The following is a 144,179-nucleotide window of genomic DNA, read 5'->3' on the forward strand; positions in this document are numbered from 1 at the left end:
GGGTGTTGTGTAAAGCGGTACACAGTGCCCAGTTTTGAATCCACCGTGACGACGGCACCATTGTTGTCTTCTTTCTCCACTAGCTCTACAAACGCTCTGGCAACATCGTCAATCCTGAAAAGCAAACATATTGACAGAGAAATCTTACACTCTTTGGAGGGTCGGTTAGAGTCCGTACAATTCAATAAGCCTTGTTCTGGGAAAACTGGGCTTAATGATGTGCGTTATGTGTCATCCCAGATTAGCATGTGCAGTCCTAATCAGGGACGACACTTCCCGCTTTTGTTGATTTTAGCGTTCAGGAAGTCTCTTCTAAACGAAATTCCAGTTTAGGCCTTAACGCACATACATGAAGCCCATTTTTAGGCCTTAACGCACATACATGAAGCCCATTTTTAGGCCTTAACGCACATACATGAAGCCCATTTTTAGGCCTTAACGCACATACATGAAGCCCATTTTTAGGCCTTAACGCACATACATGAAGCCCATTTTTAGGCCTTAACGCACATACATGAAGCCCATTTTTAGGCCTTAACGCACATACATGAAGCCCATTTTTAGGCCTTAACGCACATACATGAAGCCCATTTTTAGGCCTTAACGCACATACATGAAGCCCATTTTTAGGCCTTAACGCACATACATGAAGCCCATTTTTAGGCCTTAACGCACATACATGAAGCCCATTTTTAGGCCTTAACGCACATACATGAAGCCCATTTTTAGGCCTTAACGCACATACATGAAGCCCATTTTTAGGCCTTATCGCACATACATGAAGCCCATTTTTAGGCCTTAACGCACATACATGAAGCCCATTTTTAGGCCTTAACGCACATACATGAAGCCCATTTTTAGGCCTTAACGCACATACATGAAGCCCATTTTTAGGCCTTAACGCACATACATGAAGCCCATTTTTAGGCCTTAACGCACATACATGAAGCCCATTTTTAGGCCTTAACGCACATACATGAAGCCCATTTTTAGGCCTTAACGCACATACATGAAGCCCATTTTTAGGCCTTAACGCACATACATGAAGCCCATTTTTAGGCCTTAACGCACATACATGAAGCCCATTTTTAGGCCTTAACGCACATACATGAAGCCCATTTTTAGGCCTTAACGCACATACATGAAGCCCATTTTTAGGCCTTAACGCACATACATGAAGCCCATTTTTAGGCCTTAACGCACATACATGAAGCCCATTTTTAGGCCTTAACGCACATACATGAAGCCCATTTTTAGGCCTTAACGCACATACATGAAGCCCATTTTTAGGCCTTAACGCACATACATGAAGCCCATTTTTAGGCCTTAACGCACATACATGAAGCCCATTTTTAGGCCTTAACGCACATACATGAAGCCCATTTTTAGGCCTTAACGCACATACATGAAGCCCATTTTTAGGCCTTAACGCACATACATGAAGCCCATTTTTAGGCCTTAACGCACATACATGAAGCCCATTTTTAGGCCTTAACGCACATACATGAAGCCCATTTTTAGGCCTTAACGCACATACATGAAGCCCATTTTTTTCCCCCCGAGCGAGGCTCTGCTAAGGTTATTACACTCAGTCTGTGAGACAACCAGAAGTTAACATCGTAGTCAGAACTCATTATTTATACATAACTGTAACATGACATTTTCAAATGTCAACAAAAAATAAATCTAGTTGTCATAAATGTAAAATAATACAGTACATGGTGCTGTATGCGTTGAAGAATTGTTTCATTTAAACAAACAACATGACGTGACCGATACATATCGGACGATCTTATGAAAATTTAATGGCATGAATTGTGCATGTTAAATTTAATCTAAGTAACATTACCACTGTTTTATGTATGAAAGAGAACAACTTTATGAAGCCCATATGTCTACATATTATTTTACAAATGAATTTTATAGCACGCTGTTTTTGATATAATGACATTTTGTAAGCTTAACAACTGCAATGATTTTTCAACATGTTTTAAAAAGAGGCTGCAGCAATTTTTCGTTTCAACGCATAACAATGATAACAAAACGACAATTGGTTTCGGAAAATTTTGCCACAATTTATCAAACTCGCCATAGTAATCTGATAGTAAGCTCGCAAAAAGAGTTTCTCACCGACACAATTAATAAAATATCGAAACATAAATTGACAACTGGTGTAAGATACCATAAACACATATTAAACAACAATGTTGACTCGACCCCATACGTGTTTATTCCCACTTTGTCTATAAGCGAACGGACGAGCTCTTTGTTCTCCGTCACTGTTGACGGGGATTCCGTGTCGAAGGCGGAGGACATCATGGCCGTGTCAGTGAAAGCGGGACACAGCACGGCGAAACTGACCCCGTACTCAGACTGTCGGGGGTTCATCTGAAAGGAATTGTAGTTTCAGAAACAGACTTACGAGGGTTTATCTGAAAGAAATGTGTAGCATTTGTAACAGATTGACGGGGGATCATCTGAAAGGAATGTGTAGTTTCAGTAACAGATTGACGGGGTTCATCTGAAAGGAATGGTATATTCAGTAACAGATTGACGGGGGATCATCTGAAAGGAATTGTAGTTTCAGTAACAGACAGACAGGGTTCATCTGCAAGGAATGTGTAGTTTCAGTAACAGATTGACGTGGGTTTATCTGAAAGGAATCATAGTTTCCGTAACAGACTGACGGGGGTTCATTTGAAAGGAATTGAAGTTTCAGTAACAGACGCGGGGTTCATCTGAAAGGGTTTCAGTAACAAACTGACTTGGGTTTATCTATAAGAATGGTAGTTTCAGTAACATATTGACTTGGGCTTATCTATAAGAATGCTAGTTCCAGTAACAAACTGACTTGAATTTATCTATAAGAATGCTAGTTCCAGTAACAAACTGACTTGAGTTTATCTATAAGAATGCTAGTTCCAGTAACAAACTGAGTTAGGTTTATCTATAAGAATGCTAGTTCCAGTAACAAACTGAGTTGGGTTTATCTATAAAAATGCTAGTTCCAGTAACAAACTGAGTTGGGTTCACCTATAAGAATGCTAGTTTCCGTAACAAACTGAGTTGGGTTTATCTATAAGAATGCTAGTTTTAGTAACAAACTGAGTTGGGTTTATCTATAAGAATGCTAGTTCCAGTAACAAACTGAGTTGGGTTCATCTATAAGAATGCTAGTTTCAGTAACAAACTGAGTTGGGTTCATCTATAAGAATGCTAGTTTCAGTAACAAACTGAGTTGGGTTCATCTATAAGAATGCTAGTTTCAGAACCAGACTAACTGGGGTCCATCTGGAAGGATTTGTGGTTTTATTAACCAGTTACTTTTGACTAAAGCTTTCATAAGACAACGTAAGCCTGTTTTTCCTGAACCTTATTATTATTATCATTATTAAAACCCCAAATACCTGTGTTCTGTTCTTATACTCTGTTGTGTTTATTAGGTTGGTTTGATTTTTCACCATTTTCAATAGTATTTCAGTCATAGCGCGGCAGTAAGTTTATCAACTCACACACACACACACCTGGGATACCTGGTTAACCGGTACAGTTTATCAACTCACACACACACCTGAGATAACTGGTTAACCGGTACAGTTTATCAACTCACACACACACACCTGGGATAGCTGGTTAACCGGTACAGTTTATCAACTCACACACACACCTGGGATAGCTGGTTAACCGGTACAGTTTATCAACTCACACACACACCTGGGATAGCTGGTTAACCGGTACAGTTTATCAACTCACACACACACCTGGGATAGCTGGTTAACCGGTACAGTTTATCAACTCACACACACACACCTGGGATAGCTGATTAACTGGTACAGTTTATCAACTCACACACACACACCTGGGATAGCTGGTTAACCGGTACAGTTTATCAACTCACACACACACCTAGGGAAGCTGGTTAACCGGTACAGTTTATCAACTCACACACACACACACCTGGAATAGCTGGTTAACCGGTACAGTTTATCAACTCACACACACACACACCTGGGATAGCTGGTTAACCGGTACAGTTTATCAACTCACACACACACACCTGGGATAGCTGGTTAACTGGTACAGTTTATCAACTCACACACACAAACCTGGGATAGCTGGTTAACCGGTACTAAATGCACATACTAATGCATATTAACTTAAAACTTTCCTACTTGAATAAGAGGGAGGAGGTAAAATGGCCGTAGAATGGATTTCATTACATATCCCCTCACAAGTTAAGTTGCCGTTCCGGGGACAAAACCCGCGGTCCTCGAATGAGTAGTCCAGTGCTCTCCCAACAAAGCTAGCCGGGTACATTGTGATATAGAATGTGTTTCACTATAGAAATGACAGCATAACTGCAGTTGAGCAGGACATTTTTTATGATTTACCCGATTCCAGAGCGAAAACGTACCTATTCGTAATAACTGTAGTTTGAAATATTGGGGCATAAAGGTCGATCTCATGTAATTTGTTGCTACCATTTAAATATAATTCACGGGAAATACATAATTATTTGCAGTCTGAATGAAAAACAGGTGACTCAATGACATGTAAACAAAATGAAGCAAATTCGTTGCATTGAAACCGCGCCCCCGCCAAATAAGCTTTGTTTATTGATCGGTGCTATTCCCTTTATATACAGTATACTCATTAAGTGTAGGGTAATAAATAATAGGTAATAATTAAGTTCAGGGTAATTGTTTTTAAGAATTGCAATTCTCCTCAATGATATCTACACACCCATGAAGTTTCATGTTGAAATCTTGCAGCGTATCTGAGGCATAGCATTGAAAATTTACATCATACTTAAACAACAAAGGGCAAAAACTCTAAGTTAAGAAAATGCAGGGTTATGGTTCTTGTGCATGGCACTTCTTCCTATTGATTTCTACACACCCGTGAAGTTTCATTTTTAATGTTGTATCATATCTGAGATAAAGAGCTAATCAGTTTCATCATACAAAAACAACAAAGGGCAATAATCTTATTTATTCATTAATTTAAATACACCCATGAAGTTTCATGTTGAAATCTTGCATGGTATCTGAGATATAGCCCTGATTTTTTTTAATAAAGAAAAAACACCAACAAAGGACAATAACTCTTATTACAGAAAGTGTTGGATTATGGTTCTTGGCATACTTTTCTTCATTGATATCTATACACATAAGAAGTTTCATGCTGATATCTAATAAAGATTCTAGGATATATACCTAAACAGTTTTGTGACACACAAACGGACAGACTGAAGGACGAACGGACAAGCCCAATTATATATCCCTACGCCATTGGCGAGGGATAATAATTCGAAAATCATTTCAATTCCAACATAACCTGAAAATACCTTAAACATTGTCATTAGAAACAAATTATACAACACACCTCTAAGAATTGAGACTTCCTTTTCCAATGCTTATAAAGTGAAAGAAATGCTGTTGACTTTAGAAATCAGCAAGTATCGTGATTGAACTACAACTGGCTGACTTTTTGGGGAAAATAAATATGCTGGAATTAAGATCGAGGAAAGAGAGACATTTAACCTTTACTTTTAAATACTTTCAACTGAAATAGCTTTTTGCACTTACAGCCCAACTTCGTGTAAAGCCGACGATCGCATATTTGGAAGCGGTATATGTCGGCATGAAGAATACGGGAAACAAGCCTGAAAACAGAGTGTATATTAAATCACCACAAACATGTTTAAGTGTGTTTTGTTTTCTTGTTCTCTGTACATAGTCAATTCATCAGCTCAATTTCAGCTACTGTTATCACCCTTATATAAACAAGAGGCCCAAAAGGGCCTGAATCACTCTACTGGCTGGAATCAATAGGGCTCAAGCCCATGATAGTATGAACAATCTGAGTAAGTTTTAAATAAACAGACCCAAAATGGGAAATTTATCGCATAAACAAGAAGAAACGTAAAATTTAAATTTCAAATGGCTCCTTTTCAACAATAAGTTGGACAAATTTTCTTCACTCTCAATGGGGTTCTGGCCCTTGATGATATAAAACATCCGTTGAAGTTTCAAACGGATAGAACTTAATATGTAAACAAACAAGAAATGTGTTTGTCAAAAACACTATGTCCCCTTCTGCGCTGCTTTGATTTTTTTTTGACCTTTTACCTTGAAGGTTGATCCTGACCTTGACCTTTCACCACTCAAAATGTGCAGCTCCATGAGATACACATGCATGCCAAATATGAAGTTGCTATCTTCAATATTGCAAAAGTTATGGCAAAATGTTAAAGATTTTCATTTTTTTCTCAAATTCAAGGGGAGATAATTCTGGACTTATAACACCGATATTGCTCATTTTCAATAGGGTTTGACTCATCATTCAGATAAAGACACTGTGCAAGTTGGGAAATGATTGGATGAAAACTGTGGACTTAATTGCGTAAACAAGCCTTATTTCACAATTTTCTCAAATTCAAGGGGAGATAATTCTGAACTTTTTACTCTGATGTAACCCATTTTCAATAGGGTTCGAATCCTCATTAATATAACACTGAACAAGTTTGAAAAGAATCGGATGAAAACTGTGGACTTTATCGCGTAAACAAGAAAAAGTCTAACGCACGCATGCACTCACGCATAGACGACGGAAACCACGCCAGTACAGCTAACAAAAATACAACTATTATTTTATTCCATATGACAAAATACAGCAATGACTTAATGCAAGTCCATTCTAGTTTGCTAAAGTAATGAGCTGGCATAAGACAAGACAAGCGTCTGCATCTGTTTGGCAGTGTCGGTAGTTACATCGCTTTTGACACGGCAGAGTCGGTAGTTACATCGCACTTGACACGGCAGTGTCGGTAGTTACATTGCACTTGACACGAATTTAGTTGTGCTTTTAACATATGGTTCAATTCTCTGAAGTACATGTCCATATAAGTTCGTGCCCATATAAGGATGTGCCCATATGATGTCTCTTTTTGCTTTAAAGTGTAAATGATTTCCTTATCTGGTCAACAACTTCTTTGTGTCAAATCACTTACGAATGAAAGTTAGCACTACTTCATTAAATTATACCAGGGACCTATTTGTTTGTATAGGTCCCTGATTATACAGACAATCTCTCCGACGTGAAAATAAAATGTATGATCCCATTTGTATTTGGAATGTGATTGCCAAAATAACGAAATGTTAGTGTAAAACTTTGAAAAATACTGCTTATAAAAATATTAAACTGTAAAAAACAAGTGACAGAACAAGTAAGAGTTATATTTAAAGGAAACAATCACTCCTGCAATCACTTTAATTCGCGTAACGAATAATTACCTCATAAATGCATCAAGTTATAGGACCTTTTAATTTGAAGAAAAATCACAAAAACAGCAGTGCTCCTGCATTGCATGTACCCGCGGTAGAAGCGACGTTTATGATCAACCCTCCATGGCCGCCTCTGTCTTTCCGCATGTTGTCGAAGGCCAATAGTGTCCCTCGCATCGGAGCAATCTGTCATTAATGGGCAAATGTGAACACGTGAGGTAAACCATGGTGCCTAAACTACGTGACTTTTTCGGATCTGTGTTGGGAGAAAAAATCTAATCAAAACTTATTTATTGTATGAGAATGGCATACATAAGAAATATTGTAATAACAAGGGTTGTTTGTAAAACATGCATGCCCCCCATATGGGCTGTCAGTTGTAGTGGCAGCCATTGTGTGAATATGTTTTTTGTCACTGTGACCTTGACCTTTGACTGATGTAAGATATCATCCGGAAACCATTGTACCCTTTCGAGTCACTGTGACCTTGACCTTTGACCTAGTGACCTAACAAGAGCTGTCAGAGGACAGCGCGCTCGATTATTCGAGTGCTTGACAGTACAACGTAAGCCATCATGGGGAAATGGTTCATATTCAATAATATATAAAACGATCTTTCAAAAATAAAAAAAGGAAAAAAAAAAATTTTTTTTTTGGGGGGGGGGGGGGGTAGGGGGGGGGGAGAGGGGGGTATAATGTGGGGTGTGTTAATTTATTAGATGTTTAATAAAAAAAAATTTTTTTTTGGCGTGGGGGTGGGGGGGTAGGGGGGGGGGGGGTGAGGAAGGGGGGGGGGGGGTCTATAATGGTGGTGGTGTAGTAATTTATTAGATGTTTGAAAAAAAATTTCTTGGGGAGGGTAGGGGGTGGCGGGGGGGAGAGGGGGTATAATGTGGGGTGGGATAATTTATTAGATGTTTAAAAAAAAAATTGGGGGGGGGGGTGGGGGGTTGGGGGTAGGGGGGAGTGAGGGGGGTTATAATGTGGGGTTGTGGTAATTTATAGATGTTTAAAAAAAAAAAATTTGGGGGGGATGGTGGAAAGGGGGGGGGTAGGGGGAGTGAGAGGGGGTATAATGTGGGGTGTGGTAATTTATTAAATGTTTATAAAAAAAAATTGGGGGGGGGGGGGTAGGGGGGGTAGGGGGTGAGAGGAGGGTATAATGTGGGGGTGTGTGTGGTAATTTTATTAGATGTTTAAAATTTTATTATATTTTTTTTGGAGGGGGTGGGTGTGGGTAGGGGGGTGGGGGGTGAGAGGGGGGTATAATGTGGGGTTGTGGTTAATTTATTAGATGTTTTAAAAAAAAATCGGGGGTGGGGGGGGGGGGGTAGGGGGGTGGGGGTGAGAGGAGGGTATAATGTGGGGTGTGGTAATTTATTAGATGTTCAAAAAAAATTTGGGGGGGGGTGGGGGTAGGGGGGAGTGAGAGGGGGGTATAATGTGGGGTGTGGTAATTTATTGGATGTTTAAAAAAAATAAAATTGGGGGGGTGGGGGGGGGTAGGGGGAGTAGGGGGGAGTGAGAGAGGGGGTTATAATGTGGGGTGGGGTAATTTATTACGTTTAAAAAAAAATTGGGGGTGTGGGGGCTAGGGGGGTGGGGTGGTGAGAGGGGGGTATAATGTGGGGTGGGGTAATTTATTAGATGATGTTTAAAAAAAAAATTGGGAGGGGTGAGGTTGGGGGGGGGATAAAGGTTGGGGTGATGTTGGTAAACAAGTATGCAAAATATAAAAGCAATATGTCAAGTGACAATGAAAAAATAACAAATGATCTCACACTGACATGAACAAATATCCTCTATTTATTAAACATGAAATTTAAACTTATTGCATTTGTTTCCCCTGTATATAAGAAAGATATAATAGTGTATTACCTCCCCTGTCCTGCTTATATTTATATTAATCAACAACATTAAACATTAACACAATACTTAATATACAAAAAAATCTCATATTCTGATAATATTTTTACTGATCCACTTTATTTCACTCAAATGATGATGTTTCATTGGACAGATAATAATAGATGTAGGATTACAGACCAGTTGCTTCAGTTATATTGTTCAGAGTTCGCCCTGTTGGCCGCGTATGTGTTCTTAAGTTATCATCCAAAAACCATTTTACTATTTCGGGTCACCGTGACCTTGATCTTTGACCTAGTGACCTCAAAATCAATAGGGGTCATCGGCGAGTCATGATCAATGTACCTATGAAGTTTCATGATCCTAGGCCCAAAGCGTTCTTGAGTTATCATCCGGAAACCACCTGGTGGACGGACCGACCGACCGACAGACCGACCGACATGTGCAAAGCAATATACCCCCTCTTCTTCGAAGGGTGGCATAATAAAACACACTAAATACGTAACTAAAGCAGTATTCTTATAGAACATTATAAAAATCCAAGCAGAAATATAAATCAGTACTATACATTCACAATAAAGAGCTGTGTTAAAGATTGCTGAACTTGACCCAAGGAAGGGGCCTAACCTTCCATAAAAAGAAAAGGTGTAAAATGGGGCCATAAAATAAAAAGGGCTTAAAGGAAATTATCACTCAAATCCGGTTTGAAGGGAACTGATAAGCAAATTTCACACAATAAAAGCAACAAAATACAACAATGATGAATGAAGAATAAAATATCACTATAAAAGCAAAACAATACAATATTAATGCTTAAGTGATTATACCGCATGTGTAACTAGCATTATTTCAAGTAAAATGTACGAAAAAACATTTTTAGAGCGCGACCCAGTTAAAATTTTAAAGGATCTCTTTTTAAATAGTTCACCATTTTAATGGGATAAAGCGGAGAGCCTGCTCGTACGAGTTTTCTATATGTATCATGATCTTTCTAAACAAATAAGTACATGTATTTTTGCAGTAAAGTGCAAACGCGCGTTTGAAGGGTTAGACAAATGTCGGATCAGTGTGGGGACTTCATTTTACAACGCGCGGTTGCACTTTACTGAAAAAATACTTACTCACAAATGAGCGGGCTCTCCACTTTATCCCATTAAACATGTTGAAATATTAAAAAAACATCATTAAAAATATTAACTGGGTCGCGCTTTATTGTCCCAACACAGATCTTAAAAGGTCACGTCGAATAGGCACCGTGTAAACATAATGGGAACATCGGTTTTGTATTTGTTTGTAAATTAGTTATTGATACAAATTGGCGGATGACAAAGGTATTAAAGGGGACTTTCACGCTTTGGTAAATTGACAAAATTGAAAAAGTTGTTTCAGATTCGCAAATTTTCGTTTTAGTTATGATATTTGTGAGAAAACAGTAATACGTAACATTTGCCATGCTCTAAAATAGCCTTTATATGCATCTTTTGAGGATTTAAAAACCTGAAAATTATAAAGTGTTGCAACGCGAAATGATTGAATAATTTGGAGAGTTCTGTTTTTTTGTTATATTTTGTGAAACTACGAGGATCGCTTATATGAAGTATAAAATTCTTCTTGCATTGTGTAAGGAAGGATGGCCGAGTAGTTTTATGCGCAGACTTTTTACTCCAGGACTCCAGGGGTCAGTGGTTCGAGTCCTGCTGTGGGTTACCTTTTTTCTATATTTTAATTTTATTCTTGATTTTTTACTGGAGCTTTTTAGATCCGATGTTTACATTTATCAATATAACATTTAATGACAAACTTCAAAACATGCCAAAATCTGTGAAAATGCCCCTTTAATGTTGGTATAACGGCATAGATTGGCGGATTAATCCATTAAGGGATCAACCTATAAGCAACGAAATCTTTACTTCATATTTACAGATAAAATGGTCCTTGAAGTGTTACACCATAAGAATGATGGGAGTTTTCAATATTCACTGACGCCATAAACAATAGAATTCCTGAGTTTTTCAACAGTAAAACATCGTTGTTAATAATAATCCTTTTACAACTCCATATCAATGATAAAACTTACTGCGTTGATTTCCATTGTCTTGGCAAACAAGTTTTCGTTCATAATTCCTGCATTGTTTACCATCAAATTGACCCGCTGAAATTTGTCCACCGCTCTTTTCCACACATCTGTAAATGGACAAAGGCGATTTGCTTAAATCTTTAGCGGTATATAGACCAGTAACCTATTGATCACTTGCGATTGGTCAATTATGGACTGAATTGACCAATTGAAGGTTACTATTTCGATGCTAAACAAAGTATGTGGTTGCGGAATCAAATCAGTTCACTTCAAATCCTTTTAAGATATTTGATATTAAACGTTTTTTTTAAATCTAACGTTAACAGGCAATTAACTTAATTGACCATTACAATTTGGAGCATTACTCAGTCGATGGATGACACAAGCACGCCAGATGATCAAAGTACAGCCGCTTCTGCTTAGGTCAATAGCATAAATCTATGGGATAATGAAATCAGAAACAATGATTTTATGTAAACTGAAACAATATCACTGACAGTAATAAAGATAATAGTGGGCATTAATTTGACAATAATGGATTATGATGGTGTTGATTATGATGATGACGGTGGTGCTGGTGATGATAAATGTGATGATGAGAAGAAGGAGGCGGAACAGAAGGATGAGGAGGAAGCATGTGTAAGTGTTATCTGTTATGTTTAAAATTTTGATAATGATCAAGAAGCAAACGATTACTATACATAACAATGATACTTACCATAATGATATTAATTAAAAAAGTTGAGGAGAAGAATAAGGATCAAGGGCTGTTTGTAAAACATGCATGCCCCCCATATGGGCTGTCCGTTGTAGTGGCAGCCATTGTGTGAATACTATTTTAGTCACTGTGACCTTGACCTTTGACCTAGTGACCTGAAAATCAATAGGGGTCATCTGCGAGTCACGATCAATGTACCTATGAAGTGTCATGATCCTAGGCAAAAGCGTTCTTGAGTTATCATCCAAAAATCATTTTACTATTTCGGGTCACCGTGACCTTGACCTTGTGACCTCAAAATCAATAGGGGTCATCTGCGAGTCATGATCAATCTACCTATGAAATTTCATGAACCTAGGCGTATGCGTTCTTGAGTTATCATCCAAAAACCATTTTACTATTTCGGGTCACCGTGACCTTGACCTTTGACCTTCTGACCTCAAAATCAATAGGGGTCATCTGCGAGTCATTATCGATCTACCCATGAAGTTTCATGATCCTAGGCATATGTGTTCTTGAGTTATCATCCGGAAACCATTTTACTATTTCGGGTCACCTTGACCTTTGACCTAGTGACCTCAAAATCAATAGGGGTCATCTGCGAGTCATGATCAATCTACCCATGAAGTTTCATGATCCTAGGCGTATGCATTCTTGAGTTATCATCCAAAAACCATTTTACTATTTCGGGTCACCGTGACCTTGACCTTTGACCTAGTGACCTCAAAATCAATAGGGGTCATCTGCAAGTCATGATCAATGTACCTATGAAGTTTCATGATCCTAGCCCAAAGCGTTCTTGAGTTATCATCCGGAAACCATCATTTTACTATTTCAGGTCACCGTGACCTTGACCTTTGACCTTGTGACCTCAAAATCAATAGGGGTCATCTGCGAGTCATGATCAATCTACCTATGAAATTTCATTATCCTAGGCGTATGCGTTCTTGAGTTATCATCCAAAAACCATTTTACTATTTCGGGTCACCGTGACCTTGACCTTTGACCTAGTGACCTCAAAATTAATAGGGGTCATCTGCGAGTCATTATCAATCTACCCATGAAGTTTCATGATCCTAGGCGTATGCCTTCTTGAGTTATCATCCGGAAACCATTTTACTATTTTGGGTCACCTTGACCTTGACCTTTCCCCTAGTGACCTCAAAATCAATAGGGGTCATCTGCAAGTCATGATCAATCTACCCATGAAGTTTCATGATCCTAGGCGTATGCATTCTTGAGTTATCATCCGGAAACCATTTTACTAATTCGAGTCACCGTGACCTTAACCTTTGACCTAGTGACCTCAAAATCATTAGGGGTCATCTGCAAGTCATGATCAATGTACCTATGAAGTTTCATGATCCTAGCCCCAAGCGTTCTTGAGTTATCATCCGGAAACCACCTGGTGGACGGACTGACAGACCGACAGACATGTGCAAAGCAATATACCCCCTCTTCTTTGAAGAGGGGCATAAAAATTGATGACGAAAACGACGATAATAGAGATAATCTTAAGTATTAATGAAGCTACCACGAAACAATGAGACTAAATTAATTAACCCTTAATTTCAGCTTCGGATGTGACGTCACATTTCATGAAGAACGTCTTATCCCTGCCAAACTGCTGTTGCAATGTGGATTCCGTCGTCCGCCCCTCCGCCTCGTTTATATCCACCAGGCACACCTTTATATGCAAAAGTTTTTCATTAATTGTTAATTATTTAAATGAAAGAGACTTGTAACACTTGTTCACAAATTGATAATGACAATCTTCGAATTTGTTGTAACATATTTAAAGAAAATATAAATGGTAAAAAATAACACTTAGGGCATAGACCAAATCGATCAGAAAATATGATTTCGTTTATGCGTTATAATCATTTAAATTATAAACTTATAAAGCGTTACAAACGAATAGTTTGGATCATTAATGTTTGATTTTTAAATAACTATTCTAAGTTCTGATTCGTAGAAATAAAACCACGGGGGCTTTCGTCCGATTTGTTCAATATCCACAATGCAGCAAAAACATTAAACAAATAAACAACAACTGTGAGAAATTCTTTCTTTTCTTTTGCAGATTGAAAACATCATCACGACTTACCCGCGCCCCTTGTTTCAAGAGCTCTGTAGAGAACGCCTTGCCCAACCCCCGGGCTCCTCCCGTGACTATAGCAACCACGTCTGCGATAATCATTCCTTTATTCCAGGAGGCAGGCAAAACACTAAACTGTTGATATACCGGTAAGCCGTGTTCTGAGAAAACTGGGTTTTATTCATGTGCGTAAAGTGTCGTCCCAGATTAGCCTGTGCAGTCCGCACAGGCTAATCAGGGACGACACTTGCCGCTTTTATGATATTTTCTGTTGAAAGAAAGTCTCTTCTTAGCAAAAATCTAGTTTAGACAGAAAGTGTTGTCCCGGATTAGCCTGTGTGGACTGCACAGGCAAATCTGGGACGATACTTTACGCACATGCAATATGCCCAGTTTTCTCAGAACACGACTCATAAGCTTCGCTCTCTGAAAAGAGGGGGTAATGCATGTGCGTAAGCTGTTTTCCCAGATAAGCTTTTCAGTTCGAACAGGCTAATCAGGGACGACACGTTCCGCCTTAACTGGATTTTCGTCAAGAAGAGTCTGTCTTTTAACGAAAAATACAATAAGAGCGGTCCCTGATTACCTGTGCGGACTGCGCAGACTAATGTGGGACGACACTTTAAGCAGATACATTAAATCCCCTTTTCACAGAGCGAGTATTCAATATATTGCCATAAACTTGTTGTTTTACATTTACGTTTAAAGTAAAATCTTTCACTGATAAAAAAATAAGTTTTAACCGACATAATAATAAGGAACTCCGATATCTTACACTATTTGTATATGTCAAGTTATTCGGTTGTTTAATTATTATATAGATTTAATGCGGTCAGTGTATATGATTTGGATATTGATGTATATCAATACAATTTAAGCCTACATATGCGACTAACATCAGTTATCAATCAGTATACTTGATCTAGTAAAGGGGTATATACACTCTCATAGATTTTATCTTGATTGAATGGCAAGTATTTAAGTGTTTGTAGTGGTGTTGATATTATATACATTGAATATATTTTATTTTCAAAATGAAGTGATAATCAGTACATTAAAGCCACACACCTTGAAATGAAAGTAAATTTAAGTATAAATGAGAAACATATTTGATCTATGCCAATTATAATATATCTGGTGGTTACAAGGTGGAAATCCGTCTTTTTGTGCTTTAAAACTTAAAAATAATCGCGTTTGTTGAAAAGGACGTATACGTCTAGAAATCCTACTTTAGGTTTTAAAAGCGGTACTGTTTGAAAAATAATAAATTACTTGATAACTAGGCTATAGATTTAATTTTATCTATGCCAATTGGAATATATCTGGTGGTTACAAGGTAGAAATCCGTCTTTTTGGACTTTAAAACTTAAAAATAATCGCGTTTGTCGAAATGGACGTATACGTCTAGATATCCTTCTTTCGGATTTTTTTTTTTTATTATAAATAACTTGCTTACTTTGCTATAGAATTAACTTCATCTATGCCAATTAGAATATATCTGGTGGTTACAAGGTAGAAATCCGTCTTTTTGCGCTTTAAAACTTAAAAATAATCGCGTTTGTCGAAATTGACGTATACGTATAGAAATCCTACTTTCGGTTTTAAAATTTATAAAAGTAATAAATTACTTGCTAACTAGGCTATAGATTTAATGACAATTGTGCACACTTTCAAATTACATCTAATAACATGTATTTCATTTCAAGGTGTGTGGCTGAAAGCAGAGAATCGCGTAAACAGCGGAGACAACTCTTACATGTTACACCAGACAGTATCCTGATAAGTGGTCTGCTTTTGTACTACCCACTTACTGATATAAATTGAAACTTTCAACATTTTCTCTTTCAACATCTGGGCAAAACATATAATAACATAAATCGTTAAAAACACTTACCTATTCACAATAACAGCCCTAATTGCATATTTATTGTGACGATGTTCTCCATAGGCTTCTATTTAAGTTCATTATAGATAATAAAGTAGGCCGCAACACTATGACGTCCCATTTTTTAACCTTTGAACTTGAAAAGTAAAATTTTAACAAAAAATAAAATAAATCATGAAGTTAAAAACTTCTTTATGTATTTCGTCAATAATAGCTTGTAAATCAGTCGCACTGTCAGAGCATTAAACAATAAACACTGCTTTCTTTTTCGTTTACTGATTTTTTTAGGGCTCGGGCTAAAACGCATATGCTTCCAATATAGGCATTACGGAAAACGCTTAGGATATGATCAGAAAAAAACAACGAATACGGGATAGTTTAAAAGAGATTAAAATAGTTATTAAAACATTGCAAAGTTGCCATACACCTCACTTACATTAAAGTCGCTTTTCTCAACCTGAGCAATATGAGGCAGATATATTGTGTCATTTTTGCCTTTGACAATTAGAACCGAAAGCAAACATGCTGCACGTATTTTAGAGGATATACAAAATATAACAGAATATATATTGTCTGTGCTTTATACATGTAACATGTTTACTATACAAAACAACAACAACGGCTTTGCAATGCCAGACGAGTGCTTTTTGCGTGGTACATCCACGACACATATGCGAGAATTCAACATTGCGAAAGCAGGAGCTTATATTAATACATAAAATGTATGAAAAACATGGATACACAAATCTTAATGTAAACTGACCAAAAAACAAAAGGCGGTGAATGCATGAATGTCAGGTGTCAGATCACAAACTGAAATTTTGGGTCTCATTTAATAACGCATTCATCTCGTCTTTAACGTACTATTTTGGCATGTTAAAACATTGTGAGAAAAACCACCCCCTGTACGTCGATAATCCAAACTAAGTAGGATAATTCAAACTGAAGAAAAAATGGCGACAGGAATAAAAACTCCAGTCATTTATTTCGAAGAACACGTTTATTTAAGGTAAGTTGTGACATAATAAAATGTTATTTGCCGGATACAATGCGCTAATAAACCCCTAACAATTAAAAACAATTACGTCGAAATAAAATGAAAAGCTTTGAACATCTGGAAAAAGTAAATGAAATTGTCGAAAGTTTTAGGCCAATAACAATTATAATCGAATGTGTTTAATGTTTTAATGCTTTGACTTATGTATTAACCTTTCATATATGTATGTAAAAAATTTGATTGGCGTAAATGCTCGAAAACGCGATATATTCGTATTTGTTTGGGACAAGACTATACAAATTGGATAATGACCTAAGTAGTGAATGAATAATTCCAAACTAACATTAGGAAGTCGATGGATAATGACCAAACTGCAAGATGTCTTCATGTAAAGATCTATGTAAAATGAACACTATTGTACAATATTTCGAAATTTATTTAATTGCTGACAACAAAAGCATTTTAACACCTTGTTAAACAATCATCATGAAAATGATTTTGTTTTCTTTTCAGGTAAAACAGAAGATAATGGTAAACTACAGATGTTATTATTGAACAGAGTCCTTTAAATGCCTGAAAGAAATACTAATCCATAACACAACTAACCATTACATAGAACACTTAAAAATTAGAGCACTTACCGTAGATGAAACAACCGGCAAATTAGGTTATGGGACAAAAAAATATGCTGATATTACTCCACAAAACATAGATGAACAACATCAGCAACTCACTATTAAAATGGCGTTATCAAAGTGATAGAAAAAGTTAATCAAAGTGCCTGCCCATCGCCAGAGGAGTGCCCGTTTGAAGGATTGGAATCGCATAAAAACAGGCCAAAATACCTTTGCGTGTATTGCAGTAACGATAAACAAACTTTGAGTGAGATAATAAAACACTGCATAGAGCACCATGGTGACAAGCTCTTGAAATACAGGGAGTTTGCATTTGATCCCGTACTAGACAAATACGGTTATAAATCAAAGCAGCATGAGGTGTTATCCCATCATAAATAAAGCTAGCAGGGAAAGATATACATGTTCATGAAAATGTACTATACACTAAGTTGTGTTCTTCAAGCACAGAAACTGCAAATACACCAGTTAAAGTAACAACACCATATAAAATGGACTGTGATTACGAAAATTCGGTCGATTCAGATATAAGTATTGAATCAGAAGTATGTACAGATGGTAAGAATCTGCAAATTTATCATTCTGCAGCAGAAATGCAACGTATTATACCACAAGTAATGAATACAATGTTTGAATGCGGCTAAAATAAGAACAAATGATTAAATAATAAGTAGGGACATTTTTAAATTTCTATGCTTTTCAAGCAATCCAAAATGACATGGAACACGTGTTATGGCATTTCTGTGTACATGCAATACAAATTTCGCATGCTTCTAATCTCAATTCCGTTGAAATTGATTTCACTAATAACAAATAAATGATTTCACTAATAACAGATAAATGAATGTTTGTGTTCTTTGAAAGTATTTTTTATATTCCATTACACACATCGTGTGAGTTTTTCGTTACATCCAACCTGTCTTTGGAAAACATGTTTAATACATCGCAGTTTGTGCATTATCCATTGTGAGTTTGGTTATTATCCACATAAATTTTCATGTCAGATTGGATGTATCCATAAACTTTTATACCCGTCCTGCAAACACATGATTTTAACACAGAAACACACTAGGTGTAAAAATTAAAAAAAATTAAAGGACATTCATGATATAATTTGGCATATCTCTGTTACAGTTTCGTTCGCTCTTTTGTCAATTAACGTGTAAATAATTCAACAAATAGGTTGCATTTCCTGAAAATTAGCATTTTCCGAAGACAAAATTATCGTTTTTTACTAGAAAACTATTAAATCACTGCAAACCTCAAAACGCATGTGCGTGTCAGTCATTCATTATCAAATATGTAGAACAATTACGTCCTTATAGTTACTAAATTAGGAGAAATGATAAAATAATCACCTACCTTTCAGTTTTGGCCGACATTTTTTTTCTGTTTAAATTATCCAACTCAGTTTGGATTGTCGACGTACCAGGGGTGAAAATATGCATACAAAATAATTATTTATATTAAAATCGATGTTTACAAAGTGAGTGCGTTTGATAGAATGGCTATATATTATAAAACTAAAACTGTATCACAATTTCCTCGTGCAAACGCTGACGAGTGTTAACTTAATTGGTATAACATTTCAGGCTATACTTCGAAACGCGTGAAATTAATAATAATGACAATCCGCTATAGCAAGTAACTGCATGGCAGCATAGCTAAAAAGAAAGTGTTCAACGTCAAGCTATGGTGGCACATATATAAATTATGTTTACGATATTAAGTATCAAATGACTTGCTCCAACCAAGTTGTGAATACCCCTTTCCCACTTAGAAGCAAAGTGAAACTGGCTATGTGCACACAGCATAAAACCAGAACAGCCTGCGAGTACCTTAAAACTTGAATCTAGTAAGAAAGGTCTTAAATTAAATATATCTTTGAAAGGGACTACAAATGCGTGAAAATACGTATCTAAGTGGTAAAGGGATAGTGTCATGTCATCCATTAAGAATTCAGACAGGTAGATTTAGTAATAACCACATAGCTAGGGAAGAAAGATATTGCATTTGTTGTAACTCACGTGATATTGAAGATGAATATCATTTAATTATAATCTGCCCAAATGTAATAAAGATGTTCTCATTAAGTTATCTGTTTTTGTGAAAGAAGCTCTGTTAATCAGGAAATCCATATTGAATGCTGCTTAAATACCAGCTGAAATGTTATGTTCCGCGGGTTTGGTTGTATGTTTGTTTGTCTGATTGCTTGTTTGTTTTATGTATATAATCCTCATAATGCAGTACCAGTGCCTGCAACACCATGAGGTGAAATAGAAATGCCTGCTTATGTTTCCGCATTTAATTCAAATGTGTTATAATTATTATTAATGATCCGTATCGTCTCTACTTTATTATTCATTTTTCACATGTCTCTGTAAACCAGGAAATTCATATTGAATGTTGATTAAATACCATCTGAAATGTTATGTTCCGCGGGTTTTGTTGTGTGTATCTTTATCTGATTACGACCTTGTGGTATTAAGTGAAACTTGGACAAGCAAAACGCAATCAACAAACATCGAAATTCAAAACTATCTTAGTGAACACATTTATGGACATAAATCATATGGGATTAAAAAAGGTCGTCAAGCCGGAGGTATTTCAATTTATTATAAAACAACATTTAAAAATAAGATAACTGTTGCAGAAAAAGATAATTATGGATTAGTATGGTTGAAATTAGATCAATCACTGTTTGATTTTGATAAAAATGTATACTTATGCTGTACATACATTCCAACTATGACTTCAAAAGTATTAAAAGACAAAGACTTTGATTTTTTTGAGGAATTAGAAAAAGGCATCGAAAAATATTGTAATTTAGGCCTTACATACATTGTTGGAGATTTAAACTCAAGAACTGGAAATTTATCAGACATATTAGAATATGACAAACATTTAGATGGCGATACCACTTTAAATACAAACAACTCTTACTTCACGCCCACGAGTTTTCCTAAACGCATGAATCAAGATCACGTGATTGACATTCAAGGTCGCGCTTTGAGGTTTGGGGATTATTTGTTAGACGTATGTAAATCTACCAATATAAGAGTTGTAAACGGTAGGCTATTTCGCGATAAAGAAGTTGGCAAATTAACTTGTTTTACCCATAATGGGGAAAGTACAGTAGATTATTTGTTAACATCAATCAAAAACTTCCACGATTTGACCGATTTTAATGTGCACGATTTCACGGAATTCTCAAATCATGCCCCAGTGACATTTGCTCTAAGCACGAACAACCCGATTATTACTAACGGTAAAAATAATCAGCGCGTATACGTTAAATGGAAACCAGAGTACAGAGATAATTTCGTGCACGACGTTCACTCGCGATGCGATCCGGATTTATTAGTCTCGGAGTTTACTGATTTTCTAAATAAACGAGGGGAAAAATATTTTAAACATGTAGTAAGCAATTATGGTATTAACGATCATAATAGATTCGCCTCTGCTGACACAAATAAACAACGCTGGTTTAACGAAGAATGCAAAGCAAAACGGACTGAATATATTCAAACAGTTTACCAGTATAATTTAATTAAGAATATACATACACGAACAACAATGCTAGCAGCAAGAAAAGAATATAAATATTTATGTCGGAAAATGAAATCTAAGTTTAACAGAGAACAGGGTATGAAATTAAATTAAATAATTGGTATAACGAAATTGGTATAATGAAATTAAATAATATGAGTCGCAAAAAGCCTCGAGAATTCTGGAAACTATTTAAACAAAAAACGGTATCACCGAAAGCAGATAATATATCGCTGCAAGAATTTTACGAATATTTCAATACTCTAGCTGCTGAGGCTGACGTCAATGCAAACAACGACGAAAGTGACAGTTATTTACGGCAGTTTGATAACATAGAAAATCCAGTCAGCTCCTACCCGGATCTAGACAAACCCATTTCCGCAGAAGAAATAATAAAAGCTACAAGGCGTTTAAATAATAATAAGACAGGCTCAAACGATAATATAATTTATGAATACTTTAAAGAAACGGCGCAAATTATAGTCAAACCATTAGAAATACTTTTTAACTATATCTTAGATACGAAACAATTTCCAAAGAGTTGGTCAACGGGAGTTATTATTCCAGTATATAAACGGGGCGATAGTTCCGATCCAAACAATTTTAGAGGCATCACGTTGATAAGCTGTTTTGCGAAACTGTTTACAGGTGTGATAAACGAACGCTTAAAATCGTGGGCAGAAACATATGACATTCTTACAGATGCTCAGTTCGGGTTCAAACCCAACTGCAGTACTGCTGATGCGATTTTCATTCTTAATCATTTAATAGAAAAGCAACTGCATAGTAAAAAGAAACTTTTCTGCTGTTACGTCGATTACCGGAAGGCATATGACCTTATAAATCGCGGACAGCTATGGCATAAAATGATTTTATCGGGAATCGACGGCAAGCTTATATCACTAATCCGCTCTATGTATAGCGAGGTCAAACTTCAAGTTAAACACATGGGCTCACTTTCGGACCTTTTCAGTAGCAAAGTCGGCTTATTACAAGGAGAAATAACATCGCCGATCATGTTTTCATTATTTATTAATGATATAGAATTTAATTTACAAAACGGACTAAACGCCGGCATAACGTTAGATCAATTGTCTATTTACCTCCTTCTATTTGCGGATGACGCTGTCATTTTTTCAGAAACTATAGAAGGACTCCAGGAATCATTGAATAATTTAGAATCATATTGCGATAAATGGAATCTTACTGTTAATATTGACAAAACAAAAATAATGGTTTTCCGAAAAGGGGGCGCGCTTAGCAAAAAATGCAAGTGGACCTACAAAGAAAAGGAAATTGAAATAGTTAGCAATTTTAACTACCTTGGTATCGTTATGTCAAGTGGGGGCTCATTTATACCTGCCACGAATACAATATATGGCAAAGCTACAAGGGCGATGAATTCCCTGTTTTGCATTACAAAAGATATGGACGTACCAATTAATGTCATGTTCAAGTTGTTTGATGCATATGTCTTGTCAATCCTTAATTATAATTGCGAAGTATGGGGATTTATTACGGCAACTAATATTGAACGTATTCACAGAAAGTTCTGTAAAAGACTGTTAAATGTAAAACTGTCAACAAATTCGATGTCACTGTATGCTGAAGTTGGCCGATTTCCTTTATACATTGGTAGATACCTAAGAATTATAAAATATTTTTTAAAACTGCATCAAAAGAAACAAGGAAATTGTATTCTTACTACTGTCATCAATATGCAAAGATTAGAAATTGAAACACAAAATAACACTGTGAATTGGTCCTCCAAAGTTCGCAAGATATTGAACCAAACAGGATTTACAGATGTATGGTTGTTTCCTGGGTCAGTTATTATTGAAAGCTTTATTCCTTTGTTAAAGACTAGACTCAGAGACCAGTATGTATCTGAGTGGAGAGTTAATGTTGATTCATCAACTTCATTAATACTGTATAAAGAACTTAAACCTGTATTTGAAAGGTCTTTGTATTTAGATGTGATTGACAATAAAAAACATAGAAATATCATTGCTAAAATACGCCTATCATCGCATAATTTGTTAATTGAAACAGGAAGACATTATAGCATTAGCAGAAACGAGAGAAAGTGCGCTTTATGCAATCTAAACGATTTAGAAGATGAATATCACTTTATACTTAAATGTCCGTTTTATTTAGAGGAAAGAACCAAATATATATCATCATACTTCTCAGTTAGACCAAGTATGCACAAATTTTTGACACTTCTGAATAGTAATAATAAAGGAACGCTTAGGAAGTTAGCTATTTACTGTTTAATATGCTTTAAAAAAAGAGATAATTTTATTTTTACCTGACTCAACGTCTATTTTCTCATTTGAGTATATTTTATAATGAACTGAATGCATATATTGTGTTGCCTGTTACCACTGTTTTCGGTACACATGTTGTTTATATGTCAAAATAAGAGCAGTGTTTATATTAACACAAAACACTCTCACACATACTTGTTTTCACCTATCGGATAATTAGTTAACATTTTGGTAAACTTGTATTGTATAATACAAATCAGTTATTAGTTATTTGTGCTTTGATTATTTATATATTGATTTCGAACAATTTTCACGCATGCATGTATTATTCTGAATCATCACGATGAGCTGTTATATGCTTAAGTGAAATAAAATATTTGTTCTGTTCTGTTCTGATCTCCATGTGCAAAATCACCAGTCACATTATTGCCAACGGTCGATTAGCGCAAGATAAACATGGGATTACACTTTCAGTTCATCACGTGGCCTCAGTGTAACGGATTATTTATTAATGCAAAAGGATACGCTCGATCGGAATTTTGTTAAAGAATTTGAAGTTCTAGACTGGACAGAATTTTCTGACCATGCAGCTCTTTATTTTAGTTTAAATATGAACAATCACACCAAAAAGACACCATTTAATATTAATGAATCTAATACAACAGAATCTAAAAAAATAGTGTTTGACGAATCTAAAATTAATAAATTTAACACGTTAATAAAAAATACAATTCAAAACTTAAATACAGTGTTTGATGAAAATAAAACGGTAGATGAGAAAACTAGTATTTTGAGTAAATATCTTCAGGAAAACAGTGCATGCATATTCGGCAAAGTAATAAAAATAAATTCGCACAACAGGCAACAAAAAAACCACAATGGTTCGATTCAACCTGTAAAAATGCAAAAGATAATTTCAAACACGCAAAAAATGCTTTCAATAAAAGTAAAACTGATGCAAACAGACACAATTTTATTCAGCACAGAACAAAATATAACGATGTAAGACGAAAAGCAAAATACCGCTACAGAGTCATAGAAGGGGCACGGTTAAACAATATAACTAAATCACAGCCTAAAAAATTTTGGAAAAATATTAAAAAATGTATTAAACAACATACGAGTATTCCCGACAACATCAATATAGAAAACATGTATGAACATTTCAATAATTTATATAGTAATGATATAAACGACATGTCCAATGAAACATTGACAATATCCATGACAACACTAGCAACAGCGAAACAAATAATTTTCTTGACTCCCCGATAACAGAGAATGAAATACAACAAGCATTATCAACACAACACAACGGAAAATCAAGCGGGCCGGATCAGATACCAGCTGAAATAATCAAAGCTTCATACACCATCATAAAACCACATCTGACACATATATTCAATAACATATTTGAAAGTGGAAATTACCCGAAAGATTGGGGACTTGGTTACATTACACCAATTTATAAAAGTGGTGACCCAAATCAAGCAGAAAACTATCGCGGAATAACCCTAAATAATATAATATCAAAGATTTATTCACAAGCGTTATTAAACCGACTAACCAAATGGTGCGAATCGAACAAATCAATATCTGAATTCCAATACGGTTATCAAAAAGGCAAAAGTACTGTAGATTGTATTTTTATACTTCACAGTCTAATAAATAAAGTACTAAATTCGGGCCAAAAATTATACTGCATTTTCATTGATTATGCTAAATGCTATGATAGCGTAAACAGTGCACTTTTATGGCAAAAACTGATATCGCAAAAAATTAGTACCAAACTTGTATCCGCGTTTCGAGCTATGTATACTTCTGTTAAGGCAGCCGTTAAAATGAAATCACAAATATCCGATCATATAATATCCAATACAGAAGTAAAACAAGGAGACCCGTGTTCAAGCATACTTTTTTTAATGTTCGTCAATGATATGGTAGAGAACATAAATTCAAACATCGAAGGAATTATAACGATTAACGACATTAAGTTTTTCGTGTTATCATACGCAGATGATCAAGTTCTATTTTCGACATCACCAACATCATTACAATCAAGGTTGAATGACATTGAAAATTACTGCATAGTATCTCAACTTAAAATTAATACACGTAAAACAAAGGTCTTGATCTTTGAAAAAAGTAATCGCCATACAAATTATAACTTTTACCTTTACGGGGAATTTTTAGAAATAGTGACATCTTTCAAGTACTTGGGTATAACACTATTTAAGAATGGTAACTGGTATAAAACAGCCCAAACACTAGCAGAACGCGGAAATAGATCTCTACATAAACTTTTCACTATTATTAATCAATACGAATTCTCAACACGCGAACAATTAAACCTATTTGATAAACTAGTCACCCCAGCCCTACACTATTCAGCAGAAGTATGGGGATTTACGAAATTAAAGAAATCGAAATAATACATACAAAACTACTTCGAAAAATCTTAAAAGTAAACAAATCTACAAATCTAGCTGGTATGTACGGAGAATTAGGACGATACCCGCTATACATAATACGCAAATTACAAATATTCCGCTATTGGTTAAAAAAATTAAATCAAGTGATAACAGTATCACAAAAACAATATATTCTGTGATATTTAACGATGCACAACAAAATATCACATACAACCATCGAAATTGGGCGTCACACATAAAAAACACTCTTGACGAGCTTGGGTAAAGCAATATATGGGCGGATCAAACAACTATCATAAATCAAACCGATCAAACATTCATCTACAATACAATTAAACAACGTTTATTAGATAATTACAAACAAAGCTGGCATAGTGAAATAAATAATTCCCCTAAACTCATGAGCTATTGTAGATTTAAAACACTTTTGAGTTAGAACCATATCTTGATTTTATAACAAATAAGAAATACAAAACATCACTAACACGATTTCGATTATCGTCACATAGATTAGAAATCGAAAGAGGTCGTTATAATAACATACTACGCGAAAATAGGAAATGTAAGCTTTGCAACGGACACGCTATAGAAAACGAGTATCACTTTCTACTTGTTTGTCCTTTATATAGAGAAATTAGAAAGAAACATTTAAAATCATATTTTCAAAGGTGGCCAACGTTCAATAAATTTGACTTTCTAATGCAGTCGGCAAATAAAAAAGACATAATAAACCTTGCTTAATATATTTTCAATGCTAATGAAATGCGTAATAATATAGACAATCAGTTATAATTGTTAACTTCTACAAGACACAGCCATGTTATTTTTAATTTTATTTTTTTCATTGAATATGTTTGTATAATTAAAATAATTCTACATTTTCCTCGTATTACACTTGATGATATAATTATATTGATTACTGCTGTACTACTGTTGTTTGTAAACTTCTCATATTGAATTAATGTATTTTTAACACACACACTGCGTAACTTTCTGTTTTGTTGCAAAAAAGCATTGTATTATGCTTATATGCTAATAAAGGTTGTTGTTGTTGTTTATCTGATTGCTTGTTTGTTGTATGTTTTGTTGGTGATTTCAATGCTAGGACTGGAAATTTATCAGATATTATTAGCAATGATGTATACTTAAATGTGACGGGAAAACACGTGCAGGATAACAACAATGTTGACAATTTAAACGTTCGCCTTAACGCTGATCGCGTTACAGATAATTACGGACAAAAATTGATTTCACTATGCAAATCTACAGGTCATATTATAGCGAACGGACGATTTAAAAACGATTAAACGGGACAATATACTTTCTTATCAACACGAGGTCTCAGCGTCACAGACTACTTACTTATTAATATAGAACATACTCATATTATCAATGACTTTAAAGTACTTAATTGGAATAACTTTTCAGATCATGCTGCATTATATTTGTCATTAAAATTAAAAAAAATCACATATTAGATAATGTTCAAGATAATAATGCGGAAAATGTAACGGAAACGAAATTAATTTTTAACCAATTCACGTATATCGAGAATCAGTAAATGCAAATTTACATAAACTACGTGATTTAAGTAGCATGGGTACGGTCGATCAGGTAAATCTGCTCACGAACTTCATGCATGAGAAAGCAACGCGAGTTTTTAGTAAATCATTTAAAAGAGGTAATCTGAATTCACATAATCGCAGTACACAGCAAAAACCACCGTGGTTTAACAAAGAGTGTCATGAATTGAAACGCGAATTCAAAAATGCGCGAAATGTATTCAACCGTTGTAAATCAAACGAAAACAGAATTCATTTTTCACAACGGAGAACTATGTATACTAAAATTAGAAATAGAGCCAAAACTCCTTATAAAATCAACCAAGGAAAAAAACTCGAAAATATTGCCAAATCCCAGCCTAGAAAATTCTGGAAAACAGTTAAACAAAGCTACACAAATAAAAAGAAAAAGAAAAACAATCTACAGATGACGGGCCTATTTGAACATTTCAATAATCTATTAGGGGAAACGCAACCCACAAATGAAAAATTTAAATAACGAAAATGCAGAACATACTTCAATTAACGATGCAGATTTAGACTGCGAAATGACCTTAAATGAAATACATCAAAACAACAAAGCTTGTGGACCAGATGAAATATCAGCAGAACTTATAACAAGAAATATCTTTAAAAAAGATATACGGCGTTGATAGTTCAATGAATGAGATCAAGGATAGCGGATGTCTTTTTTCTGTGCAGTTCTTAGCTGCATCACACGCAGTACGGGATGTTACGCGGAGTTTTCGCGGCTTATTTTACATTATAACATATTGCTGGTCATAAACCTATAGATACAAAACAGAAAACCAAAAGAAAAATGGAAGTGAAATTAAAACATACGAGTCAACCGGCCACACGAGAAGTATCCGTATTTATAGGCGCGTTCTTCGAACAAACCTGTTTTAGTGGTTTGTCGGGCATTGCTATTTTATTCGATTATTAACAGTATCGATAATCATCGCGCTCATGCTTAATACATTGGTCAATATGGTGGAATAATTATTGTTAAATTAATCAAAAATAATATTTATCATTGTATTGTTGAAAACACATAAAGAATCTACATATTTCTGGTCTAAAGAAAATTCCAGGTCACCTAGTTCACGGATAGCGTATTTATTATATAACTATTATTTTACTGGCCGCGAACTCCGGTGATGACCTGCATATAAACTCTGACATTCATACACTGGCCGCGAATTGACCCGGGTTGAAATGCAATGTATTAAAGTGAGGCCTCGCTTCCACTGCTCTTTATACTTTTACATGTTAACATGTTGACAAAAATATGGAAGTAAGTACTAAATATGAGAACATAGCCTTTAAATATAAACGCGTTGCGCTGGTAATTCTCTAAAAATAAAAGATGCACGCACAAACTGTATTGATGTCGAGAATTGAGTGTAAAACTGTTCTATCTATTAAGCCTTTTCATTAGAAATAAAATTGTTTCATGCAGTAAAACAGTGTAACAAAGACGCGGATATGTTTCCAATGTTCTGGTGGAATACTCAAATCAGCCAATGGAATAAATGAAGTGTATTCATTCGTACCTAGCCGCGGGAAATTTTATTTGAATTTTATTGGACACTTACAAAGGTCAGGAGAGGTGAAAAGCTGGCTTAATACAGCTTACGCCGAAAAAACGCATTTGATATGATATCCCCGTACCTCTACACACTTTATAACAAACTTTTCAACAACGCCGAGTATCCAGAAAGCTGGGGACTAGGTTACATTGTACCTATACTTAAAGGGGGTGACCCGAATTCAGCTAAAAACTATAGAGGTATAACATTAAACAACATCCTTGCCAAGATATATTCGCAAATTATTTTCAACCGTCTTACAAAATGGACAGAAAAAAAAAACGAAACTAAAATTAAAAATCAGTTTGGTTACCAAAATGGAAAAAGCACCACTGACTGCATTTTCCTATTACAAGCTATAATAGCAAAAGTCATTCATAGTGGACATAAATTATATAGTGCCTTTATCGATTATGAAAAATGCTACGATAAAATCAATCTTCCATTCTTATGGCAAAAACTTACTTCACAAAATATAAGCACGAAAATTATTAATGCTATAAAAGCGATGTACTAGTATTCCACAGTCAGATCTGTAGTCAAAAACAATAATGAGCTTTCGGATATCCTATACTCACACCAAGGGGTAAAACAAGGCGACTGCGGCTCATCGCTACTGTTTATGATGTTCGTGACCGATATTTTAAACAATATCAATTCGAATATCGACAATGTATTTTCCATCAATGAAATAAAGTTATTTCTAATACTCTATGTAGACAATCAAGTTTTTATTTGCGACCTCACCCGACGCGTTACAATCTATGCTAAAGGACATTGAGATATACTGCAATACATGGAAATTAAAGATAAACACCTTAAAAACAAAAATCATGATATTTGAAAGAAGCACCAGATATACGAATATAGATTTTTTCTTAAACAACGAAAAGCTCGATGTTGTCAATTCCTTTAAATACTTAGGGGTTAATTTCTTTAAAAACGGAAACTGGAACAGAACTCAAAAGAACATCTCAGAACACGCATCAAAAGCTATGCATAAATTATTTTCCGTATTCAATCAATATGAATTTAAATTAAAAGAGAAACTCAAATTATTTGATGTATTAATATCCCCAATTCTCAATTATTCTGCTGAAGTTTGGGGTAATCATATGGCAAAAGACATCGAACTAATACATTCAAATTTTTTACGCAAATTATTGTGTGTAAAAACATCAACCAATCTTGTAGGATTATACGGAGAACTAGGTAGAATCCCGATGCATGAACACAGAAAAATTATTATGTTCCGATATTGGATAAAAATCTTAAATTTAAACGAAAACAGTATTCTAAAACAAGTTTATCTCCTATTGAAAAACGACGCCGACAACGGAATCAATTATAACAAAAACAATTGGGCGTCACAAATAAAAGAAATGTTAGAACAATTAGGGTTAGCAAATGTATGGATCAAAAAAGAACGTATTACTATATCATTAGAGAGCATAAAAATTAGAATATTAGGTCAATTTAAACAAAATTGGTTAAGTAACATTAATCAATCAGGCAGACTTAGCACATAGTGTATGTTTAAAACCAAATTTGAATTTGAACCGTATTTGCACATAATAAAACAAAATAAATATAGAATACCACTAAGTAAATTCAGGCTATCATCGCATAATCTAGAAATTGAACAAGGAAGTTACTATAATATAGAGAGAGCTGAACGAAAATGCAAAATATGTTGTACAAATTTAATAGAAAACGAATATCATTTCATGTTAACATGCCCACTATACTCACATCTAAGAAGAAAATACTTCAAATCATATAACTGCAGATGGCCAACATTAACCAAATTTAAGGCGCTCATGTCAACTACAAATAAATATGAACTACTTCAAATTGCAAAATATGTTTACGATGCAAGTAGACTAAGAGAAGAACTCGTAAGCATTTAACTTTCGGACAAAAGTAATTATCATTGCTTCAAACGTCAAGGAAAATTGACTTACTAATTGACTTAACTAATTGTCTGTATATATGTACATATTTTAGGCTAGAAGCTTATTTGTAGCTAAATTGCCGAAATAAATGTTGATTATTAGATTAGATTATATAATCTTCATAATGCAGTACTAGTACCTGCAACAACACGAGGTGTAATAGAAATGCATGCTTGTGTTTCCTCATTTAATGCAAATGTGTTATAATGATCCGTATAGTCTCTATTTTATTATTCATCTTTCACATTTCTCTAGACGACTAAAGAAATAATTAATATCTACTCTTATACAGATGTGAAATATTCGTGTCTGATTGTTTAATTTGTTGCCAATTAGTTGACGTTAACACACATGTACACTGCCAATTAGTATTATTAGCATATGCATCCACATTATATGCGTAAGATAATCCACTCTCCATTTTGGTTTATTTTACATAAATATAAACAGCATGATAATAGATTGCCACCTGTCACAATAATATGTTTTTACGAGATTGTTTCCAACCACTGTCATGTAATACGTTATGTACACTTATTATTATTGTACACACACTTTTCTTTTACTTTTTCACGTGACCTTTTGAAATGTATAATATAACATGGCGAAGACAGACGATGTACTATGAACAAGTCGAAATAAAGTTCTGTTCTGTTCTGTTCTGATAAAACAATAGTTAACAGTAAGCATACAATACTACATTTTTCAAACTTAACCTCAGTGGTATTATACATGTACGCATGCGCAACACTATGTTTTACCTTGAGATGTTGAATGCTTATGTCTACGCTTTGTCTTTGGCTTCTGTCGTTTGCTAGTTTTGACATTGCATATACTGTTATACACTGGATATGATTTCGTTAATTGCCTTAATAGATACTTCAATATATAGAACAGCCGGTAAATAATGAGTTTTATATCTATTTACAAAGCATGCTTTGTTTTTGTTTATGTTTATTATATTGTAATTGATTTGTGGGAACTTGGTTACAAAAGTGATTAATTACAAACAATATGTCCCTGGATTGAACAATTTATTTGCAGATACAATTGCAATCACAATATTTTTAACTTCAGTCGCAATGCAATTGTCAAATGACGCCCCTTTGATGCTTTTCATCTATGGCTTTCTTGTTACATTCTGAATCGGACGAATCATTTGAGCCTTGAGACGACACTTTCCGCCTTAACTTGATTTTCGGTAAGGAGGGACTTCCTTGAAACAAAAAATACCATAAAAGCGTAAAGTGTAGTCCCTGATTAGCCAGTACGGACAGCACAGGCTAATCTGAAACGACACTTTACGCACATGCATTAAGCCCAGTTTTCTCAGAACGCGACACATTTGTACACAATTATGTGCTTATAAAGCTGACACGGAGCGAATCGTTCGTTCCGCATTTCGACATGGACCTTAACAATTTCCTTTTTTGTATAGGTCCCTAATTTTGATAAACACCATTAATATTGCTATTCAAAACCATTCAATGAATATAAAAACCACTAAGAATTGACAAGTCATATTCTGGCGTAACAAATAACGCAGATAAATACAAAAGTTAAACGACTGGTAGAATATAAGGAAAACGTAACAACGAAATAATGTTTTCTTTTATGTACAATGATACGACATTTTACTTTCGTGTATTTATATATTACGTGCCGTTTGTATTGAAAGCGAAATGATTTCCAATATGCAAAACACGTCCGGGAAACATTAGTTTTCCAGATACAATTATTAAAATTACTTATGCGGAATCGGCAGCATCTATTGAATTAAAAGAAAGTACCGGTATGTTGAAACGTTAAAAAGCTGTTATAATTCTGCTGATCATGACGAAATAAAAACATACGAGACCGTTTTCAATAACATAAAATCTCCACATGTCACGGCCATTCGAGCCGTTTATGTTAAGGACATAAAATTTCTTTCTGTGAATCGGGGCAATTATGGTTAAGGGAAGAAGGGATCGCAAAATGTGTGTTTTTCCAAAAGAATCGAATTCGTTCCCGGGAACAACGCGATGCCATCATATCAACGCTCCAATGTTCTCTGTAGGAAAGTCGATTGTAAAAGCAAAGGCCTAGAATGTATTCTAGGTCTTTGGTAAAAGGTAAAACGCTATATCAGTTAACTCAGCTAAAACCAAAGACCTTTAGAATATATTCTATAGGTCTTTGGCTAAAACCGCTGTAACTGCATTTTCAATCATTTAAGTCCTGTCTGATAATTTATTAAGAAGGAATATTTGATTACATGCGGTGCATTTTTACGTACAAGAAAAACAACAAAATAAAACAAATTAAATACAAACAATACACAGATCGCCGTCTGCTTGTTCCTTCTTCGTTCGTATTTTAAGTTAACTCCGAACAAGTTGTATTTTCTATTTAACGTCAACATTTTTATTATCATGTATTTTGAACGAAAATAATACAAAACCAAAGAAAGTTACTAAGTTTTCGCAGGTATGTGTATTCTCTAATACACATACCTGGTTTTTGTATAGATCTACGTTAAATAAGGACCCATAATTTAGCGGGTTATTCAAGATGGCGGATGTTGAACCGAAAAACAAGGATACTTCTTTTAAAATGGATATATCAGAAGATAAACAAATTTCTAAGTCCGGAGCACGAATGCAGACATTAAGAGACGTTATGGAGAAAACAGTTAATTCTTATACTTCAAATTTAAGGTAACTTTTACCGCTAATTGCTTTAAATGTTGATGTCGGTAGAACGTTTCGCACCCAAGTTGTCTCATCCAAAGTACGTTCTCGCAATCACCTTGTACAATAATAGTCGCTTCACTGGTGTTTATCCTATTAAAATACTATTATATATTTAGAAATGCCAGTTACAGGTTCTGGAAGGGTTTTCATTCGAATCACTGGCCCTAATTTTTTTAAGCAACTCTCTTGCTGTGAAAATACGGAGCTCCAATCGGGATCGAACCCACGACCAGTGCTCACACTGGCCTTCAGAAAATAATAGCCATAATTTTGTCCTTAAGAAAAATAATAGCCAAAACAGACGCGGGCTTCCCCGCAAAAATGGTACTGAAGGCAAAAAGAAAAAAAATGAATCTAATTTTATCTATGTTTTATCAAATGTATATCTATTGGATTTAAGTTATAATATATAATTAAAAACCAGCATAATATCAGTGTCATTTTCTTATAAAATATTATCATGGCTTTACTATAAAGAATACAATCAAGGTTGTGGGTGTGACTTAACAAACCAGACATCAGCTACAGTTACATACATATATACTTTAAAACAAAAAGATAAATACTTTTATTAAAGTACTACTAATAAAATAAGAAAACTGCCCTTTCAAATTGTTCATTTTTTAAAGTCTGTCTAGGTGCAAGTTCTGGTTAGTACAATACGAAATATTGTCAACCAGACCATCCATAACACCGCATATGTATTCGTCATTCTATAAAAATGTTACAAAGAACGCCGAAAGTAAATTAAAATCGACGAACCGTACCGTATCCGAAAACGACTGTCCGAAAACATGTCTAGATACCTCTTTTGCACATGAAATAAAATATGCATATCGTTTGACTGCAGAAAATAAAAACCTGTAACCTTGCGAATACTCAATCAATATAGGTTTGCAGTGCTTTACTCATAGATACATAATTTATGAATTGCGAGATGGCGGACATTTGCAACATGCGTAGAATGGTACGGATTTCAGAAACTTTGAGAAAGTAGCGAAAACGTGAATAATTGCAACATTGCAAAACTAAAGTTTTTATACTACTTACCTTTGAGAAGTGTTGAATTTTTTTTTACGTTAATTAGTATTTGAGCAACAAAAACACATTAATTATAGAAAAATAACAAAATCTGCTTCTTTATTATAAAGAAACATTAAAGCAGACGACAATTAGCGCCCGCTGACTTTAAAGCAATTACGGTATCATTTGAGCAACGTAAACAAAATAATTACACAAAAAAATGAAATCATTATCACACATCAAGAAATGTTGAAGCAGACGACAAATAGCGGTAATTACGGGGTAATTAGTTGATGGCAATTAAATAATTATTTCATCAAGCAATGTTCAACGAAATTTAATTTTAAAAAAAACGGCGTGAAAAACTAAACCAGCCGACAATATTTGTGGCGATTTTCAATACTGACGCTTAAATAATAATTGGCGAAAAAATAACGAAAATCTAACAGTTACTGATAATTGGTAAAGCACTGGGAGATTAAAGACGTTTTTTCCCGAAATATATCACTTCTGTCGGACACTGATTGAGAATAACGCTCTAGGCCACGATGTAGCAGAAGTTATTGACGCGTGTATGACAATACCCTGACAATACACAGGGTCGAGTGTGTACACAGGTAATCTCGTTATCAATTTTTCCTGCTTGATGGCCTGATTTACAGGCGTAGCGCATTCGCCAGAAAACATGTAGAGGCAAATTTATTTTTGATGTTACAAGGCGTATAAAATAATCGCCATTTTTTCTAGACAATTTTAAGAAATAATAGCCAGTAGGATTAAATAATCGCCATCGGCCATAATGTCTGGCAGCAGCGTGAGCACTGCACGACCTTCGCCGTGGAGTGGAAGTCAGACACTCTAACTACGTCGCTGAAAAGCTAGCTCAACAGCAAGGCTGTTGGAAGTGACCTTAAATCACTACACTCCTCCCCCTCTTAATGTTTCAAGGCCAGACATGCCCGCTACAGCATGTCACATTGACACTTTTTGCTATATATTATAGTGTCGACCGCTTCACAAGCGTCTCCTTGAAGCCATTAGACAGCTCACACCCACGTTCTGAATCACAGTACGTGTTTGCCTCGTCGCCATTATTGTGAAAAATACGGAGCTCCAATGGGGGATCCAACCCACGACCACCGGAGTGGTAGTCAGACACTCTAACCACGTCGCTGAAAAGCTAGCTCAATAGCAAGGCTGTTGGAGTGACCTTAAATCACTACAGTTGTATAAACCGTTAGTAGTGCTCGATTGGTCATTGTCGGTTTGGGTACTACTTGTAAACATGTACCCCGGGTACTCTTAAGTATACTTACATGTACCCCGGGTACGGTAAATATACTTAACAGTTCCCGGGAATTTGAACTCTGAATCGGCTTGTCTGCTTTTTTTTTTTTATTAATAATTTTCACATTTATGTCAATTTTTTTTTACATGGCCTCTATATTATCGAAACTCATACTTAAAAAGCATGTTGATGCATGTTTTTTAAAAGAGAAGTATGTTTAAGATAAACAATATCGTTTTACTTTAATCGGTAGTGTTTTTTACGTCATTGGATTATGGGCGGGAATACAACTCGGGTACAGTCTTATATCAACCGGGTACGTTTAAGTATATTTACCATACCGGGGTACATGTTAGTATACTTAAGAGTACCCGGGGTACTGTACATGTATTAAAAGTAGAACCCGACAATGACCAATCGAGTGTTAGCATGTCTATCCGTAGTATCCACCCTATATGAACATATGCAAATTTCGGAAGTGAACAAATACAAAAACACGCATGTGTTACATGTCAATCTGAAGTGAAATGTGTATTCTTGGACATAACAACAAAAACTGCATGTAAATCCAGCGATTTTTTTGCCCAATTGGGAAAAGTACCTGTACCAGCCCAATTGGGGAAAATAGTGTGTGAAAAAAACTGAAATTGGGAAAATTCGCGTCGTGAAGTCTTCATATTGGGAAATTGGTGTATTCGAGTTTTTGCTCCCAAATACTTTTAAATTGATAACTAAATGTTATCAAGTTGTCAATATTATATTTACTTAGGTTCAAGCCGTATCGAGCTGTATAGGAAAACTAACTTTGACTTGACTTGAAAAAATGAGTCGCAAACTTTCTAAAATTGTGAAAATTTGAGTCGCAAACTTCTTGACATTGTGAAAATTCTGTCCCTTATTGTGAAAAACGGCCATTCTCACATAAGGAAAAAAGCCCTGCCCGAGCCGACAATGACCAATCAAGCACAATTATGTAATAAGAAGTGTGCCGTGCTCTGGGTCAATGGGGCTTTATGCATGTGATTGTGCATTGAGGCAATCCCGCATAAAAAAAGCCCCATTTTCCCAGAGCGAGGCTCAATTCTACAGGTTGCCGTTATGTATTTTCAGACTGATAAAGCCGCTGTCCAGCGTGAACAAAACAATTCTGAAGGGTTTGGAACAGCAGATTGTGAAACAACTCAAGGACAACGTTATAGTACGTCTGTTTGTAGGTTAATGATTTCATGCACAACTGCCGCATTTTGTTTATAGAGGGTTTTTATTTGTTTTCAGTGCTATTGAAACTTGTATTCATGTAATGTTAGGAGTCTTCTAACAAGTTGTGATTAAATTTTATTATACCATAGAAATAATGTTTAATGTATATTAAAGTCATTGTGTCTGTCTTTTGATTTGTCGACATAAGATTGTGAAGTACTTCACCATTTCTCAAGCGATTAAATTGAATTTTAAATTTGTCATCACCACAAAGTACCGAGGTTAAGGCTTTTTTCCTTCTCTAGCAAGGGCCTTTTATCTAAGAGAAAGGCCCCTTCCCCAAAGAGTTTCTTTAAAATGATCCCCTTGGTTCCCCTTTCTGAATTTTTATATATATTTTTTCCCCCAAAATGGAAGGCCAGGCCCTAGAGGTACACAGTCATGTGCAAGACTCACTCATAACATTGATATGTCCACTTGAACTAAGCAATGGGCTTGACTGCCATAGAAATGCTATTAGCGTGTGGAGTGAATAACTTTTAATTTCTCTTCATGAAGTTTGGAATGTGCTAGACTAGATCTTTATCAAATGGGAAAGCTTGATATAACAGTAACAATGGTCAAGTGTATGCAGAGGTGTGTTCTTTTCTGAGCTTGTATTGACTGTAACATTACCACATTTGAGGTTTCCGTGGTGTAATCGATAAGGTGTCCGCCTAGCGACCAGGAGGTTGCGGGTTTAATGCCCACTGTGGGAGCATTTTTTGGATTCCTCCAAAAGACACCAAATACTGGTTCTAGGCCCAGGAAATGGACTTGTGAGCATTTCAATAAGCCTTCGATGCAAACGACCTAAAATTATAAGGTTTAAACTAACATTATAACAAATGTTGAAGTGAATGTTCATAATGGTGACACAACATGTCTCTTGCAACACCTGTGTGTCACTCTTCCTCAAAGGTCAAGGTCACATTTAGAGGTCAAGGGTAAGATTTGGCTTTAAAACACCATGTAACTTGTAACTTTGTTATTCATCATGAATTTTTTAAAATAATTTGTCACAAATTACCAACATGTGGAGACAGAGTTTGTGTAGTAATACCCGTCTCTTACTGCAAGGTCTAATAATTCTTTCAAACAGATTGTCAGGACTATAAGTATTGACCCGAAGATAAGTATTGGCAATTTTTGGCATCAATCCGCCATACTTAGTGATGATTATCAAGAACTTAAAAAAAAGCTTCCCATTTGAATTTCAGGTATTACATGTAATTAAAGGCTTTGTTGTGAATGATGTTATTGTGTCATGGTTGCGAGTTATTGTGTCGTGATTTCGAGTTTCACAACACAATCAAGCAGATAGTCAAGTATATGTGTGTGTGTAAGTGCGAGCTGGCCTCAGAACTGTCACTTTGACTCAGTGCTGGATTAAGTACCGTGGAGTCCCATGGCCAGTGAAACATTTGGGTTTAGTTCCAGGCCCTTAGTTGGCATGGGGCCTGCCAGAATTCCAGTTGCCAGTCAATGTCACTTGTTTAAATGAGTACAACATTGCCAAGGCTTGCAAGACATAAAATGCGACAATGTCCTTTTAAAGGTACTAAATGTCATTAAAATAGTGTAATACCAGTACGACATTTTATCCCACTTTTACAGCGAATTCGGTTGATTAAAGCCCCGTTGATTAAATATCATCTATAATCAACGGCAGGAAATGACGTCAATATTTCGACGAAATGACGTCGTAAATCCAGCGAAATTATCCAGTCAAACTAATTTTGTTTAAACAAAAAGGTTTACAAAATTAAAAGTGGGATAAATAGAATAATAGATTAGTGTTGATTATAGATCAGGTTTATCATGCTCGGCACGAAAACGTAAAAGCACTCGCCAAGGCTTGTGCTTTTTGTTTTCTAAGCCTTGCATGATAAACCTGATCTATAATCAACACTAACCTATTATTCTCTATATAATTCTTAGATTAAAATTTAAAAAAAATCAAGAAATCAATTAACTGCATTGATTCTTTCCAAGATGGCAGCCTAAAAGACTGACATTACAGCTGTTTCCTTCCTTGACAGGTCTTGTAACATACTTTTGGCTTTGTGAATTTTTTCTGTCTTCTGCTTCAGCAATTCAACTAATTAACAAATAAAAAACACATTTTATGTACCCGCTTTTAGTTTAAAGCGAGATTATACGATTTTTCATATGTGTTTAATTGTAATATTAATATATTGATAAAATATTTTACAATAACACAAAATAGGAAAGAAAAAATTTGCGTTGAAGACGAATTTCATAAAATGCAGCAAATACAAACTAGCGCCCCGAACCAATTGGGACGAAGATATTTCCTACATATATTCCTACAATAACCGAAGCATTCGTCTTTTTATTAGGATCAGAGTTAGTGTTCGTGTGTTGTATGAATATATATCGTTGCAGGAATTTCAAATGAACCGTTACACTTAATTTAGATTCATATTGTACATGCATGATATACATGCTGGCGAATTCGACTGTACAGACATTTTCGATTTCAGAATAAAATATCTGGTTTATTTCGCATTTTTCGACACATGTTCTTCTTAACTTTTATTTTAATTTATATTGAAATATATGTATAATAAGTTTTTTTTACACTTTTATATAAATTCATAAATATTTGACAAAATCGTATAATCTCGCTTTAAACCTATTTATTTCAAGTTCAATTGCATAGAAAGCCTAAGGCTTAATTTATATGAAACGCTCTCGAGTCCGTTTCCTGGGACTAAAACCACTACTGGGAGTCTGTGGAGGAGATCTAAAGAATGCTTCCACAGTGGGGATTGAACCGATGACCTAGTCCCCAGGCGGACACCATATCCACTACGCCAGGGCTCCTTTTTGGGGGATTGATCCAGAGTCCAAGAGTGCTGTATTGAATTCTACTCCAGTCTGAGCCGGCTCATGAACTTTTTGAAAACAATGCTGTTTTGCAAATAATAAATGATTGTCATTTGGTAAGACAATGTCAAGCCTTTAAATGGAACAATACATGGATATAAAATAATTAGCTTTGTCAAGTTATTACTTAAGGCTAAGTAAGTAAAAAAAATCTTTCGTACCTGTCGCATGGGGAACTTAAAGTTGCAGGGCCCATAGGCAGTTGCCTTTTCTGCCTAATGCATAATCAGGGACTGCATTTATTGTTGAATTTAAAAAATACTTACCAGAATTGTTCATCGTGAGACCACATGTGGAATGTAACACCAGTGTCTCTCCTTCAAAAGTTAGTCACACTTAGAGGTCAAAGGTTATATTTTGCCATAAAACTGCTTGTCTGGACTGTTACTTCAACTTTGCAATTTTAAACAAATTACCACAAATGACAAGAATGATTAGACGGGATGTGTAGTGTAACCGCCTCTCTACCTGTAAGGTCAAATCAGACTAAGAGGTAAAATTTTGGCATGTCTGAGATTACTGTTGGCTGCTTTCAGAAAGAGCTTGAGGGGATGTACAGTGATGAGAACATCGAGGTGTTACTGAACAGACTGGATGAGCTCACCAGGCCGGGACGTGCTGACCAATCACCCGCATGGTAAGCAGTTGTTATGGCTAATTGGTTTTCCAATCTTCAGGTCAGTATTCACAGACCTATTCTTAGAAACTCAAGAATAAAGAATAGAATTATACCCAAGAAAACATACTTCAGAGATGGAATATAAACAGGCTGAAACATATCTTTAACAAAATATATAAAGAATGTTGTAGTCATGTGTGTGAAATGCCCTGGTAGACTCCACGTTTAAGAAGTTATAAAACATTACAGTTTTAAGAATAATCTTTATTTGTATACCCCCACAAACGAAGTTTAGGGGGATATATAGGAGTGAACTTGTCAGTCGGTCGGTCCGTGTCTGCTCACTAATTCAAGTAGTTTTCATCCAATCTTCACCAAACTTGGTCAGAAGTTTTATCCAGATGATCTCTAGGCCAAGTTTGAACATGGGCCATACTGGGCCAAAAACTAGGTCACGGGGTCACTTAGTGCGTTTTTTAACATTCAGCATGGTGTCCACTCTCTAATTCAAGTAGTTTTTATCTGATCTTCACAAAACTTGGTCAGAAGTTTTATCTAGATGATCTTAAGGCCAAGTTTGAACATGGGCCATGCCGGGTCAAAAACTAGGTCACTGGGTCACTTAGTGCGTTTTAAACATTGCACATGCTAAATATTCTGTGTCAATTCGGCATATGGGGGTATTCGTCACGTCTGTGACAAAGCTCTAGTTAGACATTAGTCTAAGAATTGGTTGGGGTGAATACTGGCCCTGATCTGCCTTTTTTTACTTGACTTTCCGAAGGAAATGGCAAGATACATGTATTCTATTCTTTGAAGAGACGATGTTTGATCTAGATTTTTATGTAAGCTTGTTTCTTAGAAGTGACATAAGGGATTGAAGTAAAACTTCAAACAATTGTTTCCCCATGTTATAATTAGCGAGTTTGGTAAGCCTTTTTTCGCTTAAAAATGTCCATTCATGCAAAAAGGCAGGTTTAAGTTTTTCATTAAGCTAGCTTATCAGGAATGGCTTAAGGTATATCATTCCAACATATAAACTTTATTCCACATATTGAAATGACCCCAATGGTCAAGCTTGGTAACTGGTTAGAGATTTTGTCAATTAAGGGCCTTTAGACACTTAGAGTTTTTACATGTTAGCTATATAGACAGGTAAAACATGGAGCTATATTGACGGGTAACAGCTATCTAGACAAGAAACAGCTATGTAGACAGATAACAGCTATATAGACAGGTAACAGCTATCTAGACAGATAACAGCTATATAGACAGGTAACAGCTATCTAGATGGGTAACAGCTATCTAGACAGATAACAGCTATATAGACAGGTAACAGCTATCTAGATGGGTAACAGCTATCTAGACAGGTAACAGCTATCTAGACGGGTAACAGCTATCTAGACGGGTAACAGCTATCTAGACAGGTAACAGCTATATTTACTTCAAATTGATACTGAACATCTCTTATGACAATACAGTCAATCTCAACAATGCTTGGCCCAATTACCAACCCTGGGGCACCCCCGCCCACATAGACCATGCCCACCCAAAATTGCCTTTTACTATAACTTCTTCATTTCTACACCGATTTACTTTAAATTGATACTGAACATCTCTTATGACAATACGGTCAATCTCAACTATGCATGGCCCCATTACCAAGCCTGGGTCAAACATACAGCGTGGGGATATGCGTCGGCCTCTGCAGCGCCATTTCTAGTTTTATATTATCTTGAGTTATTGTAAGGAGACTTTATACATTTAAACATTACATCTAGCTTTGGATTTCATAAAAGATGGATCATGTGACCGTCAACATACACAAATGTCTTATATCTAGTTATGGCATTGGCAAGCATATAGGGTGGGTATGGTTGAAGTTAAACTCACAAGAATGCCTCACATCTAGATATGGCATGGGTTTGCATATATATGGTGTGTGCAGTCAAGGTCATTGTTAAAAGATTTTGAAAAACTATTTCTGCTCAATAACATGAAAACATATTGATCAATTGTAATGAAACTTGATACAATACATAGATTCTTTATATATGGAGAATTCTTTTAGAAAGGTTGTGAGCATGGTCAAGGTCACTGTTACTAAATATATAAAAATGAATTTGGCTTAATTCATGTATAAATGCTCAAGAATAAGGTATATGTACAGTGTACAACCTCAATTTTTGTTCCCATATGGGGAAGATTGGGTCAAGTTACAAGTTAAACATTCAACATCACTGTTTGTAAATATATAAAAATGGTGGACACTCAAAATCAAGGTTTATCATTTATGTGGCTCTTAAGATGTTTTGCAAATTAGAAAATTACTTGATATCTAACATAAATTTATCTTGTCAACGACCAGTTTGACAAGAACCAAGAAAGTCTAGTGCCCTTGTCTCTGACAGCTCTTGTTCATTCCTCTAATCTGTACTTAACAGGCGTCCCTCTGGAGACGTAAGAAGGGATGCAGGTCCCCACCTTGTGGCCCTTAAACGGGAGAAACTCAAGGTGTTAGAGGCCCAGCTGACCGATCTGGAGGCTCAGAACAAGCTCCTGGCCACCAGGGTGGTCAAACGTGAGCAGCATGTGGTCAGAACCAAGGACAAGATTGTCGCAATTGCTGAGGAGCTTGAACAGGTTAGACATTATTATTGAACCCCCTTATTGTTGAGGTTAGACAATATGAGCCGCGTTCTTGAAAACAGGTTCAGCATGTGGCTGACCAATTTGTAGTTGAATCTTCGACTTTTCAAAGAAAAGTCAAGCTATTCTTCTTGCCTAGGCGTCAGCATCAGCAAAGATGTCAGAGCTGATTGAAGTTTTCAATAAGATAGTTTCTCAGGAATTACTCAAGAGATTTCAGTAAAACGTGTGTTCCACATATTGGAATAGCCTTATAGGCCAAAGAAAGGGGCCATTTTACACTTAGAAATGAATTTACATATGCACTATATCGGAAGGTTACAGTTTTTAGTAAGCTAGAAACTCAGGAATGGCTTTATGGATTATAAAATGTATACTCTATATTAAAATTACCCCAATTTGGTAACTTCTGTTTGCAATTTTTTTAATAAGCAGTCATATAACACTTAAAGGTTTACACAATTATGCACAACTTTGACAGGTTAAAGTGTTTAGGTAGGCTACTTTTACAAGAATGGCTTAAGGGATTTTATTTAGAGCTGTAACGATTCACTCATCATTCGATTCGATTTCGATACTTAATGGTCCGATTCAATTTTTTTAGATTCGATTCAAATGAAACTATTTGCAGCTTATTTTGCAAACTATTTCATGTTTGGTTTTTCGAGTGCATGAATTAATATGTTTAGTATTTGTTATTAACTGATTAAGTATTTATGTTGACCATTTAAAGTGTTTAATTTTTTTAATAAAATTTAAAAACGCACATTGTTATATAAGTAACAAATTTATTGAACAAAACTTCCTGTTGAGTTATTCTTAAATAACATAAAATGCACAATGTATCACATGTGTTTAACAGAAAAACAAAACAAAACAAACATGTAAGTATATACGGTAAACAACTTCCAGTTGACTTCTTAACAGAATGCACACAGTTAAGTAAACAAACCAACTAAGTTATTTCAACTTACGTCAACGAAACACGTTTTGCAAGTTGCCTTTGCATTAGAACCTTGGCGAAACCCAAAATGTTCCCATACTTTTGATTTTAATTTTGACGGTGCGTCTTTAAGCGTGGTTTAAGAAGCCATTTTAACGGCTGATGTAATGCTAAGCATTGTATTCATTCTTTCATTGGATGCCATATGGGCTTCTGACCAATCACAAGACATATTACATAAGACAAGAAAGTTTAGACCACGGAATGGAAAGTAAGGTTTAAAATGCGGATCAATCGGGATTGCAGTGAATTGAAATTAATTATTGGATCAAAATTGTCCGTATTGGTATCAAAATCGAATCGGCGGCCTTGAACCGGTTTTTCTATGCATCACACCGAATCATTACAGCTCTAATTGTATTCATACTAAAATATAAATGCCTTTTAATGAAATGACTCCATAGGCCAGGTTTTATAACTCAAGGTTGAAAATTGTCAAACTTGAAGGCTTTTGGATAAACTGTTCCTATAAACTTGCATTTCCATGTATACAAAATGGACTGGATGAAGTTTAATGGTCAATTCAAACATTATGTAACAATAACTTTCAAAGGAATTGAGCAATTGTAATAAAACTTGATACACAGATTCATTATGTCCAGAGATCGCACATGAAATGGGTCTCATCAAGGTCAAGGTCACTGTTACTAAATATAGAAACATGTTTTCATCCGCAAAACGCTCAATTTGTATAATAATACCCTTTATTAGCCCCAAAAAACACAAATATTGAAATATATACATTTAACATTACCATGGATGAAATTATGTAAGTCATTTTTCAAATTATCAGTGCCTATTAAACTGGCCCGTCAAAACATCTGTTTGTTTGCATTTAGCTGGTAACCCACTGTTGATGAATGCTGTTAACAAAGCCAACAATGCAGTCAGTTTTGGCCTACAAAGATATTTTGTCAAGTGTGAAAACAAGAGATACCAACTCATTTCTGAAAAGATTCACTGTATTCCAGATATACTTTGTACAAACACTTCTTTTTAGCTCACCTGAGCTGTGCTCATGGTGAGCTTTTGTGAACCCCTTTTGTCCGTCGTGCGGCGTGCGGCGTCAACATTTGCCTTGTGAACACTCCAGAGGCCACATTTATTGTCCGATCTTCATGAAACTTGGGTCAGAACATTTGTCCTATTGATACCTTGAGTTCGGAACTGGGTCATGCTGGGTCAAAAACTGTAGAAGTCACATTTGATGCCCAATCTTCATGTAACTGTGTCAAAATGTTTGTCTTAATGATATGTTGGTTGAGTTGAAAAATGGGTAGTCCTTTGAAAAATATGGCTGCCAGGGGGCGGGGCAGTATTCCTTATATGGCGATATAGAAACCTTGTGAACACTCTAGAAGTCACAATTTTAGCCCAATCATCATGAAACTTGGTCGAAACATTGGGTTTATTGATATCTCGAACGAGTTCCATAATGGTCCATATCGGTGAAAAAACATGGCCGCCAGGGGGCGAGCAGTTTTCCTTATATGGCTATAGTAAAACCTTGTGAACACTCTAGAGGCCACATTTATTGTCCAATCTTCATGAAATTTGGTCAGAAGATTGGTCTGTATGATATCTTGGATGTGTTCGAAAATGGTAACATTTGCTTGAAAAACATGGCTGCCAAGGGGCGGGGCATTTTTCCTTAAATGGCTATATATGGCTATAGTAAAACTCTGTGAACACTCTAGAGGCCACATTTATTGTCCAATCTTCACGAAATTTGGTCAGAAGATTGGTCTCAATGATATCTTGGATGAGTTCGAAAATGGTTACGTTTGCTTGAAAAACATGGCTTCCAAGGGGCGGGGCATTTTTCCTCATATGGCTATAATCTTGTTAACACTCTAGAGGTCACATTTATAGTCCGATCTTCATGAAACTTAGTCAGAAGATTCATCCCAATAATATCTTGGACAAGTTAAAAAATGGTGCCGGTTGGTTGAAAACATGGCCGCCAGGGGGTGGGGCATTTTGCCTATATGGCTATAGTAAAACCTTGTTAACACTTTAGAGGCCACATTTATTTTCCGATCTTCATGAAACTTTATCAGAAGACTTGTCCTAATGATATCTTGGATGAGTGTGAAAATGGTTTCAGTTGGTTAAAAAACATGGGCACCAGGGGGCGGGGCATTTTTCCTAATACATGTATGGCTATATATCATGCTTCTGTAAAACCTTGTTAATAACACTCTAGAGGCCACATTTATTGGCCGATCATCATGAAACTTGGTCAGATGATTTGTCCCAATGATATCTTGGATGAGTTCAAAAATGGTTCCGGTTGGTCGAAAAACATGGCCACCAAGGGGCGTGGCATTTTTCCATATATAGCTATAGTTAAACCTTGTTAACACTCTAGAAGCTGTATTTATTGTACGATCATCATGAAACTTTGTCAGAAGATTTGTCCCAATGATATTTTGGACAAGTTCGAAAATGGTTCCAGTTGCTTGAAAAACATGGCCACCAGTGGGCGGGGCATTTTTCCTTATATAGACTTATGAATCTTCATGAAACTTTGTCAGTATATTTTTTAAATGATATTTTGGATGTGTATGAAAATGATTCTGGTTTGTTGAAAAACGTGGCTGCCAGGGTGTTCACTAGTAATGAAAGTTGGTAAGAACATTTTGTTCTTATGACATCTTGGGCTGCACAGAACAGGTCAGTTCCTTTGAATCTCAGGTGAGCGACTTTTGGCCTTTCATGCCCTCTTGTTTTTTCATTTTGGGCACATTTTGTCAATTATCAAGGTCACTGTTTAAGTAGATAAAGAAAACAGTTCACCCTCATTATCAAGGCCTCCCCCTCATTATCAAGGCCTATGTTTCTCGTTATTTTTCAAATTAGAACCATACTAAGTTACTTGATATAGCTTAAATAACTAACCTACTACGCAAACAGTTTATTAAAAAAAAGGAACAACTCAGACACCTTTTTTTTTTAGGAAAGATTGTATTCATAATTAATTAAACGCATGGACAAACATGGTTTCTTGTCTCACTTGCATATTTTGAATACACATGTACTACTAGTATTTTTAATTGAACACTTTTATGTTTTTGAATACCTTACTTTTCTAGGTGGTGAAAGAAGAAACAAACATGGTAAGAACAAGACGTTCTGTGAAATAGCTCTTCCCTAGAAATGCTTGCCTAAGAGAAAATACATGTTCTTGATGCCACATCTGCAGTGCATCAGTTAGAAGTGCAGACTTTTTGAAATGAGGATTGCATGGTGCTCCGCTCGGTCCACAGCTTATGAATGGTGTGAAGTAGTGCCCAAAATATGTGCTGCTATGAAGTTATGTTACTTAATATACAAATTGCACACATTGGTTGCTTTATCTGAAAAGTATGAGTTGATTCGACACCAAACCATGGATAAGCATGCTTGAGAAAATCAGTTGGCAGTGAGTCATCAGTGAGCGCAGAGAGAAGCAGAACATATTTTATAATTAAACCTTGCTAAGATTAAATGGGGCCTAATGCATGTTGCACAGGCTAATCAGGGCCATAGGGACAACTCTTTTCATCTAGACTGGATTTGCGCTAAGAAGGGACTTCCTTGATTGAGGCTCATCAATTTTAAATATATTCAAAGAGACAATTACATTTTCAGAAAATTTCTGTGTTAAATTATTTTCAAAATCTGATTTCCTTTTTTAACATAATGATAAATCTATGTTTATAATTTTAGTTAAACAAGTAAAAAAAATCCATTTATTTCGTTTGTTATTTTCACCAGCCCCATATTGCGAATATTTACTATCTGTAAGTGGTTAAATATGATAATGTTGATTTTGCATATCAAGCATTTTGTTCATTTTTTTAGATCACCTGATTGCTCAGGTGAGCTTTTTTGACCGGTCTTTGTCTGTCGTTTGTCCGTCCGTCCGTCCGTTAACATTTGCTCGTAAACACTCTAGAGGCCACATTTCTTGTCCAATCTTCATGAAACTTGGTCAGAAGCTTTGTCCCAATGAAATCACGGCCGAGTTCGAAACTGGGTTTGCTGGGTCAAAAACTAGGTCACCATGTCAAAAACAAGAAAAACCTTGTAAACACTGTATAAGTCAAATTTCATGCCCATTCTTCATGTAACTTTGTCAAAATGTTTGTCTTAATGATATCTTGGTTGAGTTCAAAAGTGGTTCCGATCCGTTGAAAAACATGGCCGCCAGTGGGCGGGGCAGTTTTCCTTATTTGGCTATAGAGAAACCTTGTAAACACTCTAGAAGTCACATTTTTTGCCCAATCATCATAAAAGATGGTCAAAACATTGGTTTTAATGATATCTCAGACGAGTTAGAAAATGGTCGGGATCGGTGAAATAACATGGACGCCAGTGGGCGGGGCATTTTTCTCTATATGTATAAAGTGAAAACATGTGAACACAGTAGAAGTCACATTTTTGGCTCAATTTTCATGAAATTTGCTCAGAACATTTGTTTCCTTGATACGAGAGTTGAGTTCAAAAATGGTTCCGGTCAGTTGAATAAAATGGCTGCTGGGAGGGGGGCAGTTTTCTCATTATGCCCCCCCCCCCCCCTCTTTTGAAGAAGAAAGGGTATATTGTTTTGCTCATGTCAGTCCGTCCGTCCACCAGATGGTTTCTGGATGATAACTCAAGAGCGCTTATGCCAAGGATCATGAAACTTCATAGGTACATTGATCATGACTCGCAAATGACCCCTATTGATTTTCAGGGCACTAGGTCAAATTTCAAGGTCACGGTGACCCAAAGCAGTAAAATGGTTTCCGGATGATAACTCAAGAACGCTTATGCCTAGGATCATGAAACTTCATAGATACATTGATCATGACTCGCAGATAATCCCTATTGATTTTCATGTAACTAGGTCAAAGGTCAAGGTCACGATGACCCGAAATAGTAAAATGGTTTCCAGATGATAACTCAAGAACGCTTAGGCCTAGGATCATTTAACTTCATAGGTACATTGATCATGACTCGCAGATGACCCCTATTAATTTTTAGGTCACTTGGTCAAAAGTCAAGGTCACAATGACCTGAAATAAAAAAAATGGTTTCCAGATGATAACTAAAGAACGCTTATGCCTAGGATCATGAAATTTCATAGGTACTATGATCATGTCTCGAAGATGACCCCTATTGATTTTCAGGTCACTAGGTCAAAGGTCAAGGTCACGGTGACCTGAAATAGTAAAATGGTTTCTGGATGATAACTCAAGAACACTTATGCCTAGGATCATGAAACTTCATAGGTACAATGATCATGACTCGCAGATGACCCCTATGGTTTTTAGGTCACTAGGTCAAAGGTCAAGGTCACGGTGACCTGAAATAGTAAAATGGTGTCTGGATGATAACTGAAGAACGCTTATGCCTAGGTTCAAGAATCTTCATAGGTATATTGATCATGACTCGCAGATGACCCCTATTGATTATCAGGTCACTAGGTCAAAGGTCAAGGTCACAGTGCCAAAAAACGTATTCACACAATGGCTGTCACGGTCACAGTGACTCAACTTAGAAAAATGGTTTCTGGATGATAGCTCAAGAATGCTTACGCCTGGAATCATGAAACTTCATAGGATATTGATCATGACTCGCAGATGAAATAATGATGAAACTTGACCAGGATGTTTGTCTGGACAATATCTAGGTCAAGTTTGACATTTGGTAAAGATTGAATGAACCGACTCCTCTCTGGTGAGCGGACTAGGGCCATCTTGGCCCTCTTGTTTGTATGAATTATTGTGCAATATTTTTTATTGTTTTACATTTAGTCTCAAATTCAGTGATAATAACATCACCCCACTTTACTAACTGGGTTCATTAAAATTTACCTTTAAGGACGTACATTATTACCTTATTTTTGCTTTAGTATAAGAGGCACCTTTTACAGATGACAGTTGCCTGTGTCTTTTATTCTGTATGGTATATACAGATAACATTTTTTTTAAAGAAAGGATTTGACAATTTCAAAAGTCAGCCTGCATAAATGTGTGAGTGGTAACCATTACCAGTAATTTGTTTTCCTGTTTTCGTAAAATAATTTTATTTTACACCAAAGTTTGCTACGCACAACTAAACAAATAGTATTAGAGAACTTGGTACACATGCAATTTATCATAACTTATGTTGTTTAAAAAGTTTATGTAATATTAAAGCCCATTAACCCTGGCCTAAAAATCAACGAATATTTTGTTCAATATTTCGAAAACTAAAGTTAACACATAAAAAATCAATGTTCCTTATAGTAATAGCCACAATTTCAAAGCTAGATGTGGTCTGGTAACAAGATACAAATGTCCTTTTTTATTTTTTTTGGGACACTATACTCCAGACATGTTCATGTAGCAAGTTTGTGTTTGTGGGTCGTATGAATAGATATCGTATTAATAGATATTGTTGCAGGAAATTAAAATGGAATATATTGTGCCACAAAAAATGAGCATTTTGTATCTCATTAAAATCTTATGTTACCATACCACATCTAGCGTTTAAATGTTGGATATTGCTATAAGGAACACTAATTTTTATGGGGTAACTTCATTTGATTGTTGATTTTGAGTATTGATGTAGATTCTACTTTAAATAAAACATCTTAAATCAAGTTGTCTGATAAATTTATTTTACAAGTTTCACATAACATGAACATTTATAACAAATTATTATAAAATACAACATACCAATACAATATCAATTAATTGAAACAGACTAAGTGTCATTCAGTTCAACCATTTTGCTTACATATTCCAGTCAATGTAAACATTATTTAAATGGGTGTGACTAGAAACTACCGGGGATAGCAATACAATAAAATCCAGTTTCAGTATGATTAAGGAAGATGATCCACTGTCTTGATAAGTAAAAGTGATCTATTTAAAAAATGTTGCCTACCAATCGTGTGGTCTGTAATGGGTGACTGTGAAGGTTCTGACTATTCTGCGCAAGCAAAGACATTGAGCATAAATGAAAAATCACCAGCATTGTTCATAGACACCGAGGAACAAAATGGGATCATAACGGAATTCACCCCAATGCATACTGTTGATTGACATGTTAGTATGTGAAGTAAAGAAAGGGTTTTATAAATTAATTTGGTTTTAAAGGTCCTCTAGTTGTGTTTATACGTATATGTCTATTTTAAATGTTTGTCTCCCCTTTAAGCACATCTTTGTGTCCAAACCCAGTCGACATAGTCCTTTTCCCATCGACTTCAAAATAACACTCGTGCAAATTCATCCTTCACATGTCTATGTTACACAGACCTTGGATCGTATCTGACTTATTAAATTCCATAAACAATGGTCTGTCTCAATGGTTTCTGGATTTCCAATTCTCAAAATCAACCGCGCTCTGGAAAAAACGGGGTTAAATGCCTGTGCGTAAAGTGTCGTCCCAGATTAGCCTGTGCTGTCTTTATCTAGATGTAATATGCCTCGCTTTCTGATCAATGGTGTAACAATTGAAGCAGTGCGTTGTTTTTAAATGCGGGGGCTTCAGATGATACCACATAGCGTTTTGAAGCACGGCTTCTCCGGCTCGTTGTTCGTCCTCCGCCGTATCTGCTCTGGAAAAACAAACCTCGCTATTCAAGACTGCACACCAATCTTGCGTTGAGCCTGTTCTCAAGTAGCGTAACTATTAAAATGCAGTTAGGCTTATGTAACATTTATGTTTGTTATTGTTCGAGCTTCGAATTTCACCCACAACGTAGAATGCTTAAATAATGCAAGTTATTTTAAACATTTAGCAATATTTACTGGTGTGAAAAAACACGCGTATGCTGTATGAATAACAGTAAGTATTGTTACGGGTAAACAGAAATCTGTGCCAGATATAGGAAATGTAAAAATCAACTTAAGACCTCACTTTGCACAAGATGCGTGCGAAAATATTAGTCGAGCAGTTATTGGAATACCTGGCTGGTTAGCTCAGTTAGTACAACGCTGGTCTACAAGTCAGAAGTTTGCGAGTTCGATTACCTGCCTATACAAAACTTGTACGGGGATTTGTCATAAACAAATTCTACGACAACTCTGCCCTTCCCTTTGTTTTCAGTAGGTTGTTTTCAGTAACGCACATGAGTGTGTGCGTTAAGCAGCGGTAAACTGGCGTACAAATGAAAGATGTGAGAAGTATACAAGTGATTGACCGCCGTGAAATGAATGCCAAACTGTTGACAAACAGGACAAAAAATCCAAACAACAAACCTGCGAGGGAGCGTCTGTCGATGGCGACCAGTGCCTCAAACAGCAGGCGTGTGGCGTTCTCGTCCTTCCGGACGCCGTGCAACCATATGAGCAGCAGACGGTAACCGTGCTCCTTGTAGCTATGGTTACCTAGAGGTAGATAGGTGCGAGTTCAGTAAGAATGCTTGCACGATAACTAGGTAGAAATTGATTAAACAAGAGGCCCATGAGGGCCTGAATCGCTCTACTGCTATAAACACTGTGCAAGTTTGGAAAGAATAAGATGGAAACTGTGTACTTCATCGCGCAAACAAAAATAATTTTCTCAATTCAAGGGGAGATTATTGTGTACTTATTTCTCCGATACTGCTCATATTCATTAGGGTGCAAGTCCTCATTGATATAAAGATACTGTGCAAATTTGGAAATAATTGGACGAAAACTGTGGAATTAATTGCGTAAACAAGCGGGATTTCAAAATTTTCTGATATTCAAGGGGAAGTCATTCTGGACTTATTGCTTCAATATTGCCCTTTTTAAAAAAGGGTTTGAGTCCTCATTGATACAAAGGCACTGTGCAAGTTTGCCAAGAATCGGATGAACATTATGGACTTTTATCACATAAAAAACTGAATTTTCAATTTTTTTTCTCAAATTCAAGGGGAAATAATTCTGGACTTATAACTCCGATATTGCTGATTTTCAATAGGGTTTGACTCATCATTTAGATAAAGACACTGTACAAGTTGGGAAATGATTGGATGAAAACTCTGGACTTTATTATTGCGTAAACAAGCCTTATTTCACAATTTTCTCAAATTCAAGGGGAGATAATTCTGGACTTTTTACTCTGATGTAACCCATTTTCAATATGGTTCGAGTCCTTATTAATATAAAGACACTGAACAAGTTTGAAAAGAATCGGATGAAAACTGTGGACTTTATCGCGTAAACAATAAAAAGTCTAACTCACGCACGGACGGACGGACGACGGAAACCACGCCATGACATAAGCTCTTCAGGCCTTCGGCCAGTAGAGCTTATGAGAGCCGCGTTTTTGTGGAAACTGGGCATAGTGCATGTGCGTAGTGTGGCCCCATTTAGATAAAAAGCGGTAAGTGCCATCCCTGATATATGTGTCGTGTTCGTGCAGTTCGCACAGGCTAATCAGAGACTTTCAGCTTTTATGGTATTTTTCGTTTTAAGGAAGTTCCTTCGTACCGAAAATCTTGTTAAGGCGGAAAGTGTCGTCCCTAATAAGCCTGTGCGGACTGCACAGGCTAATCTGGGATGACACTTTACGCACAAGCATTATGCCCATTTTCTTAGAACGCGACACACATGATTCTCTAAGCAGGCTGTGTGAGGGGATATTGTTTTATTATGAATCACTTTTTTCATGCATTTGCTCCGAACACGACATTTTAAAAAGATTCAATAATTTTTTGTAGATGAACTATTATATTTTATCCACTTCGAATTTTCTAAAACTTTCTACAAGTGCGTAAGTTAAAGTAAAACGGGCTTACACTAGCGTTAACAAGTTATGGCATATGTAATTCAGAACTGTTATCTAAAGAGAAATTTTTGCTATTAATCTCTTGACCTTCATTCATGTCACGTGACCAATTGCTGTACAACTTAATATTGGGCATAATTATGAGTAAAGAATGGGTAACAGTGCAAAGTACTCTTTCATTCATACAGCATTCATGTTTAAAACGTGACCAGTGACTTATTAACATATATATATATTCTTGTCCACAACTTTTAAAGTTAGTGTTGAGTGTTGGCCATTCCGTTTTAAAATTTGTTTACATTCATGAGTTAATAATATCAACAGCATATATTCATAATATTGTCTATATCAGCGACCAAATATGGTCACTGGACATTTTTTTACGAAATAGTGCACATTGGGATAAATCTAATTATTTATACGTTATAATTCCGTCGAGTATTTTTCAATACGTATACGCATGCTAATTTGGCTACTATTTTGGATCAAAATCATTTTAGGCGAATTGCTAGATTCAATAAACTTTTCAGTGGCAGTATTGGTACTGAATTTCTTGATGCTATTTGCTAAAAAGAAAATAATAAAGAGAAATTAACTTATTCAGCGTCTTAACATCGAATTACGCTTCAACAGCTAGCGTTTATCACTCAAGTGGAAATACACATTAAACTAATTTCATTGCCATTCGAGTAAAACAACAATGACATTTAACTAATTTGATTGCCATTTGAGTTAAACAACAATAATACAACATTTAACTATACATAAATGAAGATATACCAGTGTACTGGTGTTCAATAGACCGAATGTGGTCCGGTGTGAACTTCCAGTGCAAAGCGAGCCTTTTCCAGTCTTGGGGCTTCAGATGGCGCGTGGCAAGCGTCCACATCTGCCCCTTAATCTGGGGCCACGAGGGGTGGCCGGGGTGACGCAGGTAGCGGTGGGGGTCTCGGCAGTCAAGGTCGTTCTCGTGGTATTCCTGTGGTAGACACAAACATGACGTCACTGTGTTTCAGGAGACTACTCGTTATCCGGTTTGCGCTATTCTTGTTCAGCGCCGCTCTGGGAAAACCGACCTCTTTGCATGTGCGAAAGATGTATCCCAGATGAGCCTGTGCTGTCCCCATGGGCTAATCAGGGACTACACTTTTCGCTTTAATGATTTTACTCGTTTAAAGGAAGTTTTTCATAAGCGTTAATCCACTTTTAGCGGTAATTGTCGTCCCTGATAAACCTGTGCGGAGTGCACAGGCTTGTCACTTGTCAGGGGCGATACGCACATGCATAAAGCCCCATTTTCCCAGCTCGGCTCATTTTTATAAGTTTGCGCTACAAAATCAACGAACTGATGTACGAATAGTAAAACGATCGTGTATTGATTGGACGGCATGCTAATTATAAAGTTTAATGTGTAAATCTCGGCTGGTTGTACTTATTTCAGATCGAAATCTCATGTTTACCAAATTATGTAAAAACTTTTAAACATTCACAGTTTTAAAATTGTTTTGATAAAATACACTTTACATGAAGTAGACCCATGCTTGCATGTTGAATGTACTAGTTTATTTGTTGTTAATATTAGTTCTCATAATTGGAATACAGCCTTTCCATATATTTTTATATATCACCTATAGAAGCATACATTTTTGATGTTCATAAAAAACGAAAAACTGTGAAATAATCGTTACTGTATTGGTAATCACTTTGTTCGTACAAATTAAGAAGCATAATTAACACACTTGTCGTAATTTTAAACTAGAACGCGTCACAGGAAAAACGAATACCATGGTGCCGCATGTCTTAAGATTTAATTATCATGTCACAAAAATTGTAATTTTAAAAGGCCGTAACATCAGTAATTATAACGTAGCTTCATAAATATTGCACATTCACACTATTGAAAGTTTGAATATGGTACGTTTTAAGTGTAACAATATGTGTTTACTTGTTCAAACAAGTTTGTGTCTATGGACAGACAGACGGATACCTGTCAATGATGACGCCTGTAAACACATTTTTTTGGAGGGGGGATAAGATATATGAGCTGTTTTATGGGCTATTTGGCATATCTACGGGGGTCATACCCGATGCATGGAGAAGTATCTCTCCGCCTTTATGATCATGTCAACTATAGTTACGTAGCTCCCCCTTGCAGCCAGGTGCAGCGCAGTCTTTCCGGTCTGAAACAGGAGTATAGGACGCACAGTTCATAGGCTGGCAAACATGTGTGGCGCGAAATAATTCGAAACAAATTGTGTAAATGTCTGCATTATCTTCATATAGATTCAGTATTAAGAACAATATAAATGTCTTTGCAAAAACAGTCGAAATTAACCAAAATTAGCGGACACAATTTAGACTAGGAATATTTGCTTTCCAAGCAACTTGTCCGTGGATAGTACATTGTGCCTCGTTCCGTGAAAAGAATGTTAATGCATGTGCGCAAAGTGCAGTCCCAGATTAATCTGTGCAGTCCGCACAAGCTAATCACTGTAATCAGGGACGAAACTTTCCGCTTTTATTGTATTTTTCGTTAAAAGGAAGACACTTCTTGTCAAAAATCCAGTTTACGCGGCAACTTTTGTCCCTTATAAGTTTGTGCGAACTACACAGGCTACTCTGGGACGACACTGTATGCACATGCATTTAACGCCCTTATGTTTATCCGACCTTTTCTCTGGCGGTGAGGCTCGCGCTGCCTAGTAACAGCACCTCGACGACATCCTGGAAGCCACTCTCTATCGCCACGTGCAGCGGCGTCTGCAGCCTCTGTAACCAGCAGAAAATTTAACTACTGCATAATATATCCAGCAGATGCCACAAGGAGTGCAGAACATAACTAACCAGCAGACGACACAATGAGTGTAGAAGATGACTGACCAGCAGACGACTCAATGAGTGCAGAACATAACTGACCAGCAGACGACTCAATGAGTGCAGAACATAACTGACCAGCAGACGACAAAATGAGTGCAGAAGATGACTGACCAGCAGACGACTCAATGAGTGCAGAACATGACTAACCAGCAGACGACTCAATGAGTGTAGAACATGACTGACCAGGAGACGACTCAATGAGTGCAGAACATGACTGACCAGGAGACGACTCAATGAGTGCAGAACATGACTGACCAGGAGACGACTCAATGAGTGCAGAACATGACTGACCAGGAGACGACTCAATGAGTGCAGAACATGACTGACCAGCAGACGACTCAATGAGTGCAGAACATGACTGACCAGCAGACGACTCAATGAGTACAGAACATGACTGACCAGGAGACGAATCAATGAGTGCAGAACATGACTGACCAGCAGACGACTCAATGAGTGCAGAACATGACTGACCAGCAAACGACTCAATGAGTGCAGAACATGACTGACCAGCAGACGACTCAATTAGTGCAGAACATGACTAACCAGCAGACGACTCAATGAGTGCAGAACATGACTGACAAGCAGACGACTCAATGAGTGCAGAACATGACTGACAAGCAGACGACTCAATGAGTGCAGAACATGACTGACCAGCAGACGACTCAATGAGTGCAGAACATAACTGACCAGGAGACGACTCAATGAGTGCAGAACATGACTGACCAGCAGACGACTCAATTAGTGCAGAACATGACTGACCAGGAGACGACTCAATGAGTGCAGAACATGACTGACAAGCAGACGACTCAATTAGTGCAGAAGATGACTGACCAGCAGACGACTCAATGAGTGCAGAAGATGACTGACCAGCAGACGACTCAATTAGTGCAGAAGATGACTGACCAGCAGACGACTCAATGAGTGTAGAACATGACTGACCAGGAGACGACTCAATGAGTGCAGAACATGACTGACCAGCAGACGACACAATGAGTGCAGAACATGACTGACCAGCAGACGACTCAATGAGTGCAGAACATGACTGACCAGCAGACGACAAAATGAGTGCAGAAGATGACTGACCAGCAGACGACTCAATGAGTGCAGAACATGACTAACCAGCAGACGACTCAATGAGTGTAGAACATGACTGACCAGGAGACGACTCAATGAGTGCAGAACATGACTGACCAGCAGACGACTCAATGAGTGCAGAACATGACTGACCAGCAGACGACTCAATGAGTGCAGAACATGACTGACCAGGAGACGACTCAATGAGTGCAGAACATGACTGACCAGCAGACGACTCAATGAGTGCAGAACATGACTGACCAGGAGACAACACAATGAGTGCAGAACATGACTGACCAGCAGACGACACAATGAGTGCAGAACATGACTGACCAGCAGACGACTCAATGAGTGCAGAACATGACTGACCAGCAGACGACTCAATTAGTGCAGAACATGACTGACAAGCAGACGACTCAATGAGTGCAGAACATGACTGACAAGCAGACGACTCAATGAGTGCAGAACATGACTGACAAGCAGACGACTCAATGAGTGCAGAACATGACTGACAAGCAGACGACTCAATGAGTGCAGAACATGACTGACAAGCAGACGACTCAATGAGTGCAGAACATGACTGACCAGGAGACGACTCAATGAGTGCAGAACATGACTGACCAGCAGACGACTCAATGAGTGCAGAACATGACTGACCAGCAGACGACTCAATGAGTGCAGAAGATGACTGACCAGCAGACGACTCAATGAGTGCAGAACATGACTGACCAGCAGACGACTCAATGAGTGTAGAACATGACTGACCAGCAGACGACTCAATGAGTGCAGAACATGACTGACCAGCAGACGACTCAATGAGTGTAGAACATGACTGACAAGCAGACGACTCAATGAGTGCAGAACATGACTGACCAGGAGACGACTCAATGAGTGCAGAACATGACTGACCAGCAGACGACTCAATGAGTGCAGAACATGACTGACCAGCAGACGACTCAATGAGTGCAGAACATGACTGACCAGCAGACGACTCAATGAGTGCAAAACATGACTGACCAGCAGACGACACAATGAGTGTAGAACATGACTGACCAGGAGACGACTCAATGAGTGCAGAACATGACTGACCAGCAGACGACTCAATGAGTGTAGAACATGACTGACCAGTAGACGACTCAATGAGTGTAGAACATGACTGACCAGCAGACGACTCAATTAGTGCAGAACATGACTAACCAGCAGACGACTCAATGAGTGCAGAACATGACTGACCAGCAGACGACTCAATGAGTGCAGAACATGACTGACCAGGAGACGACACAATGAGTGCAGAACATGACTGACCAGCAGACGACTCAATGAGTGCAGAACATGACTGACCAGCAGACGACACAATGAGTGCAGAACATGACTGACCAGCAGACGACTCAATGAGTGCAGAACATGACTGACCAGGAGACGACACAATGAGTGCAGAACATGACTGACCAGCAGACGACTCAATGAGTGCAGAAGATGACTGACCAGCAGACGACTCAATGAGTGCAGAACATGACTGACCAGCAGACGACTCAATGAGTGCAGAACATGACTGACCAGCAGACGACTCAATGAGTACAGAACATGACTGACCAGCAGACGACTCAATGAGTGCAGAACATGACTGACCAGCAGACGACACAATGAGTGTAGAACATGACTGACCAGCAGACGACTCAATGAGTGTAGAACATGACTGACCAGCAGACGACTCAATGAGTGCAGAACATGACTGACCAGGAGACGACTCAATGAGTGTAGAACATGACTGACCAGGAGACGACTCAATGAGTGTAGAACATGACTGACCAGGAGACGACTCAATGAGTGTAGAACATGACTGACCAGCAGACGACTCAATGAGTGCAGAACATGACTGACCAGCAGACGACTCAATGAGTGCAGAACATGACTGACCAGCAGACGACTCTTTGAGTGCAGAACATGACTAACCAGCAGACGACTCAATGAGTGCAGAACATGACTGACCAGCAGACGACAAAATGAGTGCAGAAGATGACTGACCAGCAGACGACTCAATGAGTGCAGAACATGACTAACCAGCAGACGACTCAATGAGTGTAGAACATGACTGACCAGGAGACGACTCAATGAGTGCAGAACATGACTGACCAGGAGACGACTCAATGAGTGCAGAACATGACTGACCAGGAGACGACTCAATGAGTGCAGAACATGACTGACCAGGAAACACTCAATGAGTGCAGAACATGACTGACCAGCAGACGACTCAATGAGTGCAGAACATGACTGACCAGCAGACGACTCAATGAGTGCAGAACATGACTGACCAGGAGACGACTCAATGAGTGCAGAACATGACTGACCAGCAGACGACTCAATGAGTGCAGAACATGACTGACCAGCAGACGACTCAATGAGTGCAGAACATGACTGACCAGCAGACGACTCAATGAGTGCAGAACATGACTGACAAGCAGACGACTCAATGAGTGCAGAACATGACTGACCAGCAGACGACTCAATGAGTGCAGAACATAACTGACCAGGAGACGACTCAATGAGTGCAGAACATGACTGACCAGCAGACGACTCAATTAGTGCAGAACATGACTGACCAGGAGACGACTCAATGAGTGCAGAACATGACTGACAAGCAGACGACTCAATTAGTGCAGAAGATGACTGACCAGCAGACGACTCAATGAGTGCAGAAGATGACTGACCAGCAGACGACTCAATTAGTGCAGAAGATGACTGACCAGCAGACGACGCAATGAGTGTAGAACATGACTGACCAGGAGACGACTCAATGAGTGCAGAACATGACTGACCAGCAGACGACACAATGAGTGCAGAACATGACTGACCAGCAGACGACTCAATGAGTGCAGAACATGACTGACCAGCAGACGACAAAATGAGTGCAGAAGATGACTGACCAGCAGACGACTCAATGAGTGCAGAACATGACTAACCAGCAGACGACTCAATGAGTGTAGAACATGACTGACCAGGAGACGACTCAATGAGTGCAGAACATGACTGACCAGCAGACGACTCAATGAGTGCAGAACATGACTGACCAGCAGACGACTCAATGAGTGCAGAACATGACTGACCAGGAGACGACTCAATGAGTGCAGAACATGACTGACCAGCAGACGACTCAATGAGTGCAGAACATGACTGACCAGGAGACGACACAATGAGTGCAGAACATGACTGACCAGCAGACGACACAATGAGTGCAGAACATGACTGACCAGCAGACGACTCAATGAGTGCAGAACATGACTGACCAGCAGACGACTCAATTAGTGCAGAACATGACTGACAAGCAGACGACTCAATGAGTGCAGAACATGACTGACAAGCAGACGACTCAATGAGTGCAGAACATGACTGACAAGCAGACGACTCAATGAGTGCAGAACATGACTGACAAGCAGACGACTCAATGAGTGCAGAACATGACTGACAAGCAGACGACTCAATGAGTGCAGAACATGACTGACAAGCAGACGACTCAATGAGTGCAGAACATGACTGACCAGGAGACGACTCAATGAGTGCAGAACATGACTGACCAGCAGACGACTCAATGAGTGCAGAACATGACTGACCAGCAGACGACTCAATGAGTGCAGAAGATGACTGACCAGCAGACGACTCAATGAGTGCAGAACATGACTGACCAGCAGACGACTCAATGAGTGTAGAACATGACTGACCAGCAGACGACTCAATGAGTGCAGAACATGACTGACCAGCAGACGACTCAATGAGTGTAGAACATGACTGACAAGCAGACGACTCAATGAGTGCAGAACATGACTGACCAGGAGACGACTCAATGAGTGCAGAACATGACTGACCAGCAGACGACTCAATGAGTGCAGAACATGACTGACCAGCAGACGACTCAATGAGTGCAGAACATGACTGACCAGCAGACGACTCAATGAGTGCAGAACATGACTGACCAGCAGACGACACAATGAGTGTAGAACATGACTGACCAGGAGACGACTCAATGAGTGCAGAACATGACTGACCAGCAGACGACTCAATGAGTGTAGAACATGACTGACCAGCAGACGACTCAATGAGTGTAGAACATGACTGACCAGCAGACGACTCAATTAGTGCAGAACATGACTAACCAGCAGACGACTCAATGAGTGCAGAACATGACTGACCAGCAGACGACTCAATGAGTGCAGAACATGACTGACCAGGAGACGACACAATGAGTGCAGAACATGACTGACCAGCAGACGACTCAATGAGTGCAGAACATGACTGACCAGCAGACGACACAATGAGTGCAGAACATGACTGACCAGCAGACGACTCAATGAGTGCAGAACATGACTGACCAGGAGACGACACAATGAGTGCAGAACATGACTGACCAGCAGACGACTCAATGAGTGCAGCAGATGACTGACCAGCAGACGACTCAATGAGTGCAGAACATGACTGACCAGCAGACGACTCAATGAGTGCAGAACATGACTGACCAGCAGACGACTCAATGAGTACAGAACATGACTGACCAGCAGACGACTCAATGAGTGCAGAACATGACTGACCAGCAGACGACACAATGAGTGTAGAACATGACTGACCAGCAGACGACTCAATGAGTGTAGAACATGACTGACCAGCAGACGACTCAATGAGTGCAGAACATGACTGACCAGGAGACGACTCAATGAGTGTAGAACATGACTGACCAGGAGACGACTCAATGAGTGTAGAACATGACTGACCAGGAGACGACTCAATGAGTGTAGAACATGACTGACCAGCAGACGACTCAATGAGTGCAGAACATGACTGACCAGCAGACGACTCAATGAGTGCAGAACATGACTGACCAGCAGACGACTCTTTGAGTGCAGAACATGACTAACCAGCAGACGACTCAATGAGTGCAGAACATGACTGACCAGCAGACGACTCAATGAGTGCAGAACATGACTGACCAGCAGACGACTCAATGAGTGCAGAACATGACTGACCAGCAGACGACTCAATGAGTGCAGAACATGACTGACCAGCAGACGACACAATGAGTGCAGAACATGACTGACCAGCAGACGACTCAATTAGTGCAGAACATGACTGACCAGCAGACGACTCAATTAGTGCAGAACATGACTGAACAGCAGACGACACAATGAGTGCAGAACATGACTTACCAGCAGACGACTCAATGAGTGCAGAACATGACTGACCAGCAGACGACTCAATGAGTGCAGAACATGACTGACCAGCAGACGACTCAATGAGTGCAGAACATGACTGACCAGGAGACGACTCAATGAGTGCAGAACATGACTGACAAGCAGACGACTCAATGAGTGCAGAACATGACTGACAAGCAGACGACTCAATGAGTGCAGAACATGACTGACCAGCAGACGACACAATGAGTGCAGAACATGACTGACCAGCAGACGACACAATGAGTGCAGAACATGACTGACCAGCAGACGACTCAATGAGTGCAGAACATAACTAACCAGCAGACGACACAATGAGTGCAGAACATGACTGACCAGCAGACGACTCAATGAGTGCAGAACATGACTGACCAGCAGACGACTCAATGAGTGCAGAACATGACTGACCAGCAGACGACACAATGAGTGTAGAACATGACTGACCAGGAGACGACTCAATGAGTGCAGAACATGACTGACCAGCAGACGACTCAATGAGTGTAGAACATGACTGACCAGTAGACGACTCAATGAGTGTAGAACATGACTGACCAGCAGACGACTCAATTAGTGCAGAACATGACTAACCAGCAGACGACTCAATGAGTGCAGAACATGACTGACCAGCAGACGACTCAATGAGTGCAGAACATGACTGACCAGGAGACGACACAATGAGTGCAGAACATGACTGACCAGCAGACGACTCAATGAGTGCAGAACATGACTGACCAGCAGACGACACAATGAGTGCAGAACATGACTGACCAGCAGACGACTCAATGAGTGCAGAACATGACTGACCAGGAGACGACACAATAGTTGCAGAACTGACTGACCACAGACGACTCAATGAGTGCAGAAGATGACTGACCAGCAGACGACTCAATGAGTGCAGAACATGACTGACCAACATACGACTCAATGAGTGCAGAACATGACTGACCAGCAGACGACTCAATGAGTGCAGAAACATGACTGACGCAGGAGACGACACAATGAAGTTGTAGAACAGTGACTGACCAGCAGGAGATCGACGCAATGAGTGGCAGAACATGACTGACCTCAGCAGACGACTCAATGATTGCAGAACATGAACTGGACCAGGAGACGACTCAATGAGTGGCAGAACATGACTGAACCAGCAGAACTGACTCAATGAGTGCAGAACATGACTGACCAGCAGACGACTTCAATGAGTGCAGCAGTAACATGACTGAACAAGCAGACGACTCAATGAGTGCAGAACATGACTACCAGCAGACGACTCAATGAGTGCAGAACATGGACTGACCAGCAGGACGACTCAATGAGTGCAACGAATCAATGAGTGTAGAAATACTGACCAGCAGACGACTCAATGAGTGCAGAACATGACTGACCAGCAGACGACTCAATGAGTGCAGAACATGACTGAACAGGCAGCAGCGACTACAATGAGTGCAGAACATGACTGACCAGCAGACGACTACCAATGAGTGCAGAACATGACTACCAGCAGACGACTCATGAGTGCAGAACATGACTGACCAGCAGACGACTTAATGAGTGTCGAACATGACCTCAGACCAGCAGACGACTAAATGAGGTGCAGACATGACTGACCGACAGACGACTAATGAGTGCAGAACATGACTGACCAGCAGACGACTACAATGAGTGCAGAACATGACTGACAGCAGCAGACGACTCAATGAGTGCAGAACATGACTGACCAGCAGACGACTCAATGAGTGGCAGAACATGACTGACAGCAGACGAACTCAATGAGTGCAGACATGACTACCAGCAGCAGACTACCAATGAGTGCAGAACATGCCTGACCAGCAGACGACTCAATGAGTGCAGAACATGACTGACCAGCAGACGACTCAATGAGTGCAGAACATGACTGACCAGCAGACGACTCAATGAGTGCAGAACATGACTGACCAGCAGACGACTCAATGAGTGCAGAACATGACTGACCAGCAGACGACACAATGAGGTGCAGAACATGACTGACCAGCAGACGACTCAATGAGGCAGAACATGACTGACCCAGCAGACGACTCAATGAGTGCAGAACATTGACTGACCAGCAGAACGACTCAATGAGTGTAGAACATGACTGACCAGGAGACGACTCACTGAGTGCAGAACATGGACTAACCGCAGACGACTCCATGAGTGGCAGAACATGACTGACCAGCAGACGACTCAATGAGTGCAGAACATGACTGACCAGCAGACCGACTACAATGAGTGCAGAACATGACTGACCATCAGACGACCTCAATGAGTGCAAGAACATGACTGACCAGCAGACGCACTCAATGAGTGTAGAACATGACTGACCAGCAGACGACTCAATGAGTGCAGAACATGACTGACCAGCAGACCGACTCAATGAGTGCAGAACATGACTGACCAGCAGACGACTCAATGAGTGCAGAACATGACTGACCAGGCAGACGACTCAATGAGTGCAGAACATGACTGACCAGCAGACGACTTCAATGAGTGCAGAACATGACGACCAGCAGACGACTCAATGAGTGACAGAACATGACTGACCAGCAGACGACTCAATGAGTGCAGAAACATGACTGACCAGGAGACGACTCAATGAGTTGCAGAACATGACCTGACCAGGCAGACGATCAATGAGTGCAGAACATGACTGACCAGCAGACGACTCAATGAGTGCAGAACATGACTGACCAGCAGACGACTCAATGAGTGCAGAACATGACTGACCAGCAGACGACTCAATGAGTGCTAGAACATGACTGACCAGCAGACGACTCAATGAGTGCAGAACATGACTGACCAGCAGACGACTCAATGAGTGCAGAACATGACTGACCAGCAGACGACTCAATGAGTGCAGAACATGACTGAACCAGCAGACGACTACATTGAGTGCAGAACATGACTTACCAGCAGACGACCTCAATGAGTGCAGAACATGACTGACAAGCAGACGACTCAATGAGTGCAGAACATGACTGACCAGCAGACGACTCAATGAGTGCAGAACATGACTGACCATCAGACGACTCAATGAGTGCAGAACATGAACTGACCAGCAGACGACTCAATGAGTGCAGAACATGACTGACCAGGCAGACGACTCAATGAGTGCAGAACATGACTGACCAGCAGACGACTCAATGAGTGCAGAACATGACTGACCAGCAGACGACTCAATGAGTGCAGAACATGACTGACCAGGCAGACGACTCAATGAGTGCAGAACATGACTGACCAGCAGACGACTCAATGAGTGCAGAACATGACTGAACCAGCAGACGACTCAATGAGTGCAGAACATGACTGGACCAGCAGACGACTCAATGAGTGCAGAACATGACTGACCAGCAGACGACATCAATGAGTGCAGAACATGACTGACCAGCAGACGACACAATGAGTGTCAGAACATGACTGACCAGCAGACGACTCAATGAGTGCAGAACATGACTGACCAGCAGACGACTAATGAGTCAGAACAGACTGACCGCAGACGACTCAATGAGTGTAGAACATGACTTAACCCAGCAGACGACTCAATGAGTGTCAGAACATGACTGAACCAGGCAGACGACTCAATGAGTGCAGAACATGACTGACCAGCAGACGACTCAATGATTGCAGAACATGACTAACCAGCAGGACGACTCAATGAGTGCAGAACATGACTGACCAGCAGACGACACAATGAGTGCAGAACATGACTTGACCAGCAGACGACTCAATGAGTGCAGAACATGACTGACCAGCAGACGACTCAATGAGTGCAGAACATGACTGACCAGCAGACGGACGCAAATGAGTGCAGAACGATGACTGACCAGCAGACGACTCAATGAAGTGGCAGAACATGACGAACCAGCAGACGACTCTTGGAGTCGCAGATACTAGACTAAGCAACTCAATGAGGCAACCTGACGCCAGCAGACGACTCAATGAGTGGCAGAACGATGACTGACCAGCAGACGGAACTCAATGAGGCAGAACATGGACTAACCAGCAGACGACTCATGAGTGCTAGGAACATGGACTGACACCAGGCAGACGACTCAATGAGTGCGAGACATGACTGAACAAGCTAGGACGACTCAATGAGTGCAGAACATGACTGACCAAGCAGACGGACACAATGCTGTGCAGGAACCTGACTGACCAGGCAGGACGACTCAATGAGGTTGCAGAACATGACTGACCAGCCGACGGACTCAATGAGTGCAACAATGACTGACCAGCAGACGGACTCAATGAGTAGAAATCATGCCTTGACCAGGCAGACGACTCAATGAGTGCAGAAATGACTAACCGCAGACGACTCCATGCGTGCAGAACATGACCTGACCAGGCAGACGAGCTTCAATGAGTTGCAGAACATGACTGACCAGCAGACGACGTCAATGAGGTGCAGAACATGACTGACCAGCAGACGACATCAATTGAGTGGCCAGGAACATTGACTTACCAGCAGACGACTACAATGCGTGCTAGAACATGACTGACAGCAAGACGCAGACGACTCAATGAGTGCAGAACATGACTGCCCCCATAGTGCGAACATGACTGACAGCACGACTCAATGAGTGCAGAACATGACTGACCAGGCAGGACGACTCAATGAGTGCAGAACATGACTGACCAGCAGACGACTACAATGAGTGCAGAACATGACTGACCAGGCAGACGACTCAATGAGTGCAGAACATGACTGACCAGCAGACGACTCAATGAGTGCAGAACATGACTGACCAGCAGACTACTCAATGAGTGCAGAACATGACTGACCAGCAGACGAGATCAATAGTGCAGAACATGACTTACCAGCAGACGACTCAATGAGTGCAGAACATGACTGACCAGCAGACGACTCAATGAGTGCAGAACATGACTGAACCAGCAGAACGACTCAATGAGTGCAGAACATGACTGACCAGCAGACGACTCAATGAGTGCAGAACAGGACTGACCAGCAGACGACACAATGAGTGCAGAACATGACTGACCAGCAGACGACTCAATGAGTGCAGAACATGACTGAACCAGTAGACGACTCAATGAGTGCAGAACATGACTGACCAGGCAGACGACTCAATGAGTGCAGAACATGACTGACCAGCAGACGACTCAATGAGTGCAGAACATGACTAACCAGCAGACGACTCAATGAGTGCAGAACATGACTGACCAGGAGACGACTCAATGAGTGCAGAACATGACTGACCAGCAGACGACTCAATGAGTGCAGAACATGACTGACCAGCAGACGACTCAATGAGTGCAGAACATGACTGACCAGCAGACGACTCAATGAGTGCAGAACATGACTGACCAGCAGACGACTCAATGAGTGCAGAACATGACTGACCAGCAGACGACTCAATGAGTGCAGAACATGACTGACCAGCAGACGACTCAATGAGTGCAGAACATGACTGACCAGCAGACGACTCAATGAGTGCAGAACATGACTGACCAGCAGACGACTCAATGAGTGCAGAACATGACTGACCAGCAGACGACTCAATGAGTGCAGAACATGACTGACCAGCAGACGACTCAATGAGTGCAGAACATGACTGACCAGCAGACGACTCAATGAGTGCAGAACATGACTGACCAGCAGACGACTCAATGAGTGCAGAACATGACTGACCAGGAGACGACTCAATGAGTGCAGAACATGACTGACCAGCAGACGACACAATGAGTGCAGAACATGACTGACCAGCAGACGACTCAATGAGTGCAGAACATGACTGACCAGCAGACGACTCAATGAGTGCAGAACATGACTGACCAGCAGACGACTCAATGAGTGCAGAACATGACTGACCAGCAGACGACTCAATGAGTGCAGAACATGACTGACCAGCAGACGACTCAATGAGTGCAGAACATGACTGACCAGCAGACGACTCAATGAGTGCAGAACATGACTGACCAGCAGACGACTCAATGAGTGCAGAACATGACTGACCAGCAGACGACTCAATGAGTGCAGAACATGACTGACCAGCAGACGACTCAATGAGTGCAGAACATGACTGACCAGCAGACGACTCAATGAGTGCAGAACATGACTGACCAGCAGACGACTCAATGAGTGCAGAACATGACTGACCAGCAGACGACTCAATGAGTGCAGAACATGACTGACCAGCAGACGACATCAATGAGTGCAGAACATGGACTGACAGGCAGACGACTCACATGAGTGCATGAACATGACTGACCAGCAGACGACTCAATGAGTGCAGGAACATGACTGACCAGCAGACGACATCAATGAGTGCAGAACATGACTGACCAGCAGACGACTCAATGAGTGCTAGAACATGACTGACCAGCAGACGACACAATGAGTGCAGAACATGGACTGACCAGCAGACGACATCAATGAGTGCAGAACAGACTGACCAGCAGACGACCTCAATGAGTGCAGAACATGACTGACCAGCAGACGACACAATGAGTGCAGAACATGACTGACCAGCAGACGACTCAATGAGTGCAGAACATGACTGACCAGCAGACGACTCAATGAGTGCAGAAACATGACTGACCAGCAGACGACTCAATGAGTGCAGAACATGACTGACCAGAGACGACTCAATGAGTGCAGAACATGACTGACCAGCAGGACGACTCAATGAGTGCAGAAACATGACTGACCAGGAGACGACTCAATGAGTGCAGAACATGACTGACCAGCAGACGACACAATGAGTGCAGAACATGACTGACCAGGCAGACGACTCAATGAGTGCAGAACATGACTGACCAGCAGACGACACAATGAGTGTAGAACATGACTAACCAGCAGACGACTCAATGAGTGCAGAACATGACTTACCAGCAGACGACTCAATGAGTGCAGAACATGACTGACCAGCAGACGACTCAATGAGTGCAGAACATGACTTACCAGCAGACGACTCAATGAGTGCAGAACATGACTGACCAGCAGACGACTCAATGAGTGCAGAACATGACTGACCAGCAGACGACTCAATGAGTGCAGAACATGACTGACCAGCAGACGACTCAATGAGTGCAGAACATGACTGACCAGCAGACGACACAATGAGTGCAGAACATGACTGACCAGCAGACGACACAATGAGTGCAGAACATGACTGACCAGCAGACGACTCAATGAGTGCAGAACATGACTGACCAGCAGACGACTCAATGAGTGCAGAACATGACTGACCAGCAGACGACTCAATGAGTGCAGAACATGACTGACCAGCAGACGACTCAATGAGTGGCAGAACTATGAGTGCAGAACATGACTGACCAGCAGACGACTCAATGAGTGCAGAACATGACTGACCAGCAGACGACTCAATGAGTGCAGAACATGACTAACCAGCAGACGACTCAATGAGTGCAGAACATGACTGACCAGCAGACGACTCAATGAGTGCAGAACATGACTGACCAGCAGACGACACAATGAGTGCAGAACATGACTGACCAGCAGACGACTCAATGAGTGCAGAACATGACTGACCAGGAGACGACTCAATGAGTGCAGAACATGACTAACCAGCAGACGACACAATGAGTGCAGAACATGACTGACCAGCAGACGACTCAATGAGTGCAGAACATGACTGACCAGCAGACGACTCAATGAGTGCAGAACATGACTGACCAGCAGACGACTCAATGAGTGCAGAACATGACTGACCAGCAGACGACACAATGAGTGCAGAACATGACTGACCAGCAGACGACTCAATGAGTGCAGAACATGACTGACCAGCAGACGACTCAATGAGTGCAGAACATGACTGACCAGGAGACGACTCAATGAGTGCAGAACATGACTGACCAGGAGACGACTCAATGAGTGCAGAACATGACTGACCAGGAGACGACTCAATTAGTGCAGAACATGACTGACCAGGCAGACGACTCAATTAGTGCAGAACATGGACAGACCAGGAGACGACTCAATGAGTGCAGAACATGACTGACCAGGAGACGACTCAATGAGTGCAGAACATGACTGACCAGCAGACGACTCAATGAGTGCAGAACATGACTGACCAGCAGACGACTCAATGAGTGCAGAACATGGACTGACCAGCAGACGACTCAATGAGTGTAGAACATGACTGACCAACAGACGACTCAATGAGTGTAGAACATGACTGACCAGCAGACGACTCAATGAGTGCAGAACATGACTGACCAGCAGACGACTCAATGAGTGTAGAACATGACTGACCAGCAGACGACTCAATGAGTGCAGAACATGACTGACCAGCAGACGACTCAATGAGTGCAGACATGACTGACCAGCAGACGACACAATGAGTGCGAACATGACTACCAGCAGACGGACACAATGAGTGCAGAACATGACTAACCAGCAGACGACTCAATTAGTGCAGAACATGACTGACCAGCAGACGACTCAATGAGTGCAGAACATGACTGACCAGGAGACGACTCAATGAGTGCAGAACATGACTGACCAGCAGACGACACAATGAGTGTAGAACATGACTGACCAGCAGACGACTCAATGAGTGCAGAACATGACTGACCAGCAGACGACTCAATGAGTGCAGAACATGACTGACCAGCAGACGACTCAATGAGTGCAGAACATGACTGACCAGCAGACGACTCAATGAGTGTAGAACATGACTGACCAGCAGGACGACTCAATGAGTGCAGAACATGACTAACCAGCAGACGACACAATGAGTGTAGAACATGACTGACCAGCAGACGACTCAATGAGTGCAGAACATGACTGACCAGCAGACGACACAATGAGTGCAGAACATGACTGACCAGCAGACGACTCAATGAGTGTAGAACATGACTGACCAGCAGACGACTCAATGAGTGCAGAACATGACTAACCAGCAGACGACACAATGAGTGTAGAACATGACTGACCAGCAGACGACTCAATGAGTGTAGAACATGACTGACCAGCAGACGACAAAATGAGTGCAGAAGATGACTGACCAGCAGACGACTCAATGAGTGCAGAACATGACTAACCAGCAGACGACACAATGAGTGCAGAACATGACTTACCAGCAGACGACACAATGAGTGCAGAACATGACTGACCAGCAGACGACTCAATGAGTGCAGAACATGACTGACCAGCAGACGACACAATGAGTGCAGAACATGACTGACCAGCAGACGACTCAATGAGTGCAGAACATGACTGACCAGCAGACGACTCAATGAGTGCAGAACATGACTGACCAGAAGACGACTCAATGAGTGCAGAACATGACTGACCAGGAGACGACTCAATGAGTGCAGAACATGACTGACCAGGAGACGACTCAATGAGTGCAGAACATGACTGACCAGGAGACGACTCAATGAGTGCAGAACATGACTGACCAGCAGACGACTCAATGAGTGCAGAACATGACTGACCAGCAGACGACTCAATGAGTGCAGAACATGACTGACCAGCAGACGACACAATGAGTGTAGAACATGACTAACCAGCAGACGACTCAATGAGTGCAGAACATGACTTACCAGCAGACGACTCAATGAGTACAGAACATGACTGACCAGCAGACGACTCAATGAGTGCAGAACATGACTTACCAGCAGACGACTCAATGAGTGCAGAACATGACTGACAAGCAGACGACTCAATGAGTGCAGAACATGACTGACCAGCAGACGACTCAATGAGTGCAGAACATGACTGACCAGCAGACGACACAATGAGTGCAGAACATGACTGACCAGCAGACGACACAATGAGTGCAGAACATGACTGACCAGCAGACGACACAATGAGTGCAGAACATGACTGACCAGCAGACGACACAATGAGTGCAGAACATGACTGACCAGCAGACGACTCAATGAGTGCAGAACATGACTGACCAGCAGACGACTCAATGAGTGCAGAACATGACTGACCAGCAGACGACACAATGAGTGCAGAACATGACTGACCAGCAGACGACTCAATGAGTGCAGAACATGACTAACCAGCAGACGACTCAATGAGTGTAGAACATGACTGACAAGCAGACGACTCAATAAGTGCAGAACATGACTAACCAGCAGACGACACAATGAGTGCAGAACATGACTTACCAGCAGACGACTCAATGAGTGCAGAACATGACTGACCAGCAGACGACACAATGAGTGCAGAACATGACTGACCAGCAGACGACACAATGAGTGCAGAACATGACTGACCAGGAGACGACTCAATGAGTGCAGAACATGACTAACCAGCAGACGACACAATGAGTGCAGAACATGACTGACCATGAGACGACTCAATGAGTGCAGAACATGACTGACCAGCAGACGACACAATGAGTGCAGAACATGACTGACCAGCAGACGACACAATGAGTGCAGAACATGACTGACCAGGAGACGACACAATGAGTGCAGAACATGACTGACCAGGAGACGACTCAATGAGTGCAGAACATGACTTACCAGCAGACGACTCAATGAGTGCAGAACATGACTGACCAGGAGACGACTCAATGAGTGCAGAAAATGACTGACCAGGAGACGACTCAATGAGTGCAGAACATGACTGACCAGGAGACGACTCAATTAGTGCAGAACATGACTGACCAGCAGACGACTCAATTAGTGCAGAACATGACTGACCAGGAGACGACTCAATGAGTGCAGAACATGACTGACCAGCAGACGACTCAATGAGTGCAGAACATGACTGACCAGCAGACGACTCAATTAGTGCAGAACATGACTGACCAGCAGACGACTCAATGAGTGCAGAACATGACTGACCAGGAGACGACTCAATGAGTGCAGAACATGACTTACCAGCAGACGACTCAATGAGTGCAGAACATGACTGACCAGCAGACGACTCAATGAGTGCAGAACATGACTGACCAGCAGACGACTCAATGAGTGCAGAACATGACTGACCAGCAGACGACTCAATGAGTGCAGAACATGACTTACCAGTAGACGACTCAATGAGTGCAGAACATGACTGACCAGCAGACGACTCAATGAGTGCAGAACATGACTGACCAGGAGACGACTCAATGAGTGCAGAACATGACTGACCAGCAGACGACTCAATGAGTGCAGAACATGACTGACCAGGAGAACGACTCAATGAGTGCAGAACATGACTACCAGCAGACGACTCAATGAGTGCAGAACATGACTGACCAGCAGACGACTCAATGAGTGCAGAACATGACTTACCAGCAGACGACTCAATGAGTGCAGAACATGACTGACCAGGAGACGACTCAATGAGTGTAGAACATGACTGACCAGCAGACGACTCAATTAGTGCAGAACATGACTGACCAGCAGACGACACAATGAGTGCAGAACATGACTGACCAGCAGACGACTCAATGAGTGCAGAACATGACTGACCAGGAGACGACTCAATGAGTGCAGAACATGACTGACCAGGAGACGACTCAATGAGTGCAGAACATGACTGACCAGCAGACGACTCAATGAGTGCAGAACATGACTTACCAGCAGACGACTCAATGAGTGCAGAACATGACTGACCAGGAGACGACACAATGAGTGCAGAACATGACTGACCAGGAGACGACTCAATGAGTGCAGAACATGACTGACCAGGAGACGACTCAATGAGTGCAGAACAAGACTTACCAGCAGACGACTCAATGAGTGCAGAACATGACTGACCAGGAGACGACTCAATGAGTGCAGAAGATGACTGACCAGCAGACGACTCAATGAGTGCAGAACATGACTGACCAGGAGACGACTCAATGAGTGCAGAACATGACTGACCAGGAGACGACTCAATGAGTGCAGAACATGACTGACCAGCAGACGACTCAATGAGTGCAGAACATGACTAACCAGGAGACGACTCAATGAGTGCAGAACATGACTTACCAGCAGACGACTCAATGAGTGCAGAACATGACTAACCAGCAGACGACACAATGAGTGCAGAACATGACTGACCAGGAGACGACTCAATGAGTGCAGAACATGACTGACCAGGAGACGACTCAATGAGTGCAGAACATGACTGACCAGGAGACGACTCAATGAGTGCAGAACATGACTGACCAGGAGACGACACAATGAGTGCAGAACATGACTGACCAGCAGACGACTCAATGAGTGCAGAACATGACTGACCAGCAGACGACTCAATGAGTGCAGAACATGACTGACCAGCAGACGACTCAATGAGTGTAGAACATGACTGACCAGGAGACGACTCAATGAGTGCAGAACATGACTGACCAGCAGACGACTCAATGAGTGTAGAACATGACTGACCAGCAGACGACTCAATGAGTGCAGAACATGACTGACAAGCAGACGACTCAATGAGTGCAGAACATGACTGACCAGCAGACGACTCAATTAGTGCAGAACATGACTTACCAGCAGACGACTCAATGAGTGCAGAACATGACTGACCAGGAGACGACAAAATGAGTGCAGAACATGACTGACCAGGAGACGACAAAATGAGTGCAGAACATGACTGACCAGGAGACGACTCAATGAGTGCAGAACATGACTGACCAGCAGACGACTCAATGAGTGCAGAACATGACTGACAAGCAGACGACTCAATTAGTGCAGAACATGACTGACCAGCAGACGACTCAATGAGTGCAGAACATGACTGACCAGGAGACGACTCAATGAGTGCAGAACATGACTGACCAGCAGACGACTCAATGAGTGCAGAACATGACTGACAAGCAGACGACTCAATGAGTGCAGAACATGACTGACAAGCAGACGACTCAATGAGTGCAGAACATGACTGACCAGCAGACGACTCAATGAGTGCAGAACATGACTGACAAGCAGACGACTCAATGAGTGCAGAACATGACTGACCAGGAGACGACTCAATGAGTGCAGAACATGACTGACCAGCAGACGACTCAATGAGTGCAGAACATGACTGACCAGGAGACGACTCAATGAGTGCAGAACATGACTGACCAGGAGACGACTCAATGAGTGCAGAACATGACTGACCAGCAGACGACACAATGAGTGCAGAACATGACTGACCAGCAGACGACTCAATGAGTGCAGAACATGACTGACCAGCAGACGACTCAATGAGTGCAGAACATGACTGACCAGGAGACGACTCAATGAGTGCAGAACATAACTGACCAGGAGACGACTCAATGAGTGCAGAACATGACTGACAAGCAGACGACTCAATGAGTGCAGAACATGACTGACCAGGAGACGACTCAATGAGTGCAGAACATGACTGACCAGCAGACGACTCAATGAGTGCAGAACATGACTGACCAGCAGACGACTCAATGAGTGCAGAACATGACTGACCAGGAGACGACTCAATGAGTGCAGAACATGACTGACCAGCAGACGACTCAATGAGTGTAGAACATGACTGACCAGGAGACGACTCAATGAGTGCAGAACATGACTTACCAGCAGACGACACAATGAGTGCAGAACATGACTGACCAGCAGACGACACAATGAGTGTAGAACATGACTGACCAGGAGACGACTCAATGAGTGCAGAACATGACTGACCAGCAGACGACTCAATGAGTGTAGAACATGACTGACCAGCAGACGACTCAATGAGTGCAGAACATGACTTACCAGCAGACGACTCAATGAGTGCAGAACATGACTGACCAGGAGACGACACAATGAGTGCAGAACATAACTGACCAGGAGACGACTCAATGAGTGCAGAACATGACTGACAAGCAGACGACTCAATGAGTGCAGAACATGACTGACCAGGAGACGGCTCAATGAGTGCAGAACATGACTGACCAGCAGTCGACTCAATGAGTGCAGAACATGACTGAACAGCAGACGACTCAATGAGTGCAGAACATGACTGACCAGGAGACGACTCAATGAGTGCAGAACATGACTGACCAGCAGACGACTCAATGAGTGTAGAACATGACTGACCAGGAGACGACTCAATGAGTGCAGAACATGACTTACCAGCAGACGACACAATGAGTGCAGAACATGACTGACCAGCAGACGACACAATGAGTGTAGAACATGACTGACCAGGAGACGACTCAATGAGTGCAGAACATGACTGACCAGCAGACGACTCAATGAGTGCAGAACATGACTGACCAGCAGACGACTCAATGAGTGCAGAACATGACTTACCAGCAGACGACTCAATGAGTGCAGAACATGACTGACCAGCAGACGACTCAATGAGTGCAGAACATGACTTACCAGCAGACGACTCAATGAGTGCAGAACATGACTGACCAGCAGACGACACAATGAGTGCAGAACATGACTGACCAGCAGACGACACAATGAGTGCAGAACATGACTGACCAGGAGACGACTCAATGAGTGCAGAACATGACTGACCAGCAGACGACTCAATGAGTGCAGAACATGACTGACCAGCAGACGACTCAATGAGTGCAGAACATGACTAACCAGCAGACGACTCAATGAGTGCAGAACATGACTGACAAGCAGACGACTCAATGAGTGTAGAACATGACTGACAAGCAGACGACTCAATGAGTGTAGAACATGACTGACAAGCAGACGACTCAATGAGTGTAGAACATGACTGACCAGCAGACGACTCAATGAGTGTAGAACATGACTGACCAGCAGACGACTCAATGAGTGCAGAAGATGACTTACCAGCAGACGACTCAATGAGTGCAGAACATGACTAACCAGCAGACGACTCAATGAGTGCAGAACATGACTGACCAGCAGACGACTCAATGAGTGTAGAACATGACTAACCAGCAGACGACTCAATGAGTGTAGAACATGACTAACCAGCAGACGACTCAATGAGTGCAGAACATGACTGACCAGGAGACGACTCAATGAGTGCAGAACATGACTGACCAGCAGACGACTCAATGAGTGTAGAACATGACTGACCAGCAGACGACTCAATGAGTGCAGAAGATGACTTACCAGCAGACGACTCAATGAGTGCAGAACATGACTAACCAGCAGACGACTCAATGAGTGCAGAACATGACTGACCAGCAGACGACTCAATGAGTGTAGAACATGACTAACCAGCAGACGACTCAATGAGTGTAGAACATGACTAACCAGCAGACGACTCAATGAGTGCAGAACATGACTGACCAGGAGACGACTCAATGAGTGCAGAACATGACTGACCAGGAGACGACTCAATGAGTGCAGAACATGACTGACCAGCAGACGACTCAATGAGTGTAGAACATGACTAACCAGCAGACGACACAATGAGTGCATAACATGACTGACCAGCAGACGACTCAATGAGTGCAGAACATGACTAACCAGCAGACGACTCAATGAGTGCAGAACATGACTGACCAGCAGACGACTCAATGAGTGCAGAACATGACTGACCAGGAGACGACTCAATGAGTGCAGAACATGACTGACCAGCAGACGACACAATGAGTGCAGAACATGACTAACCATCAGACGACTCAATGAGTGCAGAACATGACTGACCAGCAGACGACTCAATGAGTGCAGAACATAACTGACAAGCAGACGACACAATGAGTGCAGAACATGACTGACAAGCAGACGACTCAATGAGTGCAGAACATGACTGACCAGGAGACGACTCAATGAGTGCAGAACATGACTGACCAGCAGACGACTCAATGAGTGCAGAACATGACTGACCAGGAGACGACTCAATGAGTGCAGAACATGACTGACCAGCAGACGACTCAATGAGTGCAGAACATAACTGACAAGCAGACGACACAATGAGTGCAGAACATGACTGACAAGCAGACGACTCAATGAGTGCAGAACATGACTGACAAGCAGACGACACAATGAGTGCAGAACATAACTGACAAGCAGACGACTCAATGAGTGCAGAACATGACTGACAAGCAGACGACACAATGAGTGCAGAACATGACTGACAAGCAGACGACACAATGAGTGCAGAACATGACTTACCAGCAGACGACTCAATGAGTGCAGAACATGACTGACCAGGAGACGACTCAATGAGTGCAGAACATGACTGACCAGCAGACGACTCAATGAGTGCAGAATATGACTGACCAGGAGACGACTCAATGAGTGCAGAACATGACTGACCAGCAGACGACTCAATGAGTGCAGAACATAACTGACAAGCAGACGACACAATGAGTGCAGAACATGACTGACAAGCAGACGACTCAATGAGTGCAGAACATGACTGACAAGCAGACGACACAATGAGTGCAGAACATAACTGACAAGCAGACGACTCAATGAGTGCAGAACATGACTGACAAGCAGACGACACAATGAGTGCAGAACATGACTGACCAGCAGACGACTCAATGAGTGCAGAACATAACTGACCAGCAGACGACTCAATGAGTGCAGAACATGACTGACAAGCAGACGACTCAATGAGTGCAGAACATGACTGACCAGCAGACGACTCAATGAGTGCAGAACATGACTTACCAGCAGACGACTCAATTAGTGCAGAACATGACTGACCAGGAGACGACTCAATGAGTGCAGAACATGACTTACCAGCAGACGACTCAATGAGTGCAGAACATGACTTACCAGCAGACGACTCAATGAGTACAGAACATGACTGACCAGCAGACGACTCAATGAGTGTAGAACATGACTGACCAGCAGACGACTCAATGAGTGTAGAACATGACTGACCAGCAGACGACTCAATGAGTGCAGAACATGACTGACCAGCAGACGACTCAATGAGTGCAGAACATGACTGACCAGCAGACGACACAATGAGTGCAGAACATGACTGACCAGCAGACGACTCAATGAGTGCAGAACATGACTAACCAGCAGACGACACAATGAGTGCAGAACATGACTAACCAGCAGACGACTCAATGAGTGTAGAACATGACTGACCAGGAGACGACTCAATGAGTGCAGAACATGACTGACCAGGAGACGACTCAATGAGTGCAGAACATGACTGACCAGGAGACGACTCAATGAGTGCAGAACATGACTGACCAGCAGACGACACAATGAGTGCAGAACATGACTGACCAGCAGACGACACAATGAGTGTAGAACATGACTGACCAGCAGACGACTCAATGAGTGTAGAACATGACTAACCAGCAGACGACTCAATGAGTGCAGAAGATGACTGACCAGCAGACGACACAATGAGTGCAGAACATAACTGACAAGCAGACGACTCAATGAGTGCAGAACATGACTGACAAGCAGACGACACAATGAGTGCAGAACATAACTGACAAGCAGACGACTCAATGAGTGTAGAACATGACTGACCAGCAGACGACACAATGAGTGTAGAACATGACTAACCAGCAGACGACTCAATGAGTGTAGAACATGACTGACCAGGAGACGACTCAATGAGTGCAGAACATGACTGACCAGGAGACGACTCAATGAGTGCAGAACATGACTGACCAGGAGACGACTCAATGAGTGCAGAACATGACTGACCAGGAGACGACTCAATGAGTGCAGAACATGACTGACCAGCAGACGACACAATGAGTGCAGAACATGACTGACCAGCAGACGACTCAATGAGTGCAGAACATGACTGACCAGCAGACGACTCAATGAGTGCAGAACATGACTGACCAGCAGACGACTCAATGAGTGCAGAACATGACTGACCAGCAGACGACTCAATGAGTGCAGAACATGACTGACCAGCAGACGACACAATGAGTGCAGAACATGACTGACCAGCAGACGACTCAATGAGTGCAGAACATGACTGACCAGGAGACGACTCAATGAGTGCAGAACATGACTGACCAGCAGACGACTCAATGAGTGCAGAACATGACTGACCAGCAGACGACTCAATGAGTGCAGAACATGACTGACCAGCAGACGACTCAATGAGTGTAGAACATGACTGACCAGCAGACGACTCAATGAGTGCAGAACATGACTGACCAGCAGACGACTCAATGAGTGCAGAACATGACTGACAAGCAGACGACTCAATGAGTGCAGAACATGACTGACCAGCAGACGACTCAATGAGTGCAGAACATGACTGACCAGCAGACGACACAATGAGTGCAGAACATGACTTACCAGCAGACGACTCAATGAGTGCAGAACATGACTTACCAGCAGACGACTCAATGAGTGCAGAACATGACTGACCAGCAGACGACTCAATGAGTGCAGAACATGACTGACCAGCAGACGACTCAATGAGTGCAGAACATGACTGACCAGCAGACGACTCAATGAGTGCAGAACATGACTGACCAGCAGACGACTCAATGAGTGTAGAACATAACTAACCAGCAGACGACTCAATGAGTGCAGAACATGACTGACCAGGAGACGACTCAATGAGTGCAGAACATGACTGACCAGCAGACGACTCAATGAGTGTAGAACATGACTGACAAGCAGACGACACAATTTTCAGATTTCTAGTACGAGCATTGAGCTGAACTTTCATATTAAACATCATATCATTATCTGCTTCAGTTATTTGTTTTCAAAAGAATATCTATGTCTATTAAACATGTAAAAAACATGTTTACTTTTTAAAACAGTTTGTACGAATGTTTTTTCATACGTGATTGGGGAGATCTATTTCAGCCTTGGCCTCAACGAAGAGCTCCGTGAGATCCCGGAAGTCGCCCATCACCGCCAGATGTAATGCTGTGTTACCTTGCTGGAGTGATACAGTAATGTTGCGGTAAAAAGGAGATTGTCTTTTATCCGAGCTGTGGGAACACGGAGCTTCGTGCATGTACGAAAAGTGTCGTCACTCTCTGCGTTAATAGTACTGCATAGGCTAATCTGGGGCGACACTTAACGCACATTCATTAAGTGCCGTATTCCGAAGGCGCGGCTTATATACTATACAACTTAAGAAATTGATTGTTCATCATATGCTCTATATCTACTTCTCACTTAACTAACGCTCGAATGGGCATTGTCGGCTCAGTTTTTACTTAATTACTAGTACTCCAGGGTACTCTTATATATACTAAAAAGTCCCCGGGGTAAAGGAAATATACTTAAATGTAACCCGGACTCTGGCCGGATCCATACATTTTAATATATGTTCCGTATCAAGGGTACATTGTAGTATACTTTATACAAAATGACCAAATGAGCTTAACTTACCTCACCTTAAAAAAAAATTCTTAGTAACAATAGCATCTTTATCACCATATCAGTAGATCTATCACAAAAAAGCAAATGAAAATATAAATTATATTCTTTGTGGTTTTATTTTCAAACACACAATAATACACTGAGAAATCTTGTGTGCACGAATTTTATGACGATAATTATGTCTGATGAAGTTGTTGGTCATAAGATTATGATACTGTACAGACACGGACTTACATGGTTCTGTGAGTTGATATTAGCACCGTATTTGATGAGCAGTTTACACACGTCCATGTGGCCCCTTGATGCTGCACAGTGCAAAGGCGTGGTCTCCTTCTAAGAATGGGAGAGGCGGAGTTAACGTGAAATATTTGAATATAGCCTCATTCTGAGAAAACCGGGCTTAATGCATGTACGTGGAGTGTCGTGTTGCTAGTGCAGTCTGAACAAGCTAATAACCAAGGACGACACTTTCCGTTTTATATGGAATTTTTTGTCTCTTCTTAGCGAAAATCTATGTAAGACGGCAAGTGTCGTCCCTGATTAGCCTGTGCGGACTGCACATGCAAACCTTGTACAAACGCAAATGCATAAAGCACAGTTTCCCATGAAGGAGGCTCAATGTGAGGTCAGGGTGGGAAGATTGAGTTGAAAACGCACATGTTCACACATTTGAAGCCAATTAAATGTTATTTTAGCAGTTGGTCTCATAATCGAAAGTATTCGTATCAAATGGGCCTATCCGTCACATAAGCTCCTTAACAGTACTCCAAATAGTAAACAAATGGAAAAACACACTATAGTTAAGTGAATAAAACATACACAAATAATAAATGTAAGAAACCGACTACGGTTACTTCTTTTAAGCAATCGTTAATTTAGTCCTTTTTTTCATTTGAGAAAGTTGTACATATATTATGCTTGTAGTGCTGTTGTTGTGTTGTTTTTTATGAATTTGTGTGTGGCCCGCAGTGATGCAATATTTTTTTTCTTAAAAAAAATAAGTGTACATGTAGTTCTTACGATGGTTTCCGCGTCCTGACCCGCGTTAAAGTCTGCCAGCACCTCCACGGTGTCGACGTGACCTGACTCGGCCGCTAAGTGGAGCGCTGTGCGACCTTCCTGTTGCGCAGATAGAAACGGATAGAATGAGCTTTGATCTCTTGAAAGACGAGGTATGTGAGTAAAGTGTCGTCTCATATTAGCATGTGCAGTGCGTTAAGGCTTAGCAAGTACGATGCGTTCATCCAATCTAGAAGGAAAATGTCGTCCCTGATTAAACTGCGGACTGCCCATGCTTTTATGGGACGACATTTTTACGCAAATGCATTAAATTCAGTGTACCCAGAACCGGGTTTATATTATACAAACTCTTCCGCGAAGGTTACCTCCATAGCGGTAACCACTGAAATCATGGGTAGAATCTTCCCTATTTTGCAAGTCAGTGCACTTTTCAATAGTGAAGTCCGAACAGGCTAAGCAGGGACGACACTTACCGCTTTTATGGTTATTTTCGGATTAAGGAAGTCCCATGTGAGCAACAAGTGAACCCGGTACATACAGTAACTCATTTCAATTACTCCGTGTTTGGTTATCCAATCACTTACTGCGTCTCTTTCGTCCACGTGCACGCCGACCATGAGCAGACGCTTGACCACTTCGTGATGCCCGTGCCTCGCAGCCACATGCACGGCCGAGCTGCAGTCCTGAAACACGTGACAACACGTGACTGCAGCAACATGTGACATTTTATATGCGTGACTAAAGCAACACGTGACAATACGTGACCACAGGCAGTTTACACACCTAATCATCGCCTATAATGTAACGTCTGGAAAAGTTTAATCTCTGAACCACGCGTAACCTCTGGATAACGCATTACCGCTGGGCAATCTATGACCTCTGGACAACGTGTAACCTCAGGACAATAAACCACCGGTTCCAGCGATATGGGTAGTATAATGTCATAGTAGAAGACTCTATACCATATAATAAACATAGCGATAGCAGAATGTACGTCATTGGTTTCAATGATATACATGTAATTTTAATAATGAAATGGTTGCTGGGAAATAAACAGTGGTTTAAGACAATTAAGTACGTGTTGAGGGCTACTATCCTCGTGTTTCAATAAAACTGTATGCAGTCGAAGAGGAATTATACTGTGGATTTCAACGATATATAACGCAGACAACGAGGGCTTTACACCATGGCTTTCAACGATATATAATGCAGTCAAAGAGGGCTTTATACGGTGGGTTTCAACGATATATGATGTAATTGAAGAGTGCTTTATGCCGTGGGTTTTAACGATATATAATGCAGTCAAAGAGGGCTTTATACCGTAGGTTTCAACGATAAATGATGCAATTGAAGAGGGCTTTATACCGTGGGTTTCAACGATATATAATGCAGTCAATGAAGGCTTTATGCCGTGGGTTTCAACGATATATAATGCATTCAAAGAGGGCTTTATACCGTGGGTTTCAACGATATATAATGCAGTCAAAGAGGGCTTTATACCATGGGTTTCAACGATATATGATGCAATTGAAGAGGGCTTTATACCGTGGGTTTCAACAGTAAATACTGCAGTCGAAGAGGACTTTATACCTTGGGTTTCAACGATATATGATGCAATTGAAGAGGGCTTTATGCTGTGGTGGATTTCAACAATAAATAATTTAGTCAAAGAGGGCTTTATACCGTGGGTATCAACAATATATGATGCAGTGGAAGAAGACTTTATACATTGGGTTTCAGCGATAAATAATGCTGTCAAAGAGGACATTATACCGTTAGTTTCAACGATATATAATGCAGTCGAAGAAGACTTTTTACCGTGGATTTCAACGATCCATAATGCATTAAAAAAGGATCGTGGTTTTTGACGATTTATAATGACATGAAAGCATACTTTATACAGTTGACTTCAACAAAATACTTGTTAAATGTAATACAAGCGGACTTTATTCATTGGCTTTAGACGATAAACGTATTTGTTTAATATTTTAGTAGAATTCTTTATACCAAGGGTTTCGACGATAAATAACGGAGCGATATAGGGGGTTTCGACCATATATAACGCATTGAAGAGGACTATATACCATGGGTTTCGACGATATATAATTTAGCGACAGGGACTGCATACCATGTGCTTCGACAAAATGTAACGTAGTGGTAGCGGACTACACACCGTCGGTTTTGACGATACATAATGTAGTAACAGCGGGATTTATACCGTGGATGTGAACCAGATATAATATGTGGTAGTGGAAGGCGTGGTTTTAAACGAAAGTGGCTAGAGTCATCAATTGTTGGCGCAATAAGTGTCCATAAATTTAGCGTGATTTGTGAGCCACTGCTTACACAATCTCGTTTATTGATGTCACATCGGAGGTCTATCAGACGCATGACGGCGTCTAGGTGGCCCTCCTCGGCGGCAATGTGAATGGAAGTCTTGTCGTTCTGAAAGCACACCAGAAGGCATGGACAACATACCATACCAGGGCTGAGACAATAATGCTCATGCGCTCAAAGACCACATCGATCTTCTTGACTTACTAGATAATCAAGTTCAATTATTTGAGTAAACATGTATTTGTCAACAACATCAGTATTGTTCTCGGCTGTTTCGATTTTTCAAACATATACCAATACAATGAGAAATACTTAGTAAAATGTACACCTGCCGCAGTCAGTATTGACTTTTAGGAACAAGATTATGTCGTCATTTACGTCAGTGCAACACTTGAATGGGAGCGATTACGAGATGACGATGATCCTCGTTTTGACAAAAACAGGACTTAATGCACGTGCGTAAAGTTTCATCAAGATTATCCTGTGCCATCCGCACATGTTTATCAGGGACAACACTTCACGCCTTTCTTGCATTTTTTGTTTAAAGGAACTCTCTTCTTAGTGAAAATCTAGTTTAGGCGGAAAGTGTCTTAACTGATAAGCTTGTGCGGACTAGACCCAGTTTTCACAAAACGAGGCTAACGATGATTATGAAAGCGTTGTGTAACGTGGGTGTTTAATACGCCTACCTTCTCTGCAACATTGATATCCACGTTCTCGAGCGTGCCGCAGATGAAGTTCATCACGTGGATGTGGTTGTTCTGTGTGGCGCAGTGCAGCAGCCCCATACCTTGCTGAAACGACACGGCAGAAAACGTGACCAATACACTCGACTTATACTCGTGACCAACACACTCGGCAAAAATACTTGACTAATACACGTGGCATAGACACGTGACCAATACACGTGACATTTGACGCGCGACAAATACACGTTACATAGACACGTGACCAATACACGAGACATAGACACGTGCTTAAAGCACGTGGCATAGACACGTTGCAAATACAAATTACACAGACACGTGGACAATACACGCGTCAAATACACGTGGCATAGACACGTGAAAAATTCACGTTATACAATGGCCAAGTGACCACAAGAACTAGGCTTAATGCACGCGCATAACATGTTGTTCAGGATGTGAAGATGTAGTCCTCACAGGCTGATCCGGGACAACAATGTATGCCGATAGGTCTAGAAGAGACTTACTTGACATACAAACTGCATGTGCCATTTACGGACCATTGAAATGATTTTCCTCGCGACAAAACATTCCATCTTCATACTAGATTAATTGCATATTTCAATTTGAAAAACACAATGGTCTGCATGGAACATTCTTCGACAAAACCCACGTAGACATCAATACACGTATCAATACATATTCGTCGAAACAAAGCGTGGCTTTTGAAATAAAGAATTGAAATGACTCTCGGCTTTCCAAATGATAAATCATATTGGTAATTAACTTTTAAACATACTTTCATCCCTTCTAAACTCGCACAATCTACATGTATCTACCCTATTTGTGCACGAAACCACCGCGCCGGCGTTCACCAGGAAGCGCAGGACGTCTATATGTCCATAGAGGGCTGCCCATAGCACCGGTCGCATCCCGTACTGCAAGAACACGTATAAACATGAGCCCAATGCCACACTGTACTGCAATAACACGTATAAACATGAGCCTAATGTCACACTGTACTGCAAGAACACGTATAAACATGAGCCTTATGTCACACTGTACTGCAATAACAAGTATAATCATGAGCCTTATGTCACACTGTACTGCAAGAACACGTATAGACATGAGCCTTATGTCACACTGTACTGCAAGAACACGTATAAACATGAGCCTTATGTCACACTGTACTGCAAGAACACGTATAAACATGAGCCTTATGTCACACTGTACTGCAAGAACACGTATAAACATGAGCCTTATGTCACACTGTACTGCAAGAACACGTATAAACATGAGCCTAATGTCACACTGTACTGCAAGAACACGTATAAGCATGAGCCTTATGTCACACTGTACTGCAAGAACACGTATAAACACGAGCCTAATGTCACACTGTACTGCAAGAACACGTGTAAACATGAGCCTAATGCCGCACTGTACTGCAAGAACACGTATAAACATGAGCCTAATGCCACACTGTACGCAATGGAATAATAAGGATCGTATCTTTTACCATAGTGCGAAAAGTGGGCACAGCGGCCAAGTGGTAGGATGCTGGGCTAGGAATCGGCAGGTCCCTAGTTAGAACACCTCTTCGAGTACAGGATTTTCTGAGCCAAACATAATCCACCGCTTGCTACTCTCCACACAGGCGTAAAAATCGGTACTTGTGAGGGATATAAGCCAACGTGCCGTGGCTGCATACTGCGCCGAGCCTTACGGATGGCTTATATCCCAGTTTTCAGGGGCGGGCGGGCGGGGGTGGGTGGGGGGCAAATGTAGAGGTAGGCTGAATAGAGTAAATAGAAATAGTCTGTGCAATACTTGAATTGGAATTATCTATGTTTCAAAATGTGAATTTATGTTTGTGTTCTTGTTCTTTTCAGCCTCTTGTTGTTATTTATATTATCTAAAATATGTTTCAATTCAAACATGGTATGATTTTGGACATTATAATTGTGCTAAAAGATGTGGTCTGAAGCATGAATAGCGATTTGAAAAATCAAGTTAATAAATCCAGGGCCGCTCCTAAGCAGCCTGCTAGCTTTAATAACCGGCGTTCATTCTGACATACTATTATTCAAATGAAGAGACCGTTTTAATGATGCAGTTAATTTGAGCCTACTTGTTTTCTTGCCAGAGTGCGTTTTTCCATTCCCAGTGGAAATACTGGCATGGTTTCATTTCGCTTTCTGAATATAATTATTTGGTTTCGTCGAAATTTATTTGCTCTCGATATTATGGAAATTCGGAGGTTGTTTGCACTTTCAAAAACAGACACATATATACACGGTTTGAATAAATATTGCACTTCATATGAACGTTCACGCTAATTTGAGCAATAGAATGTTTAAATGACAATAAAAAAACTTGCTTTTATGTTGCACTATTTTGATATGAATGTTTGTTAGATATAATATGGAATATGGGTAAAACAACGAAACCCAGAAATGTACCGTGCGACTATGAGTTTTAAACATAATATTGTTGTTGCTGTTGTTTTGTTTTGCTTTTTAAACATGCGCATCATGATGCGGACTACTTTATGTGCACTTGAAAGAAAATCCGAGGATCGGGTTCCTTATGGTGTCCATGTGGAGGTAAAGCGTTAGGAACGCAACTGAATGAGTAAGGGAAGCAGATACGCAATGCTAACTAAGGAATCGCTCACAAATCGCTCGAGGCTATTGGGACCATACTGCACTCTACATTGTAGAAGCCTATTTGTATTTGATAGTGCATTTCGTTAGTGTTGGCTTTCAGAAATTATTGAATTTCTGTTAATATTATATTAACAGAATATTAATCAAATATGAGCAGCGCTCGGTGAAAACCGCGCTGAATGCATGTGTGTAAACTATCGTCCAAGATTAGCCTCTGTTGTCCAGACAGGCTGATCAGGGACGACACTTTCCGCTTTATTGGGATTTTTGTTTTATGGAAGTATCTTATTAACAAAAATAAACAGTTTAGACAAAAAGTGTCGTCCTTGATAAGCCTGTGCAGACTGCACATGCTAATCTGGGACAATACTATACGCACACGCAAAAAGCCCGGTTTTCCAGAAAGCGGTCCATGTGTGTTTATTGTTACCATATACCTTATCTTTGGCCTCGAGATCAGCTCCATGCTCGACAAGAATTTCCACGATTGGCATATGACCCTTTGCGCATGCCCAGTGGAGAGGCGTGCGGTCAAGCTGAGAAATATATGTGTACGGTGTATTGAGGTATAACACTTGTGCATGTTATTGTCATCTTATAGTTATAGTAATAAGATTTGTTCTAATTTAATATCTTCGTTGTAAACATTATTGTGTTATTGATTCAATATATTTGATTTTCCTCATAACAAAGGTGTGTGTGGGTCGAGTTCATCCCACTCCACACCGTACGGATTTAATATTTTCAAAACATGTTATCGGTCAATATTTTCCAAACATCTCGTTGGTCAATATTTTCAAAACATCTCATTGTTCAATATTTTAAATTATTAAGTTTTGATTACAATTTGTTGTGTACTCGTCGGGCAAGAAACGTATTAAATTTATCTAGTGTGCTGACTGCGATCGACAATGGCAATGGTATATTTTTTTCCTGTAACTACTTTATATGAAACATTTTGTAATGCCGATATTTGGCTGAACATTACGGAGTGAAAATATTCTTTACCGATGAAATATAACATTAGCCGCGGTAAGCCAACATAAATCTATAAAACATGCTGAACCATTTTGAGCCATGGTCTAACATGAACTTTCAATAATGTAGCACACATAATTTTCTTTAAAAAATACATAATATGGAAGAAGTGAGCCTCGCTCTGGGATAACGTTGATTAATGAATGTGCGTAAAGTGTCGCCCCAGATTAGAATGTGCAGTCCGCATACGTCTAAAAGGAACGACACTTTCTGATTGTATGATTATTTTGCTTAAAGGAAGTCTCCTCGGAGCAAAAATCAGGTAAGGCTGAAAGTGTCGTCCCTGATTAGCCTATGCTGACTGCAGTCCCTGATTAGCCTATGCTGACTGCAGTCCCTGATTAGCCTATGCTGACTGCAGTCCCTGATTAGCCTATGCTGACTGCAAAGGCATTATTTCCAGTTTTTCCAGAACGAGGCTTAAACGTACAAGCGTGTGCCCTACTGTGAATGTTCTTACATTGTTCTTACAGTTTATGTCAATCTTGTCTTGCAAGATCTTCTCTACTGCGTCCGGCTTATTGTTCTTGCAGGCCTCATGAAGCGCCACCTCGCGCCGCAGCACTGAAAATGGGTGTCGACAATCTTAAAAAGATTCACATATGGGTGAATTTTAACGTACATAATATACCATACAATTTTTTTATTTGGCATATTTAAGCGCTTGAACATAAAAGAACAAAAACAATAACACCAACGGGACTTGGTTTAGGAAAACGGCGGACGATCCCACCGGGATTCGAACCTGTGTAGTGTTAGTAGAAGAAGAAGAAGTAGTAGTAATGGTATTAGAAGTAGTATTAGTAGAAGTAGAAGTAGAAGTAGTAGTAGTAGCAGTAGTAATAAAAGTAATGTAGTAGTAGTAGTAGTAGTAGTAGTAGTAGTAGTAGTAGTAGTAGTAGTAGTAGTAGCAGTAGTAGTAGTAGTAGTAGTAGTAGTAGTAGTAGTAGTAGTAGTAATAGTAGTTGTAGTAGCAGTAGTAGTAGTAGTAGTAGTAGTAGTAGTAGTAATTTAGACATTTGTCTTTGGGATGTATCCGCCTATGAACACAAGGTAACGTGAAAAGTGAAAAGTAGCATAGTTTGATGTAACCAGCCAGTGAATATTAACACAAAAGGTGGCATACTAGTATATCCGGTCGGCAAATGCGTACAAAGTGGGATGCAACCGGCCAGTAAATATGTACATAGTGGTATGTATCCTCTATTAAATATTTACATAGTGGGATTTATCCGGCCAGGATATATCTATAGTGGGATGTATCCAGGCCATTAAATATCTACACAGTAGGATATAACCGGCCAGTAAATATAAATAGTGGGATGTCCACAGGCCAGTAAATATTAACATAGTGGGATGTATCCGGCTAGTGTATATTTACGTAGGGCGTTGCATGATAGGACCGTCGTCGGACTTTTCAAAGTGGTCAGGCTGTAAGTGCCGGAGGCCTGCGAGCGCCGAAGGCGCGAAGCTACTAGCGGGGTCTGGGGGCATGCCCCCCCCCCACCCCCCGAAATTTTTTTTTAAACATAAAGGCTAGATCGTGACATCTGGGAGGTTTTGAGGCCAAAGTGCACGATATTTCTAAGTTACACGGCGCCACATCAGGCTCCATATTATTTGCAAATGCAATAAACTAGGGAAAATAGTTTGAAGAAATCCATTTCCATTCACTCCAGTTGTTAATTTGCTAAGTTGCAGTAACTTGCTGTAACGCCTTTCAAATTTTCCAAATACACAGCTGCGCCTTTTTCCTCGAGCAACGAACTCCGCTGCAATTTTAGTTAAGTCAAGAGCGTCCGTTCTTTGTTAATGAACGTGCAAAATCATAAGGTTGTTGAGTCTAGTTTGGGACATTGTGCTTCTCAGATATGTCTTGATTCTCCGAAGCGCAGAGAACGTTGTCATTGTCAGTAAGATTCGTATAAGTGCCGCAACATCTGAGTAGATCACCCGCAATGTAGGTGGAAGCTTGCGCATATATAGTAGTCAAGTACGTGTGACAGTCGGATCTGGCTATTGTGTTGTTTAGAAAAGTGTGTTTCAATGTCTCCAATTGAACTTTCAGCGTGTCCTTGATTGTCATCTGAATAAAATTCAGTCACAAAGAGAATCTCTTCACTGTAGTGCCCCTAGCTATACCATGCAGCCTTAGCAATAAGGTCTTCTACATGTCTGAGTACTTTTAGACCTGGCTGATCAAACCTGTCCTTGACACAATGTATAACCAGATCAAGAGCTTCAAAGTATGTGTGTCTGTAGTGGTCAGCCACGGAATCGGGGAAAAAATGTTCGGCTTCTCCCAAATGAAACCGCTTGGGTACTTTTCGTTTTCTTGGCATCGAGTTCATCGACGTCCAGATTATCTGCCTTTTGGTTCACATCATCGAAGAACTGATTGAATACCTTTTCATTTCTTAATGTTTTCAGTGTGTCAATTGTCAGCATGGCCATTCACTGGCCTTCTGATGCAGACAGGTCCTGGTGCTGCAAACCTTTGCTCAGATTGTCAGTATGGCGCATCAATGACTGACCAAGCATGATGACAAATAAAAAGTCAAAGGATTTCATCTGTCCTTCAACACCTTAAATTCTGGCTCTAATGTCTGTGTCTTTAAATAAAACGTTTGACTCTTCCCATAAACTTTGAAGGTCTTCATAGTTGACTACAACACTCTGGAGACTGTTTGCCTTCACAGTCCAACGGGTTGGACACAGTGTACGTACTCCAGGAGTTTCAGGGGCTAAATCGTGCTTAATGTTTTTCAAAAAGACTGCCGCGTTTTGGAGAAAAGTTTAGACATCTCGTAGGTGGTGTCAAGAGCATCACGCATGATTTTCAATTGTTTAACTGTGTCTCATTCTGCTAGGTTCGGTGTATGCCCATAACAGTGGGTATATACTGCCCTGGGTACTCTGCCGCTTATTTGTTTAGCAACACCGTTCTTTTCCCCAGACATATTACTAGCGCCGTCGTACCATTGCCCGCGGTAGTTTTTCATCGATAGGTTCAGGCGAAGAAGGCAGTCTTCTATTGTGCGTTTAAGTGTATTGGAATCTATAGTGTCAACTTAGTAAAGTCCAATAAATTCTTCATGAAATAAAATATGTCTGATCCAGATGAGATTAAAGTCTCTATAACGCTCAAAATCAACGAACATTTCGTAAAGTATTTCGTAAAATAAAGTTAACACCTAACCAACCAGTGTTCCTTATAGCAATAGCCACAATTTCAACGCTATATGTGGTATGATTACATAGATTTTTGTAGATACAAAATGCTCGTTTTTATTTATTTGTGACCACAATAAATTCCATGCTAATTTCCTGCGAATATATCTATTGATACGACACACCAACACTAAAATGGTACCATGTTAAATTGATATTATGGACATCTAACAGTTTATAGGTGCCTATCGCAACCGTTGTTTATTTTTAGTGTTTTCACTTCTTATACATGTACACTTATATTTGTTTATGCAGCATCAACATACTAAAACAATATCCCGGAAAGAGAAAAATAATTCATTTGAATATCAACCGTACTTTCGTTTGACAACTGATTATGCATGCACGATGTGAATCTAAATTTAGTTTTAGTGCAGCTTCGTTCATACGACACAAAGACACAATTTTGTTTTACGGTTCATTTCGGATTACAGGACTGGGTGAGTCATGTAAAATATCGAATATAAAATAAATAAAAAAACAACTGGTAGCAAGATGGGTTGCAGATAATTGCTCAGTTACCACATTTTAACTCTATAGACCTGTTTATTCTTTTCAGCTCAATTCAACAGTGAAAAATTCCCATAATATCACTTAAAAACCATAATAACTAGAAATGGCGCGGCAGAGGCCGACGCGTATCCCCACGCCGAATGTTTGACCTAGGTGTGCCCCAGGGTTGGTAATGGGGCCATGCATAGCTGAGATTGACCGTATTGTCATAAGAGAAGTTCATCATCAATTAGAAGTGAATTGGTGTAGAAATGAAGAAGTTATAGTAAAAGGCAATTTTGGGTGGGTGTGACATATGTGGGCAGGGCGCCCCAGGGTTGGTAATGGGGCCATGCATAGTTGAGATTGACCGTATTGTCATAAGAGAGGTTCAGTATCAATTTGAAGTGAATCGGTGTAGAAATGAAGAAATTATAGTAAAAGGCAATTTTGGGTGGGTGTGGTCTATGTGGGCGGGGCGCCCCAGGGTTGGTAATGGGGCCATGCATAGTTGAGATTGACTGTATTGTCATAAGAGAAGTTCAATATCAATTTGAAGTGAATCGGTGTAGAAATGAAGAAATTATAGTAAAGGCAATTTTGGGTGGGTGTGGTCTATGTGGGCGGGGCCCCAGGGTTGGTTATGGGGCCATGCATAGTTGAGATTGACCCTAATGTCATAAGAGAAGGTCAGTATCAATTTGAAGTGAATCCGTGTAGAAATGAAAATATTATAGTAAATGGAATTTTTTGGTGGGTGTGGCCTATGTGGGCGGGCGCCCCAGGGTTGGGATTGGGGCCATGCATAATTGAGATTGACCCTAATGTCATAACAAAAGTTCAGTATCAATTTGAAGTGAATCCGTGTAGAAATGAAAAAATTATAGTAAATGGAAATTTTTGGTGGGTGTGGCCTATGTGGGCGGGGCGCCCCAGGGTTGGGAATGGGGCCATGCATGGTTGAGATTGACCGTATTGTCATAGGTGAGGTCCAGTATCAATTTGAAGTGAATCGGTGTAGAAATAAAGAAGTAAATGTAAAATAACCTAAAAAAATGAGTGATAATTTCTGACGCGGCCCCACCCCAACCCCTATAACTTTTGACCCAGGGGTCAGATCAAAATTCCAAATAGTGCAGGGTCGCACATATGCTCATAGCTACCATGTGTGTAAATTTCAAGGTTCTAGTGCTTTTAGTGTAGGAGGAGATAGTGGCCAGGACGGACGGACAGACGGACGGACGGACGGACGGACGGACGGACGGACGGCGGAGATAACCACAATATCCCCACCTTTTTTTCAAAAAGCGTGGGGATAAAAACGAGCATTTTGTATCCACAAACATCTATTTTACCAGATCACATCTGGCGTTGAAATTTCGACAATGACCATAAGGAACAATGATTTTTAATTGTTTAGCTTTATTTTACGAAATATTGTACGAAATTTTCGTTGATTTTGAGTAGTAATGTTACTTTAAGCAATTCATCTCCTAGCTCTCCTAGCTCAGCATTCTTTTCTTTTCTCTTTTTTGTGTCAAAAACCGGCCCACGACGGCCTTGTTAAATTATTCCGGCCAGTCATACATGTATACGGTCACGCGAACTGTGAATATAAGCACAGTGGTATGTATCCGCCAGTGAATATTAATATAACTAAACTTAATAAGGCTTCGATGTTAAACCAGTACAAGTATTTTAAGTGTGTAAATATGCTTTTATTATGCTAATTAGCCAGTTACAGTTTACAATGCAATTGCCTTTTAACAAGATGTCGAAGCGTAAAACCCAAGTAGATGCAAATTTGTTGTCTGTTTCTCATTGTTATACGCCTTAAATGTTAAATTCCGATGCGTACATTTTAAGAAAAGTGAATGCCTATTTTCAAATATATATAAATATATATATGAAGAAATTAAATATATGATTTAACCAAAATACACGAATAAAGAAAGCACAATCAGGGTGTTTTACCCACCTGTACAATTTTATATTTTACTAGTGTATTATTTAGATAAATTAACACAGCATTTCCTTTACCAGTGATATTTAAAAATACACATTCAAGCTTGGTATGAGACAAACAAGTTTGCAGTAATACATAATAATCACTACTCTCAAAGTTAGACAAAGTTACGTATTATTCAACTTAGACATCATATAAACGATATTACTTAAGAATCCTGTATGCACAAGTTACATACCCATCCTTGCAGCTTTCACTCCAGGTATGTTTTAAACACACACATAATTCATATTTCAAAATAAGTTTAAATATGTATTTGCGGTAGGTTGCCTTAAACCAGTGATGCTTTATACGGGTAACATCTTCCCAATCTTTACAAATGTCATCACGGTGGGAACAGCGTGAAATACAGACGGATTACTCGGCATTATTACAGAGCGTGCTTTGGTGCAAAAAGCGTAAACAATTAACCACAATCGGTAAAGCTGATTATGCAAAGAAAACTTAAATCATTACAATGTCATTTTTATAAAGAACGAAAGTGTATGTGTTTATTTCTTGAATCAAGTTGTATTATAAATTATGCAATCGTGTGTTTTGGTTTTATCATTTATTTTTATTCAGACACGGTTCACACTATTTGCTCTACACAAGTGTAAATGCAAAAAGAATAAATACTATCGGTATAGTATGTTTATAAATATACACATCGACATTATATAAAATATCAATCCAACAAGACTTATATCTATCTAATATCGTGAACAACCTAAGGGACAGTTTTATTTCTTACGCATTACGTGCTTGATTAATAATGGCTGAAGATATTACGACGCGATGCTTTGGTAATTACGAGTGGGAGACACCTGTGTCTCTGCAGACTGCAGACACAACATGGAGTGTTATTGCTATGCACATGACGTCACATATAAGTCTCGCTCTGGGAAAACGGGGCGTTTTGAATGTGCGTAAAGTGTTGTCCCAGATAAGCATGTGCAATACGCACAGGCTATTCAGGAATGACACTTTCCGCTTTTATTGTATATAAATTTTCAAAAGAAGATTATGTTAAGGCGGAATATGTCGTCTCTGATTAGCTTGTGCGGACTGTTAGGCTAATCTGGGACGAGACTTGAGACACATGCATGAAGCTCCGTTTTCTCAAAGTTGGGCTCATATTCTGTTTTTAATTGCGCGATTATGGTCGCGATGCCATGAGCACCAGCCAGAGCAGTATTGTTTCTCAATCAGAGAGAATCCATTGTTAATATTGAAAAACTAGACGACCAAAAGCCCAGTTGCGCTCACATGAGACCAAAAGACAGTTTAGTAATCTTATCTGCTGTTGTTATATTTGTGTTATAAATGTTCTTTTCGACCTAAGCCACGTATAACACAGAATAAATGTGATATTTATATTGGACAATTGTTATGTTATTGCAAGGTTTGGAAATTTGGCAAAGAAGAAGGCTTCTGATTGAAATCTGATTTAAAGTAAATCATCTTTGATTTATAATTTATTTTTATCATGTAATACAAGAAAACTGCATTACCTCGTGTCTGCCAAGCATTTTATCGGACTATTGACATATTCTCCCGAAACATGTATTATCGTATGAACATATTTTCTGAGCAAGTTTCTTGACGAAACGTGATTTGTTTTTTACTGACAATGTTGCATTTAAGTCACACAATAAAATATGCCCCTGCCCCGGCTTTCGAAATTGACTTAGATAAAAAAATTATATAACTACATTTATTGGTTATCGAGTTTATCGGTGGTTGGGTAAAACGTATTTCGTACAAATAAATACAAATAAAGACAAATAAATACAAATTTTGACATCAATACATTTCATATCATTAAAGGCTTATGCATTTAACAGTGTCGACCAGCAATACATTGGAAAGTTTGTTAGAAGAAAACGATACATACCGGGTAAACATGCATAAAATTCGTAATTCATGCACAATATGATGCTTACGCGTGTCATTTAGACGTAAATCAAGCCAAGAAAACATTGCAGTACAGAAATGGGCCGCGGTCTGTGAAAACTGGGTTACATGCATGTGCGTCAAGTATCGTTAAAAATAAGCCTGTGCAGTCCAAACAGGCTATTCAGGGACGACACATGCCACCTAAACTAGATTGTTGCTAAGAAGAGACTTTCTTTAAACCAAAAATATCATAAAAGCGGAAAGTGTCATCCCTGATTAGCCTGTGCGAACTGCATAAGCTTATGTTGGACGTCACTTAACGCACCTGCATTTAATCCCCCTTTCACAGCGAGGCTCAATTATAAGATGCAAGTTTACTACAGGACACTTACTTGCAGTCGGCTGAAGGATGGTTGACATTCCACAGTCGTCCACACGGACTGTTTTCTTGGAGTCATCGTCAATCTGAAATCCACGTGGTAGACAAAGTGAGTCTGAACGAAACATCGCACGTGCGTAATGACAGTCACTTGCAAAAAAGCACGTTATGTTTGATAGCTCGTTATATTTGATAACTCGTTATATTTGATAACAGGTTTTCGTGAAAGCTCTTGCAAACTGTCTTCCAAAGTGACATTGCCATTCAAAGCAGTGAAATCCATCTATCGTATCACATTTTGATTACCGGTAGATCAATTATATCATACAGTCAGGAAACACATTAAACATTAGGAATGCTTTGGGATTTGGCTCCATTCTAAATCTGTTAAAATATATCCATCGTACAGTATAGTACAGTACTCGGCAGTATACAATTACTCTGGAAATCTATCATCTAATCACGAAAAATAAAAGTTCGTTTATTAACTAACGTGCAACGATCCATGTTTCTAATCGTGTGTATATATTTATTAAATTTCCACCAAAAATATGCGTTTCTTTCACATTCCAATTATTAAGTATGAGCATATATATATACATTCCGTGTCTTTACGCACACACATCGCGATATCTTTCCGACCATACGTTATCCGTATGTGCACAACGAGTCAATGCGAGATGCCCACAAGATTAATCTACAACGCCAATGTCTACACCATCAAAATGTTTATGACATACGATCAATGCATATATGGCAATAATCCCTTCTAAGTTTCATATTCCGTTAGGCAAACAGCTTGTAATAATATTAGCGCGAGGATCTACCATTAACATTGGGCTCAGCGCGGGAGAAAAGAAGCAAGACAACCCGCAGCATTCCATAGGTCTAGATGCAAATATGAACACGACACGGGCGTCGTTTAGTTTCATAAATACCGCATGAAATGAATGGTAGTATTGCTCAACTTGCTTTCTATAAAAAACTGTGTATCTTTAAACTGGTAAATATAACTAAAGATAACTTAGTCGATGCATCTTGTTAAGCTATTATCATAGTATTTTCAACCGTTTTCACTGCATAACACTACTATTAGTTCGTTTAGATTTTCCTTCTTTCACTATAATCCATACACATCATAAGTGTAATCTAAATCATTGTGTATTTTTGTTGTCACACAAACTATTTTCAATTTTCATTTATGTATCAAGCAGTAATGGACGCCTCACACATGACGACAAAGGCTCTGATTTCAGTACCGCTTGGCGGGATGTCGCTAATACAATATTTATCAGGCATTTTAATACTCGCCATGTTTACTAAACGCATGAAAGGTTGTGTATAAACCAAGCTTGCAGCACCACAAAGAAGCTTTTATTGTTGTCAACGCAAATTTTAAATCTTTTAAACTATGGCTCATACACCGCCACGGGAATGCACATGAATATTTTATCATAAGTCATGTCGTATACAGAACGTACATAAATGGCCGTACAGTGCTCCTATATCACTTGGTTATCCTTGCTCCTATATCACTAGGTTATCCGTTACGGCGACCGATAGCTTCCCACTGCAAAATCTGTCATACGCAGAGATAATAGCACTGAAATTGATTTTTATTTATAGTTCAGGCGCGGTGTTGCCTTGTATTCAGCAGACTGTTGTAATGGTGGCGGTCGATACATTAGAGAAGCGCATTCCAACAATTACCTCGGATAATATGGAAACAATCTAATGGAGCCGCGTTCTGTGAAAGATGGACTTAGGCTGAAAGCGTCATTACTTATTAGCCTTTGTGGTCTGTCTTTCAAAGAGCTGTGCCATAGTGACGGGTTGTTACATCTTGTGTGAAGTTATCAATACATTAGCTACAGTAAAACATATGAATTGTCATATTTTGCTTGGTATGTAGTAGACAAAATTACAACTGTGGGCTAAAATGCTAATTTTATTGATATACCATTCGTTGTCATGGGCAATTTAGTACAATTAACGACTGAGGGAGGTATAAGGTCCGTTCGAACATGAGATTGGCATCTACAGCCATTATAGAACAAATATTATTTGAACCATCGTCTATGTTTGTGGCAACACGACAATGTTCATACTTAAAGCCAATGTATTTTAAATTAGCTCTTTATGAAACTTTTTAAATTCAAAGTTTGTGGATTCACCATAATAGTTGCGAGTAGTGGCGTTAATATCATGCGGATTAAAGACAAAAGATGATATATTAATCGCCGCTGTGGCTACTGTCATTTGTTTGGATTAAATTATTGTTAATAAATCATAGATGCCAGATGTTTACGTGGTCTAATTGCAGTGATTTGTTTTGCTTAATAATGAAATTAATTATATTAGACGTGGAATTTCCAGCACAATTAAGACAAACAGCCAGTTAACAGTGAAGAAATAATTTTGATTGACCGGCGTACATTCTTGTTATATTAGGAACGGACTATGCTTATTAATAATTCAACGGTATACTGGAGTACTTAGTGTGGTACAATGTTTTCCTGGAAGCAAATTTACAGTAAAAAGAGACCAAACATAGCTCTATGTTATATTTAGATGGCATTTTAGAGAATTACCACGCGTGGCTGCTATAGATCTACTTAGGGGTGAGACAAAGTTCAGACAGGAAACGTGTTGGTTTAGTACAAATAAGACATCGGATATAAAATAGTGAAAACCTAAGGTTTTACATGCATTTACACAATGTGATTATTTAAAATATTTACATCGTTAAACTTTAAGTATTGACCGGGTGCTTTAAAATATTTTGTTTATTACCTCACGCAATGGAGACGCGTGTTGCATTGCCACACGCAAGAATATGCGTGTTTAATCTCCTAACACAAAGGACATTCAAGTTAAATTGCCTCACGCAAAGAGTATGCATGTTTAATTTCCTAACACAAAGGCCATTCGTGTTTAATTGCCTCACGCAAAGAGCGAACGTGTTTAATTTCCTGACACAAAGGACATTCGTGTTTAATTGCCTCACGCAAAGTGTATGCGTGTTTAATTTCCCAACACAAAGAGCATTCGTGTTTAATTGAACAACGCAAAGAACATGCGTGTTTAATTTCCTAACACAGAGGACATTCGTGGTTAATTGCCTCACGCAAAGAGCACACGTGTTTTTGTCGTTGTTGAATGCCGTCTGTGTTTCTGTAATACAGGACGCCAGTTTCATGTCAGATTGTTTAAATTCTTGCTTTACGTAAGCATAAGACAACTATTTAAAGCCAGACATTTGAAACAAAAGCATTCACGAAGCACATGCGTTCTAATGATAGTTCATGACGTTTACTTTTGTAACGACATATCACTTGCATTTAATTATTTATATGCACGAAAGCGTTTCGTGCGAATGAAATATACCTACGCTGGGTACAAACAAAGTGCACTTAATATGTATACGTAAAATACAACACCAGCCATACACTTTGGAACAAACAAGACTAAGTTATTGAACATAGTTTGGCACTTGATCTTCATTGTATCTGTTTTATTACCCAATACTATAAGGTGTTGATTGCTGATGCTTTCTCTTCCAACCTATCGATTATGATTTACTGATTACCAGCACTGGCGACAGTCAAGTACTGTAGGAGAACTCTTCCAACCTATCGATTATGATTTACTGATTACCAGCACTGGCGACAGTCAAGTACTGTAGGAGAACTCTTCCAACCTATCGATTATGATTTACTGATTACCAGCACTGGCGACAGTCAAGTACTGTAGGACAACTCTTCCAACCTATCGATTATGATTTACTGATTACCAGCACTGGCGACAGTCAAGTACTGTAGGAGAACTCTTCCAACCTATCGATTATGATTTACTGATTACCAGCACTGGCGACAGTCAAGTACTGTAGGAGAACTCTTCCAACCTATCGATTATGATTTACTGATTACCAGCACTGGCGACAGTTAAGTACTGTAGGACAACTCTTCCAACCTATCGAATGCGATTTACTGATTACCAGCACTGGCGCGACAGTCAAGTACTGTAGGACACGCACATGAAGCTTCAACTCTGTACAATTAGCCTCCTTCAGGGAAAACTGGACTAATGCAGTAACCACAGGCGGATCAAGGACGGTTGCTTTGAATGTATTTTATGAAAAGGAAGTCTTATAGAAAATCCAGTTTACGTGGAAAGCGCATAACCCATGAACATGTTTCCCATAGCAAGGCTCATATGACTAAAGCAATGGTGTCACACTCAAAAACTGAATGGACAGGGACGTTGTGCCTGAACTCTTAACAATATTTTAGAAAATCTGTGTTCATTAAAGTGTCGCACCAGATTAGCCGTTAGCAGTCCGAACAGGCTTATCAGGGATTACACTTCACGATTAGACTGTTTTTTCGTTGAGAAGGGACTCAGATAATTACAGATAATTACCTAAATGCGGTAAATGTCGTCCCTTTTTGGCCTGTGTGAACGGCAACGGCTAATCTCGTACGACACTTAACATACATTCAATAAACCCCGTCTTTAAAAAACGAGGCGCAAATGTCTTTGTGTAAGGCTGTGTTCTATATTACGATAATTCATCTCTTTCGGTCCTTACAGATCGCACATGCCAAAAATAAAATGGGTTAAATACCAAGTTACTTGCTTTCACAATGGTAAAAAATATTGAATTATCCGAACATGCTTGCAGGTCCGATCCCTACATCAGTCTATATTTCCTGATTTTTTGCAAGAGAATACTTCCGTTATAAAGGAATGTTTCATATATTTTTTCGTGTTTTATGTTCCTCATTAAATGCCTTATATTTATAGATGCGAAAGTCGGAACTAAATACCTCAAGATAAAAACAAAATAAAAAGAAAACAATTGTATCGTCACCTGTGCTCGAGTTGTATTTTTACAAAATACCACGAAAACAACAGTACACATTCGAATCATGCGATCGTTTCGCGTTTGTAACGCACTAGATTTGTATCAATTTCGAATGAAGACTACTCATAAACGAAATTTGTGTCAATATGATGCTCGTCATGCGTGTTATTTCGCCTACAAAAGTACTCTGTTAATTTTATTTTTGAAAACGTGAAAAAAGTTGGAATATTGTCATTTTGAAAATCTGATGACAGGTTCCTTTGAGCCTCAACGAGCTTTTTTAATAATGTCAAGGTTAAGATAACATTCAACTGTCTGGCCATTTGCAGTTTCAGTCAAAATAATGAACACTGTTTAATTTTGAACTTCAAATCAACCTACCTTTTTTCTGCGCCGCATAAGTCCTTTGTTTAAACGCTACAAGACAGTCATTAAATAAATGCACATAACGTCTAGTTTAATACATGTTTTTTCTTAGTCATAAAAACGTACAAAACTGAGTTTTGAGTTCACTGCTTCTTAACGTTAACTGGCTTGGTGTAAGTCCGAACGCAACCCTATGTAGCAACGATGAATCAAGTTCACTGTTTCTTTACGTCAACTGGATTCGTTTACGTCCAAACGCTATCCTATGTAGCAACGATGAACTCAATATGTCACTATAAATTTCCTTTTCTATTGTTTAGCGCTGATCAGAATACGTTTATATTTTTTCATCCCAATTCTCAGTCCAGAACGAAAATGATACTGATTTAAGCGTAAAATACAACGTCATTATGGTGTGGATAGCAACCAGATATCGCGCTACAATCGCCTCGCCAACAAGGGATAGAACACGCAGCAGTGATTATAAAATATGCATTGCATTGAAGCCATAAATACTGCTGCAAAATGTCAAAATGAATATTTGCACGCTAATAAATCATTAACAGCTTCCTGTCTAAAATCATTGTTGTTGGTGCTAAATAATCAAGGAAGAACAAAATTGAGTAATTAGTCAAAGTATAATGAAACAGGAAATCGAAGGGAAGTGTTCACTGTTTGCCAAATAAACAGTTTGATAACAAGTGCTATAGAATAAAAAAACAACTGCGTTCATTTTTTTAACAGAGTATTCTACACTAAGAAAACTGTCAAATATATATGAACCGTGCTCTTCTGAAAAGGGAATTTAATACATGTGCGTAAAGTGTCGTCCCAGATTAGCCTGTGCAGTCCACACAGGCTTATCTAAATCAGGGACGACACTTTCCGCCTAAACTGCATTTTTGATAAGAAGATACTTTCTTTAAACGAACAAAATCATTTACGGGGAAAGTGTCGTCCCTGATTAGCCTGTGCGGACTGCACAAGCTAATCTGGGACCACACTTTACGCACATGCGTTAAACCCCTTTTAACCGAGCACGGCCCATATGTAAGTTTATTGATAATCAACAATCGAAATCGGAAAAATAATACACCATACAGGAAAGGTAATGTTTCCTCCGAGATACACCATACAGGAAAGGTGAGGTTTCCTCCGAGATACACCATACAGGAAAGGTGATGTTTCCTCCGAGATACACCATACAGGAAAGGTAATGTTTCCTCCGAGATACACCATACAGGAAAGGTGAGGTTTCCTCCGGGTACTACGGTGTCCCCCACAACACAAGACAACTCCACAATGGAATATCATCCAGCAAAAACTTAGTAGCTGATATGGTAGCTATAGTTCAAAAAGCGTCCCAACGATCGTGAATCTAGGAAGTTAATTAGGTAGGAGTGCTCGGGGACACTCATGTACACACTTGCAGCCTCAAGCGCGAAAAGACCAAATAAACTTCGAAATAAACATACACTCGTCGATTTTTTATTAAAAAAACGTGTAAGACCGATACACTTTTCAAATGTTAAATAAAAAAAAGCAATTCCGTGGGCTAGAAGTAGCATGTCCGCTTTTGCTTCTAAAGGTACTAGGAACTCCATTGTATGCATATTTTTCTGTTTTCTTTAAAATACATTACCTATTTGAAACTATGCCAAATATTTCAGTTGTGTTACTAAATATATGTAATGGAATTTAACAAAATCTGTGAACACGTAATTGTTCATTTAAAGTTAATCTAAATAAGAACGAAAAATCGTCGATAAAACTGCCGCGAGATGTTGAGATTTACATTGTGCAATATCATTTTTTGCAATTAGTTTCTTAGTTTCATTGAATTTGGCTATAATTCATACAGCGAAACCAAACTTGCGCTGATTTATGCTTTTTGGAATGCTTTATGGGTCATTCAAACGAGGAGTTTTATAAAATATTCAAGACCGTTTCGTTAACACGTCGAATGAATAATATCGAGTTAGTTAGTGGCGTTTAAAACATGTATCCAGATAAAGAACTTGACTTTAGAAATCAACAACAAATATTTAGTGATTAATAAATAATAATAATAGTAAATTAAGCAGACACAAACAATCAACAAAAAGAACTAGAATGTTGCATCCCATTGAACATGTTCTCCTTATTATCCCCGCCGAAATTTCGGAAGGGGATATAGTCATAGTCACCGTCCGTCCGTCCGTCTGTCCGTCCGTCTGTACATCCTTCCGTCCGAGACTTTGTCCAGAGCAAAACTCCAAATCTATTCAATGGATTTACTTTAAACTTAGAATATAAACAGATTGCAACTATGAGAAGTGCAGTGACCAAGAACCATAACTCTACATTAGTTTTTGAATCATCTCCCTTTATATAATTTCAAAGTAAATTTTTGTCCGGAGCATAACTCTAAATCTTCTGAAGGGATTTACTTGAAACATGAAATATAAACAGATGGCAAGTATGATAAGTGCAGTGACTAAGAACTAGTACACTATCTACCTTAGTTTTTGAATTATATTCCTTTATTTAATGTCAAAGTAATTTTTTGTCCGGAGCATAACTCTAAATCTACTGAAGGGATTTACTTGAAATTAGAAATATAAACAGATGGCAACTAGGAGAAGTGCAATGAACACGAACCATAACTCTATCGGCTGTATTTTTTTAATTATCTCCCTTTATTTAGTTTCATAGTAAATTTGTACCCGTTCTGTCCGGACCATAACTCTAAATCTACTGAAGGGATTAACTCTAAATCTACTGAAGGGATTAACTTGAAATTTCAAATATAAACAGATGACAACTAGGAAGAGTGCAGTGACCAAATAATATAACTCTATCTACCTTAGTTTTTTTAATTATCTTCCTTATACTAATTTTACAAAAATCTTTTAATTTGAACATTGAAGTATTCACTGTAAAATGAATAGATGAGTTTATGGAAAAATACAGTGATCAAGAACAATAACTGTTTATAGTATTCTTTTTTTTAATTATCTCCCTTTTTTAATTTCCATATATTTATTCTCTACAGCATAACTCCAACACTATATAACTAATTGATCCTTGAAATATAAATAGATGACACAGGTGCCATGTTGTACAAATAGTATTCTACTCTCTAAAACAAATGTTCTCATACAACAAACACATTTCGGCGGGGAAGGCCATGTTAACATGGCTCTTGTTTTATTTTGAAATGAGACTCATTCTGGGAAAACTGGGTTAATAAATGCGTGTAGAATATTCACATGCATTGTTTTATATCACGAATAAATGACAAATATCAACGAAACAATCATTTTAAAACAAGAACACACAAGTATTGACTTGTGCATCCCACCTACTTATTCATGACATTGCATAGCACACATTTTGATGACGCCAATATACACAAACAATCACGTTTACGCTGTTTTCGCTTTTTTGAAATTACAAAAAAAAGATATAACTTCAAATTCATGATAAATTATCCATTCAATTATGCGGTCCAATATTTCTTCGATAAAGAAATTGCCGTTTATCAAAAGTGGCACTAGCAGTAGTCCGGCACCATGGGCACGGGTTACGACAATTGCGTGTACGTTGTTTTACCGAACTAGCGTTTCTTAAAACCAATCGAATGCCATACATAATTTACGATCATCGAGAATCGTAAATATTGATGAAACGGCTCCCGGGAGGCCCATAGTCCATAATTATTAATGAAGACATGAAATTTGACAAAACAGAGCTATACGTTATTGTGCAAATGAGCCTCGCTCTGGGAAAACAGGTTTTAATGCATTTGCGTAAAGTTTCGTTCCAGATTAGCCTGTTAAGTTCGCAAAAACGAAGCTCAATTATCAACAAGGGCTTGAACAAAACAAAACTATTCTATTGTATTATCAACGTGTATGCTGGAAAAAACATTTGGCAGATTACTCACAAGTAATATTATATCATTTGTGTAAGTTCATAGAATATGATCGCACATATTCTTGAGGCCGTTGCTGAATGAAGCCAGATCGTTTTCTACCGCATCAGTGCTTTGTTTGTGAAAATTATGGCCGCGATACTAAGACTGTTATGCATGTATAGTTGGAATAGACATGTGAATAGAGATGTGGGGGAAGGGGGGGGGGGGGGCAAGCTGGGATACGTAACTAATGTACCTCATAGTTGTTTTGATCTTTTACAACAATATTTAATTTTTAATTATATAATGTACATATTTTATACGCGATTTTTCGAATGACTATCATTTAGTTATATTATTCCATCACAAAAACATTCTTAATTTATATGCGTACCTGAACGCTGCCTTTACGGGACTCTGTATCCATAGACCCGCGTATGGAGGCGTTTTCCTGTTGTATGGACATGTGACGTAATATGGGCGGCACGTGACGCGGGGAACTGACGTCACGCTGGGGGCTTCGGTAGCCAACTGAATTTTGCGACAGTTTCCTACATGGTGATTTCTGAAGGCAAATCTTTTGCGTCGGAGTCGAACCAATGTCTCTTGTATGAGTGTTTAAACTATTTGCAGCATCGCTAGATTTAGTTTTGGATTCCATAGGATGGACATTCTCCGCTGGCATTATTTCCTCAAAAAAGCACGTAATACGGTCGTTATCAATTTCCAAATCGGGTCGTGAGTTATAATTTCCGTCTCTCGTAGTGTTGCCAGCGTAAACCGTATCATTTGAGCGCTCACTATTTGAACTGCTAGTGGACGACGTTGCCCGACATAAGGACGGTCTATGGCGTAGCGTTGTTAAATTTTTTATGTCATCGGACGTGATTTGTATCGAAGACAGATATTGGGGAACAAACATTTTTGTGTGAGCGCTATGTTGAATTGATATATCTTCTGCCGCCATGTTTCAATACAAAAGGAGTTGCGTAACACAAAAGAGAACTTTGCAAAATATTCAACACGGCGTACAATTGTCATACATTTTTCACAAAGATGCCTCCTCTAGATCCATTTTAATCGTTTATTCTCTTTGATAAACAATACGCTTTTGACAATCCATATAACGGCTGTCACTATCCATATTTCACCAATCGGCATATTGTTCATTTCATAAGTTTCTATCCATTCGACAGACCGTTTTGCAACCGAGGATCACACATCTATATACATCTGACAACGAACTCAACGACTCGTGTTGATCAGCTTTAAAAATAATCGATTGTAGCAAACAATGAAATTCCAGAAATTCCAGAAATGCACTCAGTATAGAAATTATTTGAGTCGAGATCTGAAAAAACTGGGCTTAATGCATGTGCGAAAAGTGTCGTCCCAGATTACTGTGCAGTCCGCACAGGCTAATCAGGGACGACACTTTCCGCCTAAACTTGATTTTCGGTAAGGAGGGACTTCCTTGAAACTCAAAAATACCATAAAAGCGCAAAGTGTCGTTCCTGATTAGCCTGTGCGGACTGCACAGGCTAATCTAGGACGACACTTTACGCACATGCATTATACCCATTTTTTTCAGAACACGACTCATTTTGTCCATCTACTACTTTCAGAACAGAACTCAAACTATAACGTAAAATTAGTTAATCTTATTCCGTTCAGTATTAATTGTATATGTGTCAACACTGATTGGCTGGTTTTGAATGTTGCATGAATTAGTTTCTGTCTACATTAACCCATTCATGCCTAGCGTCCTGAAAAAAGGACATTGCAAACAGCGTAGACCCAGATGAGACGCCGCATGATGCGGCGTCTCATCTGGGTCTGCGCTGTTTGCTTAAAGGAATTTCAGTAAGTAATATTCTAAATATAGAAATAAATATACTAGACATCCCTAATTTTGAAGATAAATTGATCCAATTTAGAAGGATGATAAAGTCCACTAGACATAAATGGGTTAAGCTAGTGATTCCAATAAAAAGAAAGCCACAAGTCGTACATTCTCTTGCTATATTTACACAAACGGTAACAGACGAGAACCACTCTTGGTTTCAGCTTAACTCACCAAAATACGAGGGAGGAAGGTTTAATAAGTTCAGTATAATTGCATAAATATATATTGGATAATTAAATTGTCAAGTCAAGATAGAAAATATGTTTGATCACTCGGTAATGCCCTGTTATCAATCAATAAACAACTTGTGTTTTTGGCGTTAAGTTATAAAAATGATTACTCTCCACTGATTAATCCTTTTACAAAACAAAACAACACAAATAATCGGAATATTTTGTTTAAAAAACGATTCAAAACGGCGTTCTTTCTATGAATTGCATCGCATTATTTAATATTTGAATGTTAATACAATTAATAAGAATAAGTTCGTGTATTTTCAATGAATAATTGTATGAGCCTCGCTCCAGGAAAACTGGTGCTTCAGGATAACACGTGCGTTAAGTGGCGTCACAGATTAGCTTGAGGAGTCGTGACAGGCTCATCAGGTACGACACATTCCGCTGTTATGGAATATTTTATTTAAAGGAAGTTTCTTCTTAACGAAAACTTAATGGAGAGGAACACTATTGTCCGTCAGTAACAAGTGCGAACAGAGGACTAACTTTCAGCACATAGACTATGCCAGGTTTTCTGAAAGTGATGCTCATACATTGAGATGTGTTTGATCCGATTGTTAAAACAGATGCTTATTTATATCGAACTTCCAGTTAATTACAGCCGTTTTTTACTGCGAAAATATACACACAAAAATTCCAAGACTATCGTTGATTTTAAGAACTGAAATAGTTCTCATAGCAAAATATAACAGAAAAACATATCATTGACGTTCTTACACACATTGATTATATAAGAGCAATGCAACTTAAGAAATCACCGCGGTTATTGTTTCGATAAATCATTCAAATAAATCCTTTACTATCATCACATTATTTGTGGTATATTTAATCCCATTCCACTCAAATCTCCTATGTATTCCCGTATTAAACACTTCTCCTGTTATTCCACTTTGCCCCAATAGATTGCACATATAACTAGTGTTCTTCCGAAGTTTCGAGCCAATTAAAGGTGTATGGTAGACTGGAAAGTGTCAGCCAGAGAAGATCCTGAACGAATAATCAATATCGCCAAGTATTGTATTAAGGCGCTCAGAAATGAAATGCTTTGCCGTTTGATTGGAATTGCCATTGTTCCAACATAGTCGTTCGGCATCAATAACTTTCTATTTTCGAGATGACTCTGTGGTTTGTTGATAAATTAAATCCGCGAGTGTATCTGAAATATTTTAATAGAGATTTGTCGATAACATCGATTATTTTTGGCCTAGAATTCCAGAAAATTTGACATTCCAGTTGATGTTTGTGTGAATTTTTTATTCATTAAATAATTGATCATGTGAGCCTCGTTCTGAGAAAACAGGGCTTAATGCATGTGCGTAAAGTGTCCTCCCATATTAGCCTGTGCAGTCCGGACATGAGTCACGAATGTAAATTACAGTATAATTGCAGTTCACACCCAGACAAATCAATGTATGTACCTTATTTACCCTTAAAATCTCAAAAACAAGCATGGGGTACAAATTATATCATCAAATATGCTATTTAAATAACTGACGCCTGGAAAAAAAACAAGTATATGTCAACATGACATCGAAATGTGATCAATTTTTCCGTTAATTTATAAATTAGATTAAAAATGTTCCAAATAGCGGGTATACGTTGCATTTGAGGGAATATCGATTTGAATTTACGAGTGATGATATGAAATATATTTGTTATGATCACGAGTGAATTGAAATCGTTATTCCAGCGATCCAACAAATGTTCTTTTTATTTTAATTCATTCAAATGATTTTTTTTAATGATGACGTCATGATAAAAAAAACAACCTCATTTCAAAGAAAGAACAGTGAAAATATTCGAGAATAATCACTGTTATTTTTCACTGTTTGAAACAGTGAATTATCAGTTTTAACTCAATAAATTTTCTCTATAAACCGCTTGAAATGATAAAATAATTTATAATATCAACAAGGTAGATGTTCTCATGACGAAATAATTATTTATTTTAAACGACCGATAAGAATATACAATGGATAACATAACATAACACATTTTTCCAATTCTTGGAGCTACTTTCAGTCATTATATAAGGATGTCGACTGCAGTGTTTACTTATAAAATATGTGCATTATGTTCCTCCGTCACATTAGTTTGTTTTCGTGACGTCACAATACCGTTATTGACGTCAGTTTAGCGACGTCGTTACCAAGACTTCAAACTGGGTTCAAAAACAAAAGAATGGCGCGTTCATGCGGTGCGAAGCCACTTGCAATCGCAGCAATGAATGAAGAATGTTAATTTTTTTAATTACATTTTACTACCAATGACGTCCGAACCAACATTTAGTTCCCTGCGGACGCTAGGTCCACTCGACATTCTAGAGCGACTGTACCAGTTTGACCGACAGTCCGAGTTCCAGCCGCGGGCGCATCTGTACATACTGACAGACGAGTGTCACCTGAGCGCGCCACTCAGTCACGTGATGGCGGACCTTTCCCACACGTGTCTGACTACGTACTTCTACCCACACGCAAGCGCGGTCAATGTGTCTTGGACAAGAAGGTAAATGGAGGTCTTACACTCACTAATATAATGATGTGTGCACAAGAAACTGCAAAAATATCATTATTAATTTTTGAAAGTCGAAAAGTATAGCGATCGATTTATGCGCATTTTTATTCTTTAACAGTAAATTTTAAGAAATGTAATCATATAAGTCTTATTGAACATTTTTTTTTTACAAATTTTCGATGCCTACCTTCATTTTCATTCATATTTAAATATAAACAATTTAAGTTATTTTAATAATGTACATACGCCCGTTACGCAATAAAGAGGGGGAACAGTATATCATACAAGAGCACTTATTTGGTGAGTACTTCTTTTCGTAACGCAGCGATATTTACGCTAAAACTCGCGTCACAAGACTATAACGACCTTCTGCAACAACCAGCACTCACTTATTGTCATGAAAAGATTGAAATTCGCATAATGAACGTAAATTATTTTTCTAAAAAAAGTTATTCTTATATTCCATTTGTTTTCAATCGGTTGCTTTGCTGAGTATTTTCTGCGATTTCGCAATATGCACTCATGAATCGCATCTTCTCAATAAATTTGCGCGGTACATTAATGGAATTAAACTGAATAGACCTAGCTGAAATGTAAAGCAGATATGCAAACAAAACCCGTGGGTATGATAATGTTCGTTAGAAACGCCATAAACACGCAACGAACACTGCACAAACAAAACGATTTGGTAACACTACAGACGCCGTTATGTCGGTGACAAAAACGTACCATTGCATTGATACCTCTTTAAGGTCACATAAATACTCAACATCAAGGAATATTATGCAAAATATTTCGTAAAATACATTTAACCCATAAAAAAAGCAATGTTCCTAATAGCGATAGCCAAAATTTCAACGCTATATCTGGTATGTTAATATAGATTTAACGAGATACAAAATGCTCGTTTTTATTGTTTGCGCCATATTATATTCCATGTAAATTTCCCTCGACGATATCTGGGCATTTACGAGCGAACGCGAGACTGGCTTTGGGCAGCGTCGAAAGAACGACGTATTCAGGAGAACTAGGTCGTGCTTCCGACGCTGCCCGAAGCCAACCTCGCGTTCGCTCGTAAATGTTGGGATATCGTCGCGAGAAATTCAAATGGAATATACATGTATTGTCACACAAACAAACAAGAGGGCCTGAAAGGCCCAAAGTCGCTCACCTGAGATAACAAGATATTATTGGGACAAATCTCCTGACCAAGTTTCATGAAGATCGGAAAATAAATGTGGCCTCTAGAGTGTTAAAGCCATGTTTTTCAACCAACCGGCATCATTTTTTAAACTCGTCCAAGATATTATCGGGATGAATCTTCCGACTAAGTTTCATGAAGATCGGACAGTAAATGTGGCCTCTAGAGTGTTAACAAGATTTTACTATAGCCATATTATGAAAAATGCCCCGTCCCTTGGAAGCCATGTTTTTCAAGCAAACATAATTATTTTCGAACTCATCCATAATATCATTGAGACCGATCTTCTGACCAAATTTCATGAAGATTTGACAATAAATGTGGCCTCTAGAGTGTTAACAAGGTTTTACTATAGCCATATATAGCCATAGTAGGAAAAATGCCCCGCCCCTGGTGGCCATGTTTTTAAAGCAACCAAAGCCATTTTCGAACTCATCCAAGATATCATTGGGACAAATCTCCTGACCAAGTTTTATGATGATCGGAAAATAAATGTGACCTCTAGAGTGTTAACAAGGTTTTACTATAGCCATATAAGGAAAAATGCCCCGCCCCATGGTGGCCATGTTTTTCAACCAACCGGCATCAGTGTCGAACTCGTCCAAGATATTATTGGGATAAATCTTCTGACCGAGTTTCATGAAGATCGGACTATAAATGTGGCCTTTAGAGTGTTAACAAGATTTTACTATAGCCATATATAGCCATATAAGGAAAAATGCCCCGCCCCTTGGCAGCAATGTTTTTCAAGCAAAGGTTACCATTTTAAAACTCATCCAAGATATCATTGGGACAAATCTTCTGACCAAGTTTCATAAAGATCGGAAAATAAATGTGGCCTCTAGAGTGTTAACAAGGTTTTACTATAGCCATATAAGGAAAAATGCCCCACCTCTTGGCAGCCATGTTTTTCAAGCAAACGTTACCATTTTCGAACTCATCCAAGCTATCATTGAGACCAATCTTCTGACCAAATTTCATGAAGATTGGACAATAAATGTGGCCTCTAGAGAGTTAACAATGCAAATGTTGACGCCGCACAACGGACAACTGACGACGGACAAAAGGCGATCACAAAAGCTCCACATGAAGGAACACTGATTTTTTTTATGTGTTTACTTTGTTTTTCGAAATATTGTACGAAATATACGTTGAACTTGAGTGTTTATGGGCCTTTAATGTTTAAGACCTCTAATGAACTTCGTTTAATATCGCCTTATTTCGTATATTTCCGTTAACCCGCACAGTTTCCGAGTACACGCGTAACACTGCCATAATTTGGTCAAAATCAAAGCACGATATTTGTTCTTATTTTCACCCCATCATACTAACTGCCTCCGTGGTGTATGGGAAAAGCAAAAGCTTTTGCAACCAATTGTCCCTGATTTGATTCTCGCGGAAGGCAAACTATTTTATCAACGTTTTTTTATGTCCCCCAGTCTATACTGGGGACATATTGTTTTTGCCCTGTCAGTTTGTTGGTTTGTTTGCGTCAAACTTTAACATTTGCCATAACTTTTGCAATATTGAAAATAGCAACTTCATATTTGGCATGCATGTGTATCTCATGGAGCTTCACATTTTGAGTGGTGAAAGGTCAAGGTCATCCTTCAAGGTCAAAGGTAAAATATATGGGGGGGGGGGGGGCATAGTGTTTCACAAACACATCTTTTTTTTTAAAATAATTACTTTATAACCATTCCAAATATTATAGCATTGTAAACAATAGATTAAATGACATTTAAAAAAGTGTGAATATGTCCATTTATGTCCAAATGTAATATTCCTGTATCGTGCAGTATAGAAAACGTATTCCAAGGTTTTGGTGAGTAATTCCTTCCTTTTGATTATGAATCATCCATCATTTACCTGTTTACTCTTACGTTTACAAAATTGAAGTACATGTATTATGTATGGAAACCTTGATACTCCGAATATCAATTAGTAGGTGGGCAACATGAACTAATCAATGTGAACTATTTCGGGCCCGATTGCTTTCGTTTACAAATTATGTACTACATGTTATTAATACTTTTAAGCAGTTAATGATGGTCTTATATTAGAACAATATTTATAATAAATTAATGCGAAATATAACATTCTCAATTGCAGCTTCAGTTGGTGTATACGGCGTATTACGAATTCATTTATGCAAACGTGGGTACCCTTGCAAGTGAAGCTGGAAGTGTGCAGTGAAACTAAAATATGTTTTTATTTTTTGATCGAAGATACATCAGGAAAAATGTCTTTGCTTTAAATTTGTATTTGTTTGCTGTCTTTATTGTTTAGACTTACGAGTTTCTGGTTTCCTGACGGGAGATAACAACCCTCGTGTGATTATATTTTCTTTATTTTACTTGTTACCTCTCATTTGCTATCATGAATGCATTTATATAAGGCATTTATGTATAAATATATACCGAATTAGTCTTGCTTTATCAATATTTTTTACGTAAGTAAATTTGTAATTGAATGGTTATGAAAAAGGGGGGGGGGGTAGATTGAGGGTCAGAAGTTTGTAATCTCTGAGAATCATGATTTTTTTAAATGGCTCTTTAAATTTGATGTTGTATGCAGAATACTATGGGACTAGAAAATGAACGACGAAAGAAAAGCAAAATTTCGTCTTGGAGTTCTAAAAGCTCAAGGACGCCATAATCTTCTAGAATCAAATTGACATAGAAACCGCAGAGTCGTTGAAAGATCAACGATCGAGTGGCCCATACGCATCGACAGGATGCCGGCATTGGGGTTTTGAAAATGTTCACACTAGAAGCTTTCGTTCTGTAACCCCTTTTTAGCAATAGACTTATGTAAGCTGCTTTATCCAGTTACGATTTATTCATATACATTGCAGACAGTTATTGAAGGACGCCTTACTTCGAAGTGCAATGCAGGACAGCGAGTTTTGTATCGTTGACCGCCTTGACAACACGATGCGCATGCGCAGTTCTCTACAGTTTGATGACGTCGACGCTGTACTATTTTTGTCCAACGATGCCAGAAGATTTCTCCATGTGCATAGCGAGTCTTTCGTAGACACCCTTGCTGTAATTTTGCAGACGACATCTAGACGTGTCTTGAAGATGCCGATTGAATTAAAACCCGACTGTGTTTGATGCCAATAAATACCATTTTATCCTCATTTTATACTTGATTTAATGTACTGGTTAGCTCAGTGGTAAGTACACGCGCTTCTATCCTGGGCGACCATGTTCATCCCTACTTCTGGTGCATGAAAGTTAAGTTCGTGGTCACCATTCCGTACAATGTGTGGATTTAATTCGTGTACCGGTTTTCCTACAGGTATACCGCTTTTCCCCACAACACAAATCAATATAAAAATTGAAAATATTCCGGAAAAAAAGTATGAAAATTGCAGCTGAAATTCACAAGTCCTGACTTCCATGCAGCAAGTTTATTACATGTGTGCGAGGGATCTGTGACTACCAAATGTATATACTTGTGACAACATAATGTTGACTGATGCGCGAAAGGACATCATAGGCTTTGAAATAAACACGCGCGCGCACATACATACGAAATGTAATCAGTTCTAAACACGATGTGATATATGTTTGTTTGTGTCTTATAAGTTGCGTCTGTCACAACACATCGGCTATCGGGCTTTGACATGTTACTAAAACGCTATCATAAAACATGTCTAAGCAACATGTGGACGGTTAGGCCTACTGTGTTATATGTTATTAAAAAAAACAGTTTTATTTATTCACTTATTGTCGGATATGCCAACATATTCGGATTACGGACAAAATCCCGCCGCTTATACGCATTAGATTTAAACATAGCAAGCACATTCGTTTTATTGATATCCCCGCCAAATAAATGTTGTTTATGGATGGGCGCGAATCTCTTGATATACGGTATAATCATAAAACATAATTGTCGGGTAATTGTTTGTATGCATTGCATTTTTCCTCATTGATATATATACACCCATGAAGTCTCATGTTGAAGTCTTGCCTGGTATCTGAGAGATAGCCCTGAGCTGTTACATCAAATAAAAACAAACAATTACTTGTATTAAAGAAAGTGTAGGGTTGTGGTTCTTGTGCATGGCCATTCTCCTAATTAATATCTCTACAACTATGAAGTTTTATGTTGATATCTTAAATTGAAAAAGAGTCGCCACCCTCAGATATTGGAATCATAACAAGGTTTTTAACTAAAATTTAGCATAGCCTGTATTCGCGGGCCGCGAAAATGTCAATTCCAAATTTCAAAAGTTTATATTTTCTTTTCAACAACTGTTTTAAAGGGACTGTCAACCACGAATAACCAAAAAATAAAAGTTCTTAAATACCGTGTTTTTTTTTAAAATTATTATATTGATTAAAATTTCACGACTGGTATATTACATTACTTGATAAAAGTTCATATTTTCAATATATTCGGTAATAAAATTTCGCGATGTGAAATCGAAAGTTCATCGCGAAAATAGGTGACATAACGATATACACACTATAAATAACGCAAGTAGATTGATCATTTTATATAAATAATATATACAATTCACTAAACATGCACAATTTGCATTCCTGGGTTTAGCACGTGACGATGATGATCAATCTTAAATACCGTGTTTTTTTTAAAATTATTATATTGATTAAAATTTCACAACTGGTATATTACATTACTTGATAAAAGTTCATATTTTCAATATATTCGGTAATAAAATTTCGCGATGTGAAATCGAAAGTTCATCGCGAAAATAGGTGACATAACGATATACACACTATAAATAACGCAAGTAGATTGATCATTTTATATATATATAATATATACAATTCACTAAACATGCACAATTTGCATTCCTGGGTTTAGCACGTGACGATGATGATCAATCTACTGGCGTTATTTATAATTAACTGGTAGTTACCTGGTAGACATACCCAGTAAAATATATTACCGAATGTACTGAAAATATGAAAACTTAACAAATTTTTTCAAGTAATGTTATATACCAGTCGTGATATTTTAATCAATATAAACTAATAATTGTAAAAATATACGGTATTTTACAACTTATATTTTTCTTCGTCGTCGTGGTTGACAGTCCCTTAAACCCTAAATTTGATTAACTTGAAAACAAAAGTCGTTATTACTCTTGAACCCGGCTTAGCAGTGAATTACACTGACAGAGCCAGGCACAGAATCATCCTATCAACAACAACGACGCTTTGACAAATGTAAATAAATGAAAAATACATACTCATTCTGATTGTATAGGAATTGGTTTTTAGGGGTAGGTGGTTGCATATGCATGCATTATGTGATATGTCCCGTTGTTTTAAAGGAATAAGACGCGAGCTCTCGATTAAGGGGAGAAAACTAAAAAATATTGTTGAAAGTCTGTTCTAGATTTATTCGGATGTACAAACAACTCGAAATATTGCTTGGTTATTGGCCGACTGTGAGGCGGCTGGACAGATTTTTTTTAAGTGATTTTTTTTGAAAGGTTGTCCAATTGCCCATAAGAGAACCAAGGGATGCTTTGGATTAAAGCTATTTTTTTACATTTTTTTGCGGCCCGCGAAGAAAGGCTATGATAAATTTGAGTTAATGACATTGTTATGATTACAATATCTGAGGGTGGCGATTTATTTCATGGCTCTTTGTCAATTTTTCTCTGATTAAAAAAGATGTTATATAATTATTTAAAAATATTGGGCTCATGGGCCCATATACTATCCAGGGTACGTTACTTCCACCTGTGGTAGATAACACGTCTCTGATATTTCTTGACACACTGCATCATACAATTATACACACATACAACATTAAAAAAAAAATACAAAAGACACATTAAATACAGTTTAATTTCTGAATTTATGCTACTCAATACCTTTCTGGTTCTAAATGTCTAGTGGGTAAGCTCTGACAGCTGAAATATGAATTATTTCAAGTGAAAGCTATAATTTAATACATGTTTTTTTCCGATAGCCCGTTCGTTTCAATACGGACATTTAAGAAAAGAAGAAAGAGTCATACCTCTTTATTCTATAACTAACTTACCAGGTACGGATTCCAATCGATGCATCCTAAATAATTGGATTTCTTGTATCAACTCCAAATAACTTTCTGCAACAATTTAACAGCGAATAACTCCCACTTGAGACAAACCAATACCACGGTGAAAGGGCGAATACCACAACTGTTCCGCTCACCGTCGAAATTTTATATTTCTGACAAGAGCACCGTATCCTTCTGTCAAAAACATGGCCGCAAACTTTTTGGCGAGCCCAGAAATGAAAGAAAAAAAACGAGAAAAGAAGGTAAGTTGGTAATACAAAGATATTCCAACGAACGAAGTATATACTTTACATCTAATTGCCGTTTACCGCATCAAAATTGAGTCGCTATTAACTTCAAAATAGTGAAAACAATTTGAGCATGTCGGTAAAGAAGTGACTTTCATGACGCAAAAAATCGTATTTTTGCGGATTTTAAACATTTTCAATGAAAGATTATTTTTTTTAAACGTTTTTTTATGGTAGAAGAATCAATATACATGTACCACACGTACATTATGGCATGCTTTATTGAATATAACTGTGATTTTTACATTTACACGTGTTAGCAAGTATGCACCGCTCAACACTGACATTATAGAAATATGAACACCGCTCAACAATGTCCGTAAAAGCACCGCATCTTTATGATTTTTTGGCACCGCTTTATTCTGATATGTTTTCTTTCAGAAGGAAGAGACGCTCAAATATATGTTTGAACAAAAAAAAGAGACTTTTTCCTCCGGTTGCTGAATATTACAATGTACTTTGAAAATATTTGGTTTTCAATTGTTTTTTAATACTTGACGGAAATAACTATACATGTATATGATTCAAACCCTTTACATCTCGTTAAAACGGACCGCGCTGTAATGTCTTATCTATGGAGACATGCACTCACAAGCTTCTATAGTCTCAAAAAAGTTTTTTTTTATATAATTGTAACCCCTTTGTTTCTGATATAAGTAGGCGAGAGCATCTTTGGTATATATCTTTGTTTTTTGCCACAAACACCAAATTCATATTTCAGTAAATTTAACCAATGCAACATCTTTTTGTACACTCTATACATAACTAGATTTATTATTTCCTTCGGTTAGTTTTACACCAACATTTGCTTATACCTTTTCATAATCGTAGCTGGACATCTTTTTTACTGATTATGAATCTGAAATCAATCAATAATAATTATCAATAACGATTGTATTTTACCACAACAATATAGATAAATTGAAACATGAGACTTAAACATGTGCCCTCCACGTACTGGAAAGCAAGACAATCGATCCCGGTGAACCTTTTTTGGTGCAAGCATGCCATCATTTTCAATATCAATTCTGGGACATGTAACTTTTATAAATGGAAGATTATCGTTTATAAATTCAGCTCACGATGGCTCGTTCTAGCTTATCATTTAAAACCATGTGCAGAATTTATAAATACGGTGTTTATAATCAGTGTTGCGCGGTGCATCGATATTTATGTAAGTGATGCGTGTTTTCACCAAACAATTAGGCCTTTAACAGATATTGAAACAAACAGGTTCGTATGGCATGTTCTTTTTATATATACAATGATTTAAGTCTGTTACATCAGGTCTGACACATCGACAATCATCTCATTTTTACATTTTTCTCACAAGTACGAATGGTGTCGAGCGCGACAAGACTTTTTGCAAACACTATTTCAAAGTCATGCTTAATATTTCACGACTGATCAACTTTTAAATAGACGACATATTGGTTCAGAAATTCGGTGGAGTGCTTCGCTAGTGGCAATCATTTTGCAGTCTCTTATAATTAAACATTTTTCACCCACTTACCTGATATTGCTTCGTCCTCCATGTTCCTTTTCGTCAGAAGGATACGGTGCTATTGTCAGTAGTATAAATTTTTTACGGTGAGCGGAATAGTTGTGGTAATCGCCTTATCACCGTGAATACATCGTGAAAAGCAACTTTCCTCTAATGGTTACACTATACCAAGTAGTGCGTACTGACACAATGTTTCGAGGATAAAAAGATAATTGAATATTTTTATAATACACTCGTCTTGATTGTTTTGTTGCGAGTGGTGCACAAGAATTCCTCACAATATTTTTACTCCTGTATAAATACGTATTTCGCAGCCATTTTGATACACTTCCGCGAGGAAATGTCGGAACGCTTCGTACTTCCGATGACGTCGTTTAGGTTACACATGTGAAAATTAAGTCCGCATTTGTTCGAATTGTTTGATGTCAAGTTTCACCAAGACCAATGTCCTTTTTTATATTTCACTATACATTTTAGGAAAGATAAGGTCGCACACCGTTGAAAAAAATCAGTATTAAAATAAACTAGATGTGTCGTAACAGAAAGTATTTACATTAGAAAGAACACACTGGTCCTTGTAGATATGAAGGCTGCCATTTTAAGATAAAATACATATGTGAGGCCAGACGCCACTAAAAATATTCTAGTGCAAAAAAAGTTTTTCATATTACGAAGAAATAAACATTTGATTTAAATTTCAAAACATATAATTAAATCTTTTAAATTATATGCATCACCCAACCATAAGTGCTGAATGTGTGAGCTTCCGTTAAACACATGTGTAACCTTTACACTGGCTCTATACCAAACTGTCAATGAGAAATGTTGATATTTTTGTAGATTTTTCAATGATTGGCCGGTTCTTACAAGATGCTTCACACCCTTATGATAAAAAAGTCAGCACATATGCATTGATGCAGGTATGTAACCCACACCAATGGTGTCGGGGAAGAATTCGGTTAAGATGGTGGCATTCTATTGCAGTGTGTACAATTATTCCTCATATAAATTATGTCGGCTGTGATTCCTTGACAGAATACTGATTGCTCCGCTCTGGATGACCTCGATGTGAGTAAAATAAGATCTGTGTTTGCAAATATTCGACTGCTAAACTCATTTTCTAAAGGCACTAAATATTGCTTAAACAAACGAATGGAGAAGGGTTATGATTATAATACGTCCAAAGAATAGAGAATACTCGTTGATTGTTGTGATGCCCCGTGACGCAAATCATGTTGCATATTCAAGGGAATCGTGCGACCATCGGTTGGGCTGCATGCGATTAAAACAGGTCTTTGCACCCCAGCGAAACATTGGAAGACCCATTATCATGTTCGATTAGAAAATCCGAAATCTGGTATATCTACCAGATATTAATATGTGTGAACTTTGCATATCTCGTTATATTCTAGTATTACCGGTAAGTCTCAAATATCAGATGCAGCATTTTTTTTGTCAAATTTAACGTACCTGTTCGAATATTCCTTAACACATTATACTTGTTCCAGTTATTGAAACCCGTTAATACTTTGGTATTGCTTCTAAATGACCATATTTACTGAAACGATTTTATGTGAATCAGTTATTTTATTATTTACTATATCGTATTATTCGTATCCGATTAACTTTATGTGTTTTTTCTCCCTCAGAAAATCATTCTTCTGACTTCAGTGTCTTCTGAGAGCTACCGAAGTACCGTTTAATTAATCTGTCGCGTGTGTATTCGAAGTTTAAGAGGTCATCCCTCGCCTGAGGCTGTATTATGTGTGGACCCAGAGTGTGCCTCAGCACTCCTGCCTAATAAACTTACCAGACTCATGCAAGTTTTGACGAGCTTTGAATTATAGCTGCAATTTCCAGCTATTACTAGTTGTATCAGAAATATTTTCAATAGTTGTGTGATTTTGTGTTATGGGAGGGGGAGCTGGAGTACCCATAGGAAACTTTGCCTGAACGGTATAGTGACCGCCAGCCAAACTAACATGCTTCGTGGACATCTGATTGAACCTGGTCACCTAGGAGATGAGCTCATGTATTTACCATGGCACTAAAAGGACAGCCTAAAATTTCAGCCTGTGTTAGTATCTCGAAATTCATTAGGTCCTTCCGCGCCCTAGACTGCATTCTCTGTGGACCCGTAGTGTGTCCTACCTCCCATGACTAATTAGCTTACTAGACTGATGAAAGATGGAAAGAATTTTTTAATGATAGCTGCCTATTTCAGCTTACTTAATTGGTTACTTGTTACTGAAATATTTCCAATTTTGAAGCGATCTATTTGAAAACAAAAGCACGTGCCTCCACAGCATCTGTGTGAGTATTTCTCAGATTATGAGGTCCTTTCGCGCCTAAGGTTGCATATTATGTGTAACCGCGGAGTGTGTCCGAGCACTCCTGCGTAATTAACTTTCTTTACTCGCGAAAGTCGAGACATATTTAAAATAATAGCTGCAATTTCCAGCTTTTTAAGTGTTACTGAAAGATTATCAATTTTGATGCGTGTGTTGTGGGGTAAGCTAGAGAACCGGAGGATACCCCGCCTGTCCGGTATGGTGACCACCAACAAGGCACCATACGGACCACGGATTTTACGGCTCAGACCATAGGGCCCAGATTCCGCGGACCATACAACCCAGATTTTGCGGACCAAACGGATCATACCTAAATTAATATTCCCGTGTCCCGTCCATATTGTATTAATAAATTCAACAAAATATTTAAGTTGTTGTAATGACATTAATGGAAAACATACTTGTTTAAACTTGAACATTAGCGGACCATACGGATTATGTCTCAATCAAGTATTTTATTAACTGTTTTAAAAATAACACACACTACATTTCAGGCATTCTGCATTAAATGTATTCAAAATACTTATCCAATATATACACATTTATTAAAATACATACATGCCTCGCCAACTTTGCAAAGAATGTGCTGATAAAATAAGATTGATCCTGAAATAATTGCATAAAACAAAAATAAATTGGGGCGAGTTGTCTTACGGTTGGGGCAAATTGTCCAATAAATTTGGGACCACTTGTCTTATTTTGGGGGCGAGTTGACATGGGGCGAGTTGGCAATGGAGCGAGTTGTCTGGACACCGAATGCCACTGGTTACACATCATACGGTTTGGTAAACATTTGTTTCTTCGATCCAGTTATATATATTTATAACTTGTTTTCCTAAACCCCCTGCAAGAAAGAATCATGGCGGACCAGAGACTTAAACAAATAAAAATTAAGACAGGAGTTGTCAAACGGTATGCCTGCTAATTATTGTTATGATATAATAACGTGTTTTTGTGTGCGTGTCACATGTTTTCGCGTGCAGAGTCTTGTTGCTTCTTGCGCCCATGGCGTGAGTCATCGATCAGTTTCAATAGTTTTACATTTTAGTAGACGACATTTTTTTCACTAAAAGTGTTCAGAAAATTCGCGGAAAAATCCAAAGAATTATTAACGCCCAAAAATTTGTCTTAAATTGTTTATAGGTTATGTACAAAAATCACAGGCAGCAGTATCATAAATTTGCCCTCCCCCCCGGGACCCTACCCCCCCCCCCCGAGCTTACCCCAGGGGTTCCAGAATGTTAAATGTACACCTATTATGTATGGTTTGACTTTTCAACAACGAATATTGACAAAAATTCTTAGTTTGAAAAAATAACCCTCGTATAGGTATTATATATACACAAGGTATGAAATGCACTATATGCCATTATGCCTATTGCTGAAAGATTGTGGAACAATGGACGTAATCTTTTTCGTCAAAAACACACATGTTCCCATGAAGTTGCCGACAAAATGCAACTGGATTCGTTTAAAGACAGTAAATGCAACAAGATTACACTACTAACCGATCTCCTGCTCGGCTAATAACTTTAATATTCAATTAAATTTGACTTTCTCGCTACATGTTTGTGTTTTGCAGTCATATTTTGTCGATCAAATGCTCGGTTCTAAAACGCCATATCATTGGCCAACACAATAAGAACAACCAACCAGATGACGCGTTATAAAATTAAAATGGTGTACATGTGTAGATGAAACACCGAGTGACATATTGCGAGAAAGTCAAATTTAATTGAATATTAAAGTTATTAGCCGAGCAGGATATACCTTGTGTATATATAATAAATAAATAATACATAAAAAAAAAAAGAGAAAATTGTGTAATAATCTCCGTAACATGACTTTGGACATTCAGAAGACTGATTAGGAAGCATTAACATGTGCTTCTTGTATTAATAAATTAATAAGAAACATTTTGTTGAAAATTGTATTGAAATAAAAATAAATCTTAACAGCATTTGTAGCAGGGTTCACTCAGTATAAGGAGTGCTTATTCTGCCTTGCTTTAAGAGCGATGCAGCTAGCTTATATATTGACCCAGTAGAGTGTATGTTTATACTCCCAAAGCCTTTGATAATTTTTGCTATGGCAGCTCTGTGAGTACATATGCACCCCTTCATAAACACAATCACAAATCTGCACACAGAGTGTGTGCACATCACTAAACAGATGCTGTTTGTTAAAGGGGCCTTTTCACAGACTTTGGCATATTTTGAAGTTTGTCATTAAATGCTTTATATTGATAAATGTAAACATTGGTTCTTAAAAGCTCCAGTATAAAATCAAGAATAAAATTAAAATAAGTAGAAAAAAAGTAGCCGGTATCAGGGCTCGAACCAGTGACCCCCGGAGTCCTGGAGTAGGTCTGAAGTAAAAACGCATAAGCCCTCTCGGCTTTTCCGCCGGGTATACACAGTTTAAGTATTTTATACCTTATATAAGCAATCTTCGTAGTTTCGTAAATTTAAACGACAACAACAGAACTCTCCAAATTATTCAATCGTTTGCAACGCTTTATACTTTTTAGGTTTTCAAATCGTCAAAAGATACATATAATGGCTATATTGGACTATGGTAAATGTTCAGTAATACTGTTTCCTCACAAATATCATAACTAAAACGAAAATTTGCGAATCTGAAACAACTTTGTCAATTTACCAAACCGTGAAAAGATCCCTTTAATGTTACCAATTGAGGAAAGCGATGGAACAAACTTCCAAATAGTTAAAAACACATTTAATTAACCTGAATGGCAGCCTACAGACATAATCCTTTGCATGCAACCTAAAGAACATGACGATGTTTCAACACACTATTCTTTCTGACATTTTCATTTTGAAATTTGGAAATATTTGACACTTGTTCGACATTTGTTATCAACTTAGGTTACATCAAATATCACATGTGCAAAAGATTGGTGTACTGCGACCTACCGATAGCGACACTTTTTGTCAGCAACATGACTGCAGTTTATCAATATGCATGAGTTTGTGCTTTAAACAGTAAAACGTTGATAAGTTTTTGCAATATCAGTGTTTCTAAGCATTTTCAGTGGTGATCAAATTTTGCACCTTTGGACAAAAGACGGTGCCATGCAACTATCAGCAACCTTTTGGTTATAAAGCTGAGAGTTGAATTATTGCAACTAGCCGACGTCCCAAGGATGTCGTGGAAGTAGGAAATTTGTGGAAGAAATTCAAATTTGGAGGGTGTGTGTGTAGCAGGGTTCAGAAAAAGGAGATCTTATACTGCCTTGCTATAAGAGCTAGGTTTTATAGTGACGCAGCATAGCGTCTGCCAGCATTGGAAGCGGGAGATCCTGAGTTCAATCCCCATTGTGGTTGGGTATTTTTCTGGCTCAGTCACATATCTTATTAAATATCACTGAATTCACTTATGAAAACTTAAACTATTCATGCAGGTTTGGTTGATTACATTTCATCATTCCAAAACTGAAAACTTGGTAAAAACATTTACATACTGTGATACAAGCAAATCATACTTTGAATGATCATCACCAAAAATTATCAGATCTTTCTGTATGTTTGATATGTAGACATGATCACTATAGAATGGTACTTCAAATTTGTTTCAGCATCTTTAGTTGATTTTCACTAAAAAATCTTGGGTTGTGTAAAAATCTTAAAGTATTCATTGTATATCTCTGAGAATGATGCTTCTGAATTTTTTTTGTTAAAAGCAAGCTAACTTACATGTATTTTGCGTCTACATAACCCAATTACAACTAGCAATCAACCAAAAAACCTGCATACATGTACATTTGTTTTCCAGCGTGGGCAAGGAGAAGGGGCTTAATGCAAAAGATATTCAAATATAAAGTTATGCAGAAAGTGTTGTCCCTAATTAGTCTGTGCTAAATACACAGGCTATTCTGGGAGGAAACTTAACGAACACACATTCTTTTACTAAATTTTCAGCCTAGCCAAGGAAAAGGTATACTATGAGAAGGAAGTTGGCAAAGAAGAGGAGCGCTATGAGAAACTAAAACGAGAGGGGGGCGATGACCACGTCCTTAGAAAGCAGGTATGAGAAACTGAAAAAAGTGGGGGCCGATGATCATATCCGTAGAAAGCAGGAATCAGAAACTGAAAGGAGAGGGTGCCGATGATCATATCCCAAGAAAGTAGGAATCAGAAACTGAAAGGAGAACAGGCCCATGATCATGTCCTAAGAAAGCACATGACCATATCCTTAGAAAACAGGTATGAGAAACTGAGAGGGGAAGGGACAATTGACCATATCATTATATAGCAGTTATGAGAAACTGAAATGAGAATGCCGTCATCCTAAGAAAGCAGGTATGAGAAGCCTAAAGGAGAGGGGGGCGGATGTCCACGTCCTTAGAAAGCAGGTATAAGAAACTGAGACGAGGCCGATGACTACGTCCTTAGAAAGCAAGAATGATAAGCTGAAAGGAAAGGGAGCCAATGACCCCCATCCTTAGAAAACAGGTGTAAGAAACTGAGAGGGGCTGATGTCCGTGTCCTTAGAAAGAAGGTATGAGAAGCTAAAAAGAGAGGGAGCAAAAGACCATGTCCGTAGAGAGAAGGTATAAGAAACAAACTGAGAGGGGGCCAATGACCATTTCCTTAGAAAGCAGGCATGATTAGCTGCAAGGAGAGGGAGCTCATCACCACATCATTAGAAAGCAGGTATAAGAAACTTATCGGGGGCTGATGAGCATGTCCTAAGAAAGAAGGTATGAGAAGCTGAATGGAGAGGGGGCTGATGACTACTTCCTTACAAAGCAGGTATAACAAACTGAAAGGAGAGGGGGCTAATATCCACAACCTTAGAAAGCAGGTATGAGAAACTGAAAGGAGAGGGAGCTGATGACCATTTCCTTACAAAGCAGATAAGAGAAACTGAGGAGGGGCCAATGACCATGTTCTTAGGAAAGAGGTATGAGAAACTTAAAGGAGAGGGGGCTGATGACTACCTCCGTAGAAAGAAGGTATGAGGAACTGAAAGGAGAGGGAGCCAATGACCACATCCTTTGAAAGGAGGTATGAGAAACTGAAAGGAGAAAGTGCCAATGACCTAATCCTTAGAAAGCAGGTATGACAAACTGAAAGGAGAAGGGGCCGATAACCAAGCCCTTAGAAAGCAGGTATGATAAACTGAGAGGGGACCGATGAATATGTCCTTAGAAAGCAAGTATGAGAAACTGAATGGAGAAGGTGCCAATGACCTAGTCCTTAGAAAGCAGGTATGACAAACTGAAAGGAGATGGGGCCAATGACCATGCCTTTAGAAAGCAGGTATGAAAAACTGTGAGGTGGCAGATGACTGTGTCCTGCCTGAGAGGGGACCAATGACCATGTCCTTAGACAGCATTTATGAGAAACTGAGACGGGACAGATGACCATGTCCTTAGAAAGCAGGTATGAGAAACGGAAAGGAGAGGGGGCCAATTACCTTGTCCTTAGAAGTCATAAGGCTGCTGTCTAGTAGAGTTCTGGACTTGTTACTAGAAACATGTTTATGTCCTCACAAAGTGTGATGCATAAGCATTTCTACTGTTTTTCTTTACAACTTGTTTGCGTTAGTACGGCTGATGTTGTCCTTAATGTAACTTATCATTCTTTCATTTTTATTGTACATTGTAATTACCTAGTGTTGCTACTGTAAAAGTCGTCTGATTTTATTGTTGTCATCCAGTCCAAAAAATGCATGACATGTTACAAGAGAAACACATAGATGTTTTAGAATCTGCGAGAATAAGACTTTCATATAAATCGGAATATAGAGTCAGTCGTTTTGTGTTACCGTAAATTGCCCAAGAATTTGATAGTAATTACTGCATGCTGAATTTTGTATTACAGACTGAAGTGATCAATGAGTCCAAGGTGATGATTCCTGATACGAGAAACCGACTTGTGAAGGCCAGTGAGGACCTACGAAATGTTCTGGTAAGTAAACTTATTGCAAACTGATGACAATCATTATCTGCACAGTGCAATCAAATATGAGTTATTATACTCCTGCATTCTTTATTTGCTGCTGGTAATCCATCAATAATATGCTGCCCGGTCATGACATTTGTTGGTAAATGTGCCCTCCACCTACGTAACCCGGGTTCAATCCCATTTCCAATAAGCATGGAAGTTTGGTTGATGGTCACCAAACCCAACAGGTAGGGTTTCTTCTGGGTACTCGGGCTTCCCTCCACAACACAAAACCACAATAAAATAAAACATCTTTTAGTTTAAAAACATCTTTCAGTTAAAATCATATGGCAGGAAATTCTTACTATTATTCTACTAGTTACTCCTGCCCAGAATGCTTGATCATGCTGGACTGTCTTGTGTATATGGAATAAGACCCACTTTGGCATGACACTTGAGAAAGATGATAATTTCTGTCAAACACAGTGAGATAAGATACTTGCAACAAATAGTGTACATATGTTTGTTTTGTAACACTGTTCCCTTTCAGACAAGTTTGAAATGTTGATGTGAATTATATGGTGTCTGTCTATGATAGGTCTATAGTTTGATCCCTTCCCAGGAAGTGTTTTCAAAGGAAACCAAGTACTTGTTCTACCAAGAAAACAGTCTCAAAAGTGTTTCTATTATCCCTGGCCGAAGGTTCTTTTAAGCTTAAATAATTATGTTTACATCAAACTAATATTTTCAGGACACTGAAAGTGATTTGAATGAAGCCAATGAATACAAGGAGGCTCTGAAGGTCCTGGAAGAAGCTGACTCTGTGTTAGCTGCCTGAACATTGAGTTGGACGCTTGAAGATTGAGATGGCCACAATATTGTGAAATTTCATGCTCTGGGAAAATGGGGCTTATTGCATGTGTGTAAAGTGTCATCCCAGATTCCCCTGTGAAGTCTGCATAGTCTTATTAGGGATGACACTTTCCGCTTTTATGGAACTTTGTGTTTAAAGGAAGTCTCTTCCAAACGGTCAACCAGTCTATTCAGAAAGCGTTGTCCCTAATTTGCTGTGTGGACTGTACAGGCTAATCTAGGGTGACACTTTACACACATGCATTAAGCCCCATTTTGCCAGAGCAAGACTTATTTGTAATGCAACCTCGAGCCCTTTGCACTGCAGTAGATAGTGAATGTGATGTATATGTAAGAGCTTTTAGGAATCAGCTGGGGAGGTGTGTTGCATTATGTTGTTGCTTAGATGTTTTCATTTTTAAAATCAGCTTGCACTTTTAGGCAGAAAATTAATGGCTGCACGTGCCTCTACAGTGATGAACATACAGCGCGCACCCACTATAAGCTTGTATGTCTTACTGATAGGTTGTTTGCATGATTTCATTGCAGCCCAGAATAACTTGTAACTAATGATACGTTCAAAGAATTTGAGCTTTCTTTTAGGTATGTCTTACTGTTAGGTCTTTGCCATGTTTGTATGAAGCAGTCCATATGACTTTGGGTTTACCCATTTGAGCCCATCTCTGTTAAACAGAAAGCAAACATCATGGTTCGTTATAACATTATAACCACACATTTATATTTATTCAAACTCGAGTATATTGTTAATGGGTTTTATTTAAGGCATTTTGTACACTGTTATTTCAAATCTTACTGTTTAATCTTGTGGTTCATTACATTATTGAGTAATCGATGGTTTTTATGTTATATATACATACAGATGTATATTTGTTCTTATTGCCATATTATTTCAAATATATGCATGAAAGTATTGGTCCGTTATTTGTTTACTTGAACAGAGCTGACAAACAATATTTTTTCAACCTTACCAACCAAAGGTTTTGAAGAGTTTTAATATTCATGAAAGTAAAATGACACATTGAACTAATATGAGTCTATTTTTATATCATGAAATGTTATATGTGTTAATTAACTCTTTACCACTTCTATACGTATTTTGACGCATTTGTAGTCTCTTAGAAAGTTAATTAAGTGAAAGACTTTTCTTACTAGATTTAAGTTTTAAAGGCTTCATTTCCAACCCTTAGATACTAATGAGCAGCAAACAGCATTAAACCAGCTGCAAGCTATTCAGGTTTTATGCTGCCTGGTTTTATGCTGTTTGCTCAAAGCCATTCTAACTTTGCTTCTGAAGGGGAAATGGTTAAATAGAATACCTATAGAAAAGAATACATGTAGCAATAAGGTATACATAATTGTCATATCAATCCGCCGTGTTCTAGGAAAACTGGGCCTTATCCTTGTGCGAAAAGTTTCGTCCCAAACTAGCCTGTGCAGTTGTACATGGAAGTCTAGTGAATGCGGAATGTGATGTCCCTGAATAGCCTGTTCGGAATGCACAGGCTAATATGGGACGGCACTTTACGCACATGTAATAAGTCTAGGTTTAATTGATTGTTGGTTTTAAACCAACTGTAATATTCAAAGATCTATAGACCATTTCACCAGGAGATCGGCAATATTCGCAGATAAGCCTGTGTAAACTGCACATGCTAATCTGGGATGATAATTTGTGCACATGCATGAAGCCCAAAACGCTGCTCGTACTATTGGCCTCCAAATCACATGTACCGGGTAGAGTCGGTCATATATCCAGAATACCCACAGGTCGAGTGAAACGGTAGACAAGGGCAACGATCGTGACGCTATCATTGAAGCGCGGATGGACAGTTTGCCTGCTATAAGAACTCTTCGCGCACCCTTTCGTAGCCTGAACGTGCCCGTATATGGCATAAGCGCAGTCGTTAGGCGGAAGTGTGCAGTTGAATATTCCTGAAAACAGACGGGCAACATTAATGATCAATTTTAAAGATGTGTTGTTTAAAACGCGGTTATTTTACCCTTCCATGTTGACCAACACTTGTAGTATGAACTCCATTAACATAATATTTCTAACAAATACATCTGCAACAAGTAGTGCACAATAAAACTTAAATTATTTGCTAAGAATTCATGATTATGATTATTATTATTATTATTATTAGTGCACAATAAAACTTAAATTAGTTGCTAAGAATTATTATTATTATTAATATCATTATTATTATACACCTCATTTCACCACGAACGAAATGATTAAATACCCGCTATTGCTGAATTAATGTTATCGATTCAATAATGCTGAAATAAAAATCATAATGCAAAATGCCATTGCAGAGGTATGTTTTAGTGGGTTTGCTTCAGCAATTTGACGAATTATTCAAATACACTTAACCAGTATGTCTTGAATATGCGCGAGTAAGATAATAATGTTTCATTACAATCAAAATCGTAATAATATACATGTTGACAAACCGTCGGTTTTGCTGCAGTTTACTCTCACGGTATTCAGTTCCCCTGAAATGCTGCTGTTTGTGTAGCTGTGCTGAATACGATAGTCGCCTAGGACATAATTGTCTTTAAGGTAGCGCACCTCTAATGATTTCCCGCGATTTCTTCGAAGGTTGAAGAGCCTACTATTAGGTGCCGTAGCCTAGTGGTTCAGGCGATAGACTAGAAATCTTTTGGGATATTCCCGCGCAGGTTCGAATCCTGCCGACGACGTATACTTTTTGCGACGAGTTTTATTTATTTTCTAACGTAATTTGACTTAATATGGCATATAAGCTATATTTATTGTTAAATATGTTGCAATTTTTATGCACATTCTTCAATTATTAAAATTAAAACAACGTTATGGCGAAATTGGGTGATTTACTGTTGAAAATACGAACCATGCATGTTGCATTTTTATTTTTATTTCAAAAAGTAAACGGTAAATCTGTCTATTTCTTGGTATTTTTGCTGTATATAGTGTTTCTATAAAAAACTAAGTTTAAAATATGACTTAAATGATACTATTTTGAATTTTATGACACTTTGATTTTAACCGACCCAATTTTTACTTGGCTGAAATCACTTACATTTCATGGCGCTCTTCCATAGATAAAAATTTGTAAAAAATAAATGTCTGTAAAAGAATACTTATTTCATCTTGTTTAAACTTTTACAGCATCTGTACACACCAACTGCATGCCCATATTTGGAAATTTGAATGAATTATGGAACTTTTATATACACCAGGGGTGAAAATAAACTGGACAAAAGCCGAGCGTGGGGGTGGTTTTGAAAAAATCGGTATATTTTTTTAAAAAGCATGGAAAGCCTACCTACAAATTTGCATGTAGTTCAGTGAAATGATGCTGATTAAGAAAATAATTAATTAGATTATATTTAGATATGTGCCCATTAGAGGTGCGCTACCTTAAACTCCTGTATTTTTGTTTTCAATTTGCGAGAATAAACAAGTCTCGGGCATGTATCTGAAACAAAATTATATATGGTAAAGTTGGGGTAAACCCGTCGCCTAAAACCCTAGTGATAAAACACCTGGCATGTACCCGATTTCCAATTACTGAAAGCGTACCAAAAATGATGACATAATAATCACATTTCATGAAGTTAAAGAAACCTTTATCAGACACGCAAACACAAAACTAACGGTCAGCAAACAAAATATAACCACATTCGATTTTTATAATCTGCATCCATTTCATAATTGTTTGCCAATGTTATCAGTTTTTGGCAAACATCTACCATTATCCGTGAAATTATTGTTTCACTATACACAAGGATGTACCATTATCAACTACACCATGTCCCGTGTCTCAAAAACTAATGCTTAGGATGTAAATTGTAACAAAACCGATGAACAAATCTCTCGAACGTGTCTTTTTTAGCTCATCTATTTTTTGAAAAAAAATTATGAGCTATTGTCATCACCTTGGCGTCGGCGTTGGCGTTGGCGTTGGCGTTGGCGTCGGCGTCCGGTTAAGTTTTGCGTTTAGGTCCACTTTTCTCAGAAAGTATCAATGCTTTTGCATTCAAACTTGGTACACTTACTTACTATCATGAGGGGACTGGGCAGGCAAAGTTAGATAACTCTGGCGTGCATTTTGACAGAATTATGTGCCCTTTTTATACTTAAAAAATTGAAAATTTTGGTTAAGTTTTGCGTTTAGTTCCACTTTTCTCAGTAAGTATCAATGCTATTGCATTCAAACTTGGTACACTTACTTACTATCATGAGGGGACTGGGCAGGCAAATTTAGATAACTCTGGCATGCATTTTGACAGAATTATGTGCCCTTTTTATACTTAGAAAATTGACAATTTTGGTTAAGTTTTGTGTTTAGGTCCATTTTATTCCTTAAGCATTAAAGCTATTGCTTTCATACTTGCAACACTTACTAACTATCATAAGGGGACTGTGCAGGCAAAGTAATGTAACTCTGACTGGCATTTTGACAGAATTATGTGCCCTTTTTATACTTAGAAAATTGAAAATTTGATTAAGTTTTGTGTTTAGGTCCACTTTATTCCTACAGTATCAAAGCTTTTGCTTTCATACTTGCAAGATTTATGAACTATCATAAGGGGACCGTGCAGGCAAAGTTATGTAACTCTGACTGGCATTTGAACGGAATTATGGGCCCTTTATACTTAGAAAATTGAAAATTTGGTTAAGATTTATGTTTTGGTCCACTTTACCCCTAAAGTATCATAGATATTGCTTTCATACTTGGAACACTCACAAACTATCATAAGGGTACAGTAAAAGGACAAGTTGCATAACTCTGGTTGTCATTGTTACGGAATTATGGCCCTTTTTTGACTTAGTAACTTTTAATATATGGTTAAATTATGTGTTTCGATCCACTTTACTTCTTAAGTATCAAGGCTATTGCTTTCAAACTTCAAATACTTACATGCTATCATGAGGTTACTGTACCTGGCAACTTAAATTTTACTTTGACCTTTGAATGACCTTGACTCTCAAGGTCAAATTATTAAATTTTGCTAAAATTGCCATAACTTCTTTATTTATGATTAGATTTGATTGATACTTTGATGAAACTACTCTTACCTGACATACCACAATAGACTCCACCCAAACCATCCCCCGTGCCCTCCCCTCCCCTCCTCCCCCCTCCCCCCCCCTCCCCCCCCCTATTTTTTTTTTTTTTTTTTTTTTTTTTTTTTAAGATCATCTCACAAATGACCACCACACCCTCACACTATACCCCCACCCCACCCCCCCCACCCCACCCCCCCCCCCACAATTTTTTATTTATTTTTTTTTTTTTTTTTTTTTTTTTTTTAAGATCATCTCACAAATTACCACCACACCCTCACACTATACCCCCCCCCATTTTTTTTTAAAAAAATGGTTATGTTTGAAATACCGTCCAACCATCGCACCCAAAACCCCCCCCCCCCATCGCCCCCCCCCAACCCCCCCCCCCCTGATTTTTTTGTTTTTTTTTTTTTTTTTTCGCTTTTTTGGAAGATAATGTAATAAATGTCCACAACCCCACACTATACACCCCTCTTCACTCCACTCCTCCCTCCTTTGTGATTGAAAATGAGAGTCCCTTCACCTTTAAAAAGAAAATAGATGAGCGGTCTGCACCCGCAAGGCGGTGCTCTTGTTCTGTTATCGAATGTCAGCCATCCGTTTATCGAAGTGTCCGGGAGACCAGCGTGAACCTTACATAGACGATCAATAATGTATCCGAAGTACATTTTCGAAATACACATATATAAATCACTGTAATTATTATGTTGGATAATAAACAGCCATGCATATAGCATTCACCAGCCTCCTTCCAGACATAATTTAGGTACAATAACGAACCAATCGGTCGAAGAACGTTTAAACATTTTTGATTTTAATCAACGTTCAAGCAATTATTGGAGAGCTTTATTTTTGATTGTACACGTGTATTTTGTTCTGCGATGTACATGTGCAATGTTTTTGTTAAACACGCTTTTTATAATTTAAACGGGGAATACAAATCTTACGTTGTCTGCTTCATTTTTGTTTGTTTTCGTTTTGCTTTCGAGTAATTTTACTTTGTTATCTTGATAATACATTTTGCCAAAAACGTTTTAAATTAAATGCAGAAACGAAAAATGAAGCCCAAACGAAATAAACACACTAATAATCTTTTTCTTTTACAACGTCGTTAAACCGTCCCGGGGAATTTTGTTAAAATACTGAATTCTTTTAAAGGGGTCTTTTCACAGTTTTTGGCATGTTTTGAAGTTTGTCATTAAATGCATTATATTGATAAATGTTAATATTGGATATAAAAAGCTCCAGTAAATAAATCAAGAATAAAATTTAAAAAAAAAAGAAAAAAGGTAACCCTCAACAGAGCTCGATCTACTGACCCCTGGAATCCTGGAGTAAAAAGTCTCCGACTTAGACCACTCGGCCATCCTTCCGGATACAATGACAAGTGTATTTTATACTTCATATAACCAATCCTCGTTGTTTCACAAAATATAACGTCAACAACAGAACTCTCCAAATTATGAAATCGTTTCGCGTTGCAACGCTTTATAATTTTCGTATTTTTAAATCGTCAAAAGATGCATATACTGGCCTTTTTAGAGCATGGTAAATGTTCAGTATTGCTGTTTCCTCACAAATATCATAACTAAAACGAAAATTTGCGAATCGGAAACAACTTTTCAATTTTGTTAATCTACCCAAACGTGAAAAGGCCCCTTTAATATTTTATATGGCCAGCATTACAAGTCATACTGGATTAAATAAAACTAGAAATGGCGCGGCAGAGGCCGACGCGTATCCCCACGCCGAATGTTTGACCTAGGTGTGCCCCAGGGTTGGTAATGGGGCCATGCATAGCTGAGATTGACCGTATTGTCATAAGAGAAGTTCATCATCAATTAGAAGTGAATTGGTGTAGAAATGAAGAAGTTATAGTAAAAGGCAATTTTGGGTGGGTGTGACATATGTGGGCAGGGCGCCCCAGGGTTGGTAATTGTGCCATGCATAGTTGAGATTGACCGTATTGTCATAAGAGAAGTTCAGTATCAATTTGAAGTGAATCGGTGTAGAAATGAAGAAATTATAGTAAAAGGCAATTTTGGGCGGGTGTGGTCTATGTGGGCGGGGCCCCAGGGTTGGTTATGGGGCCATGCATAGTTGAGATTGACCGTATTGTCATAAGAGAGGTTCAGTATCAATTTGAAGTGAATCGGTGTAGAAATAAAGAAATTATAGTAAAAGGCAATTTTGGGTGGGTGTGGTCTATGTGGGCGGGGCGCCCCAGGGTTGGTAATGGGGCCATGCATAGTTGAGATTGACTGTATTGTCATAAGAGAAGTTCAATATCAATTTGAAGTGAATCGGTGTAGAAATGAAGAAATTATAGTAAAAGCAATTTTGGGTGGGTGTGGTCTATGTGGGCGGGGCCCCAGGGTTGGTTATGGGGCCATGCATAGTTGAGATTGACCCTAATGTCATAAGAGAAGTTCAGTATCAATTTGAAGTGAATCCGTGTAGAAATGAAAAAAATATAGTAAATGGAATTTTTTGGTGGGTGTGGCCTATGTGGGCGGGCGCCCCAGGGTTGGGATTGGGGCCATGCATAGTTGAGATTGACCCTAATGTCATAACAAAAGTTCAGTATCAATTTGAAGAGAATCCGTGTAGAAATGAAAAAATTATAGTAAATGGAAATTTTTGGTGGGTGTGGCCTATGTGGGCGGGGCGCCCCAGGGTTGGGAATGGGGCCATGCATGGTTGAGATTGACCGTATTGTCATAAGAGAGGTCCAGTATCAATTTGAAGTGAATCGGTGTAGAAATAAAGAAGTAAATGTAAAATAACCTAAAAAAATGAGTGATAATTTCTGACGCGGCCCCACCCCAACCGCTATAACTTTTGACCCAGGGGTCAGATCAAAATTCCAAATAGTGCAGGGTCGCACATATGCTCATAGCTACCATGTGTGTAAGTTTCAAGGTTCTAGTGCTTTTAGTGTAGGAGGAGATAGTGGCCAGGACGGACGGACGGACGGACAGACGGACGGACGGACGGACGGACGGACGGCGGAGATAACCACAATATCCCCACCTTTTTTTCAAAAAGCGTGGGGATAATAAAACTTTCAAATACAAAAAACAACGTTTTCGCCACTAGCGTGTTCAGTGGCAATGGTAGGCGTAATAACTTATATGCCAAAGAAAACGCTCTGCACTCATTGTCATTCTGAGAAATAAAAGAGTTTAAAAGGCGTACACAAATTGGAATATTTGTGTCAGTGCACGGACTCAATATACGCTCCGTGGTCAGTGATTGAAACATACGACGACCAAAATTATTGCGCCTCTCTTGAGATAAGAAATTACGCAATCAACTCAACTTTACAATATCAGCATACTTAAATTGATACTGTCACGTGTCCTTTATGTAGCTCTTCACGAAATTCCTTTCTTTGCATGTCTTTTTCATAAGATTTTCCTACCACAATTTTTTCTTAAAAATTTAAACGGCGCGTTTCCGAACATCTCATTCACAACACAAGTTAGACCCATCATCAGTTTTACAACACGAGTCTTACCACGTGAACAAACTTCGTAGTGTAGATTACCATCCATGTGATTGACGCGCTGGTTGTGGCTGGAGGCGAATAGACAGACGAACATTTGGATGGTCGCGACAGTCGACAACGATGACCATTTTCTCTGCGTCAGGGTGTTTCCAGCGATACTCTGCATATTCTAGCTGCCTTCGAGTCTCAAAAAGTCACTTTCATCAAAGACGGCAAACATTCCTTTATATATCCACAGGCAATGACGTGGACCAGACAGACACAAGGCGCAGTTCAGGCAGTTGAAAAAGAGAGGATGTAAGAATTGTATTGCATTTGCATCAAATGATTTTATGATAAAAAATATACAAACAAATTATATAAAAATGAAAATTAATTCACCGCTCCTGTTTCTAGACGGATATAATTACGTAGTTTGCGGCTAAAAAAAATGACTGCGGTTACTGCATTTGATGATAAATGCGACCGACTGTAAGAAAACAAATAACATGATGTTGACCGACTTTTTTCATAAAACACAAATAACAATAAAAATGTGTATCGGTAGCAATAAGCGGCAGAAGTCAAAACGCCAGAGAATAGGCGCGTTAGAAAATGATTAGATCCTTATCGCAGCAAAGGTGTCAACAACAACAATTGACCAGTCGCCAAAGTATCGATCGCTCCGCCCACATTTTTCGATCAGCCAATCAGATATCGATTTTTCACACACCCCTCATCAACGCTTATCTGGCCGCCATTTTGTCCGACAAACAAAGCGTGTTGTTAATGTACATATGGAATGGACGTAATTTTTAAGAGTTTACACAGATTTTATATCAAATGCATGATCATCACTGTTCGATCATTATTCAAAATTGTAGGTGCTATACATACTTTATAAAAGGTTATTATTTTATCTTTATTTCTTGAACATATGAACGAGTAATGAGAAAACAAACACAATAATAGTTTAACCACACCAGGTGTGTGTTCTATAAAACGTGTTATACCGTTTGATGCACAATATTATAAAGCAGTTTGGGCAACATAATAATTGCCACACGTGCTTATTAATCTCAGCGTAATTGTCGATGATTAATAAATAACAGTATGTTGCGTGGATCTCATAATGAAGGAACATTAAGGCATTGTTAGGTACTGTACACAAGAAAAGATAACTATTTAATTACTTAAATGATTTCCAATTATATATTTATTTTCTGTGGATCATAAACAAGGGAAATCATTATAAATTGTTAACTTAAATATTGTTTTAACTAAAGTAAAAACAACAAAAAGGTGATTTCAACGCGGCTTAGCCAGCTTAAAGCGACTTCAAGTGTAAAATGTACGGCTTATAATACAACAGCAACATTTCTAATACAACATATTTTGATACGGGGAGAAATGTGAAAATTGCAATTAACATTTAAGGGCCATCTTGTTATAAATAAGCAAATGCATAATATGCTAAATGTATTCAATTCGAATGTTCGTGAACAGCACCGTAATACCAACATTTCATTTTTTGATAGTGAAATGTAACAGGTTCGCATTAAACATAAATGAAATAAAATGCATATTTGACTATCTGTTAATGAAACCACGAAATTATATCTAAATAAAAAAATCGGTGTCTTTTTAAAAATAACACAATAAAACAAAGATCTAAACATTTTTAATAAACAAAAACTCATCATGATATGGATATGTCATTTGCATTTAATAAAAATATTTTCAAAATTATATATGAATAGCCACCGGGTTCACTGTCAGACGGTTGAATACAAGTTAAAAATCAATATGAAATAAATGCTCATTTTTACAACGGATTTTTCATCAACTCCCTATATAATATGTATAAGAAACGTTTCTGATAGTCAGTCTGCCGTTAACTCATTTATTTTGATTACGCCATTTCTCTCTAAAGTATTTATGATTGTATTAACGTTTTACAAAGCAGTTTAGTTTAGTGTGCGGCTTTAATAATTTATATTATAGAAAAGATCGTAATACATCATTACAAATATAGAACTTCCCTCACGTAATCCGCTATAATTGCGATCTGCTTGTCGGAGTTTTCTAATCAATAAACCACGTGACTATGTGGGCGGAGCGATCGATAATTTGGCGACTGGTCAATTAGCAGGCAAATGTTGTTATAAGCAAGCGATCGATAACAGGATTAGAGATAAACTATTAGGGTAAAACATATATTGAAATGCAAACTTTGTATATTTGCTCGGCCTGTATGTTTTTAATGTACAATTTTTGTAATTAAAAATTGGTGTCCGTTTCATTTAATAAAAACGCAAATGTTTTGACGTTTGGTTCATAAAATCGAATCTGCTATTTACCGGTATACTTTTTGGGGACTTTACGTCAATGAAACGTTACGACCGTTATCTAAAAATATCTTCATATGCGCGTAATACGTACAAGAAGATTAACTTAATGAACGAGATGCCTGGAGTGAACAATAATAGTATCATTCATAAATTCATAAGTTTAACAATAGAAATAAATTTAAATCAATGTATGAGTTATAATTCGTATTATTCAATTGAAATAATTTATGTCATTTTACTTTTAATCGACAATAAGCTTTTGTTTATGTTAAATCTTGTGAAAACGACTGGATGGGCTTAAGGCCTAGCAATACTACCAACTGACCAACCATCAAAAGTGGTCACCCTAGAACAGCGGCCATCCGTCTACAACAGCCAGCTTGACCATTTCCATGGACTGGCCACTGTTCTGAAGTTGGAAAGTACTCGAAGTACCTATGCGACCCAGTTCAATCCCTGTTCACAGAAGCATGTGAGTTTCTTTTGCGGTCACCATACCGGGCAGGTTTCCTCCTGGCTCCGGGTTCTCCTTCTCCCCCACAACACAAGAATACACCAAAATAAAATATCTTTTAGTAAAACATATGTCTGGAAATTGCTGCAATATTTCAAAATTAGTGCACATTTCATGTGTCAAATAGTAAATTAACCCATTTAAGCCTAGCGTCTAGAAAAAAGGTGTTGGCAAACAGCGTAGACCCAGATGAAACGCCGCATCATGCGGCGTCTCATCAGGGTCTACGCTGTTTGCTTCAAGGAATTTCTGTAAGAAATATTCTAAATTTGGAAAAAAATAAACTAGACATCCCTAGTTTTGGAAATAAATTGATCCATTTTAGAAGGATGGGAGAGTCCACTAGGCATAAATGGGTTAAGTAGGATTGCTGGGACACATTCCGGGTCCTTACATACCGGTAATGCAGCCAGAGACGCGGAAGGATCGCATAAACTTCGCAATACACACACTGTATTTCATGAAACTTGCCTTACATGGTAAAGTCATTAAGGTCGTAGAAGCATGAGGCCATCATGTTGGATAAAGATGACAATCGAATGTAAAAGATTATAAATGTTTGCCATTTTTTATATCCCCGATATTATTTAAAGTACTTTTATGAAACTGTTCCAAAAAGTAAAGTCAAGTTATTTCAGAAGATATGCAGTATGCATTAATACGTCAAGATGGCTTTATATTGAGGTCTGATATTTTAGAGCTTCCATCTTGTTTCTGTGCCTATGCGTTTCAGCCATTCTCACAAATTCATGGTCAAGGTCACACTTGAAGGTTGAATCCTCGAATCGTATTTTGATATCTGTTCTATCACTGGTAAACACGTTGATGTATTTTCAAGTATTTTTTTCTCAAAAATTGTTGTTATATAAAATATATGCAAAATGCACTGGTCAGTCATGCGTGCTCAATGTCTAATGTTTGAGTCTTTATTTTTGCATCAGCATCATATCTTTCAAGGATTTTCAGGAAACTAAGCCAAATGTTAAAGTCATGTAGACAAAGAGCAGAATGCACTAGTGAGTCACGCTCGCTCAAGGTCAAGGTCGCACTTGCTATTATGGTCTTTTTTTTCCTTTTAGAAATATGAACAATAGAAATGAAATTGATATTTGTAGCATCAATTTTCTTCAATTCGGATAAAGCATTATTTTCCATTAGTGTCGTTTTTTATTATTGATAAATCTTATATAGAACACAAAATCATGACCTTAAATATACAATGTAACTTTAAAGGCCCCGCCTAAGAGTCTAATGTATTGACTGGAATTGGGAAAAATTACTTTCTCGATATTAAGAATATGTCCATAAAGTACGTAACACTATGTTTGACCATTTTTAGCCCCCCCCCCCCCCCTTGTCAAAAACAGTCACAAATACCCCCCCTCCAACAGTCACTCTTTCGAACAAAGTTATTTTGAATTTATATTTAATTAAAATTTACTTGTTTTTAATGTACAATAGTTAAGGTGAAGTTTTAAATATCCTCCAATCATGCAATCTGTGTAGCGCAAGACCAGATTGCAAATGCAAAAGTTGGAATGGAACTACTATGGCGCATGACGCGGGTCATATGATGCCAACCGTAACTTTTAATCACCATGAAAGTGAAAATATGTAATAGATATGAAACAAAAAAGATGATAATTTCTGTCATCAAAAGTGAGGTAAGACGCGTACAACAGATTTAACACATATGTTTGTTCTGGAACACGTTTCCACTTCAAACGAGTTGAGAATGTTGTTGTGGATAATATGGTGTCTGTCTATGATGGGAAGGGGACAACGACAACGAGCGAGGCCTGGTATAGGGGAGATAACCATGGGTCATGGTTAGGTAAGGGTTAGGGTTAGGGGTCGGGTTAGGGTTAAGGTTAGGGTTTTGGCTAACCCTAACCCAAACCCGACCCCTTATCCTTACCCTAACCCTCTATCCCCCCCATGCGCATTACAATACCATGCCTCGCTCGTTGTCATTGTCCGCTTCCCGTCTATGATAGGGAGGTATTGACTTTGATCTCTCCCCTAGGAAGTATCCTTGATGTAGCAGAACTTGTGTTCACTGCATGGAGTTGACCGCCTTAACATTGAGTTGGTAAATATTGTTAAATTGTCACGCTCTGTGTAACCCAGCAAGAAAAATCCCAACCAACATGGGATTTGAGCCCGAGACCGCCCGGTTCCAAATCAGGCAGACACTCTACCGAGTCGCTATAAAAGCTAGCTCATAAAGCAAGGCAGTGTAAGTTCTCCTTATACCGAACCCTTCTATACACACCTCCTCCAAGTGTGAAATTCTTCCACGAATTTCTTACTGCCACGGCATCTGAGGGACGTCTGACATACCTGGTGGGGCTAATACGATGGGTGCCAATGTAACCAAGCAAGCAAAATCCCCGACCACAATGGGGATCGAATGCATCGAAGCCGGGACCTCACGGTTCCAAATCAGGCAGACACTCTACCGCGTCACTATAGAAGCTAGCTCATAAAGCAAGACAGTGTAAGTTTCCTTATACCGAAACCTGCTACATCTGTGCAGCTGAACAGGCTAATATGGGACAACACTTTTACATATGAATTTAGCCCAGTTTTCTCAGAACGAAACTCAAATAAGCC

The 144,179-nt window shown here is 38.8% G+C and overlaps 5 protein-coding genes across 5 annotated transcripts in view; 3 read left to right on the forward strand and 2 right to left on the reverse strand.

Moving 5' to 3' along the window:
* Window positions 1-16,232, reverse strand: part of LOC127878661 (15-hydroxyprostaglandin dehydrogenase [NAD(+)]-like) — a 16,245-nt gene extending 13 nt beyond the window's left edge. The window contains exons 1-8 of the mRNA XM_052425189.1: window positions 15,940-16,232; window positions 14,055-14,180; window positions 13,511-13,634; window positions 11,230-11,336; window positions 7,376-7,472; window positions 5,589-5,665; window positions 2,204-2,388; window positions 1-114 (exon numbers count right to left, since the gene is read on the reverse strand). The exon at window positions 1-114 is cut by the window's left edge and continues 13 nt beyond it. Of these exons, the coding sequence (XP_052281149.1) occupies window positions 1-114; window positions 2,204-2,388; window positions 5,589-5,665; window positions 7,376-7,472; window positions 11,230-11,336; window positions 13,511-13,634; window positions 14,055-14,147 (797 nt within the window). The 5' untranslated portion in view covers window positions 14,148-14,180; window positions 15,940-16,232. The remainder of the gene's footprint in view (window positions 115-2,203; window positions 2,389-5,588; window positions 5,666-7,375; window positions 7,473-11,229; window positions 11,337-13,510; window positions 13,635-14,054; window positions 14,181-15,939) is intronic.
* Window positions 16,233-33,304: 17,072 nt separating this feature from the next.
* Window positions 33,305-48,126, forward strand: LOC127879764 (uncharacterized). Its single transcript, XM_052426813.1, has 5 exons — window positions 33,305-33,621; window positions 37,079-37,166; window positions 40,657-40,757; window positions 43,184-43,382; window positions 47,487-48,126. Exons 1-5 carry the CDS (start codon window positions 33,476-33,478, stop codon window positions 47,535-47,537), a joined length of 585 nt encoding a protein of 194 aa, XP_052282773.1. The 5' UTR covers window positions 33,305-33,475; the 3' UTR covers window positions 47,538-48,126.
* Window positions 48,127-51,005: 2,879 nt separating this feature from the next.
* LOC127879761 (ankyrin repeat and death domain-containing protein 1A-like) lies at window positions 51,006-99,279 on the reverse strand. The gene is made up of 15 exons (XM_052426808.1): window positions 98,197-99,279; window positions 90,638-90,741; window positions 89,577-89,675; window positions 87,313-87,411; window positions 86,477-86,581; window positions 85,797-85,895; window positions 84,035-84,133; window positions 83,451-83,549; window positions 82,665-82,763; window positions 81,883-81,981; window positions 56,776-56,874; window positions 56,190-56,285; window positions 54,886-55,084; window positions 52,608-52,736; window positions 51,006-51,964 (listed from the first exon to the last, which is right to left on the reverse strand). Exons 1-15 carry the CDS (start codon window positions 98,309-98,311, stop codon window positions 51,894-51,896), a joined length of 1,611 nt encoding a protein of 536 aa, XP_052282768.1. The 5' UTR covers window positions 98,312-99,279; the 3' UTR covers window positions 51,006-51,893.
* Window positions 99,280-111,594: 12,315 nt separating this feature from the next.
* LOC127879765 (uncharacterized) lies at window positions 111,595-116,316 on the forward strand. Its single transcript, XM_052426814.1, has 2 exons — window positions 111,595-111,961; window positions 116,029-116,316. The coding sequence occupies exons 1-2, from the start codon at window positions 111,684-111,686 to the stop codon at window positions 116,288-116,290; spliced, it is 540 nt and encodes a 179-aa protein (XP_052282774.1). The 5' UTR covers window positions 111,595-111,683; the 3' UTR covers window positions 116,291-116,316.
* Window positions 116,317-124,115: 7,799 nt separating this feature from the next.
* LOC127879766 (tubulin-specific chaperone A-like) lies at window positions 124,116-131,062 on the forward strand. Its single transcript, XM_052426816.1, has 4 exons — window positions 124,116-124,279; window positions 127,309-127,414; window positions 129,217-129,303; window positions 130,031-131,062. Exons 1-4 carry the CDS (start codon window positions 124,227-124,229, stop codon window positions 130,115-130,117), a joined length of 333 nt encoding a protein of 110 aa, XP_052282776.1. The 5' UTR covers window positions 124,116-124,226; the 3' UTR covers window positions 130,118-131,062.
* Window positions 131,063-144,179: the final 13,117 nt, after the last annotated feature.

The sequence above is a fragment of the Dreissena polymorpha genome, chromosome 4 (genome assembly GCF_020536995.1).
Source record: "Dreissena polymorpha isolate Duluth1 chromosome 4, UMN_Dpol_1.0, whole genome shotgun sequence".
NCBI classification, from domain to species: Eukaryota; Metazoa; Mollusca; class Bivalvia; order Myida; family Dreissenidae; genus Dreissena; species Dreissena polymorpha.

What these genes read in the sequence shown, in the direction of transcription:
- LOC127879764 (XM_052426813.1), top strand. Translation starts at nt 33,476, where the DNA reads ATGGCGGATGTTGAACCGAAAAACAAGGATACTTCTTTTAAAATGGAT. An exon ending in TCTTATACTTCAAATTTAAG is followed by an intron (nt 33,622 to 37,078) that starts GTAACTTTTACC and finishes ATGTATTTTCAG; the next exon opens with ACTGATAAAGCCGCTGTCCA. An exon ending in TTGCTGAGGAGCTTGAACAG is followed by an intron (nt 43,383 to 47,486) that starts GTTAGACATTAT and finishes TTACTTTTCTAG; the next exon opens with GTGGTGAAAGAAGAAACAAA.
- LOC127879765 (XM_052426814.1), top strand. Translation starts at nt 111,684, where the DNA reads ATGAAGAATGTTAATTTTTTTAATTACATTTTACTACCAATGACGTCC. An exon ending in AATGTGTCTTGGACAAGAAG is followed by an intron (nt 111,962 to 116,028) that starts GTAAATGGAGGT and finishes TATACATTGCAG; the next exon opens with ACAGTTATTGAAGGACGCCT.
- LOC127879761 (XM_052426808.1), bottom strand. Translation starts at nt 98,311, where the DNA reads ATGTTTCGTTCAGACTCACTTTGTCTACCACGTGGATTTCAGATTGAC. An exon ending in ATATCAATGTTGCAGAGAAG is followed by an intron (nt 85,896 to 86,476) that starts GTAGGCGTATTA and finishes GTGTGCTTTCAG; the next exon opens with AACGACAAGACTTCCATTCA. An exon ending in ACATCAATAAACGAGATTGT is followed by an intron (nt 84,134 to 85,796) that starts GTAAGCAGTGGC and finishes CACGTGTTTCAG; the next exon opens with GACTGCAGCTCGGCCGTGCA.
- LOC127879766 (XM_052426816.1), top strand. Translation starts at nt 124,227, where the DNA reads ATGGCGGACCAGAGACTTAAACAAATAAAAATTAAGACAGGAGTTGTC. An exon ending in AAGACAGGAGTTGTCAAACG is followed by an intron (nt 124,280 to 127,308) that starts GTATGCCTGCTA and finishes CTAAATTTTCAG; the next exon opens with CCTAGCCAAGGAAAAGGTAT. An exon ending in ACCACGTCCTTAGAAAGCAG is followed by an intron (nt 127,415 to 129,216) that starts GTATGAGAAACT and finishes TTTGTATTACAG; the next exon opens with ACTGAAGTGATCAATGAGTC.